This window comes from Urocampus carinirostris, chromosome 10 (assembly GCF_059441175.1).
Source record: "Urocampus carinirostris isolate Australia breed hairy pipefish chromosome 10, RoL_Ucar_1.0, whole genome shotgun sequence".
Classification (NCBI taxonomy): Eukaryota; Metazoa; Chordata; class Actinopteri; order Syngnathiformes; family Syngnathidae; genus Urocampus; species Urocampus carinirostris.
This window is the reverse complement of record NC_142358.1, coordinates 28,219,133-28,363,311: the sequence shown is the minus strand read 5'-3', so window position 1 is coordinate 28,363,311 and position 144,179 is coordinate 28,219,133. Positions and strand designations below refer to the sequence as shown.

The window sequence follows — 144,179 nt, the reverse complement described above, 5'->3', positions numbered from 1 at the left end:
ACGCATGCTCAAATCTTTTTTAACTTCAAGTTTCTCTATCATGTCAACAAAATGTTCTGGACTGACAAAAACACCAAAAGGCAGAGGCAGATTCTTTTGCCAATGAAGTTGGACTTCTTGACCCGCTAAACTTGCTCCCTGCCACTTTTGAAAAATGTTTGATAATGGAAAAAAAGATGGTTTCTGTAAAATAGTAACAGAACAGATTCTTAGTGTTTTCCAATTAATAGAAACATACAGTATGCGTTTCCTTCCTTATATGGTTTATATAAGGCTATTCATTGATGCGACTCCGAACATATTTAGTTTGTTTTTTTGGAGTTGCCAAAAGAAAAGTAAATGCAGTTTTCCCTAATGTCCATATGATGGCGACTAAGTATCATATCAAGTAAAGTGGATCATGTTAATACTGGTGTACAATAAAGCGACAAGATTTTTTTAAAATTATGATTACTTTATTTGTTAAGCATATAATTGAGCCTGTAAATTGGATTTGTCATTTGCTTAAATGTATAGTTGAGTATTTAATATAAATAAAGGTTTTCACTTCGTGAGTTTTAGCTATCATAAGGACCTTTTTCGGACACAACCCCCAAAAGCTCCCTGTACAGTAACCTAAGTCAAACCATTCTCTATTGGACTGGCCCTTATTAGTCCACTCTAGAGTATGAAGGAATAACAATCTGATGTGATCCATATCTGTGAACCGCCATTTTGAGGGTTGGTGTGGAGGGATGATATTAATGTGGCTGAGGCTAGGCTCTAGAGACCATTCAGAGCAGTGCTTCAAAAAGCAGGTAAACTTTAATTGAGCCTTAAGCAACTTTCATGTAATCATCCCTTGACCGAAAGTCTAAAAACATAAAAAAATGGGTGGATTTTACTTCTTAACTCACATATTACAAAACAGTATTGATGAAATCACTTTGTACTAGTGGTGGCCCACATAATCTATTTTTTTCAGGAAATCTTTTGGGCTCACTCCCACTTAAAAAGAGAACCATATACATGTGAAATAGTAATATGCTTTCGAAGAATACATGCATTTAATTGCCTCTAATCTTGAATGCTTTACCAAAAACAATATTAAGGCTATTCTTACCGGTCTGTCCAGGTTTGTAGATGGGTTTATCAGTCTGGACAATATGGACGAAAGCAGGCGGCAAAATGAGGATTTTGGTCTTTTTGTTCATGGTTTCCTCCTTCCCTTTCACATCCACGTTGATGGTTGCCACAGTTTTAGCGGGGACTGATGGGACCTAAAGTGTCAAATGCAGAGAATGGAAACATTGTACACAATTGAGTAGAGAGGTAGGAAAGAGCTGTAGAAATATGAGGATCACCAGTCTTGTCAAGAAAAGGGATAGGTGGATAATTAGACATACTGTAAATTCCACACACTGCAGCTTACAAAACGATGTGACTATCATTTTTTTTTTCTCACAAAGCTGTGGTGCCCGTTGGGACCCAGCGGCTACGCGACATTATCGCCCAAAAACATTCAAGCCGGACACTGGTTTATAACTTAGGCGTACGCGATAGTTATCGGGCTTAAAGTCATCGGCTCAATAACAGCCTGATATGATGTCAACGTTTTTGTTCCAAAAGGAAAACCATCACTCTAAAATCTGCAATCATATTTCAAGCCTTAATGAATGATTTTTTTGTGAGGACTCGGGATGAGGAGGGGTGTGTTGGGCCTACCCCGAATTTAAGATCTTACCTTTATCTCCTCTCCATCACTTAGTCATGTACGCAAGGGATGGGAGATTTTAAGATCAGTTGCATAGCTCAGCGTGTGTATAGGCTGTTGTGATTGTACTTCTGAATTTTAGTCAGTACAGTACATCGAGTTTTGTTTTGTTATTCTGTTCACACTCCTGTATATATGTGAATGCCAATTCAGTCAGCAAACGAGAGTCTTAATCGCTGCACAATGTGTTACTTTACTGTATTAAACATTTCCCTGCTTTTTCAAAATGAATAAAATCGATGCGGATCACCACAATTTTGAGGCTCCCAAGAGCCAAGAGATCCGCAGGTTCGAGAGCCTTCTCCATTTGGGCCCCGGTGCTGTGGAATGCTCTTCCCCCTGATATTTGATCTGCAACCGCAGTGGAAATGTTTAAATCTAAGCTTAAAACACTTCTATAGCATATGAATAAGCTATATTTATGTTGACAATATATATTTGTTATTCAAACAGCCATTACAGCCTGGTCATTCTGGAAGGGGGATTACTTCATGTGCAGTCCCTGCTCTATGTTCTTCATTTTCCTCATGTTGAGGTTTGAGTTTTTCCTTGCCCTCATGTAGGTTTTAGATCACAGGATGGTCTGGTTTGCAATAATATTTGGTTTGTGCAGCCCTTTGAGACTCTTTGTGATTAGGGCCTATACAAATAAACATGACTTTACTTTAAGCCTGCGGTTTAAAATCTAGTTAAACAACTGTAATCAGTTTTAGAAGGGGACAAAAACAAAGTTGAATTTCTTTCTTAGATTTACCCAGGCGGCTTTTAATCAGGTGCAGTCTGCAGTCCGAAATTTACAGCACTTGGGGCGATGACCAACTTACTTTAAACTTCAGACACTTTGACAATTCTCCTCTGACATCCTGCTTCATGATGATGGTGCTTTGTTTGCCTATATTCAGGGTGATAGTCAACACAACGGGCTCCGTTGGTTCCTTGATGACGGCGCAAAGTTTTTCCTCAGATGCTCCTCTCATTTGGGAGACCACCGTCACTGCAAAGATGCTGCATGGATCCATAGAACAAAAAAGTTACGATAGGAAGCATCTCAGGTACTGCAAATGAAGACATAATTATTGAATTATGAGGGCATCCATACAAAGTGGAAGTTTTGGGTAATTCTAATTAGCTTCACGATTCAGATTTTTCCCCTCAGAAATCTATAAATGTCTTTACTGTGTAGCAAATCACAGAAGAATGAAATACACTATAAACCTGCATAACAGTGTCATAGCTAGGCTTCTTACACTTTAGACTTGAGGATATTTGTGTTGATGAGTCAATTGAGACAATATATTTTAGCATTCACATCAGTGTCCAGTGTTCCTAGGAACTAGGGTCCACGTGTGTCCTGGTCATCAGATACTGATATTACAAAAATAACTGGGAAATGCAATAATAACTTCAAACATAAAGAACAAACGGAAATTTTGCTGATACTATGTATTTGATAGATAATTGAAACTTTTCTTCCACTGAGAGGTATATCTCTAGTTAAAACAACTAATGAGTCCTTTAAGAAGGGAACCATTATACCGTTTTCACAAACTAGAGGACCTTATACCAAGTGGCATTTGGGCAAGTAGGAAACCATTGATTAACAGTATTTAGTGGATAAGGTCAAGGGGTCTTATTCATGGGCACCGGGGTGCCCTCTAAGGAGAGCTAAGGTGCCGGCGGACCTGTACTGAAAATAGCTCATCAGTGCTGGGTCATTGTGTTATTCTAGTAAAATGTTTTTATTTAACCCTACTTCTTATAATTAACCTGGTAGTAAAACGGTAGTGACGTAGTAACAACAAGTTATTTTTTCCAGGAAAGCATATCAAACTGGGTTCCTGTTGCGCCAATTAGTAACAAAAAGGAGCTCTCGATTGGAAAAAGGTTGGAGACTCCTTGAAGCAATAAGAAAATTATCTAATGTTATTTCCATTTGTTTTTTATTCTGCTCGCATACAATAAAGAATACTGTTCTGTATTTACTATTGAACATCTGCCTAGAATGCTATAGTTGTTCATTTCTTTGACCATCATTGAGAGTATGCCTTATTGACCAATCGTGTTGATGTTTACACACTCTATGGCTATAACATTTGATACAAATAGCTCAGTGGAGGAACTTTAGAGTTGACATTTTGCCATCTTGAAGGTTTTTGTACAGTCCTCTTCTGTTCTCTTTGAAAGCCCAAAATGCATTGATTTTCTATCTCCTTATTTCAAGTGTCAACCAAAAACGCATCAATCAAAGAGTACCAAGAAGAAAAACAATATACTGATTCAGTTGCACAACTTATTCTACTTACGTGTCATTGAGATGAGCTGATGAGGCCTGTTGCCACAAGGTTGATGCAAGTATGACCACCAAGGTGTGGAGGACTGATGCCATGGTTGCTCAGCACCAGCAGGGCGACCTACGAAAAAGTCTATGAGGCTTTCTGCACCAGTGCACTCAAGCACTGATGGAAACCTTTGAGAATTTGCTTTTTATAGGCTATGGTTCCTTCTCCGCTCTGTTGCCAGACGGGTTTTTTCCCCCAAAAGAACAAACTGGATTATCCTGCTGTCAGTGGAGAGAGAGAACTTGTGAGGAATTTGAAAGATGTAAGAATATTTGATTTAATAATTCAATGATTACAGATATGGGTGGTGCAGGAGGGTAACCTTTGACATTGTGTCTCAAGAATGCTGCATACCTAATTTCCTTTTCATCAAATAACGTCTTCATCTCTATTCATCAGTAATATCGTACCACCAATCACTATTGAGGATCTACATATGTATTGTATTCCAAATTGACTCTTTATGTCTTTTATACTCTCTATTGAACTTTTCAACCTGTTTAAGAAGAGCGTGATCTTAATTGGGGTGATGGTTCAAGGTCAGTAAGTTAACAGGCCAATGCTTTAGAATGTCCTCATGACTGCATGTTAGATTGCTGTTTGATGTTACTGCAAACCAGGGGTCAGGAACCTTTTTGACCCAAAGAGCCATAAAAGCAAAAAAATGTTTTACAAAGAAAGAGGCACATCATATTTTTCAGACAAAATTGGAAAAACTGCCAAACACACTCTCTAGACAAAAGCTAATTTTTTAGCACATTTTATTTCACTGTGTGTCATATGATTTAAATCAAATGTATGAAAAGATAATGATGTCAAATCCTGTTTCCCAAATCAATGTAAATGTGCCATTTACAATTTATCTTCCACCTTCAGTTAAGAGTGTTGAGGCATTTTTTTTCAATGATGTTTGTCCTTAATAACGGTTTCAAAACAATGTGCATGCAAAGTTCTTCTGTAAAAATGTCACAAATTACTGCAAACAATAAGCATATCGGCATATTCACTTTCAGTGTAGACTGCACTGAGCGAGAGAGAGAAGGTGCCTTGCGCTGTGTGCAGGGATCCGCCCACCTGTACTGCTCACCCAATCAGTCGTTTGCCAGCGTTTTTATTTATCAGTTTAAATGGTTTCTTATCGAACTTCTGTATCAAGTTGCTCCGGCTTTAAATGGACCAAAATCGGGATGAAATCACTTGACTTTGGAACGCCACAGAGATGTGCAATAGTTGCATTTTATTTCGGAACCATATGTACTCATGAAGAGAGCCATATATGGCTCCCGAGCCATGGGTTCCCTACCCCTGCAGTTTAAACATACAAAGAACGAACTGAGATCCATTCTTTGAAGCCACTCCATTATTGTACAAGTACTGACTAACCATACTGCAGCAAATCTGGACAATACGCTTGTTGCACAGGCTCGACTGGTCCCTTGAGTGGCTCAGGGCATTTGCTCACGTATGGGGAAAGCCCCAGTCCATCGCTCAGGGCCAAAATCATTTGTGGTCCTTTTCTTTGGGATATTTGAGCATTCCAATGTTATCTGTTGGCCAGAGGAACTGGTGTGACCAGTCGCTTTACGTCTGACAATTTGAGTGATCGGGCCTTTCTGCATGCTTGATTTCACTGGGAACCAATAGAACACATGTGTCGAACTCATTGACCGCAGGGCCAAATGTGGGTGCCACCAATGTTCCCGCATCCGCGCACTACCCAGAGCTTTTCCGCGCACAAGAAAATCTAGCCAGCTCACAAAATGAGGTCTCGAAATTGCTAATTAAAAAGCGAATTAAGTCAAAGTTCCAGTGCATGAAGGTAAAAATACACGGGTTCCCCTGACGCTGTGTTCTAAATGCGATATGTTGAAGTCAAGGTCGAAGTAGAACAAAGTTGAGTAAAGTCAGTAGAGTTTTTCAAGAACCGGCTTCTTCGGCTCGGCTCACTAAAAAGAACCGGCTCCCAAACTGCTCTTTAGGTTGTTTTTGCTTCTTTAATCCCTACACGACCAGTTATGTAAAATTGTGCACAAAATGACTTAAAGGAAGGGGGGGGGGAAACAAAAGAGAAAAATACCGAAATTAAGAACTAGTGAAAGCTAAGAAAAAAAGCAGGAAAAGCAAATAAGACAAGATTTTTTAAAAGGAATTAAAAAAAAAAAAATAGAAAAAGGAAAAAGTTTGTGTTGCATTCAAATAATTTCCAATTATATCAAGATAATCTTGTTGCCAACATTCTACTTCCACTAAAAGTGTAATTAAATACAGTTCTGTATCGTGCAACTGACTAAATAAGCCCCCAAAAAAGTTATACGACAAAAGATACTAGGAATAACAAATGATGTTTGTAGGCCCTGCAACCTTTGCAATCTTACATTAGTCAATTCATTCAAAAGTGAAAAATTAATTCTGCATTGGCGGAAACTCAGAAAAATGTAACGTGATGTTAAGTTATGGACATGTTTGATAATGACTTAGTTGCCACACTTGGGGTTGCTGTTGCTCACTGTTGTTTCAAGCGTTGCTCACCGACTGAACGCTCTGACCCGTGGAAAATTAGAGGGAACATTGCCTGCCACATCATTGTATTTGTCCCATAAGAGTAAAATGTCTGAGCATCCAAAAACAATGGGGGAAAAATAACACCAACCAATAACCAAAAACTACATTTACACAGTGCTTGCCGACTACGATAGCCGGAAAGCGATGGTTTAGTGCCACAACACACCAGCATATCCTTATCGATGAGTAATTGAGAAATAGATGCTCCTAAAAATGTGCAAGACTATTTTTTTCTCATACTTATCGGTAATTCGATTGAGCTAAAAATGAGTCGTCTGTCTCTGTGCCCTGTAATTGGCTGGCAACCAGTTCAGGGTGTCCCCATGCTCACTGCCTGAAGATGGCTGGGATGGGCTCCTGCAACCCTACTCAGGATAAGCAAAGCAGATAATGAATGGATGGAATTATCCATAACTCTACATATGACTGGCACGGTTTCCATGGCGCCCAATTGGCCTCGCCCGTGTGTCGCCAGCTGGAGCTCGTTCCCTGCTATTTAAACCCAGTCGTGTCACTCTCCTTTTGTCAGTCCGTCTGCAAATCGCTGTATACTAGGCAAGCCTTTTTCGACCCCGACTTCCGCCTGTCCCATTTTTGCTCCAGTTTGTCGGCTAAGACCCGTTTTGATCCCGACCACGTCTGCTCGCCTGTCCCGGCTTACGACCCGTTTCTGACCCCGACCACGTTTTTTCCTCCCAGTCCCGGCTACCGACCAGTTTTTCCGTCCCCGACACTGCCATCGCTCGCGACAGAAGATCCACTTTGGTGTTTGGATCACAATCCGAGTACGAGAACGACTTGCTTCCCGCGTCGAGCAAACATCGGATTGTGGGCGCAGCCCTTCCTCTTTCCTTCAATAAAACTTGGAAACGTTACGCAATTGGGTCCTTTTTCCGTCCTGGTCCTGACAATGACATCCATTTGTGCTTGAATCTATATTTGCTAGTATTTTGAGCTACTTTTCCCCCAATACCAAAAAAATTCATACATGGCCACGTAAAAGCATCCAACTTAACCCTAAATAGTGATAAAACTTTCCTGATAATTAGCAACAGATTCAAATTGCAATTGAACAGAAATAATACAGAAACCAGAGACAGACGAGATCGATAACGAAAATAACAGGAGAAACTAGACGGGAACCAAAACTGGAGAAACTAACCAACAAGACAAAAATAGACAGAAGTGGAACCCGAGATTAAACAGTGCAAAAATAAACAAGAACAATACCGGACTGGAGATATCACAGGAAACCAGGACTCTACTCAGAACCCACTTCTTCTGGGGCACAAGTCAGTATGACGGGCTCAAACTGAAGCAAGAGAGCGCTGAGCTTTATATAAACAGAGAGTCAATCTCTCAACTAGCCGCAGCTGCCACCACACGGGTGGGGCTAATTGGGCACCATGGCAACCGTGACACACACGGCGCGGCCAATTAGGCGCCATGACACGGTGTCGCCCACGCCTACTATGATCACAGAGCAAAAGGGATAAAAGCAATTCAATTGTTATTTAAAACAAAACAGAAACATTCAGGTTTGCATGAAATATGCAAACGACAATTTACTGAACAAATGTATTTTATATTTCCATACAGAAGCCTTTTTTAAGTTTTAGCCACGTGTGGAAATGCTTTACTTATGTTCAGTGGTCCCTCTCAGCTGCGCGCGTGCGCAATTGCGCACTGCTCGCACATTCTCAGCGCACAAGAAAATCTAGCCAGCGCACAAAAATGAGGGCTCAAAATTACTAATTAAGAAGCGACTTAAGTCAAAGTTACAGTGCATGAAAGTAAAAATACACGGGTTCCCCTGACCTTGTGTCCTAAATGCGGTATTTTGAAGTTTTCGAACGAAGTTGAAAAGTAAAGTTAGTAGAGTTTGTCAAGAACCGGCTTCTTCGGCTCGGCTCACTAAAAGGAAGCGGCTCTTTCGGGTCCTAAACGGCTCTTCAGGTTGTTTTTGCTTCTTTAATCCCAACATGACCAAATATTATGTAAAACTATGCACAAAATGACTTAAAAGAAGGGGGAAATAGAACAAAAAAGAAAAAAATACCAAAATGAAAAAGTAGTGAAAAGCTGGGAAAAAAAGAAACAAAAGGAAGATAAAAAAGAAGGAAAATTTTAGAAAAAAAGCCAGAAAAAAAAGAAAAGAAAGAAACGTAGGAAAAAAGTAAACGGAGAACAAAAAGAAAAAAGTAACAGCTCGGAAAAAATAAACACAATGAGACTTTTTTTTTTAAAGGAATTTAAAAAAAGTTAAAAAAACACGGAAAAAAGAAGAAAAAAGTTTGTGTTGCATTCTAATAATTTCCAATTGTATCAAGTGAATCTCGTTGCCAACATCGTACTTCCGCTAAAAAATGTGACTAAGTACAGTACTGTATCTTGCAACCGACTAAATAAGCCCCCAAAATTGTTAATATTATGCGACAAAATATATCAGGAAAAAAGAAGAAATGGATATCTTGTGAAAGAACGACGTTTGTAGGCCGTACAACCTTTACAATAGTACATGAGCCAATTCATTCAAAAGTGAAAAATAATTTTGCATTGCCGGAAACTCAGCAAAATGTAACTTGATGTCAAGTTTTGGACATGTTTGATAATGACTTAGTTGCCACACGTGGGATTGCTGTTGCTCACTGTTGTTTCAAGCGTTGCTCACCGACTTTGTGTGAACGCTCAGACCCGAGGAAAATTACAGGGAACATTGCTTATGTTGCAGAAATGACATAGGTGGCTGTTTGGGGTTCTCTCCACTAGAGGGGATTAAATACTTGTTCTTTATAAGAATGATGGTTGTGCCGCTATACTTTTTGTCTAACCTAAGTTAAAATTAAAAAAACAAAGATCATAGCCCTCTAGCATCCTTTTTTCAACAAGCTGAATCAAATATAAGGATATTTATTTTCCCAGTGTCCACAAAAGTGTTCTAGCCAACTTTTTCTGTAATCCGCTGCAAAAAGTCATTTGGCCATCATAATGGAACTAGTGAGGGCCAATGGCTGGCCGTGCATTTTACACCTAAGCCTTCAGCTCCAGTCTGTATTAGTGATGTGTTGTTAGCGAATATAACAGCTTCATGAGCCGGCTAGCTCAGGAGGTAGAGCGCTCGTCTTGGGATCAAGAGATCGCAGGTTCAATTCCTGCTTCCTCTGTGTTATATGTTGAAGTGTCCTTGGGAAAGACACTGAATCATCTTACCTCTAGGTTGAAAGTGGTCGGTCCGTCAACAAATCTCCGCACTTGCAAGGCAAGCATTTTGACTCTGGCTCCGATGTGTTTCAGTATCCTGCTCGTTATCGATGCCGTCCTTCCGGTATCTTGTATTTTCTATCAATCCCTGATCCAAGCCCTGCCATACCGTATCCTGTATCAATCCCGTCTGTCCCGTCCTCACCTGTATCCTCACCGGATAGTCTCTGGCTACTAACCCCGTTCTGTCGATCGACCACGCTCCGATCTCGCGCTCCGGCTCCTTGACCCATTTTTGCACATCGACCATGCCCCGATCGCACTTCCTTCTCTACTCGTTTCCGCATTCTGACCACGCTCGGATCTCATGGGCTTCCTGCTTCTCCTGCCCAGCGATCGCAGAATCACTGGTGTTTGTTTTCCTGCGCCTGACTTCTCCAATCCCGCAATAAAGCTTGTTGTGAAACGTTACGCCTTTGGGTCTACCCTCTGTTCTGGCTCTGACAGCTTCATATTCTTTAGTTCAGCAGAGAGGGTTTTGCAGGCTCTGAGGGCCCACCACTGGTAAGGGCCTATGAAGATGTTTTCCGTTTTAATGTTATCCTACATATTACTTATTTTTATATTTTTATACCTACTACTGCATCCTACATATTTAATGGTCATGGGTGTATCAGTTTCTTATGGCGTAACGGCTCTTTCGGCCCAGCTCCATAAAAAGAGTCGTCTCCGGCGGCTCCCAAACTGCTCTTTAGATTTGTTAGCACTTTCGCCTAACAGGCAAAAGGTCCCCGGTTCAAGACCCGGTGGAAACATAAGATGGCCAGGAGAGGGATGGGCGCCACCAAGCTGTACTTGCCCAAGACACACCACAAGAAATGGTGCCCCTACGACCGACCGATCGAACGAGGGAGCACTCGGCCAATGGTTTGGATATCCCTCATTTCCACTGAAATCATGGCTGTCTGCGCTTTGATTTATAAAAAAATCAATGTTCATGCCTCAGGCAAAACGGCATCAAAAAGCAATTTTGATATGTCAAAAAAAAACATTTTACATAAAGTATGCTAGGAGTAAATCATAAGTGCAACATGAAAGCTTATTATGCAAATGGTTTGTATCAACGTCAAGAAACGCTGCTGGCTTCACTGGGCCTTCATCCAATTGGAATTGTTTGGTCTTAGTAGCCCAGACTTCAATTTGTTTTGAAAAATTCAGTATGCGGATGTAATAATGCCAAATCTATGATTACACTTCACGTCTCAAAAAGCATTAGAACAGGTAAAATACTTATACCGGGTATCTGCATTGGTGCTAATAAAACCCTTTTATAGGTACTAGTAAAATTTATAAATAGGAAACTGGAAATTTCCATTAATTTACATGAAATTCGAAGGAAAAAAACAGGATCCATCATTGTCAAGAACCAAGACGGAATCTCGGACCCAGTTGCGTTTGTTTCAAAGGAATCTTTATTAGAAAGAGTTGTCGGAACTGGCTTTGGACGCCGGCGTCTGTCGGTCATCAGCCGCTTCGGACGGAATGGCATTTCCGTGACAGGTGGGTGGAATCGGTACAGCTTAGCGGGCAGGTCGATGGCGATGGCGGGAGAGCAGGTCGAAAACGTGGAACGGAAACAGGTCAAAATCAGAAGGCAGGCAGGAATCAAGCAAGAGTAGTCTTTGGTACTTGGTAATCTGGCAAAACACACAGGAATACAGAAGTACGGTCTGACGTCCTTCTCTGGACGCTGACCGCTTAAGAGGAGAACGTCAGCCAATCAGAGAGCGCGCTCCAGCACGCCAAATGATTTCCCCCAGGTGACTTCACTTAGGCAATCATGACAATCATGTATTATGTGAAAATCTTTGCAAAAGGAAGACCATTTAATGTCATGATATAATAATAATAATAATAATTTCCTTGTATTGTCATTCTGTGTAACAATGTACACAGAACAAAATGTCGATTGCACCTGACCCGTTGTAGCGAGCCGATGCAGCCGCAGCCAACAGAGGGCAGGTATGTGGTATCAGTATTTATGACTACAGGCGGCATTAGCTCAGAAGGTAGAGTGCTCGTCTTGGGATCAAGAGGTCACACGTTCGATTCCCGGGTTATATGTCGAAGTGTCCTTGGGCAAGACACTGAATCCCTAATGCCCCCAATAAGCAGGTAGGCACCTATTGGTAGACTCCTTATTGGTGTGTGAATGGGTAAGAGTGAAGCACACTGTAAAGCACATTGAGAGGTCTTCATTGACTTGAAAAGCGCTATATAAATGCAGACCGTTTACCATTTACTACTGGGGCGGCACCTAACTATTACTTTAATAATCAATAGATGTTTGATTATTTTTTGATTAATCTGTCACGGACCAGGAACGGAGACGGGACCCAATTGCATTCGCTTTACTTTATTTTAGAAGGAGGAAAGGACTTGCACCCACGATCCGGGGGATCGTTGGTCACGGGTAGCAGATCGCTGGGAACGCGGAAGTGGCATTATCGTGTCGGGCGCAGGCAATGTCGAGAGCGAGGAAAAACAGGTCAATGGCCGGGACGGAGGAGCAAAAACATAAATGGGTCCAGAAAAAAGGTCGGCGACGGGAATCAGACAGAACAACAGGGCAGGATAGAGTCAGCAGTCACAAAAGTTTGCCTAGCGTGTAGCGTAGGTTCACAAACGATCCAAAGAGTGTTGTCAGGAAGGCGGGGGTTTAAAAAGAGGAAGCAGCCAATCAGCGTCCACGGCTGTGCCCAGCATCAGTAATCATGACATAATCGATGAATCAAACGAAAAAAAAACACTTTTAAAAAAGTGTCCTCCTTTTTATTCAAATATTGAATATAGAGCACAAAACAATAGAAACTTCTATAACACGGGTCGGGTCAGACAAAAGCTAATCCTTTAGCGCATTTTATTTTACTTTGTGACGTTTGATGATTTGTAAAATGTATCAAATTATAATGATTCCAGAACATTTGTCCCATATTATTGTCCTAAATAATGGTTTTAAAACAAGGTGCGAGCAAAGTTCTTTTGTGATAATGTCACAAAAGACTGCAAACGAGATGGATACCGACCTATGCAGAGAGCACGGGATGTTTACAGTTTGTTCTGTGGGTTTCATCATAAAATGTCTCAAAAGTGAAGAAATTTAATGAGATTCTATTTAAGGGATTCCTTAGTGACGTACAGCCAAAAGGTACAGGGTATGTTGTAAACTCTAGTCTAAACTATGTCCTACATATGATGGACCGAACCTCGCTAAAATCAGCGTTGCTTTGACTTTGCATGGTTTATGGTCGTCATTGCTTAGTTCATGTTTTGAACTTTTCAATTAAATAGTGAGGCAGCACTGCGGCGCAGTGGTTAGTGCGTGTGCGGCACAGTTCTGAGGTCATGCGATCAAACCTCCTGTGTGGAGTTTGCATGTTCTCCCCGTGTTCCTCCTCCGGGCACTCCGGTTTCCTTCCACATTTCAAAAACATGCATGTCAGGTTACTTGGCCAGTCCAAATTGTATCTAAGTGTGAATGAGAAAGCGAATTGTCTGTGCCCTGCGACTTGCTGGCAACCAGTTCAGAGTGTCCCTTACCCACTGCCCGAGGATGGCTAGGATGGGCTCCAGCACACCCGCGACCCTACTGAGGATAAGCGGTGCAGATAATGAATGAATTACTTAATTAAATAGTGTCTCATCATATCTCCGAGCAGGATGTTCTCATGAAAAGAGCCATATCTGGCTCCTGACCCCGTTTTATAATGAAAAATATTACAAAATCCAAGTGTTTGTCAAATAACTTAACAATAAACAAAAATACATACAAATGAATGCTACGTATATGCAAATTTGTAAGGTACTTTTTTATCAAACACAAAAAAAGGCAACTTCAGAGGAGAATGTGAAAACTTCAAATCAAGAGTACCTCCTGCTTCAAAATACGGTCTTGAGGCGCCCTCTGCCAGACCAAAGTGCTACTACAAGAGGATTACGAAGTTGTTGCGCAACGAAATGGGATATTGAGTCGGCCTTTGCTGGATCGAAGTGGTACTAACAAGCATGTCCCCTCAACAGCCCAATTACACTACAATGTCACGTCGCAATGAAATTCAACACATACAATCGCACAAATCACAATGAATCAACGATTGAATTATTGCCAATGCCTTTAATAATCGATTTTAATCAATTTATTAGATGTTGTCTCAGCACTAATGATTACTCAATACAGGTGGCATGGCGGGTAGGTGGTTAGTGCCAGCCCCCACAGTGCAGAGATTCAGGGTTCAAGTCCTTGACTAAATAGGAATGCTTAATGTTTTTGATGTTTTTCTGTTTTAGAATGGAATAGAATAGAATAGAATATGCCTTTATTGTCATTGTTAAAACATGGGATATATTGTAACTGTCATGATTACCTAATTGGAGCCACCTGGGGTAATCATCTGACGCGCTGGAATGCGCTCCCTGATTGGTTTATGTTCCCTTTTTAAGCACGCTACGCGGAGACCTCTGGGTCTGAGGATACTTTTTACCCCGTTTGACTCGCCTGATTTTCCTGTGTCTTTTTGACTTGTTTACCTGATTCTGCCTGCCTGCCTCCGATCCGACCTGCTTCCGTTCCACGCTACGATCTTCTCTCCAGTCCCGGTAAACTCGACCTGCTTCCGTCCCACGCTACGATTGGCTACGTGTCCCGAAGTTGTCTTCACGGCGTTGCTGCTGACGTTCGACGGTCATCGCGTCTCCCGCTAACCCTGTACGCTTCCCCAAATAAAAGACTTGTAACGAACGCTCTGGGGTCTCCTGCTCTGTTCTGGTCTTCCCTGACAGTAACAACGAAATTGGATGACTCCAGTTCCACATTTTACAGTGAGGATAATGAAACAAAGAGATAAAGGAACAAAGAACATGTTTTAACTGTCTTTGTTGTAAATAGGCTCTGTTTCCTCCGGAAAGGGGGGGGGGGGGGGTGATGAGGAGGTGAGGGACAAACAGAAATGGTGGATACAACTGGATGTTTGATCTTACGGTACACACAGTGTGTTTACCGTGCAGTGTTTTTTTTATCAGTGTGGGGAGACCTCCTAGCTCCATTTCTTCACATGGTTGTTCTGTGCCTTGCTATTCTTTCCTTCTTAGTCTTTGTTTGATTGTAAATATAACTGTCTGTAACTTTGGGTGGGGGGAAAGGTGGGTGTTTTTTTTCAATGTACATTTAATTTTTTCAAACAGCACTTTAACTAGCATTTTTTTTCGGTGTGAGAAGTCTATTGTGACGAAGATTACAAGTTCATATCGAAAAGTTTACAGATTAAAAATCTGTTTTTTGTAATATTGTCAATCGGTTATGTACAGAATCTGTTCCACATGCTCTGCTCCGCATGTCATCATGGAAATATAAAGTTACAGATGTATTTATTTGTTATATTTTCAGTTTTTTTTTCCAAATTTTACAATACGTGGATTTTCTTTTCATAATCGCTAAATCTTCACATTATGTCATGAATATTATAATTACAATTAAGTATTACTGTGTTGAGCATCGGCAGATGCAGCGTGAGGCATGCAATTCTCTTGCCTCATGGCAGAGGGCAATAGTGAAACCGATGATTCTGATTTGGCGCCCCCAACAATAGAAGTAGTGATAGTATTATTAAGGTAACATGGTCAAGCTATTCAGTTTTTATTTCATTATGAAGGTTTACCTATCGATTGATGCTTTTATTCAAAAGAAGCCGTGCTTTGACTTTATTTATAAACAAAGATAAGACGATAAAATATTCTTTTATATTCTACAGTTTGTATATTCTTGTCTTGCTCTGCCAAGCAAATAATGAATACAATGTACTGTAGGTTGATTTACTTATAAATATGACTACAAGACACCAACCTTTCGGCACGTCACAGTGGCCAATCAAATATATGTGCAATAATATTCACAAATCATTTGGTATTTTCATCTATGTAGTTTATCACAACATTCTAAATTCAGATTATTCGAGCTGTCATACTGACTTACCTAAACTGACTTTCTCTTCACCATTATTGGACTTAATTAGCATCTGCTTCCAACACGTGGCTATGAATATTTAATCTTCTAATTTCATGTTTACAGCAAATTGTTTAACTTGCAAGCTGATGCAACTGAATGCGCATCTTACAAACTTCTGACTGGAGCCCCGGAACAATAATCAAGCAGTAAGGCTGCATATTTCCCAAGAATTGCTTTGGGAATTGAAAAAAAAAAACCTCTCCACTACAGTCCTTAATGATTGTCTTTGATCCTTCCTGCAAACTAATGTGTGTGACAGTTGTACTGGGAGCAAGATTCCATTGGAGAGCATGGATCTCAGTCGAATGGGAGATTCCAATTGTTTAAATGGCTGCCATCCTCAATGGGAACAGCAACTCCCTGGTTTCATCTCGACATCAGTGCTCGCGACATCTTTAAAGAAGACCAGCAGTTTATTATCCAGAGGGCTCGACTGCCGCTCGAGAGGCTGCCTGCTTGACTTTGATGCATGTGTGCTTTGCCAGTCGAGGGAATAAGGTGGGGGTGGGCCGCTGAAAACACTGATAAGATTAAATAAAATGTCTCGTCAGGATCGTCTGGTTGTTCCTCCAAAGGGAGCTCAACATGTTGAACCCCCAAGGGTTGGCGCTTGATCAAGAACGGGTGGCGCTTGTTTTTCTTATAGCAAGATAGCAAAACTGCCAGCAAAAATGGCAAAAACAAGTCTGCAGAATATGCCGTATCTGCACAGTGCAAATGAAATAAATCTTCAGATTTACATTAAAATACTGTTTGATGAAAGATACACATAGGGGACTATGCTCTTAATTTCATGGCAATGGCTAAATTGAGGAGAACCTCAACCAATCGCTCCCCTTATTAATGATTTCATTCCCCCTTAGTAAAATGAGAGAAATTATTACCAACAAAGAAAGAAATATTAGTTGTAAAGATAATTGTTTATGAATTTCACAACACAGCAAATTACCACAAAACAGACTACGTACAATAAAAACAATTATAGTCTGCGTAAACAAGTTCATCAAATAAATGCTTGATCAAGGATAATATTTGCTAGTGTACCACACCAATTTTAGGGATCTACAATGACGTTTTTATATGCTACCAGTGACGTAGAGGATCCAGATTTGAGCCAAAATTGTCACAACCAGCACACAGGGTAGACCCAATCGCGTAACGTTTTCTCACAATTTTGTTGAAAGAAAGAGGAAGGGTAGCGCCCGCGATCCGATGCTCGCTGGACGCGGGAAGCAAGTCGCTTTTGCACTCGCATTGTGATCCGAATACGGAAGTGGATCATCGATGGTGGGCGATGGCGGGGTCAGGGACAGAAAAACAGGTCGATAGCCGGGACAGGAGAGTAAAAACGAGGTCGGGATAAAAAAAACGGTCGTAAGTCGAGAAGGGAGAGCAGACGTGGTTCTGATCAAAACAGGTCGTAGCTGGAGACAAATGGGAGCAAAAACGGGACAGGCGAGAGTCAAGGTCAAAAAGGGCTTGCCTTGTGTAAACAGAGGTTCGCAGACGGACTGACAACAGGATAGTGACAGGACTGGGTTCAAATAGTGACAGGGAGCCAATCAGAACCCGCAGTGGTTGGCGCGAAATGAGCTGGCACAGGTGATTCATATCGGTAATCATAACAGAAATAGGCAAGAGGAGACTGTTAAAAAAAAAAAAAAAAGGATTATTTTTTTAACATTATTTGTTTATGTATAACAGGCACGCATGTATAACGCACCGCTCCAAACTTTGATTAAAAACCAGTACAACATTTGGTTTCACTTTTTCTCAACTCCAATTAACCTTTGTAACAAAGTTTGATGAATATGTGCGGCCATGATTAAAATCATTAATTGACGACATAAACAATGAACCTATTACCAGGCATTCATTCAATGTCCTTCAAAGTCCGATTCATCATCAGAGGCACAGAAAGGTTGTTTCCAAGGTCATGCTTTTTTTGCATGTATTCAAACCTTTCAGGACCACTTTCTGCTCTCTCAATTCTCTAACATTCGTTTCTGGTATAGTGAATAAAAAGAGTGTGATGATGGGATAAAATCGAATGCCTTTTCGTATGTTGTATGTTGTACGGTTTCTAATGGTTTGAGTTCTTTTTTGGGAAAGAAAAAATGTGCGTCACAAACTATTATAGTATTTCTCGTGTACAATTTTTTTATACAATGTACGGAATTTGATATGGCCTAAAATGACAGATGATACTTAACTATATCTTCCGATGGAGGAACCTTCGACACTAAACTGTGGAAATTTGGATCTAAATGTCATGACTTCTTCTCAAAAACTGCTCTGAACATTGACAAATTTAATATCACCCAGAGTGACTCAGTCAAAAATTTAGGTATATGACTAGAACAGCTTTTTCCATGTTCGCAACATTGCTAAAATGCACCCGATGCTGTCTCAGTCGGATGCAGAGATTATAATTCATGCGTTTGTTACCTCCTGTCTCGATTACTGTGATGCACTACTCTCCGGTCTCCCGAAGTCCAAAATCAAGAGCCTGAAGCTGGTACAAAATGCTGCAGCGAGGCTTTTAATTAAGACAAGAAAGTTTGATCACATTAGCTAACCTACATTGGCTCCCTGTTAACTTAAGATGTGATTTAAGGTTCTGTTTGCAGTATACAAAATCATGCATGCACTTGCTCCCTCATATCTTTCAGATTTAATTTCCCCCTGTGTTCCGGTCCGGAGCCTTCGCTCTGACAATTCTGGTCTACTAGTGATCCCAAGAGCCAAGAAGAGATCCGGAGATTCGAGAGCATTCTCCATTCGGGCCCCGGTGCTGTGGAATGCTCTTCCCACTGAGATTCGATCTGCAACCTCAGTGGAAATGTTTAAATCACACTTCTATTCTATAGCATATGAATAACGTATATTTTATGTTCACAATATTTGTTTATTAATTGTTATTGCAACATCCATTGCAGCCTGGTCATCCTGGAAGAGGGATTACCTCATGTGCGGTCCCTTCTCAAGGTTTCTTCATTGTCCTCATGTTGAGGTTTTTGAGTTTTCTCTTGCTCTCATGTAGGTTTTAGATCAGGGGATGGTGTAATAATAGTCTGTAGTTTGCAAAAATCTGTTCAGCCCTTTGAGACTCTTTGTGATTAAGGGCAATACAAATAAACATGATTTGACTTGATTTGACTTGACTTAAAAACAGAAAAAAGAAGGGGAAAACGTATAAGTTGACAGCTATGAGATGACAATCAAGTTGACAACCTAGATGACAATCAGTTTGATTTCAAGCATGGAGCAAAACACCCGTCAATCACAGTGTTTTAGGTTGAGTTTGTGTCTACTGACCCAGCCGGTCACACAAACAAGCTGGTGCGGCCAACAATTGAGACTGACATGCTGCCCTACCTTCAACAGAATACAAACAAATTGGGCCCCTTGTGGAGTGACTGGGACTTTCCCGATGTGTGACTTGAATCACTGCAGTCAAATGGAAAGTTTTTCTTGTTTTGTGTTGTATTTTATCATTTATTTTTATCTTTTCAATCATGGTCCAACAAACACTACATCTCCACATGAACAAAGGTCCTGGAAAAAAAAACAAGTGATGACAGGCTGAAGCTAAAGTCTTATAAAAGACCATCCCCAAAATAGCTTCCTCTATCAATCATTAAAAAAAGAAAAATCATAATGTCTATTGTCATTATAACAAATATCACATTGTTTGAATCTGTCACAGACCAGGAACGGAGACGGGACCCAATAGCGCTCGTTTTCTCAGTTTTTATTGATAAAGAGGGAGAGTAAGGCTTGCTTCCACGATCCGATGGCTGACGGACAAGAAGAGCGGGCGGTGCGGAAGTGGCACTTCCGTGTCTGGCGAGGAGGACCGGTGACAGGCGGGAATAGCAAGTCGTTGGCCGGGACTGGAGATCAAAGGCAGTGTCGAGTTTGTAAGCCAGGGCGGTAACAGGAGGCAGGCAGGTAACGGGGCGAAACAGGTCAGGTAACAGGCAGGCAGAACGGGGCGTAGTCAGGTCCGGAAACAGGTTGGCAACAAAGATCAGGCAGAAAAAATCAGGGCAGGAACGGAGTTGGACGAAAAGGCTTACTGAGCTGAAGGCAACAGTTCACATAACGATCTGACGGCTTCCTCTTGGAAGCCGGGGGTTTAAAAAGAGAGTGTCAGGCAATCAGCTGGCCGGGCTCTTGGCGCCAATTAAGCGGTCGTAGCTGCGCTTAATCGGCAATCATGACATAATCATGCTTAACACTGGAGATCAAAATTAGCAGACAGTTGAATAATTAAATATAAAATATATCATTATAATTAATCACACAATTAAATAATAATAAAATGCAATCATCTTTACTTAACAGTTCATGTAGTTAGCTTTTGATTCAAATACCTTTTGTTTTTTCTTTAATTATCACATTTGTATTTACCAGTAAGAGGTGCTAAATACACAATGCCCCTTCAAACAAGAAAACAATCTAGTAGGTCAATAGCAGACAATTTGGTGTATTGTCTATCTATTATTATTTTATTGAAGTTAATTCTAATATAATAAATCTGTCAAAAGACAAATGAGAAAAAATGAAGCCACCAAAATGTTCATGCCGTTGTTACAATATATCTTTACATAAAGAAACAAATATTTTACATTTTATTCATATGTTTTTTACAATTTTCTAAGTAAAATAAAATATTAATGACTCAACAAAGTTTTTTTTACATAAGACTATAAACTAACGATATACACTGGACATAAAATTTTGAGAACATTAAAATGAATAATTTTGAAATAATACTACTAATAATACTAACCACCTCTGTATTTTCCTTATATATAAGACGCACCCGACTATAAGGATTTAAAACTACTGTAAGGGCTAACGCTGCACAAAAAATAAAACTGTGCTGTATTTATGCATTGATTGACAAATCATAGTATCAATAATGGTAAGTGCCTACATTTGCATAAAATTGGATGCAAAAGGAATTTGCATCCAATTATATTATAATGAGAAACCTGGCCCTGGGGGATTTTTTTTGCTACAACTACAAATGATTGCATTTTATTATTTTATAATTGTGTGATTAATTATAATGATATAGAGTACTTTGGATCCTATTTACTAATAAAAAATAAAAAACACTGAATCATTTTTACTGCCTGAAATCTTTGTTGTGAATACAAACCAACTCATGGGAAGGGTTCAATTATTCAATGATTATGAGATTACTGAGGAAAAATTATTGGTATTGGATCAGTATCCATCAACACTAGCATGCTATTACTTGTATCGTATTGATACTAAAATATCCAGTATAGCCCACACCTACTATTTAAAGATGTCATGCAAAAAAGTTAACGGTTTTATCTCATCATCACACAATTTTTAGTCAAAGTACCAAATTTTTAATGTTATCATTGGGCCAGGCCGTAAAAATATTGTCAGACATCGAACCGGTCCATTGTACAGCCTACTTGCAAAGTATTTACAAATGCACAAGATACTAAAATGTATGAAGAATACATTCTACTATCTCTGGTTAAACTGCACAATCCTTTCACCTAATACATTTGAGAAGTGGATATTTTTATTTGATTTGGGTCACGGTTTGTAAGTAGTGTGGAATGGTGGGTCCTCAAGTGAGAGCATTTGAGAACAACAGGTGTAGAGTGATTCTTTTGTGGAGTTGAAGTGAAATGGAACTTGAAGAAAGGCCTGTCAATCATAATGTAAGACTAAATGGTTTTACCCTGGTCACACAAGTTCTCCTAGCAAACAGATGTCATGGACATGCCGGCCTACCTCAAACAGAAGAGTCTCAAATAATTTTAGGCAGGGACTGGGACTTTCCCAATTTTTTGACCTAACAACCCTGAACAACTCTACAACCAGCTCATCTTGTGGAACGGGACAGCATATTTATATTTTAAGCGCTATATTATATTTAAGCTATATATATTATATTTATATATATATATAATATATATATATATATATATATATATATATATATATATATATATATATATATATATATATATATATATATATATATATATATATATATATAATATATAATTTATATTATATATATTATATTTATATCATATTTAAGCGCTATATTATTGGTGTTTTCTTACCTGCGAGCAAAGTATCTCAGTATGGTTTTTGAGTACAGTATGTCACAAAAGTGGGTACACCCCTCACAAATTTGTGGAGATTTCATCATAATGTTTAATAGAACATCACTGAAGAAACATAACTTTGACTCAATGAATAGAAGCATGTAAACAAAGGCCATAGCTTACTGGAAAGATATCCTCTGGTCTGATGAGACAAAGATTAATTTCTTTGGCTCAGATGGTGGGAAGCACCAATGAGGATTACAAACATGTTTGTAACGTGCCTAAAGTTAAGCATGGTGTTGGAAACTGTCATGGTTTGGGGCTGCATGACTTCAACTGGAATTGGGGGGGATTTCATTAAGGGTAACACGAATTCAAATATGTACTGTGAAATACTGAGAATGATCCCCTCCCTCCACAAACTTGGTTGCAGGTAAATGTTCCACCCTGACAATGACCTCAAATACACTTCTAAGATGACCAAGGCTTTTCTAAATGGCCTAAGGGTAAAGGGGACGGTCTGACCAAGCATGTGTCTGGATCTCGGCCTAATAGAATAACACTGGGGCATCTTCAAGCTGAAGGCGGAGAAGCACAAGATCTTGAATATCCCCCAGATCAGTCATGTGGTCAAGGAGAAATCGAAAAGCATTCTAGTGGCAATGTCATGATTACTAACTCAGGTCACCTGGAGCAATCATGTGGCGCCTGGGTGGGCACCTTATGATTGGCTGGCACTTCTCTCTTAAGCGCGCTGCATCCAGAGAGCAGTGTCAGAGTGTACATTTTGTAACTCTGTGTGTTTCTCCTGATATCCCGTTCATTTGGAATCTGCTTACCCGATTCTGCCTGCCTCCGATCCAACCTGTTTCCATCCCACGCTTTGATCTCCTCTCCAGCCCCGGTAAACACGACCTGCTTGAGTTTCGCACTACGATTCCGGACTCGTTCCGAAGTTATCTGCCCGGTGCCGCTGCTGACGTCTGACGGCCATCACGTCACCAGCAAGCCCTGAACGCTTCCTTAATAAAAGACTTAAACGAATGCTCTGGGGTCCACTGGTCTGTTCTGGTTTCCTGATAGGCAATTTGTGAGGCTCTGGTGAAATCCATGGCCAGGAGGATTAAGGTGCTTCTGCAAAATAATAGTGGCCACACAAAATACTGAATTTCAGAAACTTTTACTTAAGGGTGTACCTACTTCTGTTACTAGGGGGTTTAGCCACTAATGGCTATATTTTGATTTTTTAGAGGGAAAGAATACATTTAATAATAATAATAATAATAATAATAATATTTACACTGCTATATAAGCTTTACACAGACTACCTTTCATTGTGTCAACGCAGTGCTGTTAACTTAAACATTAGGACGAAATCTCAGAAATATGAGGCGTGTACTCACTTTTGTGACATACTATATCTAAGTAGGTATAAATAAGCCCGACTTGTCAACACTTTCTCCTTTATACAAATCCTGGGACTTCAGGACATTTTGCAAAAATGTCTTTAATTTGGGCTGATTGAATGATGGCTGCGTCCTCCTACCCACCATCTTGCCAGAATCGCTCATCCTCCTTGTCTCTAAACTCTAAACTGTGATGGTGACACAAAGAGCATGCTGGGATCATGTATGCAAACTACTAAGTTCACAAAAAGTCTTAAAAATAGCAAAATAACCCACCATTCATTCGATGAAATATATAAAAATATACTTAAAATAAGCTGAATTTCCTGCCAATGTGGTAGGAAAAGTTTCTTCATCTACAAAGAAAACCATCTTTTTTTTTAACAAATTAGGAACATTGATTAAATGAGCAAAGTTCTCTAACATCAACCAAATAATACGATTTTGCTCATTTTAAGTATAAAGAATCTTATTTGCCTGGAAATGTTTAAGACGTTTTAGGATTATAATGTTTAATCATGAAACAATTTTCAGCCTATGTTTATTATTTTGCAATGTACAATGTAAAAAAAATTGTAAAATGTCATAATTAAATATCAAATACAATGCACACAGTTGTCATCATGATCAATTTCTTGCAATCATACATCTCAGCCCCTCCACCGACATCTTTCACATTCCTCACAATTTGTAAACAAACACAAGCAGGATGGTCCGGTTTGTACTTTTGGGGGAAAAAACTAGTTGGGCAACATCATGGAAATTGATTGCCATAAACATCCTCCAAGATCCAAAGGTTTCCATCAGTGCTTGACCGCACTGTTGCAGAAAGCTTTGGAGACTGAACCAAACATTGAACTGCTGGTGCTGAGCAACCATGGCTGTCCTCCCCACCTTGAGAATCGTACTTGTATCGGTCCTTTTCCACTGTGCATCATCGGCTCATCTCAACGACACGTAAGTAGAGCCGAACCCATATAAAGAATCGCAACAAGTTTCCAAACATGTTGTGAGTGTTGGTTAGAATAGTATACCAGAGTTTACTGTAAGAAAGAGACAAAGGACTACTGCGTTTACCTGGATCATGTAGACAGGATCGTAGATAAACCCAGACTCTTTAGGGCATTGAGAAGCCCTATTGGGCCAGTTTGAGGCCAGAACCAGCAAATGGGTACCAGCTGATGAGGGCTAAAGTAGTTTTGGCAATTGACAAAGGGAAATAAACCTATGAGGGAACAAATTTGCCAGGATTTCAAAGACAACTTCTGGATGATATTTAATAAATCGTGATTAACAAATGTGTGTCCTGGGTAAGCAGTGCACCTTTAAAATGAAAGCATGGTAATGGACACTCTTGAGTCGGGAGGTAGAACAGTTGGAAAATCTTAACTCTCAATCAACACACTACCTTTCAAGAACCAGGGTCAGGGAACTCTGCGATGGGCTTCCTGATCTTTGGTTGAAGTCGCTGAAATGATCAAAAAGCTCTTTGGTGGATGTGATTCACCTTGAACTCATTAAGGATCGAGATGTCGGGAATGGTGCTTTTTATTGGCAGAAGAGGTTGTGGTCTCATTTTTAAATGACAGGTATTAAATGACAAATGTTGGATAGGGAGGTTGAAGTCTTTGTTTGTTAAAGCACTTAAACAGGTACTTCAGGTTTACTACCAGGGAACTACACAGTCCATTTTTCAATTTCTAGGATGAGAATCAGAAGAGTGATCGAAAGTTTCGAGGTTTCGGGAATGTTTCGTCTCTATTAGGAGTATTGTGACACCTGATGTGCTTCCCAGCATGATGTTTCTGTTCTGTGGATCAATGCAGCATCTTCGCAGTGACCGCGAGCTCCCAAATGAGGGGGGCGTCCGAGGAAACTCTGTGTGCCCTCATCAATGGACCCACAGAGCCCGTCATCGTGACCATCACTTTGAACATGGACAAACGTAGCACCCTGGTCCTCAAGAAGAATATCAATGATGACTTTTACAAGTGCCTGACATTTAGAGTAAGTGACCCAAGTAAATCCATCTTAACCTCGAGTAAGGATGAAATGAAATGATCTGCATTTATATAGCGGTTTTCAAGTCACTGACTTCCCAAAGCGCTTTACAGTGTGCTTCACATCTCCCAATAGCGGCTTTGTATTGCAGCCATGTAAGACGCTAACCTGCTTATTGGGCGTATTAGGGGTTCAGTGTCTTACCCAAGGACACTTCGACATGTAACATGGACAAGCCGGGATTCGAACTGGGATCCCTTGATCCCAAGACGAGCGCTCTACCTCCTGAGCTACTGCCGCCCCAGGATCATCACATTTGTGCAAACTCTGTTAATGATCTGTTATATTCACTTGACTTGTTGTCACTATAGGTTCCAACTGTGCGGGCCAGAACTGTCGCAACCATAAATGTAGTTGTGAAAGGTACGATGGACACCATGAAGAAGAAGAGCAAAGTCCTCATTTTGCCGCCGTCTTTCATCCACATTGTCCAGACTGATAAACCTATCTACAAACCTGGACAGAAAGGTAGGTTCCTGCAAAGGAATGATGTACGAAAGAATCAAGGCTGGCAGGAGGTGTTTGCAATTAATTATATATAATTATATATTTACTATTTGTTATTTATATTTATATATCTATATAAAAAATATCTATATATTTGTTGTAAAAGGATAGTGGGATGTTTAGACGTGTTCTAAGAGATGGTTAGGGCACCACTATGATGCGGCAGGGGTAAACCAGTGAAAGCTGTCGAGCACAAGAGTGTGTTGTGTCACCCTGACCAGAGTGACATGGCCGCTTTCTTGTGTTCCGTTTCAGCTGGGGGGACGAAAGCATGACCAACTTAGGTGCCGAGGTGCCTCACTTGTTTGCATGTGTTTTTCTTGCTGTCGGTCACCCCTATCGAGGGATATGGCCAAGGAAGGAAGGAAGGAAGGAAGGAAGGAAGGAAGGAAGGAAGGAAGGAAGGAAGGAAGGAAGGAAGGAAGGAAGGAAGGAAGGAAGGAAGGAAGGAAGGAAGGAGGGAAGGAGGGAAGGAGGGAAGGAGGGAAGGAGGGAAGGAGGGAAGGAAGGAAGGAAGGAAGGAAGAAAGGAAGGAAGGAAGGAAGGAAAGAAGGAAGGAAGGAAGGAAGGAAGGAAGGTAGGTAGGTTGGTAGGTAGGTAGGTAGGTAGGTAGGTAGGTAGGTAGGTAGGTAGGTAGGTAGGTAGGTAGGTAGGTAGGTAGATAGATAGATAGATAGATAGATAGATAGATAGATAGATAGATAGATAGATAGATAGATAGATAGATAGATAGATAGATAGATAGATAGATAGATAGATAGATAGATAGATAGATAGATAGATAGATAGATAGATAGATAGATAGATAGATAGATAGATAGATAGATAGATAGATAGATAGATAGATAGATAGATAGATAGATGGATAGATTTAATTGTTTTTTTATTTGTGTATTACTAGTACACTTTTGTCCATCGCTCCTTTGACTCTGTTTTCCTACCTACCTCAACAGTGCAGTTCCGAATCGTTTCCATGGATACCAGTTTCATCCCCATGGACCGACTAGTAAGTTTTTTAGTTTGTTTCAAAAATAACTCTAGATGTTTGTCCCAAATTGATAATAAACAAATGTGACCTATCATAAATGAATGCTAAAGGTCCAAAGGCCAAGTGACAATTTTTCATTAAAATAAACATGATGTTGAACTGTATTTGGTGCACCTACATGACATTTCTGTTTTGTTGTTTCAGTACACAGTGGTAGAGCTTGAGGTAAGAATCTCATTTTTAGACTATCAAATTAGCCTCGTGTGCATCGTACAGCATACCTGTCAACCTCCACGGCTCCATGCCCCAACAAACTGTCGTATTTTCCCTTACAAAATACAAAATAATCTTACACCATATTTTTTTTTTCAAACGTGTTTATGTATGTTGTTTAACATTTTATATTTTCCATGTGTTTCGTTATATCATATATATTGTTAATTAATATTTTGTTGTGAGATACTGAGTTGATCGACATGAATGAGGATTATTATAAAAAAAAGTACATGTAAATATAATAAAGTAGAATAATACATTTATGAATTCATTTTCTGCATTAAATTATTGTTGGTAATATACTGATTAAAGGGATAACCACAAACCTGTCTTTTTTCATTTTCTTATTTTATACTCCCTTTTTTCTTAACTTCTTTATACAACATAATAATTCGTAATATAGCCGTAATAGAGCCGAAAAAGCTGGTTCTCTAAAAAGAGAAGGACTTCCTTTCACTACATCAAACCGCTCGCTTCGTTTGCAACGAAAAAAACGATACCGAGATAGAGGCTTCCGCGGCGAACTCGTTTGACTTGATTGATTTGCCGTTTCGTGATAGTCGGTATGTACCGGATGGTACCCATAATTCAAAAATTTGCGTTTTTCCGTACAGATTTTCTCGTACATTGTACACTTCTTAAAATGCATAATAAACGTACTTTGTTACAGCAAAACCGTACAGGTTGACAGGTATGATACAGTATTTGCATCAAATCTTAATCTTCATCTATCCCTTTTCTTAACTGATTATACTCATAAAGGTCATGTTGACTACTGAATCCTATTATAGGTGTCATTATTGCCAGGGTAATCCCTGTTACTGGTTTGCCAACCAATCACAGAGCAATCCAAAATTATATTTAGGTTTTGTGACAGGCTGAAGGCTTTTATTCCTCTTGGAAAGATTGCAGTGTCTGCTAAGAGACGGCTTATAGATGTCAAGTCAAGTCACATTTATTTGTGACACCCTTAATCATACAATGTCTCAAAGGACTGCACAGGTTACAATTACACCATCCCCTGATCTTAAACCATCATGCTAGCAAGGAAAAACTCAAATCCGTTAACACGATCTATTTGTTATACACGCTTTGATCTTTTACATGAACACTAAGAAGTCTGTTTTCCCCCCTCTCTTGCTCTGCTGAGTTTAAATGAAATAAAAATGAAGAAGAGTAAATGTATCCCTAGTATGACATTTTGTTGGTGATAGGAATGAGTGGAGAGGTCTTGTAAAAGGACAGTGGGATGTTTAGACGCGTGCTAAGGGATGGGCAGGGCACCTGTATGATGCAGCAGGGGTAAACCAGAAGCTGTCGGGCCCTGCTGTTGAACAGAAGAGTGTGTTGTGTCACCCTGACCAGAGTGACATGGCCGCTTTTTTGTGTCCCGTTTCATCTGGAGGGACGAAAGCATGACCAACTTGGTGCCGAGGTGCTTAACTCTTGGGTGTTTGGGCATTTGGGTTGGCAATGGTCCCAAAAATTTTGTGTGTGTTTTTTGCTACTTTTTCCCTTTTTTATTTTCTTTGTTTTTGTATGTGTTTGTCTTGCTGTCGGTCACCGCTCTCGAGGGATATGACCAGACTAGATATATGTCTAGATAGATATATGTCTAGATAGATGTCTAGATAGATGTCTAGATAGATGTCTAGATAGATGTCTAGATAGATAGATAGATAGATAGATAGATAGATAGATAGATAGATAGATAGATAGATAGATAGATAGATAGATAGATAGATAGATAGATAGATAGATAGATAGATAGATAGATAGATAGATAGATAGATAGATAGATAGATAGATAGATAGATAGATAGATAGATAGATAGATAGATAGATAGATAGTATGACATTTATGATACTTTGCGGTGTAACAAAAAATATAAGGTTACGATTTACGCTTGAGTAGCAAACTTCTGCATGACGTCTTCACGCAGGATCCCAATTCCAACCGAATTGCTCAGTGGTTGGATCAATCGGTTACCAATGGAATCCTTGATCTTTCGCACCCCATAATTCCAGAAGCGATGCAAGGAACCTACATCATTACTGCCACCACTGACAGAGGAGAGAAGGTCTCCCACAGCTTCGAGATCAAAGAATACGGTCCGCTTTAGTTGTTACAAACTATGATGCTTGTTTCAAATTCCATTTTTGTTCATATTCATTCATATTCATTGTTTTAGTTTTGCCCAAGTTTGAAGTAACTGTTCAACTGCCAAGTGTGATTTCAATCTTGGATGAGAGTGTCTCAATGAACATTTGTGGAAAGTAAGTGTTTGGATTCGCAATTCACTTTTCGTAGCAAGCAAGAAAATATTCAAACTCAAGTCACATTGTAAACTTTTTTCGGGTCTTGTTAAGAGTCTTCAGGTTTGTTCTTTTTGTATTGTAATTTTTCAGTAAACCGCATGATTGTGCTGAGTGAGAAATACCAGTAATTACCAGTAATCACCTTTTTCTTCTCCGTGCAGATACACGTATGGAAAAGCTGTTGTTGGCTCAGTCAAGGCAGAGTTTTGTAGGAATGCGATTCGATTCTTCTGGCGTTCTCCGATGCAGTCTCACATCTGCAAAACATTTTTCCTGAAAGTTAGTCTTCATTTATTGCAAAACCCTGAACTTTATGAGTGTAAAACGGAGCATCTTCCATTTCCAGACTGATAACAGAGGCTGTGCTACACAAGTTGTGAGCCTGGCAGATTTTGCCCTCAACCAGTACATGTATGACGATAGTTTTGTGGTGAATGCTGAACTGGAGGAGTTCGGTACAGGTAAGATAGTGAAAGGTTTGACCTACCCTCATTTTACCAGTACAAATTGATTTCTTGTTTTCATTTATAATCATGTTCTCCATCTAGGGGTTGTGCTGAATGGCAAAGGACAGGCCACCTTCAGCGCTGTCATCAGAGAAGTCACTTTTGAAGATACACCACAAGCGTACAGGCCTGGCCTCCCGTTCATGGGAAAGGTGGTTACTCTCAGGTTGTGGTTATGGAAAACCTTCGATGGCTGAACAATGTTCCATCAAATTGGTTTGCAGGTCAAAATGATTGGTCCGGACGGATTGCCGGTCGCCAACGAGCCTGTGTACTTGTCAACCATGAACTCCATTGAGCTGAAACTCATCACAGATTCAAAAGGCATGGCCTCGTTTTCCCTGGACACCAGCAACTGGAAGGACAATGTGAATGTTGAGGTCTGTTACAAGTCCCTCTTTATTTTTAGGTCCACTTTCACAAATGCTATATTTGGCTAAGCTAGCTCTCATCTCAGTCCAAAAAGCGAATATGATCCGATCAAAGTTTTCCAATTTATGTTGAAAAAAATAATTTTACAGCCTGGTAGACTTACCCATCCCTAAACACTAGCTGTACCCTTTTTTATTTTATTGGTTCAAATATAAATCTATCCACAAGCACTCTGTATCACCAGGTAGTTAGTTCTAAGCTAACGAGGGAGGGTTTGTCTTTTCTCTTTTCATTTGTTGCTGGGAAAATGTTGGAGGCCAACCGAGAATTAATAAGAAAATATACAGATGAATGCCCTTGTGTACCTCCTCTGCATTCAATTTCAAGCAGTCACCTGGCTTTTTCATGTGGAGCTAAAACTGCCCTGGTCAGAAATCTTGTCTTTGCAATGCTCAAAATTTTAAAATATACCTTGTGAAGAAATACTGTTGATCTAAAGTTATATGCGGTAACCGTTGACTAACCATTTCGAGACATTATCATTGTGTGCAAACATGAAACTGGTATATTTTGACCAAGTATAGAAGTCTCAAAATAGTATAATTACATATTTGATACTTTATTAGCTGTTAAAGGAGGATGCCTTTTTTTTATCCTCGCCGTATTTGTTTTACATCCGATTTGTGTAAAAATAGTGCTCAAGTAGAACAGTTCGGTTGAGGTTTCAAATAACGATAAAATGAATAAAAACAAATACAACAGAATGTTATGGGCTTGTGCCGACAAAACAAGGCATTAAAAATCATGGCAGGCTATGACAAAGACAAAACACAAATGTGTGGAATATTCCGAAAACGAACTGAAAAACTCATGAAATTATTACTGTATGTAGAGTAAAAGATTTCAATATTTTAACACTGTATAAGATAGAATATTAATAATCAAGAAGTTACAATGTACATTTTTTTAAATGTTGTATTTTTTTTGTTCGGTAATCGACTAGATAGCAGCCTAGGTGACCCCTTTATACAACGTTGGCATTTTACAGAAAGTCACACATAAGAAATTCATTGATTACATAAATAAAAGTGTGGGCACATAGTTGGAGAAGTCCTCAACAAGTTTAAAATTAAATATTTTCCCTATTAAGTATTTATTACATTGCCCAACTGAGTTCAAAAAGCCTTTATATGTTTTTTTTCACCACGCTTATCTGCTTTTATCTTACTTTTATCATCGGTGTTTCGGCCACTAAGTGCAAGACTGGAGGAAATGAGGCGGATAGGGTGAGATGGGAGGAGAATAATTTCTCGTGTGTGGTCGCGGTTTTCATTTATTCCAGGATGAAAATGAAGAAAGTAAGAAATGGACTGTTTCAAATCATTCAAATGCCAAAGGTAATCCCCCTAAAAATAAAAATAGAAGTTTATTCGAGTGTGCCTAAGAGAGACACGTACATATTCACGCCATACAAGCAGCTTGACAGAGCCTGCAATGATGGTTTCAGATTATTTTGAAGTTACGGACACCAACTTTAAAAAAAATAATCCCAATCTCATTATCACAAGGAAAATTAGATGATGAGCCTCAGATCGAAGAAGAGCTTCAACACAAACATATCATAGGAGGTTATCCAAACACCACGGTATACTCTGTGAATAGTCTAAAAACCTGCTGGAGAGCTGTATTACCCCAGTTTTGAACCCAAATATTTACATTTTATTTTATTCCAATATACAGTATGTTTATACATTATTTAGTCAGCCGCTCTTTGAATTGGTCATACCCCTTTTACAGAGGGAAGAGTTTTGCCATACCACTCATGTACAAACACCTAAAATCTTATACAGGTATGACAGATCTTTTTTGTCTGGGACTTGCTAAAAGTAACACCAATATTACTATTTGACCGCGTTTTCATTTTTTTGTGTAAACAGGCCAAGTCCCAACAGAAGCAAGACAACACATTTGTCCCAGACGTACGGAAACCGGAGTACAGAAACGCCTACCATTACCTTTCTGTCTTCTACTCCAAGAGCAGTAGTTTTTTGAAGATCACGCCGGTCAGCGAGAAAATTGCCTGCCACGGACAAGCCATGATTCGAGCTAGTTACATCATCCAGGGAGAGGAGCTCAAGATGGGACAGAGGACTTTGAATTTTTTTTACATGGTAAATTCAGCAGAGTGTTCCGAGTCGACTGAACTAACGGTTTTTAGGCGCCCACTTTGATTCCATGTGTACTTCGTAGGTGATGTCCAAAGGAGCAATTGTGCAGCATGACAGTATATCAGTGTTTGTAACAACGGTTGGAGGTAATCTTAATTCTTTTGACCTTATTCATTCGTCCATTACACAATTTTTTTTCATTAAAAAAAAATATTCAGGGATTTATCTTCTTCCTCAAAAGGCCACAATAAAGGGACAGCGTGTATTATCTAAAGCGGAGGTTTCCAACGTGGTACCCGGTCACCATTGTTTGTATATTTCCTTATGTTTTTTAGAACTTGTTTATGCTTGCACTATACAACACACCACATTTAGTCATCACATAATACATAGTTTCCCTTAAAGTGTCAAACATTTCAGTAAAACTTTTAAATTGTAATTTTTCTTTACCTCAGGGATGTCAGACTCTGTTTGGATCTGGCACCAGAACCAGACTTTTTATTTCGATGTGGGCCGGATCACAAAAAAATAATCAAAAAACATATTAGCTTGGTTTTTCGGTATTAAGCTTTTTAATTCTATAGTAGCCCACACTACATTTTATAATCACGGCTGACAAGGAATCTTTTCTGAGCATAACATGTTTATTCACAAACAACGGCTAAACATTTATGTTTAGCATTGAATGTGTTAATTGGTTTATTTTAACGGTTGAGTCAACACAGTTTTACACCTGAATCTACTCACCACACCAGACAAATTTCAAGGGAAACTCATTGAATGCCCTCTAGCGGCCGGAGTGAGCATTTGGTTTGCATTTATTTATAAAAAACATCAAACCTTTTGAAAGAAACGATCTAGACAATTGCTTCTTTTTTGACATAATCAGAAATTTATGGGAGGCCAGATCTAATCATCCATCCAGTCTTTATGTTTGACATGATTGCCTTACCGGCTTGAGACAATTTAAGACTAATTTCACAACATGTAACATCTTGCTTCTACTTCTGTCAGAGAACAAAGGAGAGTTGACCATACCTTTACATCGCGTGATGGACCTGGCACCCTACGCTCAAGTAGTAGTTTACACCGTGCTGCCTGGTGGCGAAGCAGTGGCAGACAGCCAGGACTTCCCCATCCAGCTGTGTCTCAAGAACAAGGTCATACCAGCTGCTTTTTACTTACATAAACCAATGTACTCTATATTGAGTTTTATTCATTTTTTAAAGAACAAATCATATGTAAACTTGAATCCATGGCCACTGGCCAACTGTTGCCTTCCGTACAGGTATCCCTGAAGTTCTCGTCCCTCAAGCAGCTTCCAGCAGAGCAAACCACTTTGAAACTGCAGGCTCAGCCCGGTTCTTTGTGCTCTGTCCGAGCCATTGACCAGAGCGTCCTATTGCTGCAGGCAGAGAAGGAACTCAATGTTGAATATGTAAGATTACAACAAGAATGTAACACTGGGTAGGACATATGAATATGATCAAATTACCTCATTGATACAATGAGTTGTTGGAAGTTGATACAATGAAAAAAACATCTATTTTAATGGTGCCTTTTAAAGGTTTTTTTGCAGTAGGAAAAATTGAGATACGTGGTATTTATATGCACCCCAAAAATGGCTCTATATTACTGTATATGTCACTTTCACCATTTAGAAGGATTAAAATAGTGCTGTCAAATTTCAACTGCACCAGCTGTGGCCCAAAAATCCATTAGATTTAAAATATGTATGTTAAAGGGACAGTGTGTATTATTTGACTTTAAGATGTCACTGTCGTTGTCTTACTGTAAGCACAAGGAAAAATACAAACTATGGAGACTCAAAGCAACCAAAAGGCACCGTTTTACTTCTTATTTTGTTTCTCAAAAGCACAAGGAAGAACACAAATTACGGAAACTCAAAGCAACCAAAAGGCATTATTTTACTTCACATATTTTGTCCAACGTTTTGAAGTTTTTGGGTACCCATAGCAGCAAGATGGTAGACATTTAGGTGATGCTCATGTTATGTCAAATAAATGCACATTTCTCAGCCTATGGATATTTTCAAATATGCACAATTATATGGTAGTTTGTATATTTTTGATTATAATTCTAATCAATTTTGTTTTATGTTTTTCATTGAATGAAGTTTTCATTTACCACTAGGAGGCACCAAACAATAAACAATGTCCCCTCAAAGCTTTTAATATAGCGTATGATTTGTTCTCCAGCAATGTATCCTTATTTTTTACTACTCCCCTATCAGTTTTTATCTGATCATGAGGTCTGTATTTTGGTCAAATTTGACAGTTTCCTGAGGATGAAATGAGTGACGTGGCAGTATGCAACAGGGGTTGCAGTTTAGCTGTAGGCCAGAAGTGGCAGTATTGAGTTAAAAAGTGACAAATTCTGCAAAGTACCTGTCATGCTACATTTGTTTCCCCTCCAGTGTTAAGTTCTGTTTTGGTGTTTCTGAAGTCTAAGCAGTAAATGCACACAATATCAAATTACAGTACCATGGGATTATTTATTTATAAAACCGCTCCACGAGACAATTTGACTTCATTGATTTCATGTTGTTTGCAGGTTTATGGTCAGCTGCCTCTGCAGAAGCTGTCGGGATATGCTTACGATATTGAAGATTCTGAGCATTTTCGTTGCTTTCCTGGCCCTGTCCCATTCATTGAAGAGGGAGTTTTGATGCCACGTCGGAGCAAGCGTTCAGCTTTCTTTTGGCCGGTCACTCAGAAAGATGATGTTTACAGCATTTTCAAAGTAAGACTTCAGACTTGACTCGATCATAGATCGAGTTCATTTTAGGGTACGTGCCTGTTTTAAATATTAATATTTTCTTGAGCTCACTGGGAATGGTGAGGAAGCACAGATAAGTATAATAAATTGGTAGTCCTTTATCAGGGCAGGATTCTGTACATGGAGAGGCAGGCAGCGAGGCAACAGTAACCAGATCATCAGAGACAATCAAATGCAATCCAATAGACAGTCAAAAGGTTCGGTGATCCAGTATGTCCAAGCAGCAAAGTCGATGGTCCAATGGTTCATCAGGCGGTACTCGGATTTCGGGCAAGGGTTTGGTTCAGTGACATTGTGTTTGTAACGTGACGAGAATGACAACAAACTAGCAAGGAACAAAGGGGAGAGAGTACTGAAAAAGGAAAGAGGAAAAGTTGTGATGGGAGGATAAAATGTGGGAAAATCAAGCAGAGAACAGAGAAACAGAATTCAGAGTGCAAGATTGTGACAAATATAGCTAAATGTTTGTAGACTGCCTTTGCAGAGTTGTGATAAAGTCAAAATAAAAGGTAAAATAATGGAGACCTTTTTGTTTTAAAAGTGACACATTTGTGTGTGTTAGATAAAATCATGCATTGACAACTTTAGTTAGTATCATACTTATTCTGTGTGTAGAGAAGATAGGGATGTATAAATCAATAAGTATAAAACACCATTGCATCTTAAGAATAAAATTATTTCCAGTATTAAAAAATGTAAATTGAAAAACTGGCGAGTAATTAGAGTCCATTGCGAAAAATTGGAACTGTGTTCAAAAAATGAATAGTACATACATTTCATCTATTCATGGGGGAATTTTTTTTTTCCACATTCATTGAATAAAACCAATCAAGCATCTAGTGTGATTGGCTTATCAATAAATGTTGTCCATTTCAGGAGATTGGAGTCAAGTTGGTGACAAATTCTGATGTGAGGAAACCCTTCATCTGCCAATATCGACATTTATTTAAAGGTAATTGTTGTACCTTGTGTTGAAACTCTGCCGTAATATTTGATTGCTCATTATTTTTTTCTAATCTTTTCTGACCAAGTTCCACTGTTTTAACATTAAATCTGGAGCCTATCAGCTGTTGGATTCATGGGGATTTTTTTTCCTCCTGCAGAGTTGGAAATTATCTGACTTGCTTTGCAAGTTGGTGTTGAGGGACAGGCTTTTATTTCTACGAATGTTTGTTTTGAATTTGGCCACAGACGAGTGGTCGGACAAAATAAGAGCTAGAGATGAGCAGTCCCTTTAAAAGTTTTATTACAGAATATCCTGGGCATAAATGAGCCATGTGCAATGACTGTAGTAATTCACAAATGTGAAAACCGAGGTGGTTTACTATCATTATTATACAAAAAGGGAAGTCCATAAGCCTATTGTAAATCTATTTTAAAGTTAAACGTGAATCACTAAAGAGGTCCTACAGTTTCTACTGTTCTACTTGTCAGTCTAATGGAAATCATACTCAAACCACTCAACATTTGCATGCACAACTCAATTGTTTTTTTAGTAACAGTGAAAGCTGAACTTTATTTAATATGGACTTCTGCACTGGCATTCTTGATCTTATGACCCTGAAATTGATGTGTCCTGTCCCCCTCGTGTATTCCACTCAAAGGAGTAAAATTATAGACCTATAGGCCACTTCTAAACATAAAGTAAAACACATTTCGAGTTACATGATTACAAATATATAAATGAAAAAGAAGAAAATGCACAATCATGACTAAATAGGGGCAGTTGTGTATTTCAATACATACTGATTCATTCCTTCACCTTCAAAAAAATCCAGGATTTCCGGTAGAAAAAGTTCAAGTTAAATTTGTTTATGGAATAGGATATACTTGTGTGAATTTTATTTTTTCAAACAAAAACTATCTGTAATATGTCCTGAAGGTAGTGCTGAAAGTTTGTTTGCTGCACCAAGCGCTGATCTTGCAGAACAAAGTGTAGATGACCAAGAAGAGACCGTTCGGACATTCTTTCCAGAAACATGGATATGGGACCTGGTTCCTGTTGGGTAAGCATAATTAAAACTTAACCTAAACACTGATTTACCATTTTTTTGTTTGAGCTGTTCATTGTCCTGACACGCATGTGTGTATGTGTGTTTGTAGCAACACGGGTATCGCGAATGTGGAGAAGACGATGCCGGATACCATCACCAAGTGGGCAGCTGATGCTTTTTGCATTTCCCCAGTTGGTTTCGGTGTTGCACCCACAACTGCGCTGACGGCCTTCCAGCCCTTCTTCGTCAGTCTCACAATGCCCTACTCCGTCGTCCGTGGGGAAGCCTTCACTCTCAAAGCCACTGTCTTCAACTATCTCTCCAAATGCATCAAAGTACGCTTTAAAACAAAAATAATATCAAAGTCTGTAATGAGTGTTTGTTTTATGGAACTAGCATTTTGGTTCTGGGTCACTATTTTCGTCCATAGTACCTCTACAGGGTTTGCTCCAGTGTTTTATTACTCTGATGTCCCAATGGAGATTTAATGTCAATATACAATTGTGTCCAACCAAATGTCCAAACTGTCACCTCCAGAAAAAACAATGTGCCGTATTGGGTTACAAAAAAATTGTCAGTGTCCTTGGGGGAGTGGGGGAATCATTGACAAGTTGTTTGGTTTGATTTTGTTCTCAGTTTGCACTCCAACTTGCAAGAGTTTTGGTCACGCAAGGAACAATTCAGTCTTATTCTCTTTTTTATTTTTCATTGGAATTCAAGGTTGGTGTGATGAGATTCCGGGTTGACAGTAATTAAAAGGGATTTATCAGAGAGTTAGCAGTGTTTAGGTTGAAAACCTTAAACACAGGATCAGAAAACCAACTGTGTTAAACATCCATCCACCCATCCATTCATCCATTATCTGCACTGCTTATCCTCAGTAGGGCCGTGGGGGGAGTGGTGCCCATTCCAGCTATCTTCGGGCAGTGGACAGGGGACACCCTGAACTGGTTGCCAGCCAGTCTCAAAGCACACAGAGACAGACAATTAATTCGCTCATTTACACCTAGGGACAATTATGACCCGCCAATTAACCTGACAAGCATGTTTTTGGAATGTGGGAGGAAACCGCAGTGCCTGGAGAAAACCCACGCAAAATCCAATCATATTTTTGTATTTATTGTTGTATTTATCATTGTGTTTGTTTGCAGGTAAAAATCACACTGGCTGGATCTGACATGTACACCTTCAAAAACTGTGACAGATGCCAATACAGCATGTGTGTATGCAGTGAGGAGAGCAAAACCTTCTCCTGGATTGTCACTCCAACTAAACTTGGTAAAAAAAAAAAATATTTCCTTATGCGTATCACTTGCATATCACTATGCTCGTTAGCTGTGATTCTATGTGAATACATGGTTTTTACACCTTATTCATGGCAAAATTTTAGCACTTTATTGAAACTTTTAATGCCAGTTTTTCAAACTTAGAGTATCATTAGAAGAAGAAATCTGGTGAAATCATGTATTTTGCAGATCCATCTGTGATTCCAATATGCAATTTTTAATATTGTGTATGGATTTATCAAGACATATGATTTTTAGATCTTGAGTAAAGATGCGAGTGTATTTTTAGATCTGAAAAATATGTGTGTAAATATTTTTGTGTCAAATCTTTCCCCATATAGGTGTTGGGTAAAATTACGATACTATGTAGTTTACGTTTTCAGAGGCAGGAAATTCTTCCCGTTATAATTTACCACTGGGAAACTCTGCTTTTATTTTTATGTATGGTCCATACAAAATGTCCATAATTGATAAAAAATACAGTTGATAGTGATACACATTTCATAGTTGGTTTTTGAGCTGTTGTAAGGTGAAGCATGCACCTGTAATCTCGGTCGATGCTGTCCGAACTAATGTCAGCTGCCGTTAATTACGAGGGAAGAAGAAATGCAATGGGGAAGCTAAGCCACCAGAGAGTAGGGCTGTGTGTTGATAAGGTTTTAGTGATTCAGATTCCTTATCGATCCCTGCTTATCGATCCAATTCCTTATCGATTCTCTCATCATTCCCACTGTGGAAAAATAAGTGCTATGTGAATTTAGATATAGTACAAATGGTTTTATTGATATAAAAATAATTTAAAAACCTGGCTAACGTAGCTATCTAACCGTAAGCAGGCTAGTTAGGTTGTTTACCTGCTGTGGCTACACTGTCCTCGTGTTGTCGGAGCACCTCAAACACAGTGCATCCTTTCAGTTTAATGCCATATTGGCCAGCTAGGTGTTTTAGTATTTTGGTGGCATTACCCCATTTCGCCAAGATGGTTTTTTTGCATGTATGGCATACTCCTGCATCGTCTTTTTGAGTAAAATACAGCATCTCTGCAGCTGATATGATTGGCCCAGCAACGACAACAAATAGCACGTGGATCGACGTCACCTGACCCTGCATTGGGGTTCGTTCATCTGCCATGTTCCCACCACAACCCGCGGGATCGATAGTGCAACCGAAAGGGAGTTTTACTACGGATTCCAATGAATCGTTTAACTGCGGAACCAGTTCTAAATTAGAACCGGTTTTCGATGCGCAGCCCTACCAGACAGCAGTGTCAGCGTCATTTTTAAGTACGCTTGAGAAACATGGCATCAATATTAAGCGTTTACAAACACCTCACAACAAAATTCAAGTACTTTTCAAACCTTGAAACACAACATTACATTTAAAGCTTTTTTAATGAGATCTAGCACCCGCACAAACCCTGATTTATTTTTTATCATCATTGGATATTGGGTGATTTTTAAACTATACATATAATTCTTGTAATTGTTTTATTACATTGGTCATAATTCCTCGATTTCAAAACCAATCAATACTCTATTCTCGTGCAATGATACACTTCAAAATTGTGTAGAAAGTTGTGGTAAATTTCAATAAAAGCTGGACTAAACAGTGTTTATTTGTACTTAGGAAAAATGGATGTGAAGGTGAGCGCAGAGGCTCTGAGGACCAATTTGCGATGCGGCAAGGAGTTGGCTACTGTCCCGACCGTCGGCCGGATTGACACTGTGGTCCGCACCCTGCTGGTGGAGGTCAGTCCTTGTCGCATGAGACAAACTGTCAGCATACGTACTTGTCATTTCAAAGACTCTCATTTACGATGATAATTAAAATTGTTTTTTACTGTCATTGATGTCAACGGTGTGACACATTGTTAGACATGGCATCTCAATGAGGTGGAGTGGCTAGACTCAGGGAACAGGGAGGGGGGTATTTGACAATTTGCATTTTTTATTTGTAACACTATATCAAGCTTTTATCTTAGAAGGGAATAAAACCCTCTTTTTAGTTGTAGGCTTATATTTATGCTCCTCCCCTGGTTCTATTGGAATTGTTTGCTGAATTTCTTAGCTTTCTTGTCACAAATACCTTCAAATGTTTAACGCACTCATTCAAAATCTTTCATTGGGATTCCTAGTTTTACTTTCGGCTTGTGGTGTCAAGTTGTTAATTCAATTTGTTAACGTTTTGTCCTGTTTTTGTTCTTGTAGGCTGAAGGAACGCCTCAGTCAGTCAGTCATAATGCACTTCTCTGTCCTGCAGGTTTGTGTTTAAACAATTACTTAGCAAAATCTATTTTTAGCAGTTTTGGAGCTCCTGATTTTGACATTTCAACAATGTTTTTATATACTTTGTTTAAATGAGTTTTTTGTGTGAATGGTCTTATTTCTAAAGCACAATCCCCAAAACACCTGTGAACAACCACATAAGTAGTCTTTTGAAAGTCAAAATTTAGTTTCCAGTTGAACTCTATCTTTAAAGGCTTGGCGGGAGTTGATCCGATCTCTTCCAGATAAGAATGTTGAAAAAGCAATGAAAGACTCTCCTTTCATTGGTTGGAATTACGGTTTATTGGATAATCATCGCAAAGTCAACATGAGATATTATTTTTTGTGTAAACAACATGGCGACAGCACACCCGTGACCCGGGATCTCATGGCAGATAAAGGATTACGCCCCTTCAGGGGGCAGTTCGAAGTGTCCGGTAGGGGTGGGTAGTACTTAGGATTTCAGTATTGATTCAATCCAAGTAAACACAGAGTAGTATGATTAAATACTGATCCAAAACCCATTCATTTTAGCAATGTCATGATGGTTGAGTTAGCTTATAACTATGCTAACAGCAACAAATTTTAGACAACAAAAGGGTTTTCTGTTTTATGAAAGATATCTACAACAAAGTTTGGAAAATAAACATACTGCAAATATTCCCATTAGGACTGTTTCAGAACAAAAGTCAAGAGAAACAAACCAACAACAGGAGCATGGCAATGGGAATACAAACAATACAAACATGATTAAAATACCGTTCGTTGTACATTGTTTCCAAGAAAAAAGTCAGTAGTGAATCCAAGTGACATTTGGTGCACAAACAAACATGTTTTTGTTCATAAACAGTAACATGTTAACATATTTGGTTGCAACGATTCTTTAACGTGTTTATGTAAAGTTGTGTTGTAACCACAGTAGCAGACCACTTTAAAAGTCCACACCACCCTGCGCTTCTTCTTGCCTCTATGAATTTTAGTTACCGGGTCCCGGTCTATGGCTGCTAATTCATACTCCAATTCCCCTTCCCTCTGCCAGGCAGGCCGAATGCAACCAGGAAGGGAAAGGGGATATAAGTTTGCCCTTCAGTCACTCATTCAGGCATAGACTCAGTGGGTAGCAGAGGGCACTGGGCGAGAGAGAAAGGGTCAGGGGCGGGACTAGCCATGTCTGCACAGAGAATCAGTTCTTTGAAGAAATTGGTCGAGAAGCAAAGTTTTGATCCTGGTACTTGCTTGGAATAAGAAGTGTTGATATTTGCATCGATCTGCCTAACCTGTCAGGAACCAGAACTGGATCAGGACCCAAACGCGTGAGGTTCTCACACAAGCCTTTTATTCTAAGGGAAATGGGAAGTCATGCACGTTAGACAGCGGTCTGGAGTGGAAAGACAAGAAACCAGAGACCGACGACATCGATTCCAATTGCCCGAGTTGATATCGGACAGATGGGGTCGATACCAGACAGGACGGGACAGACAGACAGGATAGATAATGAAACAGGATATCGAAAATAAACAGGACAAACAAGACGGGAACGAAAACTGGAGAGAATAATAAAGAGGACACAAATAGACGGGAACGGAACTGGAAACCGATATCAAAAGGGACCAAAATAAACTGGAACAATACCGGACTGGGAATACCAACAGGAAAACAGTCAGAACCCACGTCTTGCGAGGCAGAGGTTCATTGACGGACTGACAAAGTAAGGGAGAGCGCACTGAGCTTAAAAAGACGTAAAGCCAATCTGTTAATGAGCCGCAGCTGGCGCTACACGGGCGGGACCAATTGGGCGCCATGGCAACCGTGACGTAACCCTAATGTCCAGAATTAGATGCACGTTTGCAAGGGCTGGGTGCCTTGCTTAATAGCGGCAATGTCACATGATATATATCTTAATAAAATCTTCTTGAGGGGCCCACAAACCCTGAATCATAGCGAGTACATCTATGACATTTTACACACTTTTATGTTGCCAGATGGACCAGCGGAAAAGAAAATCTCGCTTGAGTTGCCTCAGAAGTATGTGGCTGGATCTGTCAGGGCCACAGTCTCCGTACTTGGTAAAAATACCTTAATTTTTGAAAACCTTTTTTTCATAGACCCCCTCCTCTCATGAGATTATTTAACTGAAGGTGACTTGATGGGCCGAGCCATGAAAAACCTGGACAAGCTCCTGGCGATGCCATACGGATGCGGCGAGCAGAACATGTTGCTCTTTGCTCCCAACATCTTCATTCTCGACTATCTTAAGAGCACATCTCAGCTTACTGATGAGATTCTGGCTAGGGCCAAGGGCTTCCTCGAGAGTGGTGAGTTGTTTATTTTCGACTTCGAAAAAGGGCTCTAGGAAAAATACTGATCAAATAATGAATACAGATAGGCCCTTAACTTTCATCATTGGAACTGCTGGGAAAGTTAACTTTTGTACTTTACCTGCTTTTGATTTTCTTGTGACCAGAAAAACAGTTTTTAAATTCTAATTAAAGTGTCATTTTAATGGTCAATATAGAACCGTACATGCCAACTTTTTGACATTAAAAAATGAAGAAGGATCGTGGATTCGATCTTCTCCTCCGCGTGTTCGTTGAATTTCGGGTGAGGAAAATGTTGGTAAATTAAGAGGCTGGAGATGAACTGCTTCTCGAGAATTTTCAATTGGCAGAATATATTCTGCATACCACCACTGCATACCAAGTCTTCAATTGGATAATCTTAGCAGTAGTCTGTCTATGACATTTTGAAGTAAGATATCTATACCTTGTATAGGTCAACAGGAAACCGCAATTTGTGTTATCAGCCAATTCTCAAAGTTTCAGACCGTTTTTATAAGCTGTTGTAAAGGTCGACAGTAAACCGCAATTTCAGTTTTCTGCTTACATCTTGGTCTCCTGGTATCTTGACATCAGACTGAACTTTGTTATTTTGCTTAAAGTTTCTGGCATTTTTTTGAAATTGTAGTTTGCATTGAAGATATCCATTTATAATAAAAGCTGATATACTTCATGTGCAATAGGTCTACAAAAGCACACTCTATTTTTATGTGCGAAACTCTAGCTGACTCCAGATTTGATCTGTCTACTTATAGAAAAATCCTGATTAGTGGTTGTGTGTGCATGTATGTGACTTAAAAGCTCGGAAACAGCTTAATCCATTTTCGTGAAAAATGTGTACAGTTGTACATTAGGCCTTCGCCGGTGTCTTTAGCTAAGTTTGTATCAAGGTACCCTCAATACATACCGACAAAATCAATAAAGATCTGCTTTTGTATGGTCTGTTTTGGTACGATCTCTAATGCCCTCTTGTGGCCAAATTAGATACTGCAGCTTCCGAATACTGATCACTCCAAGCAGTTCAATAAAATCTTCTATCGGCCCGGCAGCGTATTAACAAAAACTAAAACAATGTGTTTATTCAAAACCAGAACTGGCAAACTTTTACCAAAACGGAAATCTAATGCAGGGTGGTTAGCGCACAGCCCCACGGTGCAGAGGTTCTGGGTTCGAGTCCAGCTACCGCAGCCCTCCGTGTGTAGTTTGCATGTTCTCCACGTGTCTGTATGGGTTTCCCCTGTGCACTCACATTCCAAAAACATGCATGTTAGGTTGGTTGGCGGGTCCAAATTGTCCCTAGGTGTGAATGAGCAATTGAATTGTCTGTGTCTGGCTGGCAACCAGTTCAGGGTGTCCCCTGCCCACTGCCCCACAGGGTTGGGTAGGGTTACTTTAACTTGATTACTTTCAATTACGTTTGGATTACTCCAATACCAAATATGCTAATAAAAAACAAAATAAACTAAATATGAATAAAATGACTACATTTTGTGCAGGCTTGGAGAGTAACAGAACACATGGAACGGCAAAAATGATGTTGGCAAGCTGTTTGGATTTATTTTCATTTTGTTTCTGTCGCATTTTATGTTAGTTTTGCCGGAGATCAAAGAGATCAAAGACAGGAGAGAAAGCTTACCACGTGTTGTGAGTCATCATTTTAGTTTTTTTTGTCTTTTATTAGCATATTTGGTATTGGAGTCATCCAAAAGTAATTGAAAGTAATCTAGTTAAATTAACCCTACCCAACCCTGCTGCCCGAAGATAACTGGGATGGACTCCCCAGCAACCCTCGTGAGGATAAGCTGGGCTGATAATGGATAGATGAATAGAAATCTAATGCCATCGTTGGAGCAGTTTTTTTTACGCACAAAGACATAGTAGACCTAGAACTTCTTGATGTTAACTCTCTTTAACATATTTATTGCATAGCCATCATAGTTGAAATATTTAGTTTTTTGGAGCAGTAGTCAGAATTTAGATGCGAAGTTTCATAACATAGGTCAACTCATTGGCATATTCCTGTTGTAAAATTTCTTTTAAATGCATTGCAGGATATCAAAGGGAGCTCTTGTACAAGCATGACGATGGCTCCTACAGCGCTTTCGGCAACAGAGACAACTCTGGCAACACCTGGTCAGTAGCAAAACTATCGGTTTGTCGTGCTTTATTGAATCAAAGAAAAACAACTGATAACAAACTTGTTTCTCATTCAAAAGATTGCAATTTTATACTGTCTGTAAACTTTTACTAGAAAGGGAACGTTAATCAAATCGACAATCTAAAAAAAACGATTTTACAAGTGTAAACAGAAATAAGCAATAACCTTTTATCAGGAGAAATGTAATTTTTTAAGTTTTTGAAAACTAATATTAATGTGAAAGAGAACGTGTTTATTATTTAATGCCTGGTCAAATATTGCACGCTGTTCCTTTAAAGAGTTGAAGTATTTCACACATTAACATGCACTGTTTTATTCTTTACTCAAATGTAAAAGAAGCCATTTTCAAATTGAATTTCAATTTTAGTACATTGTTTTCTTAACAATTTTCAGACAATTATCACATTTATTCAAACCTATCCAATTTTTATTTAGTCAGGTTTTTTTTACTTTCGTCTATTTTTTTTAACTTAATTTATTTCATATTTTTACAACACTTTGTTGTTCACAGTTTAATAATTAAAAACCCCTTCACTTTTTTTGTTCAGTAATGATCCACTTGGTTAACAGATTGTTGTTATTATTTGAAAACGTCCCTTATCCATTTTCTGACCTTATTATGTCATATTTTTTTGAATTTTTGCACTTCTTTTATTGCAAACATTCGATTCATGAAAAAAATAAAAAGAACATTTTCATATGATTTATCATTATATATAATTGATTATTTTTTCATGGTCTGATACGAGTTAAACTAATCATTTTCATGGCGCACAACGTCATTAGGTCGAATTAGAAGACAGGAAGAAGACAGGATTCGAACACACGTGATATTTGCCTTTCCTTCATTATCAAACTAAAATGTCAGTAGATTTTCGTCCAGTCTCATCTGGTAAACTCCATTATTTTTGTCTTCAAAAATGATTTTAGTCTTAGTTTTTTCTTTTTATTAAAGGGCAGATTAACATTGGATACCCAAGAATATATATCATTTAGTTTTAAGTGACACAATTAAAACTACTGTGGAGTTAACCTTTTCACTGAATTGATAGCAAGCCATAATTATAATGGCTGTGAGCCATAAGATTACCAGCTTTGAGACATGAAACTGTTTTCTGGTGGCATTTCCGTTTTTGGGCAGGATCATTGGCACATGAGAACGGAAACCCCAAAGAGTAAGACTGAGTCCAGATAAAAACAAATAATGCTGAGTCAACATAACCACCAAAATCGCTGACTCGACTTTTTGGGGGCAAATTTTTTAACATGTACTGTAGGTCAACTATTCGAAGTCTTTGTTGAACATTGTGTTGCAATTGAATGCCGTGCTAGCCTGGAAGAGGCAAATGTCTTTCTGGAAAAACTTCTGAGTAAGCAAAACTAAAAGTGCAGAGTCCGTTTTTTGGACTAGATTGCTAGTGAAAAACTGTGATCCTGGCCACACTTGATCTGGCCTCGGAGAAGTGAAATGTCTTTCTGGGAAAGAGCTGAGTCAGAAAAGAACGAAAAAACTTTTTTTTTTTGCATTTCTCACATCTAGGGTGACTGCCTGTGAAGCATTGTGGTCATTTCATAACTCCTCCCCTCTTTTCTTGGGTGGACAGATACACAAACAGAAAAACAAATATAGATAATTAGATCCCAAACAAAAACATTATCACCACCCCGCATGCGCACGGGCGGTAATACCACAATTATTTGGAGTCATCCCTCCTTAGGCCCTACATTAACAACAACTTTGATTTTTTTTTTCTCAAAAATATATGCCTGCGGTCTTCCAGGCTGACCGCCTTTGTGATGAAGTCTTTTGGCGGAGCCCGGCCCTACATCTTCGTAGATCCCAATCACATCGCAGAGGCCAAGAAGTGGTTATACTCAAATCAGGGACGTGACGGCTGCATCAGATCTGTGGGGAAACTCTTCCACAATGACATGAAGGTGATGGATACACGGATGGATGGGGTGATGAGCAGTGTTGGTAAAAACGCTTTTAAAAATAACACTGTTACATAAAAATGTTATTTTTCATTTACGGGGTAATGGAACTAATTATTTTTCCCACTGTTACAACGCCGTTATCGTTACTTACGTTTAAAGAAGGGATTGAGTTAAGGGGATTGGATAGTCACTTTATATTGTTTTATTTTTGACTTTTGTAGTGAACAAAATATTTGAAGTGCAGTTGCCGATTTCTACATGACCTGTTGTAGGAGTTTGATTTGTTTACTTCACACTACTGGGTAAACACACTTTAGATTGTTGAACCTTTTACTTTTGTGGTGTAAAAATACGACTTCAACAGTTTCTGACTAGAGATTTTGTTATGAGTAAAATAGGCTATGTCTACTTGACCAGGTTGGGAGAGTTAGATTTAATTGATTAAACTCACTTTATATTATGTATTGCTGATTGTTATTTTACAATGTTGTTTACTGTTTGTTTTGTTGCACTTCAAGTATAGGATAAATATATTACTGGTGAGGTGCAATAAATGACAAGGTTATATAACAACTTCTTTGTTCTTCTCTATTCAACTGACTCAAATTCTGCTCGGAAAATGACAAATTATTTCACGTACAACAACTTCTTTCTAAAGTAACGGAAATATTTACTTCCCCTGGCAACTAGTTACTTTTACTATGGAGTAATCACGTTAGTAGCTTAGTTACATTTTGGAAAAAGTAGTGCCTTACCATTACTAATCACTTTTACAATAAGGTGTCTAAAACTGGTGATAGGTATTAGGCCCAAGCTAGTTAAATACTGGATATTCACATTCATATGAAGTTGATCATACTTTTTGATTTTTTGTAGTGAGCTGAAGGTTAACTGATTGCACAATTTAATGTTCCTCTAGGGAGGCGTGAGTGATGACGTGTCTTTGACGGCTTACGTCGTTGCTGCCCTCTTGGAACTCAACACCCACATCAATGTGAGTCAAATTTAACTCCTTTTTTTGCAACCTACTAACCATGTTTAAACATGTAATTATTAACACTGAGTGAATGTACGAAAATGTTTTTTTTCTGAATATATTTATTAGTTATGGCACATTTTTTTAGCATCCGGTAACTGTAAATCTCACGACAGTAATCCCATGCTCTATCATCGGGTATTGTGTTCTGCATTTTCATTGGCTAAACGGCATCCCCACCCCTTTTCTTTTTGTCTACCTGCGCGTTTATTATGTTGCGGTCTGAGTTGTACACATACGTAAAACAGCTTCAACCTACATTATGTAGGCACAAATCTATTTTAAGTTTCTCTAAAAGCCATTATGTAGAAAAAAGCTTGTGACCCCCAAAAGCACCAAAAGGCTGAGGAAGATGCTTTCTATCGCCAAAGTTTGGACTTTTTCGACCCTCTAAATTTGCTCTGGAGTCATATGCCAGTATCTGAAGGTCCCTAGTGACTCACTGGTGCTTTTCAAAAATGTTTGATAATGGAAAAAATACATATTTCTGTAGGACAGGATTGGTCTCATTCTTACCTTCCTCTCTTACTGTAAAAATGACAGCCACAAATCTTTTAAGGTTTTCATTCCACTCCAATGTGTTTGGTGTTAGGATCCTGTGATCCAAAGGTGCCTGGGCTGCCTTAAAGCTGCGGCCAACCAGAAGGACAACTTGTACACCACAGCACTGATGTCCTACACTTTCACCCTGGCGAAGGATGCGCAAATGAGGAGAAAACTCATTACCTACCTGCATGAGCAATCAATGATGAAGGGTACCTCAAAACATGACTTCTTGAACTTGTTTTTGTTAAATAACTGTTAGTGTCGCACTTTTTCTGTTATTGTTTTCCGGGGTTACAGTAATCCCTTGGTATATCGCGGTTCACTTTTCATAGTATCATTACTTCATGGATCTTTATCAGGTGTTGTGTTTTACATTCTGATTGACTAACTCCGTCGTTTACTCAGGTCTCATTGAATTTCTTTACTTTGACATTCAGAGAACTGGTCAGAAATCACATAACGTCAACACCCGCCACAGACCTTTGCAATGCTCTTTCTTAATTAAATATTTGGGTTCCCCTGGTCCGCATTAGTTTTAAGCCAGTTGCTAGGCCAGAGGCCGGCGCGTTGTCCGCGCGCAGAAGCTAGGGAGATATTCAGAAAGGGCCATGCATGAGTCCAGAGTCGCCGCCAACACCTGCCACACCGACATCTGCGCATGACTGTATTATAATTGAAAAAAAATATAGGTTGTTACATTGGGTTGGTCCTTTTTGAAACGCAACCCCACAAAACAACGAGGGATGACAGTAAATGACAATCTGCTTTGTCCCTCATCAGTTAGCACAACATTGAACAGTTGTTTCTCGGCACAGACGGAACCCGCTACTGGAGCCGGAAGGCGACGCCTGGAAGTGGACTGAATTCCCTGGAGGTGGAGATGACATCCTACGTGCTTCTAGCGCTGATCTCTGGACCGACTCTGCCTGATTTTGACCTGGGCTACAGCTCCGGCATTGTACGCTGGCTGGCACAGCAGCAAAATCCCTATGGAGGCTTCTCGTCCACACAAGTATGTCAAGTGACCTGCAGAATGGGGAAAAGTTCTACCAGACTTACCAACTGTGCGGGTGTGACCCCCAGGATACTGTCGTGGCCCTTCAAGCACTAGCCAAATACGCCTCCATCACTTACAGCGTTGACGGCAGGACTCAGGTGACCGTGACATCACTGGGAGGGCAGGACAAAGTGTTTATCGTGCACCAGGGCAATCGGCTCCTGTATCAGGAAAAAAGGTTGACAGACTTACCTGGAGAATACACTGTTAAAGCCCAGGGACAGAGCTGTGTTCTGGCACAGGTATGACAAAGTTTGCCATACAAATCAATCATTACATCGTTTAGCGTGTGATTATCACCTTTCTTATAATACAGTTTGAACATTTTCTGTATACTTCCAATCTGATGTATTTGTGAGTGGCAAGTGTCATTAGGTCCTGTCTCTTTGCAGATCTCAATGCATTACAACATACCCCCTCCTGCCGACTTTTCTGTCTTCAACATCTCCGCCAAGACCATCTCAAAGTGTGACCCCAACAAGTCGTCACTTACTCTCACCTTTAATGCCAAGTACGTCTGTGTCAGATAGTTCTTCAAGCACTTGAGACGAAATGAGCCACAACTTATTTATGTTATGGCCCATTTGGTGCATCAAGTGTTTGATCAGATATATCAGGAACCCACTTTTGGTGGAGCAGAAGCATAATGCAGAAACACAGATTAGATCAATCAAGAATGTTTATTACTCGGGCAGGGTTCATTCTAGAAAAAATTGGCAGCAAGCAACAGTATCTAAAACGCCAGAAGATAGGTAATACAGAAGACCCAAGCAATAAAGGAGATGATTTATCAGGCGGTACTTGTGATCTGGAAGGGCAGGCAAAGGTTCGGTATAATGGAATAATACTTGCGACGTGACAAGTAGGTCAAAGGACCAAGCACAGAGCCAAGCAGACAGAGTGTTTCAATTGAAAGGGTGTGCCATGAAAGGAAGGAAAACCTCAGGAAATTAAAGACAAACCAGGATTAAGGTTCAATTTAGAACCTGGAAGTGACTAAATGATGATTGGGGTGGATGAGAGAGAGAGAGAGAGAGAGAGAGAGAGAGAGAGAGAGAGAGAGAGAGAGAGAGAGAGAGAGAGATAGAGAGAGAGAGAGAGAGAGAGAGAGAGAGAGAGAGAGAGAGAGAGAGAGACAGAGAGAGACAGACAGACAGACAGACAGACAGAGACACACACAGAGAGACACAGAGACACACAGAGAGAAACACAGACACAGAGAGAGAGACACAGAGACACACAGAGAGAGACACAGAGACACACAGAGAGAGACACAGAGAGAGAGAGAGAGAGAGAGAGAGAGAGAGAGAGACACACACAGAGAGAGAGAGAGACACAGAGAGAGAGAGAGAGACACAGAGAGAGTGAGAGAGAGAGAGGTCTTAGTGCAGGATTTGTGACAAAGTGGAATTGTTTGTAACCTGATATTTTCATGCAGATTTTTTATTAACTGTTCACATAAGCACATTCGGAAATACAATAATATAATTAATATGGGCCTAATGTGCACATTTTTGGCTGCAATTTCCGAAGCGGAATATAGGTTTAGGAATAATCATAGCCCAATAGATACCTTTTTCAAAGGCCCTAAAGTAATTTGACGATTGACTCAGAGGGCTGTAACGGACTCAGAAAGCAATTTAGAAGACTGGCTGGCACTGACTGTTGTCCACTCAAGACAACAATGACAAATGATTGTCATATACTCTCCACAGTAGAGAAAAATCTACATCAACTGGAGAGACTACTCTTTAAGAAATGGGTTTATCTGTCACTAAATGGAAGTGAATACACAAGAACACTCATATTTTGGGTGCAGTACCCAATTACAGCACCATCTGGTGGTCAATTGTTACAGACTGTTAGCAGATTACATCTGTATAATAACATTGAGGGCCAGTTTGGGTAATGCTTTTGGGATTGTTTCATTCCCATAATGATGTAGAATTGATTTTGTTTGCAGGTACCAGGGCAGGAGAGCAGAAACTAACATGGTCATCATCAACGTTAAACTTCTGTCTGGACATATCTTGGCAAAAAGCTCTCTGGAGGCTGTGAGTTCAACATTTACTAGGCACTTAAATCATGCCCATTGTTATGGTTTGAAATCCTCTGATGGTAGTTTACTGTATGATGTGATATAGTTGAACAGCGACCCCTCAATAAAGCGTTTGGAAATCGATGAAGGCTACATCAACTTCTACTTGGATGGGGTATGAATTTTGTATCTATAATCAAAACGTTTTTTGGGTCTAACTTTTTTAAGCAGCTGTATCTGCAAAACATGTCTTCACAATTAACATGTTTACAAAATTCAAAGTCATTGCCGAGTAAAACTGCTACCCAAATATGTTATTTCGTGCCATGACAGCTCCAGAATTGTCTGGTATTGGTCACAAGCGTGAAGTTTCAGGGAAAATCAATTCGACCTCCTCAGAACTTTTGAAATATGCTCCACCCTGTTCAACCTCGAGATTATTTCTGCACTTTTTTGCTGTTCTTGAACAAAACATTCTATAACAGGATCTGTGACCATTTGCAATGATTTGAATTTCCATGACAACTTTCTGATGACACTCTGTGACACACTCTGGCCACTTGCTCCGCAGCTGGGAGCATGACCGAGAAAAATCTGGTGGAAAATAACACATTTCAAAATGTAATTACCTATCTATTAAGAAATAATACATGCAGATTTATACACTCTGACATTCAGTATACACAATGGCAACGTCGAATGGAACATAGACATAGACTATTGACTTCAGTGACATGTTCTTTGGGTTTACAGTTGAAGAAATCTGAGCAAGCTACTTACAGCTTGAAGTTGGAGCAGGAAGTGTCCGTCATGAACTTGAAAGCAGCTGTGATCAAAGTCTATGACTACTACCAGCCAAGTAAAGTCTTATGCTAAATTGTTCCCCTATCTGCTATATTTCATCGATGTAAATCCAAATTGCTGCAGCTTCCAAACTTTAACATCATCTTTCATTTATTTGCAGCTGATGTGGCCGTGACAGCATACACATCTCCTTGTGCAAAGAGTAAGTCATATAGATCTGTTTTTTTGTATGAAAAAGTGGAAATGGTTTTACTGTTACAGGCCTTTACAACAGTTTTCATGTTGTGACCCATAGGAGACACTGTTGTTAGACCTGGAGGTCTGCAAGGGCTGAGGGCCGTATGAAAACAACACAGCTAACCTCAAAGGGTCCATTCTTTTTATTATTTGTGAGATATATAGATCCCTATTATTTGATAAATATTTTGTGACAATGTAACTTTTGTTTTGCAGGCGATGATAGAAATACTGAGGAACTACCCACGTTCATTAAGAAGATTCTTCCAACTTTGAAGTCTTTCTGTTTGCTTTACTACTTTGATTTTAAGAAAACCCTGTAATTGTGAATGATGCTCTTTTTTTCAAATTTTTCTTAAAAAAAAAAAAAAAAATCCATACATTTATGAGTCTGCCTAATCTCTGCACTGGAAATCTTACTGAAGCCAGGAAAAGAAGACTGATTATTTGGATGGCAAATGTCTTTAGAATAGAATATGCCTTTATTGTCATTGTTACAACATGGGATATGCTGTGACAACAAAATTGGACGTTTAACATGAAATGAAATGAAAATGAAATGATGAAATGATGAAATGATCTGCATTTATATAGCGCTTTTCAAGTCAATGACTTCCCAAAGCGCTTTACATTGTGCTTCACATTTCCCAATAGCGGCTGTGATCTATGCAGCCATGTAAGGCGCTAACCTGCTTATTGGGGGTAATTGGGGGTTCAATGTCTTACCCAAGGACACTTCGACATGTAACACGGACAAGCCGGGATTCGAACTGGGATCCCTTAATCCTAAAACGATCGCTCTACCTCCTGAGCCACTGCCGCCCCATGAAGAATGACACGTTTTTGAAAACAACAAACAAAAAAAAACAAAAAAAGGGGGGGGATATGTTTATGGTGATTCAGGGCACAATTTAGGGCAATCTAGGTAAAAGGACATTGTGTATTATTAAGGGCCGCCTAGTGGTAAAAACATCTTCATTCATTAAAAAAACAACAATTGATCTAAATAATAAGCAAAAAGCGGCATGGTGTGTCATGATTTGTCAACTGCCCTCACACGGTATATTTTGTTTCTTTGGCTGTAGAACATCAACGGCGGCAAGTGCCTCTTGGCATACCTGACTTTGTTTTAATCAGTACGTTGTTTTGCTCTCCCCGAGTACGTTGCGTAACGTGTTTTGGGAATCATGTCACCATTCAACTTAGAATAGAATAGAATAGAATAGAATAGAATAGAATAGAATAGAATAGAATAGAATAGAATAGAATAGAATATACTTTTATTGTCATTGTTACAAAATGGGTTAACATATTGTGACAACAAAATTGGGCATGACACTCCAGTTTCACACATTCACAGTGAAGTAAAAAACCCAAGAAGATAAAGGAACAGAGAAGATAAGGTTATAAAACAATGAGGATAAGGTTATAGTTATAATTTACACAAAATTTACCCAAGAAATGTCGGCATATAGGATGTTACATACAGTTTGGTATCGTAGGGTTTGTGCATTATGCATTCGGTGCAAAAATAGACATCATAGTGCAAAAAATGGTCAACATATGCATTTGGTGCCAAAATAGTCATCATAGTGAACCCACACCGGCGAGAAGCCTTTTTCCTGCTCAGTTTGTGGTCAAAGATTCACCGGAAGTGGGAGCTTAAAAAAATCACATTAGAACCCACACTGGCAAAAAGCCTTTTTCCTGCTCAGTTTGCGGTCAGAGATTCACTAACAGTGGGTCCTTAAAAAGTCACACTAGAACCCACACTGGCGAGAAGCCTTTTTCTTGTTCAGTTTGCGGTCAAAAATTCGCCCAAAATGGACACTTGAAAATACACCAACTAACCCACACTGGCAAAAAGCCTTTTTCCTCCTCCGTTTGCGGTCAGAGATTCACTAACAGTGGGTCCTTAAAAAGTCACACTAGAACCCACACTGGCGAGAAGCCTTTTTCTTGTTCAGTTTGCGGTCAAAAATTCGCCCAAAAGGGACACTTGAATATACACCAACTAACCCACACTGGGGCGGCAGTAGCTCAGGAGGTAGAGCGATCGTTTTAGGATTAAGGGATCCAGTTCGAATCCCGGCTTGTCCATGTTACATGCCGAAGTGTCCTTGGGTAAGACACTGAACCCCCAAATACCCCCAATAAGCAGGTTAACGCCTTACATGGCTGCACAGATCACGGCCGCTATTGGGAAATGTGAAGCACAATGTAAAGCGCTTTGGGAAGTCATTGACTTGAAAAGCGCTATATAAATGCAGATCATTTCAGATTTCATTTCATTTAGTGCAAAAAAAGATAGTCAACATTGTGCAAGGTGAGCAGTAAACATAGTGCAGTCAACTTCAAATTAGCGACTACCACATAGTTAGATAGCGAGTACGAATACAGCATTTAAGAAAGAAAGGCAAACTGGTGAAACCGACTTGTGTGGTTCGCGGATGAAACAGCTTTATAAGCCATCTCTTGGAATTGGGAGCGGTATACCCCCTAATCAAAAGCAAATACCTTCAAGACACTAGTTTTCTTTGCATTTTTGGGGTATTTTGTGCCGTTGACTTTGAATTTGTTAAATATAAGAAAGGTTAACTCATTTTGTATTTTTTCTTTGTAAAATTATATGTATTTTAATTTGTTTCCTGTTTTTTTCTTCAGTATTGATGTTTAGGTGTAAATTTTGCTTTGTTTATCCCCTTTTTACGTTATTAATTATGATATATCCATCCATCCATTATCTGCACCGCTATCCTCAATAGGCTTACTAGGCCTGGGGGGAGTGCTGGAGCCCATTCCATCTATCTTCAGGCAGTGGGCAGGGGGCTCCCGGAATTGGTTACCAGCCAGTCGCAGGGCACACAGAGACAGACAACTCACTCGCTCATTTAGACCTAGGGACAATTAAGACCCACCAATTAGCCTGACATGCATGTTTTTCGAATGTGGTAGGACACTACAGTGCCCACACAGGGAAGGGGAGAACATGCAAACCCCTATCCAGGCAGGTTGCAGCAGCTGGATTCAATACCCTGGACTTCACCAATGTGGGGCCAGACGACAACCACGCAAGCACAGAGAGACCATGCAAACTCCCCACAGGAAAGCTGGTAGCTGGATTTTAACCCATGACTTCAGAACTGTGCCGCGGACAGGCTAAACACTCAGCTGCCCACTATAATACAAAATAAATGGTATTTTGTGGATTAAACAACCAAAACTTGAAGACTTGAAACTTGAAGAGCCATTTGAGAGCCAAAAGATCCCTCTCTTTTTAGTGAGCAAGGCCGAAAAAGCCAGTTCTCTAAAGAGTTGGAATTCCCATCCCTACAACAAACCCTCATGTGAGATTAAATTTATTAAACTCACATTATATTGTTTTCTGCTAAAAATCAGCTGTGATGATTGTTATTATATCCTATCAAATCATTTTGTTTACTGTTTATTTTTGTCGCTCTTGAAGTGATCGGAAAAATCTGTTGCTGGTGAGGTGCAATTAATATGATAAGGTTCTAATACTCAATTCTGGTCAAAACATTATTTGACATACAATAACGATACAAGTCACTTTCCCTTGTAACAAGTTACCTTGACAGATTAATTGAGTTATTAACTTTTTGGAAGAAGTAAAGAGTAACTTTAACTAATTACTTTTTTTAGAGTAACGTGCCCGACACTGTATATAACAAGTGTAGGTTTACGTGTCTAAAAGAAAAAAATAACCCAAAATAGAGATTTATCTCTGTGAGACCAGACAATGAGTGGGAGGATTGGAGTAGATGTTGACTTGCCAGTGAACGTTTGATGTTTGGCTCTTCTTGCTTGAATACAGCAATTTAAAGCAAAGGGGGGTATTTTTCTTTTAGCCCCTCAGCCCAGAGTTTATTCACCTGAGATTATGGGTTTAGGTGTTGTTACTATTTTCTCTGTGGGAAAAACTTGTAGCAGTCCACGTGAGAGCGAGTATCTATCAGGGGAGTTCTCTTTCCAGTGTGTAAATTGTTTACAATTCGGTAGACAACATTTCTGTCGTTTTTTGCACCACCATAACCTTTTTATTTAAAAAGAAAAAGACACAAACTAATTTAAGGGAGATAACCTTGATTTAGGCAGAGGTGGGTAGAGTAGCCACAAATGTTACTCAAGTAAAAGTACTGTTACTTCAGAATAATATCACCCAAGTAGAAGTAAAAGTAGTTATTTTTGAACAATCAATCAGATCAGCAAATAATCTATGTCTATTCAATCCATAAAAAAATACATTTAATTTAAAAGTAGATCAAAATAATCAACGTAAATTCAAATGCTTTAATAAACAATAAAATAAAAATAGTGTCACGGCTGCCATGGCGCCCAATTGGCCCCGCCCGTGGGTGCCAGCTGCAGCTTGTTGACAGATTAGCTCCCTGTCAGTATTTAAACTCTGTCCTGTCAGTCCACTTTTGTCGGTCCGTCTGCGAATCTCCGCTTTTGCACGGCAAGCCCTTTTTCGCCTGTCCTGTGTTTTTGCTACTGTTTTTCCCCCGCTACGATCTGTTTGATCTCGACCACATCTGCTCTCCCGTCCCGAAATACTGACCTGGTTTTTCCGCTCTCGACGCCGCCATCGCTCGCTAGGGAAATACCACTTCTGCGTCTGAGCAACCTGCTCCCCGCGACCAGCGATCTCCAGATCGTGTGTATTATCCTTTCCCTTCCCCCCCAATAAAACTTTGAGTAAGACGTAGGTATATAGCTCGTTCTCTTTCCTACTGCCTCGCGTGACGGCCGCCATGCGAGCCTGCACTGCAGGCCTGCACTGCGGCCTTGTGTCCAGCATGTGGACCACACCTTGAGACCATATGGCGCACGAGACCAAATCTCTCCGCAACAACAAGTAAGAGGATGGTTTCAGATCCTAACATCATGTATGCTGGCTCTTTGGAATGAGCATTTTTTCTGTACAAGGAAATCTCCCCACACGACAAACTTTCGTTTTGTGCTACTTTTAGCGGTCGAAAACTCTCATAATCTCCGGCGCCTTCCCTTCCCCGCTTTTTTCCCCTATCATTAATTCTCTGTGTTAAAAAATTGTGTGTGTCATTTCCATTGACCTGGTTCATTGATATCATTTTCTTGGGATTAGTAATTTCTGTCAGAACTCAAAGAGCTCAAAGAATAACGTAATTTAACTTTCTTTATCAGTGTAGGAATTTATAGCATCCTTCAGAGAAAAAAAAGATTTATAATGGCAAATTCGTTTACTGATTGCAGTAGGATAATTTGTTTAAATCCTAACGATTTTCAAAATTAAAGCTAGAAACCCTACATATTTCTGTTTTTTTTTTCATATGGGTTTGAAGTGTTTTGACAAGATATATTTTAATGGAGAATAAAATATGAGAAGTTATTTTATGTTTTTGTTTGTTTATTCTTGCCCATTTTGAAATCATATTCATGTTAAAAGCACATATATCTGGTGAAAAGCACACATTTTATTTAGATGTATATATTTTTTTATATTTTGAATTTTTCTAGTTTTCACATAATTTATTTTTATGTAGAACAAAGTATGTTAAGTCATTTAATCTTTAAGTTTGTTTGTTCTGAAATAATATTCTTGTTGGTTTTGAAGTCATGTTTATGTTAAAAAATAAGTCAAGTTTTAGTGTATTCAACATATGTTTCTCTTGTTTGACCTGAGACCAAAGTGTGGTCTGAATTTCGGCCCTCTGTGCAAATAAGTTTGACACCCCTGTCCTAGGGACAATATTTACTCGCCAATCAACCTGCCATGCATGTTTTTCGTACGTGCGAGAAGTGCCCGTATAAAATGCTGTTCTAGCACAGAAAGAACATACAAACTCCACGCAGAGAGACTGGAATCGAACCCAGGATCTCTGAAATGAATAAATATTCAAATTCTAATCACACAAAATTTTGTCTTTTTTTCAAATGGCGTAAATAGCCCGAACAAAAGGGCTAATGAATAGAGAAAGTTCTTCTCATGTCTTTAATAGTGGAAACTGAAAGTCACCGTGAGATTGATTAGATTAGATTAGATTCCGAAAATATATTCATTCGCTTTTCTGACTGATCTCTGGAGCACAGTAGATCAAAACCCAATAAGAAAAGATAAAAGAAGTCATCTTTTTTCTGACAATCACGAATAAATGGCAATCTCTGAAGCACCTTGGGCATTTGACCCTAATCATTGAGATTCTGATGAAAAACGTTGAACAATCTCCCCGCGTGTTCATATTCCGGGACCAGTATCCGGATGAAGACAGATAAAGCTGGAGAGAAGCAGTTCAGTTGAGGATATTTATTACAAAGTTTTAAAATAAAAGTAAGAATAGAAAGAAAGTAAAAACTGAATGCACTTTGGACCAGTTAATCAGGGACCAAGAGGCCAGGAGAGCGCTCCCCCCAAAAGGTTCTCGACAAATGGCCGACTATGGTTTTTATGAGAAGATGTTGTGGGTTTGCAAAAATGGAACACTCAGAACTCAGAACTCAAATTACAAACCAAAAATAAGGAGTCCATGTACAAGAGATAAGCACAGTTAATTCGTCAAGGTTGTATGATAAGACCATTGCTGAGACTACACTGATAAGAAAGAATAAATTCAGCAAGTAAATACTTCGTTTAAATATGTAGATAAATATGATGTGCATTTATAACAACTACATGAAAAATGTGTTTATCAATAGGGTAGTTAGCACGCAGCCCCACGGTGCAAAGGTTCAGGGTTCAAGTCCAGCTACTGCAACCTCCCCGTGTGGAGTTTGCATGTTCTCCTCGTGCCTGCACTCCGGTTTCCTCCCACATTCCCAAAAACGTGCATGGCATGTTAATTGGCCGGTCCAAATTGTCCCTAGGTGTGAATAAGCGAGTGTGCCCTGCGATTGGCTGGCAACCAGTTCAGGATGTCCCCTGCACACTGCCCGAAGATACCTGGGATAGGCTCCTGCTCCCCCGCGACCCTACTGAGAATAAGCGATGCAGATAATGGTGGATAGTTGGAAAACTAATTCAATAGTAACAACATAATCAGTGACCTATCTTAAAGATCTAACCACTCAATCTGTCCACCCAAAAGTGAACTGCACTCACACGGTCGCAATTCATTATCCCCGATTGCATAATTTTGCCAGTGAGGACCGGCAGAGGGAGTTGTTGTCAGGCCTGTCAGCTCTTTTTTCTGTCATTAGCACCAAAAAGTGAACTTAACTCGTGCGGCTGCAAACCATTATCCTCAATCGCATATTGCTGTGAGTGAGCCAAAAATAAGAGCAGGGACTACATCACCAATGTTTGCATATTGAGGGGGGTTCAAGTCCCCGTGATAAACGAGGGATTACAGTCATTTAAAATTGCCTCACAATATCTTTTAATGAAGAAACACAATATTTTGAATCAGCATCAACGATTGTATTGATTTTTTGTGTATTATTGGCAAGAGAGCCTCACCATATATTTCAAGATAAAAAATTCAACAAAAGCCCAAAGCTGTTCTCAAGACAAAAGATAATTCTTCAGCACATTTCATTCCACTGCATGATGTTTGATGATTTGATTAAATATAGGAAATAATAATAATACTAGAACCTGTGTCCCGTATCATTAAATATACCACTTAAAATTCTTCTCCCTCCTGCAGTTACTTAAGAGTGTCTAAACTCATTTTGGCTGTCTACATGAGAGCGAGTTTTGAAATAATAGTTTCAAAACAAAGTGGGAGCAAAGTTCTTTTGTAGAAATGTCATAAAATACTGCAAACAGGGGTACCAACATATTTACCTTCATTGCACACGGCACTGGGCAAGGAGGAGAAGGAGTGCAAGTGCCATATGTATAGCTCTGCCCATTTCTTCCGCTCACCCAATCAAATTGCTCCAGGTGCTTTGCTAGAGCCTCTGGGTGTTTAGTATTTGTTCTGTGGCTTTTTATCCTGAATTGTTTCATGAGCTTCTATATAAAGGAGTATTTAGCGAACTACAGCCAAAGCGGTGTCAGTTAGTGGGACACCTTGCCTGTAAACCGTAGTTAGTATTGTGCCCTATATATATATTTTACCGAACCTTCCATGCTGTCAGTTTTTGTCTTAGCTTCGCACGTGCCACTTTGGCTCAGTATCCAACACTACGTTAAGTCATTGAGTATGTCCTATTTTATCTTTAAGTCATACATTTTTCACATATGGCTCGCAATCCAAAGGTTCCAGACCCCTGCTTGATTAAAGTAAGCAAATAACTCATCATTACATTTTTTCTTTTACTTTTATCCATCCATTTTTTTGCATACAATTAACTTTACTGGGGTTGTGGCCTAGCTAATATCAAGCGAGAAGTAGGGCTTGCCTTGTACCTGTCATAAACCTGAAAACTTGTTCTGAATGAAGAATTGCTGTGCATGTTTGCTTAAGTTATATAAATGGTTAGATAAATCTTCTTATTCATCTAGTGCTGTTCCTTACGGTGGGCCTCTGGGAAAATCTTGGACTGCCTTGAGCAACTCATCCCTTAAGGCTGCCAAAACAACTTATTCCAAGAACACAGACACAAGTTACAAATATTTGTGTAAAAATTTTGAGATTAGTGACAGGAAACTGGAGTAGTTTGGAATTTCTTTTACCCTGGCCAAATGAAGACTTGAAATAGTGTAGTACTGAAAAATGTTTGCTCTTTTATTTAAACATGGGCTACATTACAGCAAATCTTAAACTGCAGCCAAAATGACATTTGTTTTAATGTCTTCTATACGGCCCATACATCTTGAGTTTATCGTTTATTCTGGGCGAAAAAAACAACAATACATCTATTCATAACTTTTGCCAAGTAGTTTCTTTTTAATGTGTCTATTGTAAGTATATTTGATAAAACAACCCAATCAGCATTCTTAAAAAACCTAGTCGAGTCAAGTCATGTTTATTTGTGACGCCCTTAACCACAAGGAGTCTCAAAGAGCTGCACAGTCCACAGATTATTGCAAACTACAGACTACACAATCCCCTGATCTAAAACCTACATGAAGGCAAGGAAAAACTCCAAAACCTCAACATGAAGAAAATGAAGAAACCTTGAGAAGTGACCGCGGATGAGTTAATCCCCCCTGCCATGATGGATTTTGTAATAGTAATAATTAATACACAGATACCATCAACAGGAAATACAGTATAGGTCATTCATAAACTAAAGAATAGAAGTGTGTTTTAAGACAGGATTCAAACATTTCCACTGAGGATGCAGATCGAATCTCAGGGGGTAAAGCATTCCACAACGTCGGGGCCCGAATGGAGAATGCTCTCAAACCTGCGGTTCTCTTCTTGGTTCTTGAAATCACTAGTAGACCACAATTTTCAAAATGAAGGCTCTGGACTGGGGCATAGGAGGAAATTAAATCTGAAAGATATGATAATAATGAAAAAATCATTGTAAAAAATAAAAAAATAAATGTATAAAAAATAAAAACAATAATAATAAAGAGAGCAGCACGGCGGCGCATTGGTTAGCGCGTGTGCGGCACAGTTCTAAGGTCTAGGGAATCTCCTGAGTGGGTTCAAATCCAGCTACTGGACTTACTGTGCGGAGTTTGTATGTTCTCCCTGTGCTTGCATTTCAGGTGGATTGGCCGGTCTAAATTGTCCCTAGGTGTTTATGAGCGAGCGAGTTGTCTGTCCCTGTGTGCCCTGCGATTGGCTGGCAACCAGTTCAGGGTGTCCCCTGCCCACTGCCCGATGATTGCTGGGATGGGCTCCAGCACCCCCGCGACCCTACTGAGGATAAGCGGTGCAGATAAGGAGATGAGATGAGATAATAAAGAGTTGATTTTTAAAATGGCGAATTTATCAAATAAATCAAATTAATTGCTATGAGTCGCAAGCCGCAATTGGTTGAAACATTTGGCAGAGGGCCGGGACAAAATAAGATTGACTGGTTGGTATTTTTCTATCAACAAGTTTTGTTTCGATATTATGCCAAACAAACATGATGTCCGATCATACGAGTAGACATTTATATGTATATGTTCATATTTTTTCATTAGTAGATAAATTCCGTCAAATTGGTTTTGGAACACTTAAAGCAAAATTATGTATGGGGTTACTGTTTTTTAACATTAATTGTCGCAGTCCTGCAGTCAGGTTTGATTTTCTCTCCCTCCCCCTCTCGCTTGCCCTTCCCTTTTTTAGTCACTTACTTCCTGGCTTTAATTTCCCCCCACAGCTTGTGTCACTTTTCCGAATTATTAATTTATCACACCTCTCATGCTTCACTGTTTAAACAATATGTTTTCTTAGATTGGTGCTAGTTCTTTGGCTCATTTGTCACATTCCAAGCCTTCTTGTCATAGCCTTATTTGTTTCCAGTGTACCAAACCCTTGCCTCCTTTTCTGATCAAGATTTGGCCTGTCATCTTTGCTAAAGGGAGTTTACTGGATCACAGACACCTTACTTGCACTTGGGACCACAACTGCTGCCTCTGGTGTCAAAGATACTGTTGACCCGATACCTGATTCGCTGAAATAAAAACCACAGTACTAATCTGTGATTCTGTATCGTGCTTCTACAGCACCCTGAGTGGCCCTGACACAAATTTTGATAATATTCATTGAATAACTCGTTATTATAAGTGTTGTGATTTTGTGGTGGACCCAAACGCAGGAACCAGAAAACATGGCAAAGTTGAAAAAAAATGATGATATTCACAAAATCCTCAACAAAGTAACAAACACATGGTCAAAACAACATTAAAACGATCTTGAACAGAAAAAAAACAAGAACAAAAACGAACAAACTAGGATGGAACTGAAAGAGGTGATTGTGATATGCCCGCATGTTGGTTTAAGATAAGGGGATGGTGTAATTGTAACATGGGCAGTCCTTTGAGACATTTTGGGATTAAGGGCGTCACAAATAAAGGGGAATTGACTTGACTGGTGGTATTGATGTTGGGAAAAACTAATGACCTGACCACAGGCTCTGTCCTAAATGTCCTTATTAAGGCTCAAGGTATGTGGTGATAAAACACACCTGTCCCACCTGTTCTAAACCCATTAAGCGCCCTTTGGTGGAATGGGGCACACCGGACCCCAACATAACCTTCTCCTCAAGGGCAGTTTTTCCTGGAAGAAAAAAAAAGAAACAAAACAGAGGCTGCAGCAACAGGATGGCTGAAAGTCCTTGCCAAAGCGAGGGGACCGAAGGCTCTCCTCCCAGCGAGCCGAAATGGGCTACCCTTACAGCCGGAGAGCTGAAACGGCCAGGGGCTCTCCTTGCAGCCGAGGCAGGAAACCAAAGCAACATTTATTTCTTATGGACAGGGTTTGGTAGGGTTACTTTAACTGGATTACTTTTAATTACTTTTGGATTACTCCAGTACCAAATATGCTAATAAAAGACAAAAGAAACTAAATATGAATACAATTATGACTCACAACACGTGGTAAGCTTTCTCTCCTGGCTTTGATCTCTTCAATCTCAGGCAAAGTAACATAAAATGTGACAGAAACAAAATGAAAATTAATCCAAACAGCTTGCCAACATCATTTTTGCCGTTCCATGTATTCCGTTACTCCCCAAGCCTGCACAAAATTTAGTAATTTTATTCATATTCCGTTTATTTTGTCTTTTATTTGCATATTTGGTATTGGAGTAATCCAAAAGTAATTGAAAGTAATCCAGTTAAAGTAACCCTACCCGACCCTGCTTATGGAGGGCATACACAAAAAGGGTCACTGAAGACAAAGCGGCACCAAAACTACTTTTTTAAATTGTACTTTACCATCAGTGTTACATGGTACATTATTCCACTAGTCCTTGAATGCAGATCATGTCTTACAATGTCATCAAAGTTCTGAACACGCCTTTATTTTTACATACACAAATGAGTGTAGTTATAGTGGAGCTGTCTTAAGCACAGAGTTGAATTTTTCATTACGGAGATATTCTTCCTACTGCATATTCTGGCATCCAAGCTGAAATATCAATAAAATACTCAAATAAGGGGGTCAGCTTTTATGTAGATATTTGATTCTAAGTCACCAGTAGCGAATGGTAGGCACGTGTGGGGAAGGGGGTGTGGCTTTTACAGGAACAACCCACCAACTCAAATTCAACTGGGCAAATGTAAGCACATAATATACGGTAATGGTTAGGGCAATTTTGAATTGTTTTTTGCAATACACCATGCCTGGAGAAAAAAAAGAAAACATCTTGGAAGTACCCAGAAATCGAGAAGGAGATCTTCGAGTGGTTTCAAAGCCCAGAGACAAAATGGATATGGAGCGTCTTGGGTAGATATTGGTTTGCAAGCTCTCAAGATTGCACAAGCCAAGAGACATGTTCAATGCTTCCACTGGTTCACATTTTGGTCAATATATTGTATCATGTGACTGTTATAAAGCAGTTTTAGGGGGTCAATTTCTTGGCGGGTATATACTGTAATTTGAAATGGAGAAATATTTTGGATTCCTTTTGTGTTCTTTTAATTTCGGGTGAACAAAATGTTGGTAGTTAAGGGCCTGGAGATTAACTGCTTCTCGAGATGTTTTTATTGTCAGAATATTTTCTGGAGACCACCGCAATATAAGTCTTCAATCAGACAATATTAGCAGTAGTCACCCTAAGACATTTTGAAGCAAGATTTTTATACCTTTTTGAGGCGTTGTATAGGTCAACATGAAACCACAACTTCAGTTTAATGCTTGCTACCTGTTCGCACATTTTTGTGTAATCAACCAATTCTCAAAGTTTCAGTTCGTTCTTTTGAGGAATTGGATAGGTCAACAGGAAAACTTGATCCCGTGGTTTCTTGACATCAGGCTGAACTATGTTTTTTGGTTTCAAGTTTCTGACATTAGTGTGAACTTGTAGTTTGCATGAAAATATTTATAATAAAAGCTGGTATACTTCATGTACAATAGGTCTTCAGTCACTAAATAGTTGGAATATTGTGCTAATTTTTGGTGATAGCAATGTGTAGGATGGCTAGATAGTTAGATAGTTAGATAGATAGATAGATAGATAGATAGATAGATAGATAGATAGATAGATAGATAGATAGATAGATAGATAGATAGATAGATAGATAGATAGATAGATAGATAGATAGATAGATAGATAGATAGATAGATAGATAGATAGATAGATAGATAGATAGATAGATAGATAGATAGATAGATAGATAGATAGATAGATAGATAGATAGATAGATAGATAGATAGATAGATAGATAGATAGATAGATAGATAGATAGATAGATAGATAGATTGATTGATAGTCACGGAACGGGAAGCAGGATGTAGGAATTCATTTGCGTAGACGTCCTCACACTTTAATTGAGAAAGAAAAGTTGTCCAAAACACAAACGGACCAGACCAAAAAATAAAACGGGTCAAACACAGGCAAAACTACGAACTAGGCATTTCCAGAATCAAACAGAACTTGCAGGAATCTCTCAGAATGTCACACCGAAGTGCAACAAAGTCCAACAAGCACAACAAATATAACCATGCATAAACAAGTTTTTAACAACAATCTAGCAAAGCGCAGTTCAAAAGGGCGGGTTTAAGTACCCACAGAAATAATCGGTAAATGCGAGTCAGCCGGTGTCAAGGGGCGGTCAAGGGGCCAGCTGGGCGCCATGGCAACCGTACAGAACCTGACATAGATAGATAGATAGATAGATAGATAGATAGATAGATAGATAGATAGATACTTTATTCATCCCCATAGGGAAATTCACACTGGCTGGGTTAGTTTCTAAATGATGTAACTACTAACCGTAACTGATTACTATTTTTCAATAGTGCACTCAACACTGTTTACCATTACATAGTAGACATGTAGTATATAGGCGGGTCAGATCAAAACCCTGTGGCCATATTTTGCCCATCCCCATCACAGAGCCACATTTGGCTCTAGGGTTTCTGACCTTTACAGTCCTAGGAAGCACACAAACAAATGCACACGATAGGGTTTACGCGAATGTAATTTGTCAGGGACAAACCCCGTTGGCTTTGCTACATCTCCAAATTCCCTCTCATTTGTGAACAGCTGGCTGCAAGCCAGTCCAGCTTGAACTTTTTGGAAAGTAAAACCTTTTTGGCTCAGGCTCCCGGATGGTGGGGGCAGTGTCCATGAAGGCGGGGTATTGCGGGGGATGGCTGGGGTAGACAAAAGCAAAGTCCAGAAAGTTTGCACTCACTTGCTCAGTGTCCGAGCGCTCCAGTGCTGGAAGTGTCTCGTCAAAACAACATGCTGAGTTATTGCTCTGCAAACATGGCACCTGTGCTCCACAAGTTGGCCTTCCTACTTGCATCGGTTCTTCTGCAAACGGCTACATCTGCTCATCTCAATGAGACGTAAGTAGAATCATTAAAACGTTTGAGGTATCCATAATATGGAAGAAATACTTGCTAGTGTCTTTCTTTTCGATTTTAAGAAGCTTTCAGACAAAGCTTGATGCAATATGTATTGTTTTAACTGATTTATTGTGGTAGGTTGCAACAAAACATGACACATACCTTATGTTTACTCACCAGCACGTCTCTGTGGCTGTCATTGCTAGTTGGTGACTCAGATCTTGTTTCGCATTTTGCACCTTGCTGCAACATTTTTAATAGCTCTCAAGTCCCAAAAATACACTATATATAATAATATCAATTTAGACATATTTAACTATACTAATATTGTTTTTGCAATGTTGGGTCGTATGGGCACCATTTCCCTTGGTGTGTCTTGGGCAAGTACAGCCTGGTGGCGCCCATCCCTATCCAGGCTAACAAATGTTTCCACCCGGTCTGTAATAAGCCAACATATCTATACAGTAATAATTATGTTCCTCTAGCAAGAAACTGTGTTTTTCTGCAGTAATTTCAGCGGTGTTTTTCCAATATGATATTCATCAATTTTATCTTGGTAAAAAAACATGTGTTTTATTTCTACCAGTGATTAGTCAAGTACATGTAAGATTCATCAACATCCGAACAAGGAAGCAGATTACCCGTTTTTATATAGTAATTACCTTCCCACGAGCTAGTACAAGAAATATATATTTAGTAGCTTATCTTTTTAAATAGTGGTGTTTAAGATTGTACTGCAAAATCTAATAAATCCCGCACACACTTTTAAATGTTATTTTCTTGTTCTACAAAAATGCTAATAGAAAAAAAAAGTTAGAACCGAGTAAAATCTAAAATGGTTGTGCACCAGTACAAAATAACCCATGTTGAGACACAAAAACATTTTGGGTGGCATTTCCCTTTTGCCAGCGTCATTGGCGCATAAGAACGTAAACCCCAAAGAGTAAGACTGAGTTCAGACAAAAATCCTGAAATTGTGTTGAAATTCTAAGTCGTTCTTGCCTGGAAGAGTGAAATGTCTTTCCGCGAAAAATGCTCAGTCAACACAACCAAAAGTGCTGGGTCAGCTTTTAGGGCAATTCGTTGCATCTTTGGTAACCTACCTGACTGCAGGTAAAAGATGGTGTTGGTATTCACTATTGTTTTGGCATGGGAGAGCGAAATGTCTTTCTGAGAAAAAATGCTGAGTAAACAAAAAACAAAGAGCTGAGTCTTTTTTAGGCATTTTTCGCATCTAGGGTAACCTACCTGACTGGCTGTAAATGATGGTGTTGATATTTAATGTCGTTCTGGCCTTGCAGGTCAGATTTCTTTCTGGGGAAAATGCAGAGTCAACAAAACCAAAAGGTCCGATTCAGCTTTTTGAGCATTTTTTTGACATATAGGGTAACTTACCTGACTGCCTGTGAAAGGTGGTGGTCACCATATATACGTACGTATATCCCAGAATGACCATCCTCGCTTTTGCTAGGGGTGATGAAAACAATTGTAATTTTGTTCACTTAAAGTATTTTTTTGCAGAATAACAATGTAAATAAAATAAAATAAAATAAAATAAAAAAACAAGGAACTGGTGCCAACTATTAGTTTTTAAATATTTTTGACGGCTCTGTGCCTCAAGATATTTTAATGATGAAAAGTGTGCCTTGGATTAAAAAAAGGTCGAAAAACACCTACAGTATATGTGAAATATTATTATAATTATTATTATTGTTATTATTATTATTATTATTATTATTAGTAGTAGTAGTAGTAGTAGTAGTAGTATTGTCATATTTATTTAATATCAAACATTACATATTCTACATCATATTTGAATTTATTTTGTCACAAAAAACAAACAAAAAATAAAGATATTTCAGAATGTTTTTATATCAGACCTTTTATGATTCGACCACTAGATGTCTCTGTACTGTTTCGTGCAACTGAAAAATAGTGCAGAAGGCAGAAGGAAGGATACAAACTACAGAGACTCAAATTGACCAAACCTCACACTTGTTCTTAGTTTTTTAACCAACTTTTTTGTGAGTTTTTGTTTTATTTTCGGTTACCAGTAGCAGCAGAATGGCATACAATCATGACAGGTTCATCCAGTTGAGTCTCATGTTGTGTCAACTGAATCGGAATTTCCTTACGTACGAGTATTTAAAAATGACTTATTTTGATGATAGGTCAAGCAGTTGTGTGTATAATTCAAATCATTATTGTTTTTTATTGGATGCGTTTTCTTTACCGCTTGTAATACTGAATATCGTATATCATTATATTTAAGATTCATAACTTTTAATGGTAAAACCTAAGGTGGCTAGGCATCATCCAAACTCACTAGGTGAATTGAGTTTGAGCACAGTAAGGATTTTTCTAGCTTTAATTTTGAAAATAATTCGAATTGAAACAAATTATTCTTTACTACATTCAGTAAACAAATTTGCCTCAAGGTGTTGCTTGTGCTCCACCATTTTTTTTCTGAAAGATGCTAGAATTTCCTACACTGATAAAAAATAAAATTACATTATTACTTTGAGTTCTTTGAGTTCTGATATGAATTACTAATCCCAAGAAAATTGATTCAATGAACCAGGTAAATTGAAATAGGACCCACAATATAATAACACAGAGAATTAATGATAGGAAAAAAAAGGGAGGGGAAGACGCCGGTGATTATGAGAGTGAAAGTCTAGAAGTTACTAGCACAAAAGAAAAGTTCCCCGCTATAGTGCTAGTCGATTTGAGGAGATTTCTTTGTAGAGAAAAAAAACGCTCATTCACAAGAACCAACAAACATAGTGTTAAATATGAAACTGTCCTCTTACTTGATGTTGCGGAGAGATTTGGTCTCATGCTCCGGACGGTTGTATCATATGGCCCACATGCTAAGCTTATGCGTGACCAACCAACCAACCAACCAACCAACCAACCAACCAACCAACCAACCAACCAACCAACCAACCAACCAACCAGCCAGCCAGCCAGCCAGAAGAAAAGAAAAACGGCTATCGCTCAGCCAAATCTCTTTATATGGACCGGTGACACTTAACCAGATCATGCCTCTATGGGTGTGGTCTTAGATATACACTCAGTATCGGGTGATGGAGTTTGAAATTGCTAAAAACTTGTTAGAAATCCAAAGAAGTGAGAAATTTCCATAATATTCTGTACTTGAGAATGTCCCTCCAATCACCATAATTACGTAAGGTGAGAACATTATTTTATCAATCCATTGCCTTGGATGTTTTAATGACATTCAAAACTTCATGTTATCAGATTTCATTAGGGTACATGGTGAATTAATACAACCAGTAACTGTTCAAAAGGGGACGCCGTCGTTCCATCCATGCCACCCGAAACAAAGAAAGTGGAAATCATTTTTGTGCTGGGTTTATTTGCTATACAGCACCATCACCAGGATAATTAAGCCAATAGGATGACATGGCAATGACACAAGAGACAATTATGACAAATAATTGACTATTCGTTGTATTTTTAGTTTATTTAAGGATATTTATCTTCTTGTAAAAATGTAACATTGTTACAATCATGTTAAGTTCAACTTTTTGGCACAATTTGAATTATGTTCTATATGTGAAATTCTATGGCGGTGTAGTCAATATCCGGGGTTAATTATTGATTGGTTAATTGATCTGAAGAGATGAGTTCAATATTTCTAATGAGTTCATTCTGCCTTTCACAGAACCACATACATTTTTAAATAGCTTTATTAGGAGAATGGATGAAAAAAACTCTTAAACAATTCAATATGATTCTTTGTACCGTTTTAGTGGTCCATGTTTTATCTATTGACACACCTAAGAATTTATGTACATGTTTAATGCTAATCCATCAAGGGGATTTATGAAAACAAAACACTTGGGAATAAATGCAAATCATCAGATACACAAAAGCGTTCTTTTCCTTGTGCTTTTTGCGTTTATTTTTATCTTTCAGGACGGTATTCTGTTTTCTCCATTTGTTAACATTCATTACTGGCACTGAGTAAATAATAATGTGATCATCTAATGCCTTTTCTTTTGTCATCTGTATCATTAGTGGTGTAGTGGTTACATTCTCAAGCTCTGACTGTCGTGACCTGTGTTTGATTCCTGTTGCAAATATTGTTATATTTTGGTCAGCGTCATTTTTCGACTAATAAATACAGAAGCTCATACTGTGATTTTAGTCACATGCAAATTATAGTACAGTGCGCGTGATACATGAAAATATATATGAAAAAAGACTATTTTGGGGGGTGCGCCTTAAAAACCGGTGCGCCCCATAGTGCGGAAAATAAGCTCGATGGAAATACAGTGGAACCTCGGTTCTCGACCATAATCCGTTCCGGAACCCTGTTCGAAAACCGATTTGTTCGATCACCGAAATCATTTTTCCCATTAAAAATAATGTAAATCGTTTTAACCCGTTCCAACACCCTGAATGTTTACCTTGAATGTTTAACGTAAACTTAAAGCTAACCCAGGCTAATCGTCCGTTCGCGTTATTGTAATCTTCCGTACAAAAGAATACGCTAACATGAACGTGTAAAAATAAAAAAACAGGATAAAGAAAAGAATTATGAATAGGATTTCTTACCTTTGTGGTGGTCAGCAGAAGGCGTTTGCACACCTCCTTCATATTTTGCTATTATTTCTTTCTTAAATGCAATAGTTGTACGCACTACTTTTCTTTTTTCACCTGTAGCAACTTTGCTGCTTGCACTGACTTTCTTCAGATGCATAATTAGGGGCTAAAACACGTACACCTATATTAAAAGCGAAAGCAAAACGAAGCACGTCCGCATGCGCTAACAGTACGCCGCTCAGCATAGCACCCTAGCGTACGCACTCACGCATTACTGGCCTTCGAACTCCGATTTTTTTGACCGAACGGCGAAGCAAGAATTTCTCTAAATTTTTGGTTGGACTCCGATTTGTTCGAACTGCGAGGCGTTCGAAAACCGAGGTTCCACTGTAATCAAAATCATTTTTAATTTTGCCGATTGATTTTTCAACAGGTTATCAAAATAATTGTTTTTTTTACCTCAAATAATGTTTGTGTTACGTCTACCTGTGCAGTATCTTTGCCGTGACGGTGAGCTCCCAGGCCAGAGGAGGATCTCAGGAAACACTGTGTGCCATCATCGCAGGGCCAACAGAACCCATCGGATTGAGTATCACCCTGGAGATGGACTCTAGCAGCACCACCATCTTGGAGAAAGATATCAAAGAGGACTTTTACCAGTGCTTGAACTTTCAGGTCAGTTTGTACCGCATTTTCCTGACTATGAGAAGCATCCAAAGACTCCAAGTTGGCCATATGCAGACACACTTGGAAATGTATGGCCATATTTGTGCAATTATCGATCAGTTAATAAAGATGTCTGACAACGATTGCATAGTAGGGGTGGGCAGACAAATCCAAATATCATTAATATCAATACTAAGTAAATACTTGGATCAGATCGATACTATGGTTCTGGGTTTGATAAGTTGCTTCTCTACCAATGTTTTTTCCAAGTTCCACTATTTTACAAAGGGAGTGCAATAGAGAAATACTACAACAATTATAATGCAGAAATACAGCAAGAATATTTCAGAAATACTTAATAATACTCCAAAATACAACTGCAGTAATACAACAATTATGCTCCAAAAACACTACAAAATCCTTCTCCAAAAAACAACTACCATTCTGCAAGAATCCTAAAAAATATTACTCCAGAAATACTCCAAGACTACTTCAGAAATTCTGCAAAAATCCTACTATTGAAATTGAACAAAAATACGACAAAATACTGTCATGATGACTGATTAATTTCACCTGTGCCCGCTCGTTTGGCGCCAACCGCTGCTGGCTTCCTGATTGGTTCCCCGTCCTTTTTAAGCCCAGTCCTTTCACTCACCGGTTATCAGTCCGTCTGCGAAACTCTGTTTCTACAAGGCAAGCACTTTAAATCTGACTTCCGTTGGTCCCGCTTTTTACACATGTTTTCCACCCGTCCGTTCCTTTTCTCCCCGCTTGTCTACGACCTGTTTTTTGACCCCGACTACGTTTGCTCTCCCTTCCCGGATTACGACCCGTTTTTGATTCCGACCACATTTTTACTCTCCTGTCCTGGTTATCGACCAGTTTTTTCCATCCTCGACACCGCCATCTCCCGCAAGGGAAGATCCACTTCCGTATTCGGATCACGATCCGATTGTGTGAGCGGATTGCTTCCTGCGTCCAGCGAGCACCGGATCTCGGGCGCTGCCTTTCGTCTTTCTATCAATAAACTTGTGAGAAACGTTACCCATTATAACCACCAGGCTTCTGGAGAGATTCATGCAGTGTTTTTCAACCTTTTTTGACACAAGGCACAGTTCTTTCCATTTATTTATATATTTTCTGTTGGAAAATGTTAAAAAGCTTCATCAAAAACAAAATAAGTGATCAATATATGCACCTGTTCCGTCTCATGAGCAGATAATTGCTTTATGAAGAGGGATAAATTAAATGCTGCCACCTACTGGTATGGATGAATGTTACAGCAGAGCGATCAATGGCAGAAATCCATGTTTTTAAAAAAAATACTAATAAAACTGGGCAATTTCCTGTGGCACACTAGACAAGGTGTCACGGGACACACTAAATTGGTTGTAAAACACTGGATTAATGGATGTTTACATTTGCATAACATTGATTGCAACAGGATTCAAACCTGAAGAGGGAAGAGCACCAGATCCAATATGTTAGATCACTAGGGAAACAGACATCATATGAAACGCCATTAAGTCTTATTTCATTTACACACTATTTTTAGTGATGGTACCAAATATGTCATGAACTGGAACTGGATCAGGACCCAAATGCGTGACGTTTCTCACACAAGCCTTTTATTTTACGGTAAATGGGCAGTCATGCACGTTAGGCAGTAGTCTAGCGTGGAATGATAGGAAGCCAGAGGCCGACGGGATCGATACCAATTTCTTGAGCAGATATCGGACAGATGGGGTCAATACCGTCAGGTCGGAACAGACAGGATTGATATCAAAACAGGATATCGACAACTAGACGGGAACGACAGGACAAAATAAACGGGAACAATACCAGACAGGAAATACCAACAGGAAACGGCAGAGTGAAAACCCATGTCTTGTGGGGCAGATGTTCGTTGACTGACTGACAAAGGAAGAGTGAGAGCACTGAGCTTAAATAGACGGAAAGCCAATCTGTCAACGGGCCACAGCTGGCGCCACACGGGCGGGGCCAATTCGGCGCAATGGCAACCGTGACAAGATATTACAGTCAAGTCACATTTTTTTGTATAGCCCTTAATCACAAAAATGTCTCAAAGGGCTGCACACCATCACCTGATGTTAAACCAACAGATGAACTAAGCTAACAAAAAAACATTAAAAACTGATATAACATTTCATTTTAATGCTTCTCAGGTCAAACTAACCATTCTAAGTGAAGAACATTTTAAATATGTGCAGCCATGCTTTGATTTATATATTTTAGGACAATCTTATTACTTCCCACAATGCCCTTCTCTTTATTCAGTTCAGAGAGTCTGCAATACAATAGTGTATTTCAGTGGCCCCCAAGTACCATGGACCAGTTTAATGTCTTAAAAATATTCTCATGGCCTGGCCCATGTCTAAAATAGTGTGATGACATAAAACCTATTGATATTACGTAATTTGTCTGTATTAAGGGGAGTCTAGCTGATAGAATCAGACTTATCAATTAATGCACAAATATACACTGTTTATGTTCTGTGCAACTCTCACCGTGTGTAGTTTTCATTGGGGTAGGCGACACTGGAAATTTTAGTATTGATTTAATCTGAATAGATATATGATAGTATGCTAATTCCAAGACTAATACTTATTGCATGGATATCTATAGTCACGATAAAAACGGAATGAAAATTGTCTTCTTTTTAAATCAAATAACAACATGAAAACTTTTAACAGTATACAACCATATACAAAACAAAAGTCAAGAGAGTCAAACAAAAACAAACAAACAAGGTAACCTAAATACAAACATAACCATGCCGATTATACTACCTTCCATGTCACAATATTTTGAAAATGAAGTCAAAGTACAAATAGTGTAAACAATATGATGTACAAACCTTTAACGTTATATAAAAAATAAAATACTTCAATGACGACTGTTTCTATCTATCTATCTATCTATCTATCTATCTATCTATCTATCTATCTATCTATCTATCTATCTATCTATCTATCTATCTATCTATCTATCTATCTATCTATCTATATCTAGATAGATAGATCTATATCTAGATAGATCTATCTATCTATATCTAGATAGATAGATCTATATCTAGATAGATCTATCTATCTATCTAGATATAGATGGATAGATAGATAGATAGATAGATAGATAGATAGATAGATAGATGGATAGATTGTCAACTGTGACAACTAAAATATTATGTTTTCTGAACTATGAGGCAGACCCCAAAACCCCTAAATTGAGATTTGAAAGTGTGCATTATAGTCTCGTGGGCCTTTATAGAGCCAGAAATACGGTAAATACATTCTGAAATGCATAAATACAACCAAATGCTCTTACTTACAGTAACTATTTATGAATGTATAGATTTGAGATAGATAGATAGATAGATAGATAGATAGATACTTTATTTATACTTCCAGCAGTATACTTGTGTTGAAAATAAAACAATAATAAAGTAAAAGAAATATAATACATAGATACCCAATGCAACGTGTTGATATAGAGTATTTAATTATTTAAATAGTCGTGATAATTATATTCCATGAAATACTTTTGTTATCTATATCATTTTTAACCCCATGTGCCTTATTGTTCAATCTGTCTTGTCTATGAAAAAAATCTTTCACCAGGGGGTGTTTCTAAAGGAACGTCTTATAATCAGGTGCGCCATATGTTCCAGAAAATATGGTACCTTTTTATTGCACAGTATTTTGAATATAATACTAGTAGTGAAATAAAGTGGAACTCCAAATGGATCAAATTTAAGATTATAATATGGGTATAATATTATGACACACTAAAAACATTATTATGGTAATAGTTGTGGAGACAGTATCAATTTCAGGACAATAGTATCGATCCGACTAAAGCACTCGCTCAGTATTGATGATATGAATATTTGGATCCATCTGCCCACCTTTAGTTTTAATTCCATGCGCCCTATAGTCTGGTGCGCCCCATATATGAAAAAATAATATCACAAAAGACAATTTTTGGTGGGTGCTCCTTGTAACAATAGTGCGGAAAATACGGCAATTGACAATCCATCGCAATGTAGCAAATGATCTATCAGTACAGCTCTTTAGCAAATAACTGCTCACCACAGTGGGTTGTTATGCAACCAAATAGGGCCTCGCTCCTTTTCAACGACCGCCCGGGTGACCCCAATCAGCCCACGATAATAGCTTTTGATTTCACTCCATTCCCTTGAGTTGAACCCTATCCGTGTCAGTATCGCTCTGCCGTTTTTCGTCCTGCGATTAAACAAAGGACGCTTTCTACTGGCAGTGTACCTGCATTCCTCTGGAAAACATTCCCTACCCCCGATTTAGTCCCTCAACACACATGAACCTGAAACGGCCCTTACAAATTTTGTAACCGCTTGCTGCCCCTTTGTTATGTAATAACCTCTCCGTTAGCGTTTCAACCGAAAACATATGCTTGCAAGTATGGAGTAATTGACACCGGGCTTCTTGAAATCAGGATGGTCCTATTTGCACAAGGATCTGTGACATCTGTTTCTCATTCCTCACCTCCCTCAGTTGACAATCTATCTCTTGTCTTTTGTGTGTGTGTTTCTTTGCACAATAGGTTCCAGCAGTGCGTACTAGAACTGTGGCAACCATAAATGTCACGGTGAAAGGGGAGAGCGCTACCATGAATAAAAAGACCAAAATCCTCATTGAGTCTCCTGCCTACATCCACATTATCCAAACGGATAAACCTATTTACAAACCTGGACAGACTGGTGAGTGCCACCAGGTTCTTGTATCTGTTTTATTTTCTAAAACTATGCTTTTTCCTGAATCCCAAAGTCATTTTGAAATAAGACTTGATGAGACAGTGTGTGGTCAGGAACCACTGGGCTGCGGTCCTGTACCGGACTATGAGCCGTTCGGTACGGGGCTGTACAGAAAGAAAGAGGAGTTGCATTATTTTTTGTTTGTACTGTATTTATTCATGTATACACACCTTTTTTACCCCATAAACTCAAGGTTTAGTATATATTCAAGCAATGATTGATCAGTCAACCAATACTGCTGACTTTTACACAGCATTGGATGCAAAGGGAATCAAACCTGGATCGCGCAGGTGAGAATGCTGAATCCTAAGCGTTAGGCCATTGGAATTATGTATGACATAGGAAAGGGCATCCATCCATCCATTATCTTCTGCTTAAACCAATCCCCGGGGTTGGGTCGTGGGGACCCTAACCCTAACCCTGACCCTCAGCAGGAAATCCCAGACCTCCCTATCCCAAGCCACATCATCCAGCTCATCCGACGGTATCCCGAGGCGTCCCAGGCCAGCCTAAAGACTAGTCTCTCAACGTGTCCTGGGTCATCCCCAGGGCCTCCTGACGGTGGGACATGCCCGGAACACCTCCCGAGGGAGGCGTCCAGGAGGCATCGTTGTCAGATATCCAAGCCACCTCAACTGGCTCTTCTCAATTCGGGGGAGCAGTGGCTTTACAGAGAGTACCTCCAGGATGACTGATCTTCTCACCTAATGTCTAAGGCAGACCCCAACCACCCTGCAAAGTTTAGCCACTTGTATCCAGGATCATGCTCTTCTGGTCATGACCAACAGTTCATGACCATGGGGGAGGGTAGGAACGAAGATTGACCGGTAAATCGAGACCACAGCGGACCAGTACAGGTTCTGCATGATGGCAGACGCTGCACCGATCCATCAGTCGATCTCACGTTCGATCTTACACTCACTCGTGATGGGTAATGTCATTCGATATGATCTCATTATCTCACTGTTTTTAATCACAGTGCCACAGTGTACAAAATTCGAATGGAGCATTATGGGAAAGAGTTCAGCCGAAACAAGATTGAATATAAATATCGTATGATGACGTAAAATCCAAAGAGAAGTCAAATCAGGTTTATGTGTATAGCCCTTAATCACAAAATGTCTTAAAGGACTGCACAGGCCACAATTAGACCATCCCCCGATCTGACACCGTCATGCAGGTCACCATAGCAGAAACATGGCTGACATGTGAGGCTCATGTTATGTAAGATAAATTCAAATTTTCTCTGCCTAAGGGTATTTTTAAAAATACTGGTTCACGTACCTGTACTTTTTTTTCAATTCATGCATATTTTTTTTACCACTTTTTACCTCTATTTTTACCACCTTTAAAATGACAAATTAAAACATTGAGAAGGTAAGAAAAGTGAGATCAATTTCTATTAAAGTAACTCTTTTTTTCAAAGAGTGGAAATAACGTGTTGCTTTGAGTAATTTGAAGTTTGTGTGAAAAAAATATTCCCAAATCAGAACCTGGCATTAGTATTTCAATGGGAAACCCATTGTGGTAGTTTCTCCCTATAGCAATGTTTTTAAAAACGATGTTATACGCTTGAATAGACAGTAGTAATTTGTATTTTTAGCTTTTCAAATGGACTTAAACTACAGACTAAAGGACACCGCGAACAAACTGCTAACCTGTAGCATCCTTCAGCTTCAACCCTCTTTGGGTTATGTTGTGATGTGATTTGCCATACATTTTTAAAGAAAAAAATTGAAGTCCTTATCCCCTGCACCAATGCATGTAAGTATAATTGTCAAATATTGCCTTTAACAAAAATATGAGTGGAAAGGCAGTTAAGCAAAGGAATACTTATCCATTTAAGCTGGGCTGCCATAGACAGCTATTGAGGTCAAAGATCCATTCTAGCTTGGCAGCCATTGACAGCTATTGATGTTAAGGATCAATTTTCCCTACGCTGCTGTAGAAGTTTGTACATGTCAAAGATCCATTTTAGATTGGCTAGAGGTGAATTGGTTCATCAAGCATTAACTTGTTTACAGTTATTCAGGGCAACATTAGTCTTTGTTGTTATGTTTGTAGTATTGGTTGTGTTAACGCTAAAGTGTTTTTATTGAAACACTTTCAATGTAAGCTTACCTTGTGGTAGTTTCTCACTATATTTCCGAGACTATTAGAAATAAAAGCAGGTATGATCGAAACTAGCTTGCTAGTGATCACTATGACAACTGTGTGATGACAAACAAATGTCCCATACCATTTACCTGCTTTCGAATTCAAAACAGTCTTAACTTTTGTGAAAACAATTGACATGAGATATTAATATAATTAGGATTGTCTTTATTGTCATTGATAAACTTAGTGAACATTGTTTACAACGCGATAAGGTATGGGACTTATATACACATATTAAAGGCTTAAAAGAGAAAAATAAGATTAAAAAAATGTCAGGATAAACAGGAAAATAATAATAACAACCTAGTGTTGTTATTATGACTGGCATAAGTTGTAAGTGCATCAATAACCAAATAAGACAGAAACAATATTGTGATCTCAACGTTTTACTATATAGTATATCATAATAATATTCAAATTATCCTTTTCATTAGTACACAATTGTCTGAATATTATTGGACATAATAATCTGGTGTTTTTTTCAAAGCCCCTCTGCTATTGGTTTGCTTCTGTTAAATTAGCAGTGGTTGGATTAGCTAAAGTTGGACTAGCTAAAGGTGCCAACATAAAAATTTGGGTTGTATTTATATATATTTTTTTTCCCGTCATGCATCACAACCACCATCTATCTCCAGTTATTCGTGTCCGTGATAGAAGTAATTAGATCCGAGGCAAAAAATTAAAACCCGGCAGGTTATCCTTCTTTACAGAAAAAAAAAACGTAATGCAAAGAGAAAAAAAGAAAATACTGAATGCTTTGATATGCTTGCTAATCCTATCACTAGTTCTAACATTTGAGACTGAGGTTTGAGCTATATCAGAATCTTTGGACTCCCTATCACCCTCTGTTTTGAGCTAAGATAATTGCGTGCCTCACTCTTAATTGGAGACGCTCAACACAGTAATACTGTTTGAATTAATATTTCTGATATACACAATTCAGTGATTTTGAAAAAGGAAATTATACAATTGTGACGTTAAATGATAAACAACTTTATCATTGAATACATTTAACCGTTTAATGTATTTGTAATTTCTTATTCCCATAATGTCAGGAGAGGCACAACCTGCCTTGCCTCTTCTCACTAGTTGACTGATTCTCTTTTGGCCTATTTGTGTTAACATCCTCTATCTTTTTAGTTACCGTATTTATTCGTATACAACCAAAACCTACGTATAATGCACACCCCTATTTATTTTTTTTTATCAAAAATCGGTATAAAATTTTATTTAATTTTTTTCAGGTGAAACTATGCATTGCAAGTGACGAACATTGAATATGTGCAGCCATTATTAAAATAATTCATTGACAACGTAGATTACGAACACAATACCAACGGAAAATTATTAATTTAATGTTATTCAATGTCAGATTCATCATCAATTGCACCAAAGAGTTGTTTCCCTTGTGCATTTTTGGGTTTATTTAAATATTTCAGGAGGATTTCTTTGTTTTTTCCATTCTCTCGATCGAAGAGTTCCATTTAAATGCCTTTTTGTATGTCATTTATATCACTGCAGGTCTAGTAGTTTGTATTTGGTGCTCTCACTGCTGCGACCCGGGTTCAATTCCTGTTACATCCAATGTTTTAAAATTGTTGTCAGCAATAATTTTAGACTAATGGTATTATTGCACGAATACGGTAATATACTATGGTAAAACCTTGTGTACAATGGACATGCAAAATATAAATTATTTTTTGGATAAAAGAAATATACACGTATAAATAAGGTACTTTGCAAAGGGATTTTTCTGTATCAGGTTTCCACCTTGATAAATATTGTTTTTATGCTAAATTCGTAAAAACGAAGTCCATTATTCCTTATATGATTACACTATTTTACCTTTAGTGATGGTTATAATGGAGTGCTTTAAGATATTTTTTTTTTCTAGTGCGGTTCCGAATTGTTACCATGGATTCGGGTTTCATCCCAGTGGACCGTCTGGTAAGTTCTCATAATTTGTCTTTCAAGGGATTTCAAAGCTGAATGCAATGGTTCCCATTTGTCTGGTGTGATTTCTGGTAGATGTTAAGAGCAAGCCTCTATTTTTGATGATGATGAGTGGGAGGTTTACGGAGATGTGTTAGTTGTTTTTTTGAAGCCAGCGTGGGCGTGAAGCGCTGTGTGGAGTAGTGTGATAAACATGCTGTCGGAGTTCATTTACCTCACACTGCATTTGACCCAAACATCCGAATCAATACAAGTTTCCATTAGCGGGGAGACAATTTGCGGTGCACTGTGAACATCTGACAAAAGGAATTAAGGATTTCTTGTTTTTCTTTAACGTTTCACCCCATGGTGAATATATCTACTGGATCTGTTTTTGAACAAAAACAGCTATGTAACAACAACCCTAATACTAACTCAATCATTATTACTATTGTGTTTCCAAGAATAAGGGTTAATAAGATTAATATCTCAGCTCAGAATTACATTTAAAATTTTTAAAGAGAAAATTTGAAGCACAGATTAAATTAAACATCTTAAAATTGCAATCCTGAAGTATTATTTTTTTGTAGTTTAGGATAGAATGCTGAGTTGGAGGATGCACCAGAAGCCTGTGCAAACATTCCAATGTCAGGCTTACACTCTCCACAAGCCTTGGGAGTTTATATTTATTTAATATAATTTTCAGTGAATACATACCTTTAGTTGTAAATATTTTGTCATATTTTATGTTGATTTATTGATGAAGAAATTATAGAGTGAATAAGCCCAGCACAAATATTACTTCAAACTTCTTTGTTTCGGGTGGCTTGCTTTGGCATTGATGGAACAAAAGCGTCCACTTTTGGATGGTTCCCGAACGTACCGATTCATTATGTACCATAATGAAATCTGATAACATGAAGTTTTGAATGTACTGAAAACTTCCAAAGCAATGTATCGATAAAATAATGTTCTCACTCTACGTAATTATGTCAATTGGAGAGGGGTTCTCAAGTACAGAACATTATGCAAATTTCTCACTTCTTTGGCTTTCTAACAAGTTTATTTCAAACACCATCACCCGATGCTGAGTGTATCAGTTATCTAAGATCACGCCCATAATGATCTGGTTAAGCGTCACTGGTCCATATGAAATGATGTGGCTGAGCGATAGCAGGTATTTAGTTCTACTCCCTGACTGGCTCGTCGCGCATCATCCGCATGGCGCGGCCATTCGAGCCTGCCCTGCGGCCTTGAGTTCAGCACTTGGGCCATACATTGCGACTATCTGGAGCACGAGACCAAATCTCTTCACTACAAAAAGTAAGAGGACGGTTTCAAATTTAACACCATGTTTGCTGGTTCTTGGGAATGAGCGTTTTCATTTCTGTACAAGGGAATCTCCCCAAATCGACGAGCATAATAGCGGGAAACTTTCTGTTTATGCTAGTAACTTGCAGACTGTCAGCGGTCGAAACCTCCCATAATCTTCGGCGCCTTCACCTCCCCTTTTTGTCCAATCATTAATTCTCTGTGTTAATAAATTGTGTGTGGTATCGGCCTGGTTTATTGAATCAATTTTCTTGGGATTAGTAATTCATATTAAAACTCAAAGAACACAAAGTTAGTTTTTTATAACTGTAGGAAATTCTAGTATCTTTCAGAAAAAAATGATTCATGGTGGAGCACAGGCAACACCTAGAGGCAATTTTTTTGACTGATTGCAGTAAGGAATAAATTATTTCAAACCTAATGATTTTCAAAAAAAAGCTAGAAAAATCCCTACACAATCAAAATATACTAATTGACATACTTTTTCTTTGTCTACATTAAAATCCAAGCAAAAATCCCTGGAGTTAAGCAGTTCCATTACGTTCTTTTTCTACGATAAAAACAAATAAAACTAATGATATTCTGGGCATGTGAGTACAGACCATTGTTGTAATAAAGTCAAAATGGCTAATAATCATTTATATACCAAAGTGGCAGTAAATGGTAGGCTATGACAAAAAGGAAACACAAGTCGGTGCAGAATTCCCTAAATCTGAGCCTCACACCAGTCTTTTGTGCAGACTAAATCCTGCATTTGGTTTGCTCAAACCTAAGGCCTCCCTCTCAACAGTAAATCAGAATACCACTTGGAACAATGTAGACACTGTGTAACAGCTAAATGAACGGGAACATAGAGACAATTCAATTAACTAAATATATGGATTATTATAAGCCTGCCTCCCCTGACTGCATGTCTCGAATGTAAGGGAGCCATGTGTGTGTGATGATTCATGACAGCCATAATGCAGCTCGACGGAGTGAAAACACTTGAAACCAGATAGGTCTGATACTATAACTGATATAGAATCTAACGCATTATAGAGCAATCATGGGTACTGATACAATCTTGATAAAAGCAAAATGACAATTAAATTAATATCCACCACTTTTTGTTTGACTTTTAGAAACACATGCAGGCTGGAAAGTGACAAAATAGCACACAAACACTCATATAAATGATTGATATCATGAATTAAAAGTCTTTCTACTTTTTATTTTTTTATGACAATATCTATGGGAACTTCAGTGTTATATTTAATAATTATTGTAGAAATGAACTAAAGCTTCTTTATACTCGTGCAAATACACTCAGCTGCTATTGTTTTTCAATTTTGTAAATTTTGTATTGCCTTGAACAGCACATAACTTTTATTCTAAGTAAAATAACACCAGGATGGGTTTCCGCAATGTTCTCTGGTTGATTAATGCTTGTTAGCAAATACAGCGTTGGGAGTGGCGCTTACCTTTGGAGACATATTTAAAAGTCATTGTTTGCCGCTCATTTTTCTCTTGAGCTTCTATAAACATTGTATTGCAGGCCACATTAAATGAGGCCATGAGTTTGACACATGTGATTTAGAGTATTTGTTGTACCATATTCATCTTGTCTCCAAAATCAGTTAATTTCCAGTTCAACTATCATCTGCATTTTATATTTTAGGATTTTGTTGGACAAAATTTGTCCTCTAACACTATAGGATGCAGACTACCTTTGCTGTCAATACCAAAAACAATGTTTTTGTCTCAAGATCGTTTCCATTTTACTATTATTACTATTTTAAGTGTTTATTATATCCTTGCAATTAGTAAAATGTCCAATAAGATGACTTGAATGTTACTGCATTTTTGTCACAATCTTTTGAACAACAACTGATGAGTTTGCCTTGTTTCTTTTTTTTCAGTACAAAGTGGTGGAGCTTCAGGTAAGAATTTTAATTTTTTGTGTATTATAATCAGCTGGTGCGGCACGGCGGTTGAGTGGTTAGTGCATCTGCTGCACAGTTCTGAGGTCATGGGATCAAATCCAGCAACCACAGCCTCCCCGTGTAGAGTTTGCATGTCCTCCCCGTGCTTGCGTGGGTTGCCTCTGGGCACTCCGGTTTCCTCCCAGTTTCCAAAAACATGCATGTCAGGTTAATTGGCCGGTTCAAGTCCCTAGGTGTGAATGAGCGAGTGAGTTGTCTGCCTCTGTGTGCCCTGCGACTGGCTGGCAACCAGTTCAGGGTGTCCCCTGCTCACTGCCCGAAAATAGCTGGGATGGACTCCAGCACCCCCACGACCCTACTCTAGCATAAGCGGTGCAGATAATGGATGGATGGATAATCAGATGGTTGTGCTTGTAATATAATTGAATTATCTCTGGGGAATTTTTCTGCATTTATAAATTGTAAAGACTGTCTGATATTTTGATTAAAAACAACAGATGGTGGTGCTTTAAATTGACATTTAACTGTAAATGTCATTGATCGTGTGCCACAGAAACTAGGAAACGAATACTCAGGTTCATAAGTGATGTTCACATGTAAATACATCATTTTACGTTTTACAGGGTCATACAATCTGACTTTTGTCTTGTATCTGTCTTCATTTAGGATCCCAATTCCAATCGAATTGCTCAGTGGTTGGATAAATTTGTCACTGCTGGAATTCTGGATCTTTCGCATCCCATGATTCCAGAAGCTACACAAGGAACTTACATCATTACTGCAACCACTGACAAAGGGGAGATAATTTCTCACACCTTCGACATCAGAGAATATGGTCTGTTATAAGTTAAATTGGATGCATGATTTACTGTATTTTTTTGTAATTGTTGATTATTCTTCTAAATGTACTCATTCATTCAGTTTTGCCCAAGTTTGAGGTGACTGTTCAACTACCAAGTATTATATCAATCCTGGACCAGCAGGCTACCCTGAAGATTTGTGGGAAGTAAGTGTTTATCTCAATTTTATACATTATCAGATAGGTGGATGGGGAGATAGATAGATAGATAGATAGATAGATAGATAGATAGATAGATAGATAGATAGATCAGTAAAGCGAGAGATGGAGCAGTAAAGCAAGAGATAGAGTGTGAGAAAGAACAAGAGATGAGGAATAAAGTGCTAAATAAGAGAGGGAAGGGAAAATGCTAAAAAGGGAGAGAGGATGAGAGATGAAACGAGAGAGCAAGAAGAAGTAAGACAGCTAGACGGAGCTAAGGGGAGAGAAAAAGAGAGATAGAGAGAGATAGAGAGAGGGACAGAGATAGAGACAGGGGTATTTAAGGAAGATATAAAAACACAGAGAGAGACATAGAAAGAGAGAGAGGGCGTGGGGCATAGAAAGAGAGGGAGACATAGAAATAGAGGGATGGATGGAGAAAGAGAGGGAGGGATGGAGCTAGAAAGGGACAGAGAAAGAGAGGGAAGGATGGAAAAACAGAGAGATTAAAAAAACAGAAAGTGAGAGAGAACAGTAAAGAGCGATAGAGTGTGAGAGAGAACAATAGATAAGGGATAGAGTGATGAATTAGAAAAAGGGAGGGGAGAATGATAAAGAAAGAGATTCACTATTTAAAAGGCCCAATGTAAAATTATTCTGAAATTTCTTCATTTTTTTAACAAAATAAATTAAAATGTAATGTGAAATATCACCTATCCAGTATTAAATGAATAACATAACCTACAAATTCCCTTATACAATAGATTATTGAATATAAACACAAGCTATTACGAGAGAAACAAAACTTTTATTATATTTTTGACAATTAATATTATTATAGTTTAAAATAATTTGGGTCACCTTGAGTCTCCATACTTTGTATTCTTTTTCTTTTGCTTTATAGCATTCATTTTTGGTTGCACTTTATGAGGCATTTCAAACTTATGTCTAAAAACAACCAATTCTCGAAATAATTTTTGATTAGATGCAAATCAAATGTTCTTTCTGGCTGCTAGAGGGCTATGTTGAGTTTTTATAGTGTGGTGAGTTGGTTCATTTGTAAAACTACATTCACTCAACTGTCAATCATGAACATCTTTATTCTCATTGTTTATGAATAAATGTGTTGTGTTGCCATCCGTAATTATAATATATATGTTAGGTTGATAGTGTAGGCTTAATGATAAAGCTTAATACTGAAGAAAATAGCTAAAAGTTTGGAGCTGACATTCTTTTACCCCCTTTGGAACAGAAAGTCTGAAAACTTAGTTTGATATCCCTGTACTACTCCATTCAGCAACATCTAACAGTTAAATAATACACACTGTCCCTTTGAAGAATTAACTTTTGCTTCGGCCCGCAGGTACACGTACGGAAAACCAGTTGTCGGCTCGGTCAAAGCCGTATTTTGTCGGAATGCCGTTCGCTTTTACTGGCTTTCAACAACGGAGAAAAACATCTGCAAGACGTTGAAACTGACAGTAAGTACTGAGTAAGTTTGTTCCTTAATGCAAATAGTAATAGTAATAGTAATAGTAATAGTAATAGTAATAGTAATAGTAATAGTAATAGTAATAGTAATAGTATTTGTGGCGCCTTTAATCACAAGAAGTCTCAAAGGGCTGCACAGACCACAGATTATTCGTAATACAGACTAGCCTTAAACTATCATTATGAGGGATGAAAATGGTCCCCGAGCCACGCGTTTTAGACCCCTGACTGACATCAATGTCACTATTGGCCAATTATGATGCTGTTCTTTGATATCCACACCCTTTAGGGCGGATCTGTATCCGTAACCTAGGAGATTTAATAAAAAGAAATAACTCATAGGAGGGCCTATAGCACAGGTTGGAATCCCTCCCTGTTTTCCTTGCATGTTTAAAATCCATTGATGCCCCTTACCCTTAATTTTAGTTCACTAAACCATAAACTTATCAGTACAATTTGAGGTTTCAGCTAAAATTGCTGCAAATGACTTGTGTCTCACGTATGGTCCTACTACTAATAAAAATATAATAGTAAAAAAGTGACACTTTTACAGACCGAGGACAACGGTTGTGCTACACAAATGGTGGACTTGGCAGATTTTGCCCTCAACAAGAATTCATTTGAAGATACTTTTGTGGTGGATGCTGAGCTTGAGGAGCATGGAACAGGTAACTGTCTTACAGTATATAATGATTTTTATTACTTGTGCATCTTGATGTCTTGTTGTTATCATATTTCTTGTTTAGGTGTTATCCTTAAAGGTAAAGGGCAGGCAGGATTCAGTGCCCGTATCAGAACCGTCACTTTCGAAGATGTCACCGAATCGTACAAGCCGGGTATCCCATTTGAGGGAAAGGTAGGAATTGATATTCATTATTTTGGCTATTTCAACCACCACTAGTTTAAGGAGATATTCTTCTATGCACTCCATAAAATTTCAAATCTCTACATTTTTTTCTTCTCCATACAGGTAGGATATGGAGATCATACTAATATTTTATTCCTGCAGTCCAAATTATTAAAATTAGACGATTTAATAATTTTTTTTTACTGCACAACTACTATTAGAGGTCAACAAAAACATAGTGCCGGAAAACATCCGTAAATTATTCATTCGGAAAGAGGGAAATTATAATTTAAGGGGCAGTAGTGAATTCATAATCCCAAAGGTGAGAACCACCAGGAAAAGTATGTGTGTGTCTATGTGTGGAGTCAAGCTTTGGAACAGATCACAAGACGAGATCAAACGGTGTCCAACTATTCACTTGTTCAGGTTCAGATACAAAGGAACATTCCTGGCGGAATACAGAGATGAGGAGGGTGGGGTATGAGTGGTGTGGGAGATTGGGAATAGTGCGTCAAGTTAACTTTGTGTTATTGTTGCTATTCTTATATCAAAACTGTTATTATTAATATCATTACAATTGTTGTGATATCATTAGTATATTTGGTGGGGAAGATGAAAGGGTAGGTAATATAAGCATTTTGCTTCTTACTACCCCTTTTCGAACATATTATGTAACGTTATTTTGCTGTTAAATTATTTGTTTTTGTTCTGTTTTTATTTTGATGTTCGAATAAAGTTTTCATTCATTCATTCAGGTGAAAATGACTGGTCCAGACAAAAAGCCGGTGGCAAATGAGCCTGTGTACTTATTCGCCCCGGATTTGGTCAACATAACGCTCACAACAAACGCAAAAGGCGTGGCTTCATTCTCACTGAACACCGACAACTGGAAAGACCATGTGAATATTAAGGTTTGTGACAAATGAGTTGTTGAGTTACTGCTGTCCTAACCTTTTTTTTTTTGTAATTGAACAAAGTCAGAGGCTAAATATTTGCTTGGATCAGGGGAAGTGACAATTGGTGATGTTCATTTTTGGTGCACAGTCAGTGTAGTGTCATCGAAATGACACAGAGCTAAACCATCAAAGAAGGACCGTAATTCCAGTGAATGTCTAATTGGAGCCTTGATTTCCTTCTCTGGATGTTGAAAACTACATTCGTACAATACTGTCACGGACCAGAAACGGACACAGGACCCAATAGCGCTCGTTTTCTCAGTCTTTATTAACAAAGAGGGAGAGCATGGCTTGCTTCCACGATCCAATGGTTGGCGGACAAGAGGAGCAGGAGATGCTCTTGCAAAGAAAATATCAGCGGTCCCTTCCTATAATGCATTTAACCTTTCACAGTCTCGCTGCTGCACAGATTTTTAACATGTATTGTTTTTGGCGTCGTGATTGGCTCAACAGTCCCTAAGAGAGTTGTATTTGAAATAAACAACATTTTTATCTGTTAAACGAGTGATTGGGCTTGTAAAACGGGTTAATTTTTCATATGCGTAATACAATTTTTATTGTATAATAACGATAAAAAATGTAAGTTTTGTACTTTACTGGTTTCGCCTGTCACGGGTTCTTTTTAGAACATAACTTTGCGATAATCGAAAGATTCATTATAATGCTGTACTGCTAGATGGCAGTATGTCCCAACAAATACAAAGCACCAAAAACAAGTACAACTTCTGAGATCAACATGTAGATCACAATCTACGTAAAATCTTACCCTGCCTTGTATTATTCGAAAATACACACATTGTCAGACCCAACTCAAAGGAAATTCAAATTCACAAATGGAGAATCAACATTTTTTTCTTAACAGGCCAGGTCCAAACTCGTGGAAGAGGAGGAGGCGTATGTTCCAGATACGAGGAAACCAGAGTACAGGACGGCCTATCATGACGTTTCTGCTTTTTACTCCAAGAGTAGTAGTTTTCTGAAGCTAATGCAGGTCAGCGGAAAGATCTCTTGTGAAAAAGATGCCACAGTACAAGCACAGTACATCATCCAGGGACAGGAACTCAAGAAAGGACAGGAGACCTTAGACTTTTTCTACTTGGTGAGTCCTGTTCTGTTGTTGTAGATGCATGTATCTTTGAAGTTGAGTATATGACAACCAAGGATTTCTTCAGTAATTAGTTGTCTGTCTCTCCATGATTCTGAACAAATTGTAATTACAGCTAGCCAAGCTAGCTTATAAAAATAAAAAAACGAAGGACCAGGTAGGGGGCCGTGACTTTTGAGAGTCTGTCTCAGGAATTGGACAAATGTCCCTATATACAAAAGTTTCAGGTTACAAAATACCAGAATGGGAAAACCTTGTCTCAAGTTACAAATGTGCTTTCAGGACACAAAGTCAAAAATACTCAGCAGTACGCACTGCTATAAGCTGCTATCACTCGCAAACTGTCAGGGCCAGAACGGAAACAGGACCCGCTTGTGTGACGTATACCTCAAGTTTTATTGAAAGAGAGAGGAAGGGCTGCCCCCACGATCCGGTGTTTGCTGGGCAGTTATTATACAATAAAGTTAGTATACAATAAAATACTGTGTTGCACATATGGGATTGTAATCCGAACACAGAAGTGAATCTTCCGTAGTGAGCGATTGCGGTGTCGGGGGCGGAAAAATGGTCTGTAGCCTGGACTGGGAGAGCAAGACGTAGTGAGGGTCGGAAACGGGTCATAAGCCAGAACGGGAGAGCAGACGTGGTCAGGATCAAAAACGGGTCGTAAGTCGGGACGGGAAAGCACACCTGGTCGGAATCAAAATGGGTCGTAGCCGGAGACCAACTGGAGCAAAAACGGGACTGGCAGGAGTCATGATCGAAAAATGGCTTGCCGTGTAAAAACAGAGGTTCGCAGACAGACTGACAACAGGGGATTGACAGGACTGAGTTCAAAATAGTGACAGGGAGCCAATCAGAACCCACGGCGGGTGGTGCCAAATGAGCGGGGACAGCTGAGTCACATCAGTAATCATGACATTTTGCTCAATCAATTTAATCTTATCCTGAAGCATGAGCATTTGTGATGACAGCAACTCTCAAAATTGTTGCCCCTAAGGAGGGATAAAAACAGGCGGATGTTGTTTCATAAATCATATTCTACAAACACCAAACATACGTATGTGTTTAGACAAGTGGGGGTCCATATAATGCAATATTGTTGGAAAATCCGTTTAGGTTGACTTCTGCTTTAATACCTAAGACTGATTCTACTTGTACTTTTCAGGTGATTTCCAAAGGCGCAATAATGCAACATGGCCGTCTCCCACTAGATGTTAAGTATGGTGCAGGTAATAGAATTCCATTTGAATTCAATGACTCTATTTTCACCACTGTAAGGTGCACATAAACAACAAAAAATTACCAGAAATTCTTAAGTGCTCCCCCTCTATAGAATCGAAATTCAGTAAATAAAGTCTCAAATGCACAATTACTATGTTTTTTAATGTCACCTCCCCACTAACTGTAGTTTTAATTGCATTCACTATGTAGTCTGGTGCACTTCGAATATGAAACAAATAGCTCACAGAGGAACATTTACAAGGCATGCCTTATAATCAGGTACACTCAATAGTCTGAAAAACACAGTACATTATTTTAGGTTGTCTTCCATATTAATTTTTTTCTATATTAAATATGCCCTAAAATACCCCAGAATAATCTTAATTCTGTAGCGTATTTATTTTCTTTGTTTTCCATTACATTTCCATTATTATATAAGTATTTTCTAGTAATTTTTGTCAGGGGGTCTCTTATTTGGTGCCCTGCGGGGCATCAAGTAGCCCCCTAAGAACACCTAAGTAGCCTGCAGACTGATTCTAAAATAGCTCACCAGTGATGGGTCATTGCGATTTTTTTTAGTAAATTTGATTTGTAGCTGACATTAAGTATTAGGGGTTGACCTAATTTTAAAAAAATACAACCTAGTAATAACATAGTAGCAACATAGTAATAACATAGGTTATTTTATAAATCTACATTAAAATGGTGGCCCATCGTGCCAATCAGCTTCAAAACGGTTGTTGACCCTGATTTATACTGTATGTATGTGTATTTTCGTCAAAAATAGGAAAAAAAATTGCTTCGTGAGTCTGTTAATTGGAGTAATACGTTTCCCTCATCTTAGTTTATTATGTCGGTTTGTCCTTCACGCTAAAATATTGTTATTCTATCCCGCAACGTGTCACATTGGTCAGAGAACAAAGGAGAGTTGAGCATACCTCTGCGTCAAGTGATGGACCTGGCACCCTACGCTCAAGTGGTAGTCTACACCGTGCTGCCTGGTGGCGAGGCCGTGGCAGACAGCCAGGACTTCCCAATCCAGCTATGCCTCAAGAACAAGGTCATACCTGCTGATTACAAAAATGATGTACTTTATATGAGAGATTTAAGGATTACGTGGGTATCATTGACAATAAACACTATTCTGATTCTGAAGCTAACTATAATTCTGAATTTAAAAGGAATTTTACATCTGTTGATCAATTGTTGTTTCGCGGTGCAGGTTTCTCTGAAGTTCCCGTCCCTTCAGCAGCTTCCAGCTGAGAAAACCACATTGAGATTGCAGGCTCAACCCGGATCTTTGTGCTCCGTCCGAGCCATTGACCAAAGCGTCTTATTGCTGCAGTCAGAGAAGGATCTCACTGTTGGCTATGTGAGATATGTTAAACATTTTCCTTTTATGTTTTAATTTGGACTGTTTTCATACAACTTTTTGAAATTAAAGAGTTAGCTCGGTATGCTAAATTATAGAAAGATATCTTTGTGGGTGTGTGTTGTAAACACCACGATCTGATGTAAACTAAGCTAGCGGGCTCCTCAAAGTACTGTATTTACTAATCTGTGACATGCATTTGCTTAAAGTTTGGGTGTGCGTCAAGTTTTCAGAGTATATGTCAGGACCAGAACAGAAACAGGAACCACTCGTGTAACGTTTCTTACAAGTTTTATTAGAAGAAAGGAAGGGAGTTGCGCCCACGATACGGGGATTGGTGGACGCGGGAAGCAGGTCGCTCTGAATGCGGAAGTGGGACTTCTGTGGCGAGCGATGGCGGTTTCGAGAACGGAAAAAAAAGGGTCGGTATCTGGAATAGAAGATCAAAAACGTGGTCGGGACTGGAAACAAGTCGAAAGCCAGGTGATGAGAGTAGACGTGGTCGAGATAAAAAACGAATCGTTATTCGGGACGGGAGAACAGATGTGGTCGAGATCAAAACAGGTCGTAATTCGGGACAAGAGAGCAGACGTGGTCGAGATCAAAACAGATCGTAGCTGGAGACAAATAGGAGCAAAAAACAGGACAGGCGAAAAAGGGCTTGCCGTGTAAAACCAGAGATTCGCAGGCGGACCGACAAAAGGGGACTGACAGGACAGAGATTAAATACTGACAGGGAGCCAATCTGTCAACAAGGTGCAGCTGGCCGGGGCCAATTGGGCGCCACGGCAACCGTGACAGTAGATTACCGTATTCGTGCAATGATTAATCAGCCTAAAATTATCGCTGACCAAAAAAGCAAAACACTGGAGGTAACGGAAAATGAACCCGGATAACGGCGGTGAGAGACAAACACTAAAGCCCCAGGGATATAGAAGATATATTAAAAGGCATTCTGCGTAAGCAGAGGTTCGCTGACGAGTGAGAGCAATGAGCTTAAATAGGAGAGGGAACCAATCAGGTAACCAGCAGCAGCTGGCGCCAAAAGAGTGGGCACATGTGAGTGCAATGAGTAATCATGACAGTTATACACAAATAAATACGGTATTTTATACGTTTATTGTTCTTGTAGTTTTTATTTAACAATAAACTGTTTTGTAAAAGAAAAAATAACTTGTATTATGTCCACGCATTGCCTTACAGGTAATGTGTTCTTTGTAAGAAATGTCCGTTTGTCTTAAAAATGGATCACTTTTATGTGAATTTATTGTGACCAAACGTTTTTTTTTTGATTTTGTAAATGTGAATTACCACTTGATACATTTCTGTAAAAAAGATTTATATTTGTTTGCCTTTTTTTTTTGCAGGTGTATAATCAATTGCCTCTACAAAAGATGTCAGGATATTCCTCTGAGACCGAAGACTATGAGCCTTATCCTTGCTTTCCTGAACCAATGCCAAAGCCTGAACCTGACATTCTGGTGGATGTAGTGGACCAGCGGAGCAAGCGCTCGTTTTATTATGGACCAATTAATCATAAAAATGATGTTTTCAGCATCTTTAAAGTAAGGCTTTCAACTTCACTACTACATAGACGAGAATTTAAAGGATCAGGAATTTGGGGGCTGATCAGGAAATTCGAATTAACCAGAAAAAAGAAAAGAAAAATCACTAATCCATTCACATTATTGGTAATTAGATAACTTTATTTCCTGCAAGATTATTGTATGTTGTACATTGACAAAAAATACTAAGATAAAATAAGTGATTGATAAAATACAGCACTTTTGCTATGCCCAAAACTCAAAAAGTTGGACAGGTTGAAAAAAATATCAATGACCTCTAGAAGGCATTTAAGACCTCAAATTAACCTCAAAATACATGTCGATTTTTCAGTCAAATATGCTAGATTTTTGGCAAAAACTTCCTCAGCAGACTGCACAAAAATATACAGGCTGTATGTTATAATATGCAGAATCGATGAATTACCATATATTCAAATGTATCGTTTACTATGGGATTAAACTAATAAAGGCGTCAAGTTCTATGTATCTATCTATCTATCTACCCAGGTCATATCCCTCAAGAGGGGTGACCAACAACAAGATAAACACATAGAAAAACAAAGAAGATAAAAAACACACACAAGTTTTTTTTTTTTTTACCATGGCCAACTCAAATGCCCAAACACCCAAACAAGTTAAGCAAATCGGCACCCAAGTTGGTCATGCTTTCGTCCCTCCAGATGAAACGGGACACAGGAAAGCGGCCATGTCATTCGGGTCAGGGTGACACAGCACACTCTTCTGTTCAACAGCAGGGCCTGACAGCTTTCACTGGTTTACCCCTGCCGCATCATACCGGTGCCCCGCCCATCCCCTAGAACGCGTCCAAACATCCCACTATCTTTTCACAACACCTCTCCACTCATGCCTATCACCAACAAAAGCTCTAGCTTCCACTTTATTTAGACCTCTTTCCTGCAGTGCACTAATGACACCATCCATCCACATCAATCGCAACCTTCCATTTGGTCTCTTTCCATTTACTTCTGCTCTGAGGATTCTCTTCAACATTCGTGACTCATCCATCCTCTTCATGTGTCCAAACCAACCGAGTACTCTCTTATCCACACGCTTGCTCAGTTCCACGACTACTCCAGTTCTGTCTCTCACAATTTCATTCCTCAAATCTATCCAATCTTGTCACGTATAACATACTCCTCAACCACTTCATCTCAAAAACATTTAATTTCCTTCTTAAATCTGCGTTCAGGCTCAAAGTCTCTGCACCATACAACACAGTCGGCACAATCACACTCTCATGCAGTCCCCTCTTAACATCCATACTCATACTCTTGTTGCTCATCACTCTCCTCAGAGCACCCAAAACCTCGATTCCTTGATTTACTCTGTGCAATACCTCACACTCCACTAACTGCAGCCACATTACAACCCAAGTACCTAAACCTTTCAACTTCTTCCAGCACCTGTCCATGCAACCTTATTTCCAACGCCATGCCCACTCCATCACGTGAACACTTCATCACCTGACTCTTCCCAACATTCACACATAATTTACGCCTATCACAAACTCTTCCAAACTCCATTACCAACCCTCTCAATGTTTCCTCGGAATCAGCCACAAGCACTGTGATATCTGCAAACAACTGACTTACCTGCCACACCGTTCCACAGTTATTCATCATCTCTACACCTCTGCCAAAAACTCATGCATTCACTTCTCTCACCACAACATCCATGTACACATTAAACAGCCATGGCGACATTACTCACCCCTGTCTCACACCAGTCAACCCAGGGAACCACTCACTTGTCTCACTCCCTACTCTTACACATAATCTGCTGTTTACATAGAAACTCTTCGATGCTTGCAACAACTTTCCACCCAGGAAGGCGTCAAGTTAATGTCCGGAAATACATTTACCACAGTTTCGCTGCATCTTCACGTTTTTCCTTCTAAAACTCAAGGTTTATATATAAAAAGTGCAATTTGATGGGGGATTCCGCTTTACGGGATAACATGCTGATTTTTTTCAATCTTTATTCACAATATAAACCCAACCGCTATTAATTTCAATCAAAAAGTGCTAAAATACACCCCACTTTATTTATGGTTTAAGTTATCTGCCACCCAGGCAGACAAACTTTGCATTAAAAATGCAATTAGTGATTCATGATCTATTAAAAAAAACAAAAAAATAAACTCAAAGACACTGACTGACCATGGTAGCACATATTCAAAATTCAAACCTTGATAAGAAGTCCCTTGACAACCTTTGCAGACAATGTCCACCCTGGTCTGAAACACTTACAATCGATATACAAGCGAATCGAATACATGTTTACAGTTAAATTATAACTTTTTGAATGTTTAGTTCCTGTTTCAAGCTGAGATATACGATTTATCATCATTCTATTTTAGGAAATCGGAGTCAAGCTTGTGACAAATTCCGATGTGAAGAAACCCCAAAACTGCCTGCTCCCTCAAATGTATTACTATGATGGTAAGTATTTATACTTCACAGCACGAGATATTTTGTCTGTCAAGGACGCAATAAGGGTGTTGGGGAAGAACGATGCGGAAATACAGATAAGTACCTTTATTGGGCAGTGTTCGTTACATGGAGAGTCAGGAAGCGAAGCAACTGTATCTCGTACACCAGTTGCAATAATCGTGACGATCGTTCTGTGATCCAGTAAAACCAAACAGCAAAGGCAACAGTCCCAGAGTTCATCAGAAGGCACTTGTAATCTGGAAGGGTAGGCAAGGATTAGGTACACTGGAATAATAATTAGCTAAGAGAAGAGTGCTTGTGACATGACAAGAAAGACAACAAATTAGCTCGGAGCCATGGAGTTTTTAAATTGAACCGAGGGAGTGTCGCAATAGGAGGGAAAACTGCAGGGAAATGAGACAAGTGACAACAAAGTCCAGCCCAGGGGCTAGTTACAGCCCGTGATCTAGTTTTCACTGGCCCGAGGCTTCTGTCATGAAATACTATGTGGCCTGCCAGTAATGTTGACTTGAGTATAAAATAAATTTGAACAAAAAATAAATAAATCACAATTCCACCAAATGATGGCAGTAGCCCTTTTGCCACTTTGTCCTTGGCGTTAGAATTTTAGCCCACCCCATTTCCGACATGGCGACCATAAATGAAAAAAAAAGGAAAGTTGAATGTGAGGGCCACCGCTACCAGGACAAGCGGAAAATGAATTGTTTTTTAACTGAAATCCAAAACGACTGCATCTGCCTAATTTGTCAAGAGACTCAGGCTGTTTTCAAAGAATATAATATCCAGAGTCACTGCCAGACCGTAGTAGTTTTCACAAGACCCTGCGAGTCGAATGAAAATGCTACAAAAGCAAGCTACGAGGTCAGGACGCTGTTCGTCAAGCTCTCGAAACCTTTCATGGAGGGTTGATTTATTAAAGACTGTTCAAAGAATGGCTGAATAGTCGGCCCCCACACATTTTCAGCTTACCAAATCTGGCCCACTTTCTCAAACATTTGGACACCCCTGGCTTGGTGAATTGATTGATTTAACATTTCATTCTACCATGCTATTTCAAACCTTCAGAAATAATTTCCAAAGAAAAAAACACATTTTTCCCATCTATTGAGCTTTCTTGAGCCAGATAAATCTATTGTCAGTACGTGTCATCTTTTACCTCATTACGGTTATTATCCTTATTGATAAAATGCTCCTGTCCTCATATAGCTGATGTCGTGGATTCTCCGGTCTCCATGGCTTTCAATGTGATGAGAGTTGCTGGTACTGTCGAGAAAAAGAAGGAGGAGAAGAAGGAGACAGTTAGGAAATTCTTTCCGGAAACATGGATCTGGGACCTAGTTCCTGTTGGGTAAATGTTTAAATTATAGACAACCAGAAGTTGACTAAATGGGTAAATTATAATATTTGAGCGTTTTTTGGCCTATTTTGCATGCGTTGTAGCGACGCAGGTACAGCAAATGTGGAGACGACGGTGCCGGATACCATCACCAAGTGGGCGGCTTCAGCTTTTTGCGTCTCGTCTGTTGGCTTCGGTGTTGCGCCCACAACTGCTCTGACGGCCTTCCAGCCCTTCTTTGTCAGTCTCACACTGCCCTACTCCGTCGTCCGAGGAGAAGTGTTTACCCTCAAAGCCACCGTCTTTAACTATCTATCCAAGTGCATCATGGTATGTTTGATGAGTCAAGAAAGAAATATTGTAAATTACGTCTTTAACACATATAGTTTTGAATTTTTTAGAGAACTAACGTTCCTGAACTGGCCCGTAGTAGCTATGGTGGTTCCAAGTCAATATAAATATCAAATATCTGTTTGAGATCAACCCCTAAAAACAGTTCGGAGTTTTTCAAATTTCATCCAAAAGCGTATTTTTTTAAGCTTTGGATTAAAGGGACAGTGTGTGTTATTTAACTCTTCCTATGGGTAAAACCAATTTAATTAAAATGAATGTTTTGATTTTAACAATAGGCAAACATAGATAGACTGTCATAATAAACGTGCATTTTTAAGAATACTCAACGATCATAAAAATACTATTTATTTTGCATTGATAGCCACACTGCAGCTACGGGCACCCAAAAAACGCAAAAAGGCCAGGCAAAAAAGAAGAAAAATGGATGAGTTTAAACTTTAGTTGACACATTTAGAAAGAGAGAAGACATCAATGGATTTTGAACATGCTAGGTGGACAGGAAGAGAAGCCTTCAGATAAGAAAGTCAAACCCTATCTAACAGCCCTCCCTTCAGCCCTTTCTTTTTATTTAATCTCTTAGGTTACCAAAACAGATCCGCCCTAAAAGGTGCAGGTATCAAAGAACAACATAGACCTTGGCGTATAGTGACAATGATGTAATAGTCAAAACAACAAACAACACTGCACAATAATAACTGGCAACCTATGAATCTCAAACTGGCAACCTATGAATCTCCTTTGCAAGTGTCCAATATTGAAAACAGAATACATTTATTTGAAGTAAAATGGAGGGTTTTGTTCACTTTGAGTCTCTGTAGTTTGTATTCTTCCTTGTTCTTTGTAGCACTCGTGTCCCTTAGAAAACCCATCACAAGAACACTACAAAAACAGAACGTATAATTTATGTTAACAGTGAACTGCATTATATCAGTATAACAAAAACTCCAGGTTGCAATATCAATATCATATTGGAAGTTGTATCGGACACTGCTTCGAATGTACTCGGTACAACCAAAAGTTAGAGGGTGAAAACACTTGAGTATTAAATCATTAAAGAACTGAATCAATTAGTTGATGAATGAATGAATAAATGAGAAATTCTTAACAATATACAATAAGTAAATACATTTCTTATTTGATTATGTTTCTTAGACTGATACATTTATAATTAAGTAGACACCAAAATGAGAGAGAAGACATCTATTCATTTTGAACTTGCAAGGAGAAAAGGACATGACTGTACAAAAAAACCCCACAATGCTAAATTCCAAATCTTTACTAAACCCCTTTATTTTTACACTTTCTGGGTTACAAAAAGCAGGGTGTGATCATCAGAAAACATTATCCGCAAATAGTGACAATGATGTAAACAGTGCATAATGGTCAAAATAACCAAAACATTGAGTAATAACACCCATCCTATGCAATCTCCTTAATTTTACAATATTAAAAACAGAATACATTTATCACCGGCACTTCCGAGCGATCAGATCTTTCTTAAGAAATTGAGTTATTTTTAAGTGATACAGGTTGACCGAATCTGTGTTTTTGCAGGTGAAAGTTAATCTGGCACAATCTGACACATACACCTACAGAAACTGTGATGACTGCCAATACAGTGTGTGTATATGCAGCGAGGAGAGCAGAACCTTCACTTGGATTGTCACCCCAACTGCCCTTGGTAAGAAAACCTGCATAAAATTATTTTTCTCTAAGCGTCACCCTCAATTCCACCTCACTAAATGTTTTATTGGGTGCAATGCGTGTAGAATCTGTAATTCATATTTCAGCATTTGCTTTTGTACAGTTTTGTGTAACGTTCCTTTTTACTAGTCTGAAAACTTTTAAGTACAAATTTAGCCAACACATTGCATTCAGTATACATTTTTATCATTTTTGTTGCTTACTTCTGAAGTATTATATTATTTTGTGCAGACATGTAGTGCTATGCTAACTGTTTTTAATAATTCAAGGCTGAGAATAAGTAGAATAGTGCTGTTTTAAAGTTGTTTTGTAGGCTTAATCGCCAGAGAGATATAAAAGGAACCAAAGGGAAGGGGGACAAAGGTGAGCAAAGTATTTCCGCTCCTGGGAATCCAAATGGTGAGGTGTTTCCACCCAGACAGTCACGTACGCAAGAAATGGCGTTATCTGAGAACGTGAGAGAAGCGAGTGAATAAGCATGTTAAGAAAGAGATTGCAGATGTCATGTGACCAATAAATAGAATCTTGTATAGTTAACTTTACGGGGCTCATCGGGGAAAAGTGTCTCTCCCTGAAGGCCACAGGGAAGCACCGAGGCACCCGAGCCCCCAATACTGTATTCGTTTTTTGCTGTTAGGAGTAAAATCTCAGGTGATTCGGCTACCAGCTCAGTAGCCTAGATGGTAAGGCGCCCGCTTTGAGACTGGGAGGTCGGTGGTTCGCGCCCCGGCCGAGTCATTCCTAAGACTTAAAAAGTGGTCGGCGGCGCCCTCTGTTGGCTGCGGCTGCATCGGCTCGCTACAACAGGTCAGGTGCAATCGACATTTCGTTCTGTGTACATTGTTACACAGAATGACAATACAAGGAAATTATTATTATTATTATTATTACTGGTTTCCTGGTCTCTTACAAAACGAGCACGTGTAATTGTTAGGAAAGGTGAAGTAAAGGTTAATATCACATTGAAACATTTAATTTATGTTCAATAATTTGGAGTCAGATTATCAATTTGAGTATCGTGATAAATACCGTCAACCCAACACTACATAAGTGGGAGGTAGGAATCTTTTACCAATAAGGAGAGAATCGGATCGGGTCACACATTCGTCATAAAATAGGGTTTCTGTAAATTTTAATGCCAACATGGATTGCTATAGACGACAGAAAATCGATTGGTTTTTAAGTTGCAGGCTACGTTGGATAAGACGGGCCAACCTACAATCAAAACAATCAAATCACAGAAACATCAAGATCGTTCTAAAACAAGATACCAGCAAAATATAAAGCCGCATAGCTCATCTAAGTTCTCTTGCAGCCATCACGTTCAATAATGATACGTAACCATGGTTTTCTTACAACCGTGAGTGTAGTAAATCCAGGAGAGTAAAATATTTACAAATACAGAATAGTAAAAAATGTTTTCTCTATGCCGTAGTGCAACCCAACGTGTGATTCACATTCATCTTTTTCGGCCAATTGCAGGCTTTGTTTCGCAACTTCAGCCTATGCGAGCCTGTAAATGATAAAAAGGATACGCCCCCTTTACCTCCGAATAACTTTAGCCAATAGTGACTGATTCAAATGATGATTGACACATTGGTTGGGAAATGAAACGCTGGTATATAAATCCCAGCATACACCGCGGATGACCTCGCCTTCGGGGGAAAATCTAGTCGGCGGCTGCTTGCTTTAGTTGCAAGACTTTGCGACTTAATATTGATCCATATATAAGGCGCACTGTATTATAAGGCACACGGTCAGCTTTTGAAAAAAATAAAGGCTTTTAGGTACGCCTTATAGTGCGGAAAATACGGTATATATATTGGACCGCGCCTCACCAGACAAAAACCTCACTGCACGTCATTGGGCATGAATATATTTTGCACAATATCTGGCATGAAAGCAAAGGAGTTTTAATCACTTACATCAAGCATTGACGAGTACCAGACTGTGGTGGTGATACGCCATCTCTTCTCCAAAGCTTGCTGACAATCACTTGTAGCAACAAGTCAGGTAGCATCACTGATGAAACACTTGGAAACCTCTCCCTCAGGGGCTGATCTGTACTTGGCCTCAGCGAGAACAAATTTGGGCCGTGAAAGACAGAGAGGGGGTGGGAGACCATTTGCTACGGGGAGAACTTGTATTATAAGAAAACAAATGGGGATTAATGATGGCGAATAAGGCTGGAATCTGTCCGGGAAAGTGAATTCCTAAACCCTAAAAATAAATGAGTCCGCAAAGCTGTCCACGGTAAATTTGCGGAAGCCTGGACTAAAGACGCATGCCGAATGAGAGCGTTTTGTTTGTGCACAGGCAAAATCGATCTGAAGGTGAGCGCCGAGGCCCTGAAGACCAACTTGCTGTGTGGCAACGAGGTGGCTTCTGTCCCAGACGTGGGCCGGATTGACACCGTGGTCCGTAGCCTGCTGGTAGAGGTCAGTGCCTGTCATATGCCGAAAACCGTACATGAAAATTTGAACACATCACAAGCAAACGTGGTTGGAATTTCAAGCTATAATTGGGTGAAGTTGCATTTTTAATGTGACAGATGGGGTGAGGGTGGGGTTTATATAGCACAGTGCAGAATTTAAAGAACTAGGGATTGGCGAAAGAAATAAAAATACAAATTGTTGCACAATATTATTAAAATAAATCTCATCGGTTTGATTGCTATTGTATCAATGTATTAACATGTTTTTGTTCAGGGACAGTCAATTGTTTACATTTTTTGGTTGCAGCTTGTTGCTCTATAGGGTGAGATTTTTCTTGGTTCTATGTAAATTTGTGGTGTTGCCACAGTAGCAGACCACTTAAACACACTAATTATACATGACATTGTCTTTTGCTGTAGTTCAGATGTCAGGAAGCTATGGCTCATGAGCCGTATATGGCTCCTTGGTCAGGATTACCGATTTGAATCACCTGTGCCCGCTCATTTGGCGCCAGCCACTGCTGGCTATCTGATTGGCTCCCTCTCCCTATCTAAACCCTGTCCTGTCACTCTCCTGTTGTCAGTCCATCTGCAAACCTCTGTTGATACAAGGCAAGCCTATTTGACCCTGACTTCCGCCTGTCCCGTTATTGCACCCCTTTTTCCACCTCCTGATCTCCCCGTTTGTCTCCGGCTACAACCGATTTTGATCGGACCATGTCTGCTCTCTTGTCCTGGCTTACGACCCTTTTCTGACCCCGACTACGTTTTTGCTCTCCTGTCCCGGCTATGGATCTGTTTTTCCGTCCCTGACACCGCCATTGCCCGCTATGGAAGATCCCCTTCCGTATTCGGGTCGCAATCCGATTGCAAGAGCAACTTGCCCTCTGCGTCCAGCGAGCATCGGATTGTGCAAGTCGCTCTTCCTCTTTCTTTCAATACAACTTTACGCAATTAGTAGGCTACCCTTTGTGCTGGTCGCGACACCTTTCATGAGTATGCATGGATTAGAGACAAAATGGATTCAGTGCAAATTGTCTCCATGTCAATTCAAATTTGAGATTCTATTGTAGTTGCAAGAGAAGCGGAAGCAACACAGAAGTTTAGAATCGTACTGTCCAGTATATACAGTGTAAGGCACATTTTGAGCTACAGTTTACGGTCAAGGTGTCACACCAACAAACCCCGTTTTAAACATACATCCCTAAGGACCTTTACATGGAAGCTCATTAAATAACCCGTGCTCACTGTTGAGACACTGTATTATGAAAATCCACATAACAAACGTTAAATATGCCAAACCGTCTGACTGCCACCCAGAGCAATTTGATCATGTGAGCAGTAGAGATGAATTTAGACACTGGCTTAAAGTACTTGGTGAGAAAGCGCGTGGCCCAAAATGGTGGGTGGGAGGGAAAATGGCTGTAGGAAATAGGTGGAGTAGGAAATTATCGATCTCAGGACAATAGTATTTATCCAATCCAAGTAAAGGCTTAGTAAATATAATGTTGGTATTTGGATCAATCTCCCCATCCTTAGAAAAAAGAGATCCTGGCGTCCCAGGGTGATAAACTGGGAGTACAGCAGCAGACAGGAAAACCAAACAGAGTTTTACACACAGCCCAGAAAATCATCACTTGCTCTCTGCCAAATCGGGAGGATATTGCTGGATTCTGATATCGCAGAAGAGCCAACAAGATTAAAAAGGACTCCTTTGAGTACCCAGCCACCATCTCTTGGCTCAGGAGGTAGAGCGCTCGTCTTAGGATCAAGATATCGCAGTTCGAATTCCGGCTCCTCCGTGTTACATGTCAAAGTGTCCTTGGGTAAGACACTGAACCCCTAATGCCCCCAATAAGCAGGTTAGTGCCTTACATGGCTGCACGGCGGCTATTGGGAAATGTGAAGCACACTGTAAAGCGCTTTGGGAAGTCTTGACTTGAAAAGCGCTATATAAATGTAGATCATTTCATTTTATTTCATTGTTTATAGGTATCATTATCACACTATTAGGGAAGATTTGTACTACTGTCGTGTATTTCATTCAGTTCTGTGTTCTTTTTTTCTTGCAGGCTGAAGGAACGCCTCAGTCAGTCAGTCACAATGCACTACTCTGTCCTGCAGGTATGAATTGTTGGAAAAAAATTCCTGGACACCCTTTTTGCCCAAGTTTTTGCCAAAACTAGCTCTGTCTTTTTTGGTTGTTTCTTTTAGCCACTGAAAATACAAAAAAATAAAAATAAAAGATTTGTCATAGTTTTGGCTATTGTAGCATGTGGAGTTTGCATGTACTCCCTGGGTTTTCGTGGGTTTCCACCGGGCACTCTAGTTTCCTCAAACATTCCAAAATCATGCATGTCAGGTTAATTGGCTGGTCCAAATTGTCCCTAGGTGTGAATGAGCGAGTGAGTTGTCTGTCTGTGTGCCCTGCGACTGGTTGGTAACCAGTCCAGGGTGTCCCCTGCCCACTGCCCGAAGATAGCTGGGATGGGCTCCAGCACCCCCGCGACCCTATTGAGGATAAGCGATGCTGATAACAGATGGATGGATATTGGTTGCTGCCCTGTATACCACCCTCCTGGTGTAATGATTGTCAGCCATTTTGACTGCGTTTTGCAGCTTTGTTCGATATTGTGCTCTGAATATTCTGAACAAAAACTTCAATGGAACAACTGCTCAAATCAAGATTTTGTTTCACCTGTCTCACATCCCGGATGTTAAATGAACTGGCGTAGAGAGAAAAAGTCGTTCTTTTTCAATACCGATACGAAAGTCAAATTGTTAAATGGTGCAGGTTCTCACACCGAAATTAGAATCCTTCAGGTGCTATGAGACTAACTCGACTAACTAAAGCGCTCCGAGGCAGGTTGTGAGAAAAGTTAAAACAATGACTTTCACTCTCTCTTTTGCTTTCTTTTGCCAGAGGGACCAGCGGAAAAGAAAATCTCTCTTCTGATGCCAGAGATGTTTGTGGCTGGATCTGCCAGAGCTACTGTCTCAGTACTTGGTAAAAACACATCTGGGACGGTGTAATTATCATAGAATCCTCCCTCACATAAATTTATTCACTGAAGGTGACCTCATGGGCCGAGCCATGAAGAACTTGGACCAACTCCTGGCAATGCCGTACGGCTGTGGCGAGCAAAACATGTTGCTCTTTGCTCCCAACATCTTTATTCTCAACTATCTGAACAGCACGGGTCAGCTGACCGATGAGATTCTGGATAAGGCGACGCGCTTTCTCGAGAGCGGTGAGTTGTCATTCTCTTGTACAAATAGAGAATCACAAAGTTTCAAACGCATCAAGATGTTCCAGGAAAAAATATTGACTTCAGCCTTGTTTAACTTTATTATATTGAATTGTCTTTATTGTCATTGATATCAACATTGTGAAACATTGTATGCAACGAGATTGGACATTTCACACCAGGGTAGACGTGTAATAGAGACTTTAAAGGTGGTGTGCGTAATTTCAAAATATACTTCTGGCTGAACTCATCATTGCAGCCTTTGCTATGCCCCTGTGCAAGTCCAGTGACTTTCTGAGATGCGCTCAAATAAACTTCATTTTTCATCCTTTTTGGTGTTAGGGTTGGTATTTGAATTGTATTTGAAACAGTACTTTTCTTACTTTCACCATTTTCATCCTTGAGTTAAAGGAAACTGCGAGCATGAGCGTGGGGTCACACTCCTCCCCCGTCACCCTCGCCTCTCGTCCTCCAGCGTAATGCGCTCCATGGCAAAAACACAGATGATAAAAGGGAGATTAAAGCAGATTGGCACGGTGGACAAAATATATGTCAAGTCATGTCAAGTCATGTTTATTTGTATAGCCCTTAATCATTAAAGGGTTGCACAGACCAGAGATTATTGCAAACTACAGACTATTATGACACTATCCCCTGATTTAAAACCTACACGAGGGCAAGGACAAACTCAAAAACATGAGGAAAATGAAGAAACCTTGAGAAGGGACCGCACATGAGTCAATTCTTCTTCCAGGATGACCAGGCTGCAATGGATGTTGCAATAACAAATAATACACAGATCTTGTCAACAGGAAATACAGGTAATTCGTAGGCTATAGAGTAGAAGTCTGTTTTAAGCCTAGATTTAAACAGTTCCACTGAGGTTGCAGATCGAATCTCAGTGAGAAGAGTATTCCACAGCACTGGGGCCTGAATGGAGAACGCTTCAAATCTGCGGCTCTCTTCTTGGCTCTTGGGATCACTAGTAGACCAGCATTTTCAGAGCAAAGGCTACGGATCTGAACATAGGGGGAAATTAAATCTGAAAGATTCGAGGGAGCAAGTCCATGCATGAATTTGTATACTACCAACAGAACCTTAAATCACATACTAAGCTAACAGGGAGCGAATGCAGGTTAGCTAAAATCGGGGTAATTTGATCAAACTTTCTTGTCTTAGTTAAAAGCCTCGCTGCAGCATTTTGTACCAGCTGAAGGAAAAAAAATATAAAGTCTCTTTGAACTCAGTTACTCACTGTTATCACAAAATTAATCGAGAAAAATAACTACTTTCCACTTTTTGAAGACACCTCAAACTACACATAACACCTTTAAAGAGAGAAAAAAGATAAATACAGAAAAAATATTTAGAACTTATTGCTTTGAAACTGGACTACGTTATAATGACAGTGCAATGTTCATGAAGGAAAACTAATAGAGCTTTGTAACAACAGTGCAATGAAAAGGAGTGTAATAACATTTAGCAGCAACAACAACCCAAAAAGTCACAATGTATATATTTTCACAGTTTTTTGCATAACATTTGGCAGCAACAATTGAATTATCACGTTTTACACCTGACATGTTTACGGATATAACACCCTGAGAACACCCAATATCGGGAAGCTAAGAAGGTTCGGGCCTGGTTAGTACTCGGATGGAAGACCGCCTGGGAATACAAGGTGCTTTAATAAGTCATTTGGCGCACGCTTTGCTGCTAGAGCGCTAACTGTACCCTCCCATTATAGTCAGTGTATTTCCCTAAATACATTTTTGTACACCTTATTACATCACTCTTCATTACAGGGACAGTGTGTATTATTTATCTACTAGATGTTGCTGTATGGTGTAGTGCACCCGAAAACGAGTGCTTTAAAGCACAAGGAAGAATACCAATTACGGAGACTCAAAGCTCCCTTTAGTTAATGTTTTCCTGTTAAGTCAAATAAATGCTAGTTTCTCGACCTACTATTTGAAAAAAAAGACACATTTATACGATAGGTCATGTGTTTTTGCTTAGACTTTGAATCAGGAAGATTCTTTGTTTTTTTAATAATTGAATTTTTTTTTTACAACTTGGTGGTGTTGAATAATACACACTGTCCCTTTTAATGTTTATTGTAAGGATTGTCAGTTGTTTGCTCACGTGTTGGGCCTAAATCGACCTGTTACATGTTGTGGGAGAGCTATTTACAAGTTGCTGACGCTAAAAAAATAGACCAGGCATTTTGAGTCTTTATAACTGCAGTTGGAGAGGGGGGGAGGGGCCAGAAGAGGAGGAACTTACGTCCGCTTCCTTGGCCGCACTCCTAACTCCGGGGGCCCTTCCCCCACCAAACTGCATTTTATTTAGGTAGAACAGACAAAGAAAAAAAGAAACGCCCCTTTGGGCGGTACCAATATTTGAAACCATCTGGTTTAGAAATACACACTTTTCTGGAACTAGTTTAACCCCACTTTACATCATGACTGCCATCTCTGGCTCAAAGTCTGAACTGCAGCCTCTGTTGAACGTGTTACAGTACCAAAAGTGTTTGTTATTTTAGAGATTTATTCTGTTATGTGTTCTACGGACAAATCAAAAGGAAGGGGCGGAGCAAACGGGGGCTGATGGGAATTGGGGTAAAGCTGAGTTACCGGTAGATCTGTCTGTTGTCGCAGCGGACAATAGTGGATATAGATTTTTCCCACCCTTAACTTTGGGAATATACATTTTGTTTTCCTTGGATTGGATTACTTTCAATGGGACCCTTTACAAGTCTGCATCATACGTTAATTACGGGTATCATTTTCCAATTGTGATGCCATCTGTAGTTCTAGAATTGTGTACTATCTATGCAGTTACAATTGTGTAACCTACAGCCTGAATTGGGTTAAACTTGTTATTTTGTCACAAGAACTAATGCGGGCGCACGCGGCTAATACATGGGTGCGGCTTGTGTAAGTACAAAAGTGGCAAATCACCTTAAAAGTGATGGGTGCGGCTTATAGTCAGGTGCACCCTGTAGCCCGGAATTTACGGTATATATTTCTTTTTAATTACAAATTATTATTATTATAAACATAAAATGTCTTTTTTTGTCCCTCTGTCCATTGGACTTTGACACATATGTGTTAAATTAAAGGGAAGATACGAGCTAAACAACTTTTTACTCATCTGGGCATTAATGGAGCATGCATGAGGTATACAAATCTTAAAAATGTACGTTTCAAAGTCTGTTATTATGTACAAAAATAAGCCATTTCGAAAAGCGTACTTGACATCAAATATTAATCAGCATTTTTCATAAATTCCAGCGTAACATGAAAGCCTGCTCAGAAAATTAATCTACACACCAAAAACACCACACAATTTGTACACTTATTAGAGGGAGTAGAGACTATTCATGCATCTGTCCGAGTTACATCATGAGCAGGCCAGCGGCATTGAATGTGTGTTTGATCTCTTTGACGTTTTGTGCGGTTATAAATTGGAAAAGCCTTTTGAGATAGGAACTATTTGTGTGTGTTTCACTAACTTTTGGATTAAAGTGATTTTTTTGACAGCTCTTCTCATTGCAGAGCATTACTTTGCTCAATCTGCAGACCAAAGTCATGCCTTTTGCTTATAATGTGTAGGGTTGGGTAGGGTTGCTTTAACTTGATTACTTTCAATTACTTTTGGATTACTCCAATACCAAATATGCTAATAAAAGACAAAGAAACTAAATATGAATAAAATTACAAAATTTTGTGCAGGCTTGGGGAGTAACAGAATATATGAAACGGCAAAAATCAAGTTGGCAAGCTGTTTGGATTTATTTTCATTTTGTTTCGGTTGCATTTTATGTTAGTTTTGCCAGAGATCAAAGAGATCAAAGCCAGGAGAGAAAGCTTACCACGTGTTGTGAGTCATAATTTTATTCATATTTAGTTTCTTTTGTCTTTTATTAGCATATTTGGTATTGGAGTAATCCAAAAGTAATTGAAAGTAATCAAGTTAAAGTAACCCTACCCAACCCTGAGTGTTTCTATTTTCATTTACCAACATGTTTTTTGCTGCATATGCAAAACAAATCAATGAGAGAGAATTTCTGAAATGTACATGTGCTTTGATAAACCACCAAAAGGGTGTGGTCACAATTGCAAAAGTGGTGTGTGTGTTGATGCATGTGTCTGCTTCAGGATACCAAAGGGAGCTGACCTACAAGCACGACGATGGCTCTTATAGTGCTTTCGGCAAAAGTGACGCGTCTGGCAACACCTGGTAAGTACGGGAAGATTAGCACTAATCTGTAATGTAAATGATCTGAATTTTCACAGGAGGCCTCCCAAAGCGCTTTACAATGTGCTTCACATTTACCCATTCACACACATAGCAGCGTCAGCCATTCTAGGCAACAACTTGTTTATCAGGGGCATTAGGGATTCAGTGTCTTGCTGTCAGGTTCAAAACAATGTACGCTTGAAATAAGAGACTTTTGAGTGACAATCAAACTCGTATAATAAAGATAAGCAAGCACATTGAAACAAGGCAAAATTGCGTTCCTGGATTCCTATGAAATAATCCTACGGACTGAACCTTGAGCCTCTTTTTATACCGTTTCATGGATTTCTGATTGGAGGATAGAATAAAACACGTGCACATAAGCGCATGATTGGTTAGACAGGAATGACTTTTTTAAATGCAGTGTATAATGTTGGTCGCTAAATGGCGTGCGCAAATAATAAATGATACATCAACGCAGTTTATTGTTTGAATATAGATAGGAGACTTTACCAGTGGCCTCCAAAATGTAGAGACAAAGTTCCTTTGGCTTGGGAAGCTTATGCTCTTGACCATGGAGGCGCTCACTCCAGAAAACAACTCGAAAACGCCATTGCACAATGTTTGAGTAAATATAAATACATGAAAGTAAAAGCAAAGAATAGTACAAAAGGCACACTTAGACCATAAAGCCCTTACACTTGCCCAAGGACACTTCAACGGATAACACGGAGGAACCGAGAATCGAGACCTCTTGATCCCGGAATGAGCGCTTTACCTTCCGCCCCGTAATCTTGCTGTGTAAGGACATCTGGAAAAGGGTATTATTTAGCAAACAATGCAAAAACAGTTGAGTTTTTGAAAAAAAAAACATATTCTTATTCAATAGGTAATTTGTTTATTTTAAAAATGTAACTTCTTTGTTAAGTCTCAATCCCATTACAGTGGAACCTCGGTTCTCGACCATAATCCGTTCCAGTACCCTGTTCGAAAACCGATTTGTTCGATCACCGAAAATCGTTTTTCCCATTAAAAGTAATGTAAAATCGTTTTAATCCGTTCCAACACCCTGAATGTTTACCATGAACATAAACATGAAGCTAACCCAGGCTAATCGTACGTTCGCGTTAGCGTAGTCTTCCGTACGAAAGATTACGCTAACATGAACGTGTAAAAATAAAAAAATCAGGTCGTTTACCCGTCATTCAGCACCCGGGTCTCCACAAAAAGTGGTGAGCGGTTAAAGGATAAAGAAAAGAATTATAAATAGGATTTCTTACCTTTGTGGTGCTCAGCAGAAGCCATGCTGTATGTATAGCAGGATCGGAAACCCGCACACCTTCTTCATATTTTGCTATTATTTCTTTCTTAATTGCAACAGTTGTACACACTACTCGTAGTAACTTTGCTGCTTGCACCGACCTTCTTCGGAGGCATAATTAGGGGCTAAAACACTCCGTTCACCGATATTAAAAGCGAAAGCGAAAAGAAGTGCGTGTGCAGTTCTTCACGAGGGGTGGGGGCAATCTACACGATCTACACCCGTACGCCGCTCAGCATCGCACCCTAGCGTACCGGCGTTCAAACTCCGATTTTTTTTAACAAAAAGCGAAGCAAGAATTTCTGTAAATTTTTAGTCGAGAACCGATTTGTTCGAACTGAGAGGCGTTCGAAAATTGAGGTTCCACTGTACTTCCACCCACCCACTTAGTCTTGTCAATGTAGCCGTTCCACTTATTTGGTGAGGACAAGGGAATGATCCTGAACATTGGTTGGTTGGTTGGCTGGTTGGCTGGTTGTTTGGCTGGTTGGCTGGCTGGTTGGCTGGCTGGTTGGCTGGCTGGTTGGCTGGTTTGTTGGTTGGATTCCTTAACCACTAGGGTTGCAGGAGCACCATTTCCTGTACAATAAACCCGCCTTCTGAAGTCCAAATCACAAAGATATTCTGAGGATACACATAGTCTGTATTTGAGTTTATTTATTTATTTGTTTTCGGGGTTTTCGAATAAAAGCTAGATCCTTTTGGAGCCATCGATTTTGTTGGGTTGTGAGCGCTCACAAGCAGGAAATCTTAAACATTTTAGTGAACTCCAGCAAAGAATAAATTGTTAGAATTACTTATCGTGTAATAATCAATAAGCGCTTTGTTTTATTATCAATTTAAAGTTTTACAGTCTACAGTCTGGAAGGCAAATCCTGCAAAAAGTGAATGTTTATCGAACTACCTTGCATCTCAAATATTATTTTTTTTCAGTGTGGTCGGTTAAAAATGGGGTTATTTCTCCTGCAAGCCTTTCATTTTTAATTACTGTCTCAAAAATATTTTGTCTTTGAGGCTGTCACTGTTTTTAAAAGTTGATGATGATCTGAGAAGACCAAAAATACCGAAGGAAATGATGTAACGTGCAATTTAGTGCAGTTGCATCAGATGTTGCGGAATATTTTCAAGTATTATGACTGTGTTTTTTGTTAAACACTGACCTTATTCGTTTTTAAGTTCACACTTCATATGATACCTAAATGAAAATGGCAGCCATGGCAGGAACAATAAACCCAGATCAGGAATTGAAGTAAGGAAGCTGCTGCTAAAAATGGCAATCTTAGCTATGGGATTGAAGCCAAATTGCCTGTAGAGGTTGAAGAAATGCTCTGGGCAGTTTGGCACTTGGTGAATATGTATGGGGGTGGCCGTTTGGGGAAATACTTGATTCGAGTGTCCAATCACATTAATATTTGTGATGAAAGATTAAACAAAGTAGTTTCATCATGTAGCTATTGTGCAATATATATAAAACGTGTTTTCCCCCGCAACCATCATATACGGCGTTTGCAAGGATTTGAGGCCTGATATTAAAAAACATCGACAAAACTCTCTTGCTCGCTTCCTCTCTTTCTTTCTTTATCTCTTTGTTTTTCTCTCTTTCTCTCTCTCTCTTATTCACTTTGTAATGATTTCTCTAACTTTCTTTCACTCTGTTTTTCTTTCCTTCTGTTTATCTGTCTGTCTTGTGACAGACATTTCTTTTCATGATGTGACAGTCTTTCTTTCTTTCTTTCTTTCTTTCTTTCTTTCTTCCTTTCTTTCTTTCTTTCTCACCTTTCTCCCTCTATTTCACTCTCAATTTTGCTTACCCTTATTTTTTTTTTTGCTTTCCTTCTTTCTCACACCCCTCTCTCGTTAATGCTCACTATGTTTCACTTTCTTTATCTGTCATTTTGTCTTCTCTCATTATTATGATCTTTTTCTTTCTCACTTTCTTTGACTCTTTATTTCTCTCTCTTTCTTTTTGTTATTCTTTCTCCTCTCTCTCCCCTTTTCTCCATTTCTCTCTCTATTCTACTCCCTCACTCTTTCTCTCTCTCTTTCTCTCTCTATTTTGCTCTTTTTATTTCTCTCACACTTTCTCCCTTTTCTTTTACCACATGTGAAGTCCTTTCTCAAGGTTTCTCTTTTCTCCTCACACTGAGGTTTTTGAGTTTTTCCTTGCCCGCATGCTGTTTTAAGATCAGGTAATTGTGTAATTTTGTAACTGTAATCCTGTGCAGTCCTTTGAGACATTTTTGTGATTAAGGGCTGTATAAATAAATTTGACTTGACTTGACTTCTCTCTCTCTCTCTCTCTCTCTTACTCTGTCTCTCTTGGTCTTTCTCTTTTTCTATTGCTCATTCTTTTTCACTTTCTCTCTCTGTGTCATTTTATCTTCTCCCACCCTCTCTTTCTTTTTCTGTCTCTTTTTTCCCTTCTTCCTCCCCTTTACTCCATTCTTGTCTCTGTTCTGCTCTCTCTCTCTCTCCTTTCTCTCTCTACTTTGCTCTCTTTATTTCTCTCACTCTTTGTCCCTTTTTCTCTTACCTTCTCTCTCTCTATTACTCTGTCTCCCTTGTTCTCTCTCTCTCTCTTTTAGTCTCTCTGTCTCTTACCATTCTGTCTCTTTCTCTCCGTCTTTCTTACTCTCAAAGCTACTAGTCTGGCACCCGTGAGCAAGTGACAAACTAAAGTGAGTTCGTCACCTCTGCTTTAAGGGCATCCGATCGATTCTTTGCAAAGTTCTGTCCGGAATCCAAAATGTTGCTTTTCTCCTGTCTGATTTTGCTGAACTCTTGCAGCCCAGGGGCTTCATATCACGCACAAGATCGTTATGTAATTGTTCTGTAGCTGGGTTCATTAGGGGGTTACCGCCACAGGCACTCTGCACTTTGATTTGTTTTCAAAAGTGTGCGTTTGTCTTTCTCTCTCACCAGGTTGACCTCTTTTGTGATGAAGTCATTTAGCGGAGCGAGGCCTTACATTTTCATAGATCCCAAGCACATCACCGATGCAAAAAAGTGGCTGCTCTCCAATCAGGGGAATGACGGCTGCATCAGATCTGTGGGGAAACTCTTCCACAACGGCATGAAGGTGATGACGCCAGCATGGCTATTCATTCATTCAATTATTTATTACATTCCTTGTGAACACATGTATAAATAACTTCTATCATAGCAAAATGCCTGAAAAGGAGTGAGATGAATAAAACCTATTAAATCCTACCTCTTACCTCATACACACAAAACCCAAAGAACATTTCCTGAAGCCCCCGTTAGATTGACATTCAAAGAAGGTGCAAAACAAGCTGTAGAGTTCAAAATCAACTCATAGACAACAAACAATAGTTTTGTAACAGATAAAATTATTATAACTGTGTTACTACAAGTAACATACTGATAATATACTAAAACATGTTTAACAGCATTGGCAAAAAAGGACAAATGGACAATTCCGATACAATAATACAGACGCTGCCTTACTTACGAACGCGATCGTTCGTAAGCTGAATTTGTTCCTAAATTGCTTCAGTGCTGTATTTTGTATGTTTAAGGGTTATATAAGTAACCTGTATTGTTTTGTACTAAAAAATAAATGCTTAATAAAATAATATGCCCTATAATTATAAATAAAGTTAAATTTAACTTACTTTTGTAAGATGAGCTTCAAGAGTTGGGTGACTTCCTCCTCTGTGGTAAAAAGTGGAGGAAAAAAGCGATCCGACCATTTTCTCAACCGCACCAAGCTTACTTATTCCACTTTTGATTTCAAAAGAAACGTCTCGGCTCTTTACGCTTTACACCAACCATATTTAATGAATGCTTGAGATACTAAATAATAAAAATATCAAAGTTCTTAGTAAGCTGGAGATTCAGTATAGAATGTTTACACACAAACTAGCACCCAGATTTCGACAGCATAAAGGGTGGTGTGAAACTATAGAACAATCTGAGAATCAAACCTAAACAATGCAAAAACATTCACAGGTTTAATTCACTCAAGTTCAAAATGTCAACGTTCTTAGCGGCGATGCAGTATAGAATGTTAACACACGCACTAGGAAGAGGATGCTGGATTTCTTCTTCGGGGTAGATGCTGGGTGCCCTCTTACAGCGCCACACGCTGGAAGCGGCTGAAAGAAGCACTACAGTGCTGTTCTGTACTCTGAAAATGGTGCATACAATATAAATTCTAACTTACAGCAATGTCCGGATATTTTTCAAGAAAAACGTTTGTATATACCAGTTTGAGTCAGGTGAATGGTCGGCAACATTTTTTTTTAAACTTGATATAAGATTATAGCTGCATTATATTTGACAAGGTGCTAATATTTCAACAACTTAGACTGCAGAAACAGCTCATGCGTATGCGAGTTATCCATTCTTGTGTGTAGCACGCAGTACTCGTTTTTGTACTGTAAGTAACGGTTACACTGTATTGTGATACAAGTTTCCCCACAAATCTTACCAATATGTCAAGTATGGAAGGACCATGGTACAGTACAAAGTACGGAGTGCGTCTTTAAGACTGCAAGGCTTTTGGAGATTTTTGTATTCAAGTATTGATCCCAGTAATCTATTTTCACTCATATTTTCAATTCGTACATCTTCTATCAGAATAGGTAATTTTAGGTTTTGTTTAAGATTACCCAAACATTTTATTTCGGGTTTTATTTACACCAAATATCCATTTTTGAATTAATTTAAATTATCTATTAACAGTTGTAACTACTTCAGTATAATCATTGTCTCTAAAAATATGTTGGTGTTGTCTGCGAACAGAATAAGCTTAAGTGCAGAAACTTTGTTTAGTAAAAAGTTTTAGTCCCAACACAGATCCCTGTGGAACCCCATTTTAAATACCGAGATTGTTTATATCGTATTGTTTTCTGGTATCTCTCTAACCAATTTCCAGCTTTTTGTCAAATTCCATATTTTTCCAACTTACCTATTTAATTGATACAAACCAAAGCCTCAATTGTTAAAATTCATCCAAATTATTCATGTTAATTGATGTGATTGTATGCAATTCCAATGTCAGCTGCAATTTGTGACCATTCATATCATTTCAAGCATTTTTACCAATCTTTTTTAATCCTCGGCACATTTGTTTTCATCAAAAATGTCGAGGCACTCGTCAGCCAAAATGGAGAGAAGAGAGACCGGCTATCGCCCAGCCAAATGTTTTGACTTGACCAGTTCATGCCTCAATAGGCGTGACCTTACATATATGATACACTCAGTATCGGGTGACGGTGTTTGAAATTGCTAAACTTGTCAGAAAGCCAAAGAAGTAAGAAATTTGCCTCATGTTCTGTACTTGAGAATGTCCCTCCAATCGACATAATTACGTACAGTGAGAACATTACTTTATCAATATATTGCCATGGATGTTTTAATTTCATTCAAAACTTGATATTACTGATTTATTATACATGGTGAATTGGTACGTACAGGAACTGTCCAAATGCGGATGCTGTCGTTCCCCCTTATTCAAAGCGAGATTTATTTGCTGGGCTAATTTTCTCTACATATAAATGTTTTGGTTACTTGGATGATCAATGGAAAAAAGCAAAGGCACCTAACAATGGCATACTCTTTTGTAAAGAAAAAATCTGACAATTTTAACAGCACACTAGGCAAAGTTTCATGCCACACTAGTTAAAAAACACTGATTAAAAGACAATAAATTTACTTTTGAAGCTGTTTTCTAACCCACCTTTAAATTACCATTCAAAGAATGGGTCTAAATTGCTAGACTCATAAAAAAATGTATCCATGGGACATAAATATGTACAACTGCGTATGTTTGTTTGTTTCTATATCTCTGATCCCGTGTCCGGAGCTTGGGGGAATGATTACGTATATTGCAAGCCTAACCTACTGCTGAACTGAAACCTATCACCATGATTAATTCAGAAAGTCAATACGTTACATAATTGACAAGTTTGTAAGGCCTCAAGCCGAATCTCTTTGCAATGCTGATGCTAATCACTGGTTACATGAGCTGTCTGTCTCGGTGCCAGTGCACAATTGCACCAGCGAAACAAAATCGTATGTTCATCCATCCATCCATCCATTATCTGCTCCGCATATCCTCAGTAGGGTCCTGAGATTGCTGGAGCTCAGGGCAGCTATGCTCGGGAAGTGGGCAGGGGACACCCAGAACTGGTTGCCAGCCCGCCGCAGGGCACACTGGGTCATACAACTCACTGTCTCATTCACACATAGGGACCATTTGGACTGGCCAATTAACCTGATATGCATGTTTTTCCCAGCCCCCTTACTCAACCCAACTGATGTGTTGCATCTCGTTGGGAGTCATTTGGAGACCAAAACCCTAATGCTGAGCACCAAACAGGGAGGCAATAGGGCGCCCGCTCAGAGACTGGGAGGTCGCTGGTTCAAGCCTCGGCCGAGTCATACCTAAGACTTACAACATTGGTACTCATTGCCTCCCTGCTTGGCGCTCGGCATATAAGGAATGGAATTGGGGGGTTTGGTCACCTAATGACTCCCAACACAGCAGTTGGGTCTAAAATGGCGGCGCCCTGTTTGGCTGCATCGGCTCGCTACAGTTTAATTGTACGGGTCAGGTGTATCGACATTTCGTTCTGTGTGCATGGTTACAAAGAATGACAATAAAAGTAAATTCTATTCTATTCTTATTCTTCAATCTTGTAAGTCTTAGGTATGACCCGGCCGAGGCTCAAACCAGCAACATCCCATTCTTGGGGCGGGCGCTCTACTCCCATGGGCACCGAGCTGGTTTAAAGTAATGATAATAATAATAATAATAATAATAATAATAATAATAATAATAATAATAATAATAATACCATTACTCATTTAGTTGTTATAAAGGCACTTATGCTCATCCACATACTTGAATGAATATTTGTTTGCTATGTCCTTTCGTATCAGTACTTTTTCCAGTTATGGTCTTCCTTATTATCATACAACCTTCAAAATACAGCTGCAACCAGTTTTAACAAAGGTCTATAAACAGGGAGTGAGGTTCTTTCTTTGCCGGTTTAAGTTTCAGGTTCGATTTTGCAAATCCCTTTCCTATTTAAACTGTGCTTAACAAATTTCAATGCCTTTTGAAGGGAGCGCAATCCGAGCATTTTGGTAGAAGGCGCTTCCCATCAACTGGACGAGCGTGCACTCTGATTTTAACTTTATTTTGAAACTTTGTGATGAATGCCCTCAACTGCATTGCCTTTTTCCAGCTCTATTTTTTCAAAGTCCGAATACTCGGTCTGGTCCCGGAATATAATATGGGGCAAAGACACCAGAATTGTCTTTTGCCTTCACCATCCATTCGCTGTGGCACCCACATTCACTCATTCATCCATTCATTTGTTTATTCATTTCAGGCAGTTAAATCCCTTGTGAACACATGTAAATAAACCTTAAATCATAACAGAATGCCTGTAACGTATTAAATCCCACCCCCTTACCTCATTGCTGTCTTGTGTACATCCGTTTAGCTTTTACAAATGAGGGGAGAGGTTATATAGCCCACTTGGTCCGGTTTCTAATTAATCTAAATGTATTTAACTACACTCATTAATTTCTGATTGCCTGTTTTATGTCTCATCAGGGAGGAGTGAGCGATGATGTGTCCCTGACGGCTTATATCGTTGCCTCCCTTTTAGAACTGGACTCCGACATTCAAGTGAGTCACACGGCACTCCCGTTTTGCAAACAGTACAAATCATGTGTTTTCATTTTTCATGACATCTTGGATGAACTCTCTATGACTTATCAAACTGGGTCACCGTCGCCAACTCAATATCACCCCTGCTGTCACTGTAACTTACTCAAAAACACTCTTGCTGTCACTGTCAATTACTCAATATTACACTTACTATCACTTCCGCGAACTAAATATCACTCTTGCTGTCACTCTAACTAACTCAATATCACTGTTCTTGTCACTCTCACTAACTCAATATCACTCTGGCCGTCACTATCGCTAACTCAATATCACTCTTGCTGTCACTTTTTGCTAACTCAATATCACTTTTGCTGTCACTGTCACTAATTCAAAATCTTGTTGTCACTGTTGCTAACTCAATATCATTTTTGCTGTCACTCTCACTAACTTAATATCACTCTGGCCATCACTATTGCTAACCCGATATCACTCCTGCTGTCACTTTTTGCTAACTCAATATCACTTTTGCTGTCACTGTTACTAATTCAATATCTTGCTGTCACTGTTGCTAACTCAATATCACTTTTGCTGTCACTGTCACTGTTCTTGTCACTCTCACTAACTTAATATCACTCTGGCCGTCACTATTGCTAACCCGATATCACTCTTGCTGTCACTTTTTGCTAACTCAATATCACTTTTGCTGTCACTGTTACTAATTCAATATCTTGCTGTCACTGTTGCTAACTCAATATCACTTTTGCTGTCACTGTCACTGTTCTTGTCACTCTCACTAACTTAATATCACTCTGGCCGTCACTATTGCTAACCCGATATCACTCTTGCTGTCACTTTTTGCTAACTCAATATCACTTTTGCTGTCACTGTTACTAATTCAATATCTTGCTGTCACTGTTGCCAACTCAATATCACTTTTGCTGTCACTGTTACTAATTCAATATCTTGCTGTCACTGTTGCTAACTCAATATCACTTTTGCTGTCACTGTCACTGTTCTTGTCACTCTCACTAACTTAATATCACTCTGGCCGTCACTATTGCTAACCCGATATCACTCTTGCTGTCACTTTTTGCTAACTCAATATCACTTTTGCTGTCACTGTTACTAATTCAATATCTTGCTGTCACTGTTGCTAACTCAATATCACTTTTGCTGTCACTGTCACTGTTCTTGTCACTCTCACTAACTTAATATAACTCTGGCCGTCACTATTGCTAACCCGATATCACTCTTGCTGTCACTTTTTGCTAACTCAATATCACTTTTGCTGTCACTGTTACTAATTCAATATCTTGCTGTCACTGTTGCCAACTCAATATCACTTTTGCTGTCACTGTTACTAATTCAATATCTTGCTGTCACTGTTGCTAACTCAACATCACTCTTGCTGTGACAGTCACTTACTCGATATCACACTTACTATCACTCTAACCAACTCAATATCACTGTTCTTGTCACTTTCACTGATTTAATATCACTCTGGCCGTCACAGTCGCTAACTCGATATCACTCTTGCTGTCACGTCACTTACTCAATATTACACTTACTATCACTGTCGCTAACTCAATATCACTCCTGCTGTCACTGTCGCAAACTGAATGTTACTGTTGCTATTACTTTCGCAAAATAGATATACATTTTACTGTCACTTATACCAACTCTATATCACTCTTGCTGACACTCTCACAAACATAATATCAATCTTGCTGTCAATCTCACTAACTGAATATCACTCTTTCTGTCACTGTCGCTAACTTGTATATAAATCTTGCTATCACTGTCACCAACTCAATATCACTCTTGCTGTCACTATCACTAACTCACTATCATTCTTGCTGTCACTGTCGCTAACTCAATATTACTTCTGCTGTCGCTATTGCTAAATCAATATCACTCGCTGTCAATCTCGCCTACAAAAATCACCTTCCCTAGCTCTCTATTGCTCTCTTGTTCTACCTTTACTTAAAGTATTTTTCTAAATATCACACATCTACACGACTTTCCTTGGAGAGCTAGTTACAAAGAACGGTATCTACTAAATTGGTCGGATTTTAACGGATCGATGCAGCCACTTCAACAAATTAGCCTTGAGACTACTGGACCCTTTGTCTATGCCTGTTTTGGAACAGGATCCTGTTATCCAGAAGTGCCTAGGCTGTCTGAAGGAGGCGGCTGGTAAACTGGACAACCTGTACACCATGGCGCTAATGTCATACACCTTCACTCTGGCGAGGGATGACGAAATGAGGAGCAGACTCATCACCTTCTTACACCAGAAGTCCACTACAATGGGTATCATATAGCACTACAAACAGGCTATGAACGTTGTGGCCACTTGTGAAAAATAATGTTCATATGGCAGCTGGAACACGCCACTGGAACCGAGCGGAATCATCTGGGAAAGGCCTGGATTCTTTAGAGGTAGAGATCACCTCCTATGTGCTTCTGGCGCTTCTCTCCGGGCCTGCCCTGCCAGATTTTGGTCTGGACTACAGCTCTGGTATTGTGCGTTGGCTTGCACAAAAGCAAAATCCGTATGGAGGCTTCTCATCCACACAGGTAGGCTAAGCTCTGCTAAGAAAATGAAAGAACTACATGAAATTGCCGCTTTTCTCCTTAGGACACTATTGTGGCCCTCCAAGCCCTGGCAAAATATGGTGCTGCCACCTACAGCATTGGGGGCAGCACAACAGTGACGGTGACATCACTAGGAGGTCTGAACAAAGAGTTCATAGTGGACCAAAGCAATCGACTTCTGTACCAGGAAGAGAAGCTGAGTGACGCCCCTGGAGAATACAACATTAAAGCTGTGGGCCAGAGCTGTGTTCTAGCACAGGTACATTGGCACTCGGCATACACATTTATGATTAGGACAGGGAACTAATTTACACAATTATTACAAAAATGATTAACACAATGTGTACCTATATCATAGCCAATTATTCATTGAGTTCTACATGAAGTTTAAAAGACATTTATCTCCTTACACACTGCATGCATGGCATTACATTCACATTGAAAGTAATTCAGTCTGATTCCAACGGGCTTTGTAGGAGTACTCAATAACACTTTTCTTTAGCTCATTAGAAGAAACAAACCCATTTAAATAATCATAATCATAATTTTAATTAAAATATACTTATAATCAGGCACTTTGGCCCAGATTGTGTCAACGAGTAGATTTAAAGGGACTCTGTATCATTTGACCACTAGATATCACTCCATTATGTAGAGCAACAAAAATGAGTCCTAAAAAGAATAATAAAAAGAATAATACAAACTATGGAGACTCAAAGTGACCAAACTTCACCATTATTTTCATGCCTAATTTTTGGGTTTGTTTTTAGGGTAATTATATCTGCAAGGTGGTGAATAATTATCCCAGCTCTCTTTAGGTGAGGCTCATGCTATGTAAAATAAACACAAATTACTTGACCTAAGAGTATTTCTTTTAAAAAAGTACGTTTTTATTATAGATTATGCATATTTTCCCTTTTTTTAAATCAATACTGTTTTTTTATTTAACCACTGGGGTGTGATGAATAATACAAACTGTCCCTTTCGATAATTTTGAGAAAATCATTTGGCAGGATTTATATGTATTTCTTATGAATCAGTTTGAATATTTGACCTGATACACCAGGGATGAGCAAAGTACGGCCCACAAGCCATATGCGGCCCACCAGGCTTATTAATCCAGCCAGCAAAAGGAAAATAACTAAAATATAATGAGAATACAAATAATGGTAAATAAAGTACTACAGTTAAAATGTTTTTGTTGTTTTGGTATCACACATGTCCCCAGTGTATTTTTTCTTCCTCATGTATTGCAGAGATACCGGATTGAAGACTCTGTACCAGCAGATCCCTGTATAAAAAAGTACTAAAAAAAATCAAAACAATAATTTTTTTCCTATTGCCCCAGCCCAATGGTCAAAAATTTTCACCCTAATGCAACCCGTGTGTCAAAAAGTTTGCCCACCCTGTTGATAAACCATCCAGTGCATATTAAAACCTGATTTATTCAAAGTTCAAAGTGTTTATTGTCATGTGCACAGTACAGTATTTCATACTTTTCTGTCCACACAGTTGCCAGCGCAAAAATTGAAACTAGGAAACTATATAAAGTAAAGAAAATAAGCATATAAACACCTTGCTATTTTGCAATTTCTCCCACTTAGAAATCATGGAGGGGTCTGAAATTTTCATCATAGGTGCATGTCCCTGTGAGAGAGACAAACTAAAAAGAAAAATCCAGAATTCACAATGCATGATTTTTTAACGATTTATTTTTGTGATATAGCTGGAAATAAGTATTCGAACACCTGAGAAAATGAATGGTGATATGTGGTACAATAGCCTGTGTTTGCTACTACAGAGGTCAAACGTTTCCTGTAGTTTTTCACCAGGTTTGCACACACTGCAGGAGGGATCTTGGCCCACTCCTCCACACAGATCTTTTCTAGATCAGTCAGGTTTCTGAGCTGTCACTAAGAAACACAGAGTTTGAGCTCCCTCCAAGATTTTCGATTGGGTTCAGGTTCGGAGACTGGCTGGCTAAAACCTTGATATATTTCTTATGGAGCCACTCCTTGGTTTCGCTGGCTGTGTGCTTAGGGTCGTTGTCGTGTTGGAAGACCCAGCCACAACCCATCTTCAACGCTCTGCTCCAGCCTTGTGGAGGTGTACGTCTCTGGTGTCTTTGGACAGCTCTTTGGTCTTCGCCATGTTAAGTTAAAGTCTTACTGATTGTATGGGGTGGGCAGGGGTCTTTATGCAGGTAATGACCTCAAACAGGTGCATCTGATTCTGTATGATAAGAGGTCTTTCAGGGTCAAAATTCTAGATGATACACAGGTGTTCAAATACTTTTTTGCAGCTGTATCACACAAATGAATTGTTAAATAATCTTGCAATGTGATACCTGGATTTTTTCTTTTTAGTTTATCTCTCTCACAGTGGACATGCACCCACGATGAAAATTGCATTCATTTTAAACTATAATGCATTGTATTTATTATATTGTTCTCTAGTTCTGCCATACTTTAGATATTGTGCAGAAGTCTGGGGCAGTAAGTACACTACAGCCCCTTTTTATCCTCCAAAAAGGTGCAATTAGAACCATACGCAGGGCATGATATCGAGACAATACTAATATTTTATTCCTGTAGTCCAGATTATTAAAATTGGATGATTTAGTAGAATTTTCAATGCACAACTGCTATTTAAGGTCACCAAAAACATAGTGCCAGAAAACATCCATAAATTATTCATTCGGAAAAAGGGAAATTATAACTTAATTTTTTTTGAATTTTTGACTTGAATTATAACTTAAGTAGTAGTAAATTCATAATTCCAAAGGTGAGAACAACCAGGAAAAGTATGTATGTGTCTGTGTGTGGAGTCAAACTTTGGAACAATTTACAAGACGAAATCAAACAGTGTTCAACTATTCACTTCAAATTTAAATACAAAAAATCATTACTGGCGGAATACAGAGATAAAGAAAATGGGGTATGAGTGATACGAGAGATTGGGAATAGTGCGTCTAGAACTATGGTTAACTTTGTTGTCATTGTTGCTATTGTTATATCATAACTGTTATTATTAATATTATTACTATTGTTGTTATTATCATTGGTGTATTTAATAGGGAAGATGAAGGGGTAGGGAATATACACATCTGCTTCTTACTACCCCTTTTCGAACATATTATGTAACATTATTTTGTTGTTGCGTTATTGTTTTTGTCCTGTTTTTCATTTTAATGTTCAAAATAAAGTTTCCATTCATTCATTCATTCATTCAAAATTCCAGCCACCCCTCTATTATTTCTAAGTGGGAGAAATAGCAAAATAGCAGGGTGTTCAAATAATTACTTTCGTCACTGTACAAGTATACATAAAATAATATTATGAATATTAAGAAATACAAGATTAACTCAAGATGAGTTCAGGCAATAAAAATGAAACACAGTGTGCGTGAGTAGTCAAGTATAGTCCAGTTTAAAGTGTTTGTAGTGTGCTGAACATGTCTTAAGTGTAGTCAAGTCAAGCCAAGTCATTTTTATTTGTATAGCCCTCAATCGCAAAGAGTCTCAAAGGGCTGCATTGTTCGATCGGCAGCCGTTTAAGAGTCTGATGATCAGATACAGTCCTAATTCTATTGTTGCTGTCCCTTGACAGATTTCCATGCATTACAATATCCCCCCTCCTCCTGACTTTTCTGCCTTCAATCTCACCACTTCCACCATGTCGAACTGCAAATCCAGCAAGCCGCAGCTCATCCTCTACGTCCATGCCAGGTAATCGTGTGCACACCTCCGCTATAATCTTTATGACAGTCGTTGAATATCTTGCCCTTAAAACATGTAACCGGAAAAATTACGTACTTTACTCCGCCAGATGCAGGCAAATGACTAAAGTTGCATTTTCTATGAAAAAAAACTAAAAAAAGATGAGAAAGATAGTCAAGCATTGTTCATTTTTTTGTATTGAAAATGTTGATTTTAACAAATACATTGATTGTTGCAACTGTTACACTACCGATCAAAAGTTAGGGGTCGCTTAGAAATGTACTTAATTTTGGAGAAAAAAAAAACAGTTTTTTTTTTCCAAATGAAGGTATCATGAAACCAGAAATCAACCCTATACATTATAAACAATGTAAATTACCATTTTAGCTGCAAATGTCCAGTTTTATTGGAATATCTATATAGGTGTATAGAGGCCCATTACCAGCAGCCAGCACTCCAGTGTTCTATTAGTATGTTGTGTTTGCTAATTGCTTTAGAAGGCTAATGGAAGATTAGGAAACCCATGTTTAAGCAATTGTGTTATTACAGCTGAAAACCATTTAGTTGGCTAGATAAGCAATAAAACTTACCTTACTTTGAGATAGTCGAGTATTAGGAGCATCACATTTTTGTTTGTGGTTAAACTTTCAGAAAAATAACTTTCACGCGAAACCCAACAGTCTGTTATTGTTCTACGAAAGGAAGGCTAATCCAAGCGAGGAATTGCCAAGAGACTAAATCTCTCTCCCAACGATGTGTACTACTCCTTTTAGAGATCAGCACAAATAGTCATGTCAGGTCATGTTTATTTGTATAGCCATCTATCACAAGGAGTCTCAAAGGGCTGCACCGACCACAGATTATTGCAAACCACAGTCTATTATTACACCATACCATAATCTAAAACCTGCATGAAGGCAAGGAAAAACTCAAAAAACCTCAACACATGTTTTTAACAAACTGATTTAGTAATTTCCCACAAAAGTAATGTTTATTGGAGTTTGTGTACGTATTGTGCCTTCTTTTTGCATTTTGTTGTATTATTCAAATTAATTACTGCATAGATAGGTAGTGTTGTATGAGTTTTCAGTTATACATGTCTAATATTTCAGTCATTTATGTCTTTAATTGAGTCGTCATCAGTCCATATCCTGATTATTCTTAAAAATAGAGTGTAATTATTCACGTATAAATACCAGACTCCAGGTGGGACTTTGGGGATTTTCCACTAACTTAAGTTGAATTTTTGTGATAGCAAGCCATGTTTTAGTATTTAAAGGATTATTAGTCAATTTGAAAGCACACATGTGAAACCATTACAGCTTTATTCTGTATTTAATTTCTATATATTGTGTTTCATTCTTTTGTATTTCTTTATATCGTTATAAAAATGAACGGCTGAGTGGTTAGCACCTGTGTGGCACAGTTCTGAGGTTATGGGATCAAACCTTCCTGTGTGAAGTTTGCATGTTCTCCCCGTGCTTCCAGGGGTTTACTCCGGCTTCTTCCCTCATTCCCAAAAAAAGAAAACTTGCATTTCAGGTTAATTGGTCGGTCCAAATTGTTCCTAGGTGTGAATGAGCGAGTGAGTTGTCTATCTCTGTGTTCCCTGCAACTGGCTAGCAACGAGTTCAGGGTGTCCCCTGCCCACTGCCCAGAGATAGCTGGGATGGGCTCCAGCACCCCCGTGACCCTACTGAGGATAAGTGGTGCAGATAATGGATGCATAGATCTTATAAAAACCTCAACGGAACTGCCTCACTTGAGAATTTATTTTACCCTTCGTTGTCAAATGAACATGCAAAGTATTGAAAGTCCATCCTTCAATTTTCCAAAATGTATCAAAAATCTGTTATTTAGTACAGATAAAAGCATTTTCTGATTGCAGCTATCAGGGTAGGAGAGAGGAAACCAACATGGTCATTATTAACATCAAACTCCTGTCTGGACACATTCTGGAGGAGCGTTCTCTGGAGTCGGTAAGCTCAATTTTTTTCTCCGTATACTTTCTAATACTTTAGCCGCGATTTAAACTGTTGGCTATGTGATGTTTAGTTAAAGTATGACCGCTCGGTGAAACGTGTGGATCTGGAGGAAGGTTACATCAACATCTACTTGGATGGGGTATGTATTTTTCTATTGTTTCTTCACAGAATAATTTGGATGCAAATGAATGTGAGAGTTCTGAAATAAAACAGTGTTTCATATCTTAGGTGGTTTTCACGATTATTTTGTCTCTGTAACTCAGTGGTTCTGAAATAATGGGGCGCCCCTAGGGGTTATGAAACGACGTTATTTTTTCGGTAAAAGGGTAACCTAACTAATTATTTGTTTCGCCATTACAATGCCGTCACCATTACTGATGGTCAAAAGCCGTGCGTTACTTTAAAAAAATCAACTAAAAATGGAAAGTTTCTTCTTTTTTCTTCTTTTATCTCTCATTTTTGGTTTTGTTATTGTAATTCTTGTTTCTTTTTTTCATTATTTTTGTTTGGTTGAGTAAACTCTATATTGTTTACTGCTGGTGGTTATTTTACTGTTTAGTATTTATATTTATTGCACTTCAAGTGTAGGATAAATATATTGCTGGTGAAGCGCAATAAATATTAAAAGGTTCTATAACACAACTACCTGTCTATTCTTCTATCAGACTCAGATACTGTTCAGAAAATTTTAAATTCTTTGACATACAACAACTTCTGTTCAGAGTAACGGAAATAGTTCCTTTTCCTGTCAACTAGTTACTTTTACCATGAAATAACTTGCGAGAAACATTACGCAAGTGGGTCCTCTTTCCGTTCTGGTCCTGACAATCGTATAAGCCAAACTCCTACAGTTGATTTTAAGGGACACTGTATAATATTTGACCACTGTCTATGATTTGTCTTGGGCAAACAAAACAAGTCCTAAAGAGTACAAGGAAGAATACAAACTACAGAGATCCAAAGTTACCAAAGTGCACCATTTTTCTTGAAATTTTTTTGCGAAATGAGTTTTTCGGTTTTTGGGTACCTACAACACCAAGATGGCGGATAGTTATGTCAGCTCCATCTGAGTAAGCCTCATGTTTTGTAAGATAAATACAAAATTATTTACTTTCAAGTATTTAAAAATATGCACGTTTACAGATTCAGATTCAGATCTACTTTATTGTCATTCTAGTACACGTGTATACAGAACGAAATGTCGATGCATCTGACCCCCACAGTTTCCTTGAATGTACAGATATAAATAAAGTTGTATTGTATTTTGGCTACGTATAGTATTTTACCATAGTGCCGATAGTGCAAGAAGAGTAGCTAACCAGATGTGCAAAATGGGCAGTCAGGTTAACAAGTCAGGTACACAGTAACATTAACACTGTAACAATAACGCTGTAATTACAATAGTGCAGAGAGCAATGTGCAAGGAGTGGCAAGCTATAAAAAACTGCCAGTAGTGCAAAAAGTCAGATTAGCAGCCGTTTAGATTTAAGTTAACTATATGTTAGATTGACCATTTAACAGTCTAATGTCCAGGGGGACTAGACTATTGCGGACCCTGGTGGTCCTGCACCGCACACTGCAGTACCTCTTCCCAGAGGCTAGCAGAGTGAACAGTCCATGATGGGGGTGAGAGGGGTCCCCGGTAATGTTCTTAGCATGGGATAGGCAGCGCTTCTGGCCAATGTCCTGAATGGAGGGAAGTGTAGTCCCGATTATTTTCTCTGCTGTCCTCGTTACCCTCCTTTTTGCTGATATTAATTTCAATATAGTTTTTTAATGATTTTTTTAAACACTAGGAGGCACAAAATAATATGCACGGTTCCTTTAAAATAGCCACATAATGCTTCTTGGGTTTGTATTGGGCCAAAACCTGAGACGTCATATTCAGAAAAACATATATCTGATCATTTTTCACCTGCTGCTAAAATATTCAATCAGTCGACTTTCCTTGTAAGTAAGATTCCAAGCATTTATGTGACATGAATTTTTTCGCTAGTTGATTGAGATTTAAGTTGCAGTCACAGTTTGCAAAGGAGTGACTTAAACACGACACAATGTGTTACTTTTCTGAGATATTTCCTTTCTGATTCTGCCAAGACCGTGATCTTAGTTCAAAGGGAAAGTGGGAATCTCGTTAATTAATTCATGCGCGTCAAAAAGTAGATGACGAAGCATTTGGCTACCGAAGGGAGTCATAGTTTTTCGCACTGTTTACCCACGCTTTACTGAATTTCTTCACTTTGGCATTCAGAGCACTTGGCAGAAATCGCATCAATCAAACATTCGGTTTACCCTGGTCTGCATCAGTTCAAAACCAGCTGTGTCACCATTCAGAGCGATGAGCACCGCCGTGTTGACGTAGGCCTGTGACAAGTATTGAGGCTGGGGAGATCCACAAAAAGGACCCAGCGCCCATTCGAAATTGCCACTGTCTCCCTTGCGACCATCCGCCTCGTAGAAAAATAAACTGCACCGTATTGAAGCATATTCAAAGTCAAAGTGTTTAAAATGAGAAGTAATGTTGAGGCTTGTAGTCTGGAATTCACAGTACTTTAATTACCAGGAGGCTCCTGGTGAATTTAAATAAACTACAGGTAAAGGACGAGTCTCCATTATGATAGTTTAGGGCCCCTGCCATAATATGAAAGCATAATGTTAGTTTGGCCCGTGTGAGTTTGATCAGGATGCTACCTCCGTGCTAATTAGTTAGTCGGCACTCAAAATGTACAATCTTTAAGATCAATGTGCATCTGCTTGTTTGGCTAGCAATTGTCTTGTTTGACGCACGGCAGTTTGTTCACATCACATACTATAAGTTTGAACAATTTAGCCATTTCGATTTATTGTTTTTTGCAACACTGATCGCAAAATATTTTGTCCAAATTAAAATGCGGAACAAGGGGGTTGCAGGAGATAGTCACTGCTGTTGGACTGAACCTTAAATGGCATTAGATGCATCTGACAAGTGACTCTCGGTGAGTTTCTTTCTTCGAAAACCTGATTTGGCCCAACCTCGCTCAGACCCTAGTCCTGGCTGCCCTGAAGTACATTGAGTTTGAGACTTAAGCTTTTTGTTTGGGAAGGGGATGCAGGGTGGCTATCAAGTGTTCTCAATTTAAGTTATGCTTAAAAGTCCCCAAATATGGGAATCAAAAATAACTTGCCGAGTACAAACAAAACAAAATCATTGTGTTTTTTTTAATTATGATTTTGCTTTATCACTGGACAGGCCTGCAGTAGAATCTTCAGCTGTGTTTGTTTTGTGTTTTCAGCTGAAGAAAGGTGAAATTGTGGTATATAGCATGGCTCTTGAGCAGGAACTGCCTGTCAGGAACCTGAAAGCAGCTGTAGTCAAAGTCTACGACTACTACCAGACAAGTAAGACCCTCTTCTGCTTTGGTCATCTTTCCAATTATCTTTTAATAAAATACTATACAGACTTTTACGTTTGTATACATATTAAACTGAGAGGTTATTGAAACACAGGTAAAAAAGTGGAAAGACTGTTTAACCGAACAGAATGTGTCATGCAAATTAATGTTTCTGGCATTGTGAGTAAAAATGGTACGATAATAAGACAATTTCTAATGCCTTCTGTGGGCTGGTAGTACTGGGAATTTTACTCTGATCCAGGTAATGCACGGTAATCTTGTTCAATACCGATCTTAAACCAATACTTTTTGCTTGAAAATGACTTGATCATCGAATAATCGACACTTCCCCCGTGAGTTAATTTATTTTCACGATAAACATAGAAAAAAAGATTTTAAGAACTAAAAATGTTTCATATTTTATAACTTGTTCGTTAGAAACAAGTTCTCATGAAATTAAGAGAAAACTGAAATCATGATATTCGGTAATTGTAATAGGGACACTTGTTGTTAAATTTAAACTTGAGTAAAATAGAGAGAAAAGAGATCACAGGTGGAAGCCTTCAGATAAGGGGTTAAACCCCCCCTTCTGAAACCCCCACGAGAACACCTTCACTTATTTACATCTTCAAGGTTACAAAAAGCAGTTCAGCCCTAAAGGTGTGGCCATCAAAGAACGGCAACATGATTGGTCAATAGTGACATTGATTTCAAGAGTTGATGATAATCAAAACAACGTAATACAGTAGTCAAAATAATGAACATTGAGCCAAACTAAAAAGCAACTGTGCACAATCAAAGTAGAGAAAGTAATGGTAACTTGGTAGCAGCACAAAAGCAAAGAAACATACATCAAATTACTTACTTAACTATAATGCATGTGCAAGTAGAATATGAGGTTATTGAAAGAGTACATAAAATAAAATTTCTTGGAGTAATAACAGAAGACAAATTAAACGGGAAATCTCTCTCAAAACATGTACAGAACAAACTGTCAACAACCATCTCAGTACTGGGCAAGGCAAAATATATTCGGGGCCATAAATCCCTGGCTTCTTTACAACACACTGCTTTTTCCCTATTTAAATTACTGTGCAGACGTTTGGGAATACACTTATGAATGTACTCTACAATCACTATCAATAAGCCAAAAGAGGGCCATGAGGATAACCCATCGTGCTGGTTACAAACCTCACAGAAATGCACTTTTCTGAAGATCAAACATATCAAAATACACTACTCTGGTTTACTTTAAAACGGCACAAATCATGTACAAAGCAATAAATAAGTTGAGATGGGGATTATAATGTAAGAGGAGCAAATAATCTAAAACAAGTTTTCACTTTCTATATGTCAAGTATAGCTGTGGAACGGGTTGGCGCAGAGCTTAAGCAATGTCCAACCATGACTCAACTCCAAAAGCAGTACAAAAGCATGGTATTCATAGGGTACAAGAAAAATGCCTGGCAGGCAAGATGCAGGAGCAGGCCAGGTAGGTAGAAATGCTGAAAGTGTGCCTGTCAGTCACACAAATAGGCATAGACTTGGGAGTGACCGAGGGTGCTGGATGAGAGAGAAAAGGATTACGCTTTGAGAAAATTGTTGGAGGGGTGAAGTGTCGATTCCAAGTCAGTAGAACTGATCCTTACTTGAGTAGTATTGATAATGTAAATGTTTGGATCGCTTTCCCCACTCCTAATCTCTACCACCAATGGTCTAGTGGTGAAGCATCAGCATCCTCACTGCCACAACCCGAGTTTAAATCCCTTTGCATGAAACAAAATAAAATTTGAGCCATTGATGATTATCAATTGATCAAACATTGCGCAGATTTTAAAATGTACTGTATAACCTTGTGTAATAATACACACCCATTATTTTCTACAGCACTTTTAGCCAATTTTCGGTTTTGAGGTTGTGCATTATTGTCAAATTGGCCGCGCCTGTGTGTATCACGATTGCCGTGGTGCCCAATTGGCCCCTCCCGTGTGCGTCACAGTTGCCATGGTGCCCAATTGGCTCCGCCCGTGTGGTGCCAACTGCGGCTCGTTGAGAGATTGAGTTTCTGTTTATATAAAGTTCAGCGTTATCTTGCTTCAGGGTTAGCCCGTCATATAAACTTCTGCCCCACAAGACGTGGGTTCTGACTCGATCCTGTTTTCCTGTGATATCTCCAGTCCGATATTGTTCCCATTTATTTTTGTACTGTTTAATTTCGGGTTCCGGTTTTGTTTTCCGTCTATTTTTGTCCTGGTGGTTAGTTTCTCCAGTTTTGGGTCCTGTCTAGTTTCTCCTGTTTATTTTTGTTACCCTGATTCGTTATCGATCTCGTCGGTCTCTGGCTTTCTGTCCTTCCACGCCAGACCGGCTTCCTAACGTGCATGACACCCCGTTTCCCATAAAATAAAAGGCTTGTGTGAGAACGTCACGCGATTGGGTCCTGTTCTGTTCTGGTTCTGACGATTATAGTACAGAAAATACAGTACTTGGAAGTTATTATCTTCTTTTATCTGCACGATAAACTGCACAATTATTTAATGGATTTCTTTTTAAGTGGATTTTTATTGATTTAGTTTGTGAGCTGTAATTGGGGTGAGATGGTGGATTCTCAATTCAGACCAGTTGGGAACCACAGCACCATTCCTTATGATTTTAACAAACGTCAACATTTGATTAGTGAGACTCTCAGCTAGTAGCCAAATTTTCTATACGGCCCTCCCTCCATTTGTATTTGGCACCCCTGGTTTACATGAACTTATCCTATTTGCAGGTGATGAAGCTGTGACAGAGTACACATCCCCCTGTGCAGAGAGTAAGTCAAAACAATAAAGAAATATGTTTTCTGCTCTCAGATTTTTGTTGTTGATTTGGATATTTTTCTTATTTTTGACATAATTCTTAGAAAATTGTATTGTTTCACATGGGACAATTAGGAAACATGTGTTTTTAAAAATAGCTGATCATTTTGATACTGTTGTAAAAATGTGTTTTAATGTTTCAGATGACGTGATCAACCAGCTTTAATGAACATCAAGGGGACGACTCAGACTTAACCCGGAAGACGATTTGTTCATCACACTTGTTAACTTGTATTTTTTGCCTCGACTGTTTGTATTTGAAGGGAATCTTTGTAATTATGATTGAAACCATTTCCTTCTCTGAGTTTTTCCATTTTCAATTTCTGGATTTATTTTTTAGTTATAGCTGGCTTGCCTCAACACTGGATTTTTTTTTTTTTGTTTCAATCAATTTTAACCCACTGGAACCAAGAAGACCAGACGGTTGTCTGTAACCGTTTCAATAAGAATGGTCCGTTCATATTCTATTTAACTCAAAGTGATACATTCAACGCACGAATAATGATGTAAAAAAAATGTTGAAAAATGAGGGCAACTGCATATGACATGGATGGGAGTGTTGAGTATGTTGCATTACCTTTTGTGAAGTAGCACTTAATTAGCATACTTATTCAGATGTCAGTCATGGAATAAAACAACAACCAAGAAAATAATGATGTGTATTTGTATGTTTTTAAACACAATTTCAAATGCCTCATCGCAAAGTTTTAATCCATGAATCACTCAGCATCAGCAATCTTGTTTGCTTAATGCCCAGGAAGGCTAATGGCCTAGCTGGGTAGTGTCAAGTATGCTAAACGCTTGCAAAGGTTTTGCAAAGGAAATAGTTAAAGGTATAACGAAACAGTGTTTTTTTTTCAGTTTGTCACAAAACATCTAGTGTTCCACAATTATGCAAATATGTTGCAAAATATTCCACGCCCCAGGGAGACTCGATTCATTTAATCCCAAAGTTGACCCCTCTGTATTGTTTCATGTTGAACTGTGACATCATTGAAGTAACACATGGTTCACATTTTCCTTAACCGCATGGGTTTCAGGGTCCAATGAGCAGGCAACTCTGGACAGCCTGTTCTTGGGTCGTGGCAAAGTTGGTACCAGTCCATTCTTTAATATTGTCAGCTCAGTTCTTTTTGGGTCTTCCTCTCCTCCTGCCAGGTTGGACTGTGCCCTGGAGAACTATCTTGGTCAGTCCTGATGATGTTGTGACATGACCATACCATGTCCATCTGCGCACAGTTGATAGCTCTTCGTAGGGTCCAATGGGCCCTCTAATGGTGTTGCACACCGTTTCGTTTGTGCCATGGGCTAAGTAGCTAATGTCTACAAGTTTCCTGAAGCATTGCATCTCCAAGGCCTGGATTTTCTGTTACACTTTTGCTGTTAGAGTCCATGACGTGCTAGCATAAAGGCAGATGGAAGTAACCAGCGCTTGCATGAGTCTGATATTTGATTCCACATTGTTAAAAAATATTGATTTTGTACTGCATTGATCCCATAAACCTTCTCTATATGTATTGTTTATTCCCTATCCAAGCACATTTCTCAGTATTTAGTGTATTTGCGAATAATTTTAGCACAAAACTCCTTTTTTAGATACAGGGCAGGCATCAAGTATGCATAAACTGGGCCTTTACACACTTGTGTGTCGTTCAGTAATGCCAAGTTTACGTCTTTTGGCCAGCAAAAAAGTGTAACACCATGAGCCATACATTATGACAACAACCTGCGACACATTGCAAAAACTACCAGAACTCCACTAAAAACACGCTAACCTCTTTGACTCGTAAAACAATACAGTGACTGGCTTGCAAGTGTGCTGGTGTAACTTTGATGATGTCACAACTCAGTATTTCAAAGAAAAGACAGGCTGTCTTCAAAAAGCATTATCTCGGAAAATAATTGGAATATACAGATTGAATATATGTATTTTATGCAAAAACATGTACTATTTCCTCATAATTTGCATGTTTGAGAACCTGTGGTTACCTTGTATAGCTTATTTAGATATATAAGAAAAAGCCTGTTTATGTATACAATACGTTTAAACAATACACATTTGCAGTAAATGCTCTGGGCTTCTAAAGCTTAGGTGGTGGGCCACAGATTGCCCCTGTAGTTTAGACACAACTGGTTTGGGTCTGACAATAAAGGCATTGTGTTTTTATATCTTATATAGTGGTATTCTACGCATGGCATTCCCCTCAGGTCCAAAGAGAAGGGGAAGAGCCGAGGGAACAAGCAGAATCAACAGATCAAACAAAGCACACTGACACATAAATCCGAGATGGGGATTTGAGGTCGTCTGAGCTCCCTGGAAGCTTTCTAATGAGCACGATTAGACATGAACTCAGGTTATAGAGCGGTTTTTCAGAACTCATATGCCGTGAGAACTTACTCAGTTTGCCAAAGTAAATTTCCAAACGTTATCTTGGTGTTGGCAAAAAAATGACGTTGTCCAAAAGTGTTAGTTATTGAATATCCATGATTTATTTCAGTTAACAGCAGAGTACTTTTAGTATTTTCCGATATCAGTAGGGATCAGCAGATCGCTATTATTAAATTGAACTACTGAGGTAATACAGGTAAACAAACTTTACTGAGAGTTATCAACACAGCCCAGAAGATCATCGGCTGCTCCCTGCCCAATCTTGAGAACATTGCTGGCCTGGATACTGCAACAAAGCCAAAGACATGATAAAGGACTCCTGCCAAACCAGGCACCACCTCTTAAACCTGCTGTCCTCTGGTAGGTGCTACAGGTCCCTTAAAACCAGGATTAACATGCTCAGGGACAGTTTCTTTCCCAGAGTCATCACCACCTTTGACAAGCACATAATACTGTGGAAAAATATACATAAATCTATCCTATCTATAAAAATAGAAATCATACAGACGCTCTCCTACTAACGACCGTTCGACTTACGTAAAATGGTAGATGTGAACATTATTTTGGGATGTCGAAAAATATCCGGACATTGCTGTAAGTTAGATTTTGTATTGTGTGCACCTTTTTCTGAGTACAGGACATTACTGTAAATTACTGTAATGCTTCTTTTCGCTGCATCCACCCCGAAGAAGAAATCCGCCTTCTACTTCCTAGTTCGTGTGCATTGTATGTATTATTATTCCGTGTACTGTATCTCTAGCGTGCTAAAAACTTTGACGTTTTTAGTGTTTAATATCTCGTGCATCCATTCAATATGGTGTAAAGTGTAAACAAGAGGCGGACCATTTCTTTTGAAATAAAAGTGGAATTAGAAAGCTTGATGCAGTAGAAAAAAATGGTTGGAATACTTTTTTTCGGCCACTTTTATTCCACGGAGAAGGACCTCTTGAAGCGCATCTTCCAAAAGTAAGTTAAACTTAACTTTATCTTTATAGAGCACATTATTTTATGAAACATTTATTTTTTAGTACAAAATAATACAGGTTACTTAAACAAGCCTTAAACATACTTATATAAACCTTAAACATACAAAATATGGCACCGAATCAGTTTAGATAGATAGATAGATAGATAGATAGATAGATAGATAGATAGATAGATACTTTATTCATCCCCTCAGGGAAATTCACATTTATGAACTAATTCAACTTACGAACCCATCTCGTCCGTAAGTAGGGTATGTACTCATATTTTATGTGTCAGTTGTTTTGTTGGAAATGTATTGCTTTTAAATGTCATTGCAATAGTTTTCATTTTTAGTTTTCATATTGTTTCAATGTACTTACAACCAGTCTCAAATAATAATAATAATAATAATAATTTCCTTGTATTGTCATTCTGTGTAACAATGTACACAGAACGAAATGTCGATTGCACCTGACCCGTTGTAGCGAGCCGATGCAGCCGCAGCCAACAGAGGGCGCCGCCGACCACTTTTTAAGTCTTAGGAATGACTCGGCCGGGGCGCGAACCACCGACCTCCCAGTCTCAAAGCGGGCGCCTTACCATCTAGGCTACTGAAAGCTCTACCTTGTAAATATTTGCCTATTCGTCCTAATATTATTCTGTCCATTATTTTTATTTCAATATTATATAATAATAATTATTATGATTATTATTAAAAAAATTGTCAGTCTTTTATGACGTGTTTATCCTGGGGTGCAACGTCTAATGTCGTAAACAATGGTAACTAACGTATGTTCTCATCAAAGACAAAGAAAATTCTAATTGTAATTCAAAACAAAATAAAAAATCTGGCACATCATTTATCTAATTTTAAGTACAAAATATTTTTTCTCAAATTATTAGAAGGTAGGTTAGGGATATAATGTAATATAACTACATAAATACAACAAAATATTACTACACAAAAACCAGCAAAAATTATAACAACATGATTTCTCCCATCCCCTAGGCAAAAAATGAAGGCATTTTGAGAGCAATTGTAAAACTTATCTTGTCAATTCAAAATGTAAAAATCAAATGTTAGCCAAGATTTACACTATTTGTAACAGTTTGTGTTTTATGAATTTATTTATTGGCTGTATTGGTTTCAAAAATGCACTTGCAAAATGCTGAACATCATGCATATACAAGAGGGGCGGAACACGACAGGCTAAAACAAAAAGAAACATAAGTCAGTGGAAATGTCCCCAAATCGCAACTACACACCAGTCCTTTGTCCAGACTGATTCCTTGACAAGAATCAAGACAAGACTCAAGGCCTCCCCTTCACCAGTAAATTAGAACACTTCTTAAAACAATGTAGAGACTGTTTAACTACCACATGAATGGATACATGGAAATGTTAGGTGAATAAAACAACAACTAAATAAGTAAATAACTACATACGTGCTATAAGACGCACCTTAACAACCATAAATTACCGGGAATTTGAAGGTGTGCCTCATAATCCGGTACGCCTTCACAGTGTCACCATTTCACAGATTTTTATCATGCATCGTGTTCTGCTTTCAGATTGGCTAAACTGTCCGTAAGCGAGTATGCATTGGTAAAAAGTAAATAAATAAATGTTTACATGTAGAGTGTACAGTCATTTTTTTGTCAGTTCCGTTTGATTACATGTGTTTAAAACATACCCCTAATTTAACATCAAGAGTACGCATAACATTTCGTTCTTACAAAGAATGACAATACAAAGGAAATTATTATTATTATTATTATAAGGTTAAAGAATTTCACGAGGCTTTACTCCTAAGCTACAATACTTTTGATAATGAAATAAGTCTGACATACAGTAGTTATTCATCATAAGAATCTTTGGCAGTGGTGGGATTCAAACCCATGTCTACAAAGAGACTGGAGCCTTAATCCAGCACTTTAGACCGCTCGGCCACGCTACCACTGGTGTTATGGTGATCTGCTGGGACTCTCGTCGTGTGTATCTACTATTTTTAGGCGCTTTTGTGAATACCTGGACATGTATTTAACAGAATTAAACTTCAATTCAATTCACACAATTAAAATTGAGGGTGCAAGGGAATGAGTTGACCTATTCAACAATATCAATATCCTGTGGTCTGTCCAGCCCTTTGCAACTCCTTGTGATTAAGGGCTATACAAACAAACATCCCTTGACTGACTTGAATAGAGTATTTAATTGTATTATAATTTTCAAAAAAAAAGAAACTGTTTCTACTTCACACATTTTTCTTCTTCTTTTCGGAACGTAACTGAGATTAATGAGGACTCATTGTGTATGTACAATTATGAGGTGCATACATGAGTGAAATAAATTAATAAATGGCTGAAATAATAAAAAGGTTAAAGGTTAGAACATTTTAATATTACAACAGGTAATACTTGGTTGGAATGACTAAAAGTGGGGCAAATATAGCCTATGTCTACAGTTTTTGATTTTTCAGTTGGCGTCACTCGCTCGGACTTGTCCAGAAACTCTTCCCACAACTTGAATGCCGAACACGTGTGTTTGCTTTGACGTATGGAAAATGACAAGCGCAGCACTTCAGGCCCTCTCTGCTGTTTTCCGAGCGAAGGGCGCTTTGGTTTTCGGTTGCGCACGGGGATCCGGCGAGCTCCTTACGCTACTCGCCTCCATCATTGCACTTTGTTTCATCAGCCACTGCAGAAGTGCAGCAAGGAAGCGGCAGGGAAACTCAACGGCCCGGTTCTCGCTCCGGGCGCAAACACTCCGCCAGCCAACTTCAGAAGGACGAGGTACACATGCAGTACTTCATTTCCAGGAATACTTGAAACACCGCTATTATCTGCTAATGACCTGTTTAGCATTCAAACAGCCTCGCCTTTGCATCACCTTTGAGTACGAATTACTGTGGTAACTCTTTATACAAGCACCTCTAAACACAAGATTTTCGATAAAAGAGTTCTTTTTGAGTAATCTTGCCTGCTAAACGAAGTAAAATCCACTTCACGAGCAGTCCCAGAGGCTACCACTAGTGACCGCTCATCGCTCGTGAATCCTTACCGCCAGCAGCTCAGTAGCCTTTTTGCATGCGCCTCTCACCATCAGGCACCTGATGCCGCCACTTTGCCACCTGTGTAATACCTGGATGTCAGAGCCAGTTTGTTTTGATCGTATTTCTTGCATTTTATAGCAATTTTGTGACTTTTTGTGACCTTAACCATAAGTTCCAGGAAGGGAAATGGTATGACATCTGAGAAAAAAAGAATGATGATCATTGAAACGAAACAAGAAATAATTAAAGAACACGACCGTGTGAGGGACCAAGCCAAGGAGTACAATCCACCAGCAGCGAGTGCCGATCACAAAGGCATGGAAGAATTTGGGCAGGCCTACGCTTGTTAGGTTCTGGTACGTCTCCTTCTACCAGAAGACCCAACCTAGTTTGGAACCAGGCACATGTGTATTTAATCACCTTAATTATCCTCACCGTTTATATGGAGACAAAGGTCAGCGCACGTTTTTGGGTCATCTTTCATTTCCTTTGTCATGGTTGGATCAGATTTGGTTTTCTTTTCCTGTGTCTGATTTGGAAATTTTGTTAGTTGGTTGCACTAACTTATTATTGTTTGTTACTTTGGTCATTTTATTCTACTGACACACCAGGTTTATTTTCTTTTGTTTCTGGTTTCTATTTTGTTCGGATTGTTAATAGTTTTGTGATCCCTAGTTTGTTTGTTAGTTACCTTTCTCCTTGCATTTTCCATTTTTGTTTTTTGTTTTTGTTTCTGGTTTAGACTTTTTCAGGTTTGGACATGTTGTTTTTTTGTCCTCGCTTGTTCGTTTTTTATTTTGTTTCTCGTTTTGTTAAAGATATAGCTTCCTTTTTTGGGCACCCTTGCCTCAGTTTCCGTTTCCCCCCGTATGGATCCACCCAGCAAAACCTAAAATCCCATTGATAATTTTAGAGGGATGTTATATTGTACTTCTTAGTGTTGCTTCGTTTTTACGGGGAATATGAGTGTGTGGGCAGCCCTACGGGTAGCCATTATGAAGCAACGTTGTGAAAATATAGGTGGATAAATAGAGGTGGATAGATAGTAATAGGCAGTTATGACTCCTCAACAGAGCTTTTCCTTTCAAAAAAATGATGACAGAGTCCCATCGTCATCGCCTGGTCAAAGAGGGATGACGTTTTGTGTAGTTACGGAGGAACTTGTTCGTCCAGGGGAATGTGATCGTGATGGAGACCGAAAATTCATGCATAGGTCTTGCATCAGTTCAGTGTTCTTGCAACAAGTAGTATTTTTCAAGCAAAGTGTCATGGTGTTTCTGGAAAGCATTGTTTAAATATTGTAGTTGTCACAAATGCAAAAAGCTGTTTTTCTCAGAAGATTTTTTTGTAAACGAGTACTTCCAAAAAGTGGTCAACTGTTATATATTTTTTGTAACGGAAAATCAGGGTTCAAGCTTTCTTATGATTTGTCCTATGCCTAAATAGGTAGAGAACGACATTTTCTGAAGGCCTTCCTTTAAAGAGGGGTTCAAATTAGCTGGCACAAGATCCTCCCATTTGAGAGAAACGTCTGGCATTGATTCAGTGAATTAGTAATACAGTAATTGATCATGAGTTAATTACTATTAATACATCATATCGAGGAAAAAAAGGCAAGATAGAAGCCTGGCCGACCTCTATTAGAGGGGAAATTCGAGCTACGAGCAGATCCTTGTGCAGATTAAGCACATACCTGTATTCAGCAATACCATTGTACATCTTTTCCATACCGGATGATAATTGAGGTTGTTCGCCGTGTAGGTGTGTCCCATTCGTGTACACGTCGTTCAAGGTTAAGCAACAAGGGCGAGTAACACTTCTCAATCGCCTCCGTGGGGAGTCCCGCCGTGCAGGTTTAACAACGGCTCCAGTCATCTAGTTTCACTCCAAGCTCAACATTCAGACAACTTCAAAGTGCCAAAAGGGAACAAGTGGCCCTTAACTCACACCAGCGTGTCGATTAAAGCCCAATGCACGGAAGGCCCAGATCGAGCAAACATATTTAGACATCAAACAGGGACTTAGAACGTGACTGACAGTGATTGTGGCATATTTTTAGTGTTGCTGGGCTGTTTCACTCAATCCAGTTTTGCACTTTTTTGAGTCTTGATTAATTTGTCATCTATTTTGTTGTGTCGCGCTTTCAAAGTGTTATTGGGCTGCTCATTTCAATTTTACATGTACAGTCCCGATGATTACTTTGTCAAATCAATAGGGTGAATGAAACAAGAGCCGGAGCGGAGGCGTCCCGCTGAAGATTTTATTAGAATAAAGCAGGTCTGGGCAAACTACAGCTTGTATGGCTTTTCTGTCCCTTAATTACAAGGGTCGTAGGGGCACAATTCCTGTGGTATGTCTTGGGCAAGTACAGCCTGGTGGTGCCTTTTCAGGCCAACAAATGTTTCCACCTGGTCTTGAACCGAGACCTTTCGCATGTTAGCCGAATGTGCTAACCACTGCACTAAAGAAACACCAAATGACAATATATTATAGTAAATACAGTTCTAAAAATAAGAAAATATATGTTTTTGGTGCCAGCTTTGTCTCCATTTTCTGTTGTGTCCACTACAAAGCTACTATAAAACTAAATCTAAATCTAGTACCTTAAAAGGACCTAAAGTACTAGTTTGCGTTCATTCCAAAAATAAAAAACTATGAAAATACTACAAAAATACTACCACAGTAAGACCATACTACAGGAATAATACTTCAGAAATACTATCTCAGATATATTACAAAAATAGCATTCCAAAAACCTTGCACAACTTCTATTACAGAAATATTGTCATGATTGCCGATTCAGAGCACTTGCGACTGCTTAATTGGCACCAACAGCCCGGACAGCTGATTGGCTGATGTACTCCTTTTAAACCCACGATTTCCAAGAGATCCCTGTCAGATCATTATGCGAACCGTTGCTCCCAGCTCGGCAAGCTCTTACGTCAAACTCTGTTCCTGCCCTGTTTTTCTCTGCCTGATTCTCGTTGCCAACCTGTTTCCGGACCTGACTCTGCCCCGTTCTGCCTGCCCGTTATCCAATCTGTTTGTCTGTGCTACCTGCCTGCCTCCTGTTGCCGAACTTGGCACGGCCCTTGCTCTCCAGTCCCGGCTAACGACTTGTAATTCCTGCCTGTCTTCGACCCTCCTCGCTAGACACGGAATCTCCTGCTCCCCTTGTTTGTCAGCCATCGGATCGTGGAAGCAAGCCCTGCTCTCCGTCTTTATTAATAAAAACTGAGAAAATGAGTGCTATTGGGTCCTGTGTCTGTTTCTGGTCTGTGACAAATACTACAGAACACAAATACAGTCATATAATAATCCTACATAAATACGACAAACATACCTCAGAAATACTGAATTAAAAAAATATCAAACAAGGGGCTTGAAATAGGCCTATTCTTTTATTTTGAAAAAGACGTTATGATTTGATGGTATTGATGATGAACCCATGAGGGGGAGGAAGGAACTTCAGGCCGAAGTGCTAAAAAAAACTGTCTATTAACAAAATCAGGACCAAAGTACCAACAACCAAAACCTGGAACCGGAAAATGAAAGTAGTCAAGTAACAAAGAAACCAGCAAAGAAACAAAAATGGCGTTGTGGCATCGACACGAAAAATCAAAAAGACCTGAGTTTTCTGAACAAAAAAGTCCTTTGAAGGGATTGGGCACAAGTGCGTGATAATTGGACACACCTGTGCCCAGTTTAAAACACCAGTTGGGGCCCTCTGGTAGTGGGAGGTATGCTTGTCCATCATAAAAGATATACCACAAAAATGCTACAAAAATACTACAACAAGAATACTACAAAACAAAATTCGACTGCAGTAATACTGCCCAGCTTTCTTTTAGATACCGCAACATTCGTGATCCTTGATGTAGAAAGAGTCTGTTATCATTATTTTTTTTCGTAATTATTTTCACAAAGTCGCGTGCTTAACTGTCGAAATTAAAATGTAATTCTATTGTACTGATACTGAATTCGGGTTAATTCCAGGCTCAGTATTCAAATTGAGACCTGTCGTGTTTGGGTTCAGGTTTTAACATC

General features: G+C 39.0%; 3 protein-coding genes across 3 annotated transcripts in view; 2 read left to right on the top strand and 1 right to left on the bottom strand.

Moving 5' to 3' along the window:
* The window catches only part of LOC148358596 (alpha-2-macroglobulin-like protein 1), a 38,813-nt gene extending 30,824 nt beyond the window's left edge, over positions 1 to 7,989 (bottom strand). Inside the window, exons 1-4 of the mRNA XM_088346081.1 lie at positions 7,885 to 7,989; positions 4,057 to 4,164; positions 2,578 to 2,758; positions 1,103 to 1,259 (exon numbers count right to left, since the gene is read on the bottom strand). Of these exons, the coding sequence (XP_088202207.1) occupies positions 1,103 to 1,259; positions 2,578 to 2,758; positions 4,057 to 4,139 (421 nt within the window). The 5' untranslated portion in view covers positions 4,140 to 4,164; positions 7,885 to 7,989. The remainder of the gene's footprint in view (positions 1 to 1,102; positions 1,260 to 2,577; positions 2,759 to 4,056; positions 4,165 to 7,884) is intronic.
* Positions 7,990 to 24,312: 16,323 nt separating this feature from the next.
* LOC148358595 (alpha-2-macroglobulin-like protein 1) lies at positions 24,313 to 53,441 on the top strand. The gene is made up of 37 exons (XM_088346331.1): positions 24,313 to 24,392; positions 25,262 to 25,442; positions 25,808 to 25,964; positions 26,957 to 27,009; positions 27,196 to 27,216; positions 29,211 to 29,379; positions 29,460 to 29,544; positions 29,748 to 29,865; positions 29,933 to 30,047; positions 30,135 to 30,244; positions 30,317 to 30,472; positions 32,402 to 32,635; positions 32,715 to 32,778; positions 33,647 to 33,792; positions 33,921 to 34,070; positions 35,207 to 35,395; positions 36,308 to 36,389; positions 37,314 to 37,437; positions 37,535 to 37,760; positions 38,577 to 38,703; positions 40,338 to 40,459; positions 40,919 to 40,970; positions 42,958 to 43,041; positions 43,114 to 43,290; positions 45,363 to 45,444; positions 47,251 to 47,407; positions 48,327 to 48,401; positions 49,036 to 49,198; positions 49,805 to 50,001; positions 50,073 to 50,288; positions 50,439 to 50,557; positions 52,010 to 52,100; positions 52,191 to 52,259; positions 52,838 to 52,943; positions 53,049 to 53,090; positions 53,184 to 53,257; positions 53,342 to 53,441. Exons 1-36 carry the CDS (start codon positions 24,313 to 24,315, stop codon positions 53,231 to 53,233), a joined length of 4,389 nt encoding a protein of 1,462 aa, XP_088202457.1. The 3' UTR covers positions 53,234 to 53,257; positions 53,342 to 53,441.
* A 13,869-nt stretch (positions 53,442 to 67,310) lies between these two features.
* On the top strand, positions 67,311 to 134,375 carry LOC148358594 (alpha-2-macroglobulin-like protein 1). Its single transcript, XM_088346330.1, has 36 exons — positions 67,311 to 67,473; positions 72,543 to 72,723; positions 77,314 to 77,470; positions 81,576 to 81,628; positions 84,847 to 84,867; positions 85,537 to 85,705; positions 85,792 to 85,876; positions 87,234 to 87,351; positions 87,915 to 88,029; positions 88,108 to 88,217; positions 88,964 to 89,119; positions 90,027 to 90,263; positions 91,438 to 91,501; positions 92,408 to 92,553; positions 92,716 to 92,865; positions 94,233 to 94,430; positions 96,811 to 96,892; positions 98,111 to 98,252; positions 98,345 to 98,570; positions 100,149 to 100,275; positions 102,615 to 102,736; positions 104,805 to 104,856; positions 105,656 to 105,739; positions 105,807 to 105,983; positions 110,144 to 110,225; positions 114,469 to 114,625; positions 119,138 to 119,212; positions 121,345 to 121,507; positions 121,578 to 121,774; positions 121,836 to 122,051; positions 125,401 to 125,519; positions 127,399 to 127,489; positions 127,566 to 127,634; positions 130,768 to 130,873; positions 133,637 to 133,678; positions 133,868 to 134,375. The coding sequence occupies exons 1-36, from the start codon at positions 67,367 to 67,369 to the stop codon at positions 133,888 to 133,890; spliced, it is 4,419 nt and encodes a 1,472-aa protein (XP_088202456.1). The 5' UTR covers positions 67,311 to 67,366; the 3' UTR covers positions 133,891 to 134,375.
* Positions 134,376 to 144,179: the final 9,804 nt, after the last annotated feature.

Bases quoted from the DNA above. Each gene is read 5' to 3' on its own strand.
- LOC148358595 (XM_088346331.1), top strand. From the start codon at position 24,313: ATGGCTGTCCTCCCCACCTTGAGAATCGTACTTGTATCGGTCCTTTTC. The intron at 37,761-38,576 runs GTACGCTTTAAA...GTTTGTTTGCAG, and splicing joins ATCTCTCCAAATGCATCAAA to GTAAAAATCACACTGGCTGG. The intron at 43,042-43,113 runs GTAAAAATACCT...ATTTAACTGAAG, and splicing joins GGCCACAGTCTCCGTACTTG to GTGACTTGATGGGCCGAGCC.
- LOC148358594 (XM_088346330.1), top strand. From the start codon at position 67,367: ATGCTGAGTTATTGCTCTGCAAACATGGCACCTGTGCTCCACAAGTTG. The intron at 67,474-72,542 runs GTAAGTAGAATC...CTACCTGTGCAG, and splicing joins TCTGCTCATCTCAATGAGAC to TATCTTTGCCGTGACGGTGA. The intron at 88,218-88,963 runs GTAGGAATTGAT...TCATTCATTCAG, and splicing joins GTATCCCATTTGAGGGAAAG to GTGAAAATGACTGGTCCAGA.